At 45.2% G+C, this 144179-nt stretch overlaps 1 protein-coding gene across 1 annotated transcript; it reads right to left on the minus strand.

Moving 5' to 3' along the window:
• Nucleotides 1-9211: 9211 nt before the first annotated feature.
• On the minus strand, nucleotides 9212-89760 carry LOC126143525 (tubulin beta-3 chain-like; the record flags this gene model as incomplete). The annotated part of the gene is made up of 7 exons (XM_049915432.1): nucleotides 89704-89760; nucleotides 59647-59755; nucleotides 30699-30945; nucleotides 21695-21821; nucleotides 18871-19070; nucleotides 17073-17325; nucleotides 9212-9361 (listed from the first exon to the last, which is right to left on the minus strand). Coding segments are annotated over exons 1-7 (1143 nt in total), but the record flags the coding sequence as incomplete, so codon positions are not given.
• Between the last annotated feature and the right edge of the window lie 54419 nt (nucleotides 89761-144179).

Genomic DNA, 144179 nt, shown 5'->3' on the forward strand with positions numbered 1-144179 from the left:
TCGATAAATCCCCTTCCTGCTTCCTTTCTGCTTAATATGAATCTTTCTGTTGCTGAATGTATGTGATGTATTATATGTTTGTGGCATTGTGATCGTGTAAGTGTATTGAGTGCTTCTAGGTCTGTGTTACTCCATTTCGCTACTCCAAATGAGTAGGTCAATATTGGTATAGCATAGGTATTTATAGATTTTGTCTTGTTTCTTGCTGTCAGTTCTGTTTTCAGTATTTTTGTTAGTCTTTGTCTATATATTTCTTTTAGTTCTTTAATATTTGTATTATCTATTCCTATTTTTTGTCTGTCTCCTAGATATTTATAGGCATCTGTTTTTTCCATCGCTTCTGTGGAGTCACTGTGGTTATTCAATATGTAATCTTGTTTAGTGTGTTTTCCCTTGACTATGCTATTTTTCTTACATTGGTCTGTTCCAGAAGCCATATTTATATCATTGCTGAATACTTCTGTTATCTTTAGTAATTGGTTGAGTTGTTGATTTGTTGCTGTCAGTAGTTTTAGATCATCCATCTATAGCAAATGTGTGATTTTGTGTGGGTATGTTCCAGTAATATTATATCCGTAATTTATATTTTTTAGCATGTTGGATAGTGGGTTCAGAGCAAGACAGAACCAGAAAGGACTTAATGAGTCTCCTTGGTATATTCCACGCTTAATCTGTATTGGCTGTGATGTGATATTATTTGATTTGTTTGGATATTAAGTGTGGTTTTCCAATTTTTCATTACTATGTTTGGGAACTGTATCAATTTAGGATCTACATTGTATATTTCCAATATTTGTAGTAACCATGAGTGGTGTACACTATCAAAAGCTTTTTGGTAATCAATGTATGCATAGTGTAGCGACCTTTATTTAGTTTTAGCTTGATATGTCACCTCTGCATCTATTATCAGTTGCTCTTTACATCCTCGTGCTCCTTTGCAACAGCCTTTTTGTTCTTCATTTATAATTTTGTTCTGTGTTGTATGTGTCATTAATTTCTGTGTAATGACTGAAGCTAATATTTTGTATATTGTTGGTAGGCATGTTATGGGGCGATATTTAGCTGGGTTTGCTGTGTCTGCTTGATCTTTAGGTTTCAGATAAGTTATTCCATGTGTAAGTATCAGGTAATGTGTATGGGTCTGCAATGGAACTTAAATAATTTAGTTAGATGTGAATGTGTTGAGGTGAACTTCTTTAGCCAGAAATTTGCTATTTTATCATTTCCAGGGGCTTTCCAATTGTGCGTAGAATTAATTGCTCGGGTGACTTCATGTTGCAAAATTATCACTTCAGGCATTTGTGGTATCATCTTGTTTGAGTCTGTTTCTGCTTGTATCCACTGTGAATGCCTGTTATGTTGTACCGGGTTTGACCATATGTTGCTCCAGAAGTGTTCCATGTCTGTTATGCTTGGTGGATTGTCTATTTTAATGTGTGTGTTATCTATTGTTTGGTAAAATCTCTTTTGGTTTGTGTTGAATGTTTGGTTTTGTTTCCTTCTATTTTCACTTTTTTGTATCTTCTAAGTCGTTTGGCCAATGCTTGTAATTTCTGCTTCTTTTCATCTAATTGCTCCATCGCTTCTTGTGAGATTTTACCTAACCTTTTTCGTTTTTTTCTGACATTTCATTTCTTATAAATTGTGTTAGCTGTCCGATGTCTTTTCTCAGTTTTTCTATTCTGATCTGTAGCCTGTGTTGCCATGCTGGTTTTGTGGGTTTCTTCTGTGTGTTGGTTGGTTCTGATCTCTGCTTAGTGTGTATATTTAGTGTAGTGAGTGCTCCTATATACACCAGTAGTTTTAACTCTTCCATAGTTGTGTTTTTATTATTATTGTAATCAGCAAATTCAATATGGTGTGTCTTCCTACCACTGAAATAGATGTATATTGTTCGATTCAATATTTGCATCACATAAATATAGGTTATAATTACGTTACGTTGCTGCTAGTAGACATATTCCTCACTTTCTTAGACAGTTGCTACCTGTTACTCCACCAAAGGAATTTATGAGCGCAGCGTTGTTGCAATACAGACGTTCAAATTATCCGATTTCTGTAGTTTCAGTTCGATGCCAGATCGTTCTAATCGGATTCAGCCAGTCAGTCTTAATGTGGATTTCCGACTACGACTCTCATCACATGATTTATTCGATAAACCACATTCCTAATCGGACTATTGAATCTAGATTTCTTATCTATGACAGGGCATGCATTCTTAAACACTATGGAAAATACTAATACAATGTGCTTATTACAAATACCTTATTTAAATATATGAAGTAACGAGATAAGTTTATTTACAGGAGCAGAGCCCCATTCATCAGAGCAGAGCAATGCAAGATTGATTTCAGGGCCAAGAGCGGAAAAAGCTTTTGCCGTTCGTCCCACGGTCAACCCGATAGAGACTATGTGGACAGAGGTAACGAAGTCATTGCTATGTGGACCTACAAATGTACGCGACCTGTGGTCGAATATGGAAAACGTATGGTGGGAAGTAAACCATCACGCTACACTATCGAGGACCTTAATGGAATCAATGCCCTGACGCCTTCGAGAAATCTTACGTAATGATTGTGGTTGGGTTGGTTACTGAAAGTATATTCGTCCACAAAACCCATGTGGACAATTGATTGATAATCGGGCAAGCTTTGCTTTGTCGCATCTCTTTTGCGTACAAGTCCATTTACTTTAAGTCTCCTCCTCACAATTCTTACAATGCAAAGTAAATGGAAAATCTCACCCAGTGCCACCGCGATTTGTTTATGTTGGCTGAGCGTGGACACTGCAGCAAACGCTTCGCCGTAAACATGAAGAAATCACCTTGCTCTGGCCGCAGTGAGCGGACATCACTGCCTGCATGTTCCTATAGTAACCAGCGCGACAATCTACTCACAGATGCCATGGAGCAATTGGAACGGGTATCATGTCATTAGTCATCAGAATATTAACCAGTGAGGATATCTCCACTATTTGGATCCAAAGAAAATAGGAACCTTCTCCCAAAGTAATGTGAGGTGATACCAAAATTATCCAATACACAAAAATTAACTGCAGAGCTTTCATGCACGCAGTAGTAACACACTAGGAAAAATTATGTCTTAGAAGAGTATATTTAATTTCCTCCTCTCATATCAATGCCCTTGTTTTAGTATGAAGTGAGAAAATAAAAAACAAGTTTCTGAGAAGCATATGTCATTTCCTCTTCTCATACAATAGCTTTTGTTCTAGTATGAAGTGTTCTGAAGCATAATATGGCACCGGAGTCTTATCGTAGACCCTATCGGAAACTCAAAAAGCAGGGAGCTCTATTTTTTATCCAACAGTGTTTCATACATTATTACCTCTCGCAGATTCTTATATAAGGATTTGTGGGCATCAAGTTCAACAGAATGAGCCTTATGTTACTGTGCTAATTACGATATGGAAAAAAAATGCAACGAAGATGAGTTTCCCTAGAGCCATGAAGATATTTGCACATGTCTGTATTCAGAAATACTTTACAGAATTCATGCGGCAGACAACAACTGTGAGTGCACTTCAGACTTCATTCTTAAGTCGTCAGGAGACGGACGGAAACGTCAAACTAACGTCGCTTTCCTAGCCATATTCACTCCAAAATGAGGTGTTATTAAGGTAGTTGAGTGTTCTAGGAATCACACTTTGATAATTCCCATATGAGTACTCCGATAGCCAAAAGATACCGTTAGTGTGAAACCATCGGGAACTACATTAATATCAAACTGCAACAACTTGAGACAATACGTGGACTCTTACTTCTCTGGGTGATCTCTTACTGTTATTTAGGATTCTCTCTGCCCTACGCGGAATACAAATGGAACTTCACATTCACGAGGTGATTTACGCTATTCTTGACGAACATCAGCGACGAACATAAATGCGAGTAACAACTGCATGATAATGGTCTGGGTTGCAGTGGATGTATGGTGTTACTGCTTACAGTAACGTTAATGGTGGCGCACATAATCTAGCGCTGACTACCTACGTAAATAAAGATAGTATGGTGGCGGCGTCGCTTCTCTTTATTGGGCATCAGCTTGAGTAATCTGATTTAACGAACATAGTACTCCATTCACAGGCTGCTAATGATACAGTAAGTCTACAGAGAGAATCGTGCAGGTACTACATTAATTCTACAGTGAATTGTGTGACAAATATTACCATCAGCTATGCAACTGAAATGACTATGTTGCACTTGGTTAAGTGATCAGCTGCTTCCTGCTTCCACTGTTCGTAAATGCTTGTATTCTTATCATTCATTACTTGACTAAATATGCGCTACAATAATGGATGCCGCTGAAGTCCCGTTACATTGATGGCAAGACAAATGTTCGCAAATCACAGTATTGCCCCAAAAAACAATTTCATCTTAAATATCGAAGGACAGACCTCCACACTACACAGGACGTTGAAATACAGCAGCGGCGGCAGATGAAAACGCGTGACCGCAAGGGGTTCGAAACGGGATCTCCTGCTGACTAGGCAGAAGCGCTGACCATTGCACTATCGGGACACAACGTCCAAGATGCTTGCAGGACCTATCTATACACGCGCCTCGTCTGACGAAAATTCTCATCTTTGCCGCATACCACATACGCGGTACCCCCCCTCCCCCCCAATCCGTCAATTATGCCATTCGCCCGCAGCTACTCTGTATTCTGGCGAGGTTTCGGATGATGACGTGCGTCTAGCACTGAAAACTTTCGATGTCCCGTCGAGACCTGAATAATTATACAGTATGTTTCAGGAGAATAGTAAATATTGTAGGATGTGGTAGTACAGATAAATCGCAGAAAAATGCCATACAACATGTGTCCAATATTTATTGAGTACATACAGCTGGGGTCAATGCATTTTCGCTTTATATGTTGGTCCTTACAAGACCCCGTTGTCTACAATTGCTTGAAAATGAGATTCCAGCATTATTGGAAGAGGTTCCTTTTGCTCCAAGAATGCTTATGTTCCTTCAGCATAACGGGGCTCCTGCACATTCTAGTCGTCAGGAGACAATCCAAACCTAACATTTCCCGGAAGATGGATCAGTAGATATGGCCACTTTCCTTGGCTACTGAGGTCCCCAGACCTTGTTTCTTTTGATTTTTGCCTGTGGGGATGGTTAAAAGGTGAAATCTACAAAGTAAAAGTTAACTCAAGAGCCGATTTGATCGTTCGGATTAAGAATAGTGCAGCCCTCCTAAAAGAACGCAAAGACGACCTCGGAAGAGCTACACTTGGTGCTATCAAGAGAAGTCAAAATTGGATTGAAGTCGGGGGAGAATTTTTTGAAAATAAACTTTGAACGTCCTCAATTGCCTTTGCTTTGAGTTTTTTAGGGTTACGTACTAACAGCTGTATCTCTGTACTCAATAAAAGTGGACACATTTGTATGGAATTCTTTTATGCAATTCGTCTATACCACCACCCGCTAAAATATCTACTATTCCTCCTGAAAAACCCTGCAAATGTACACACACACACACACACACACACACACACACACACACACACACACACACACACACACACTTCTATCTTCAGTGCTATTCGGAAAATGTTTGGCGACTCACTGATAATGACGGACTGGAGCTGCATTAACCTATTCATTTCACTAGATATATTTGAAATTTTCTGAACCATTCATGTTTAATAAGTGACAGCGACAGGGTCTCTCTTCGTTTACTTTGTGGGAAACTTGCTCCTTTCTGTCCTAGCCTATACTACAGCAGTGAGTGATTGGTCACATTGTTGATACCACACTGGAAGTGTTACTGCAACTGTAGCCAAACATTCCAATCCCGCTGGGAAAGTATGTTTCAAGTCAGATGGTTTTGCTTCTCCTCTCATGTCATTGAAAACGATCACAACGAAATTAAGTATAGGAATCGTACGAAACCCTGGAGTTCATATTGTGGTGCTGTGCAGATGAAAAAAGTAGTTTTTCACAATTATCAGATGACAGATGGAGTTTGCCAGATTCCACTAATTATGACTGCATTATTAATTGTTGGTTCACAGGCGCTTTCCTGCTGCTTATTGCAACTTTTTTTAATGTTAGACCTGGAAGAAAAGAAACATCAGATTTTCGCCATATGGAATATTCGAAATCACCTTAAGTCTTCACGTTTCGAGCAACGGGAGAATATACGCCAGAAAAGCTGACAAGAAGAAGCCAGGTCGTGCCTGTCTTCTGGTAGATGTGCCACTGACAGTGATCTCAATAACAATATTGTATAGGAAAGATACGTTGTCAACTCAAACACTGGAGAAGTTCCAAAATTGTGAGTCGCGTCTGGTGATTACGCTTTCAAGGTTTCGGTCCGATTAAGACAGTAAAACAAATAATCGTCGCAGTTATTTATGACGTTTCCTTTGCATTCAGTGCTTCGATGTATTACAGGTAATTCCACTCCAGCCCCTAAACCTAGCTACAGAAATGCTAATAAGACTCATTGAAATATTGTGAGTATATTCCGGCCCTTGCGAGCCACAACTTTGAGATGAAGATATAGCCACTTCCGGTGTCACTCACAGAACGCATCAGCTGGTATCCTTCCTGAGAGTATAACTGAAACTTGGCAACAACGCAGAATATGTTTGGCAACTCTGTGACAGACGAGTTACATCCGTGATGGCACAGAACTATCCCGCTAAATTCACTTGATATTATGCTGTCGTTTCAATTGAATCATGTGATTTTCTCTTGCGAAGTGATATAAGGATATCAGTTAATGCTTTTGAGTCCACGAAAGTCGTTGGAAACGGGAAGTACAACTACTCTCGTCTCAAATGTTGCGACTTATCTGTCATAGCAGCTACTGTGCCGATAAGTAACTCACAGACGGCGCACCATTTCGCTAGCTCCGAGGTAACGTGCTTGCCTGCCGATTACAAGCTGTTTTCGTTCGCCTTTCGAGTCTCACTGAAAGCCGTACTTTTAATTCTTTTGTGGCAGAGCTACAAGCAGGCAGATAGAAACTCATTATGGAAATCGTATGACAACGCTCGAGAAAATTTGTCTTGCTACTTTCAGTGCCCCTTAGTGTCACAGCGAAAACCTTATGGTACTGAAAAATTCGTAATGCCACTCTTATTTTCTGCCGACATATTTTTTGTTGCTGTGAAAACATAATTCTACCTATGATCCGCCGCATTTTCATAATATTTGAGTATGATACAAGACGAAGTAAATAGAGACCTTTTCGAAGTCAAAAGTCGGTAATATCCTATTAATTTGTGTTAAAATAGGCACAGTCTTCTTACAGGCATGTAATGCTTTATTAAGGTAGACTACCGTCGTGATGTTTCCGTAGTAAGTTGAATTTAATTTGTATTAGTGAAGTGAATACAGTTGTGTTCAATAAAGTAATGGAAAACCCAGTTATATCAGCAACAGTATAGCCTTTCACAGTATGACAACGCTGAAGTAGTTTCCAAATGCTTCGTCTGTAGAAACCTACTGGTTCTAACAAAGTTATTAAACCAGTGTAATTTAAAGAGCATTTTCATCTAGAAATGAATTGCCTTGACGGTTGATCGATGAAGAGCGGGAAAGGTAAAATTTTACGAGTATACGATGAGAGGGACAAGTGCCTGAGAGATGACTTCCCCATCGATACAAGTTCCTGAGAAATGACTGCCCTATTAATCTCCTGGATAGTTGTGTGTCTCAAATTAACAGAGTGCGTTATCATGCATTAGCACATGTAGTTATGTTTTGTCAGTCGATTTTCTTACACTGCCGCCGAAAGTTGTCAATTGCTGGCAACAAATTCCAGCTGTGATGGACACTCCCTTGGGGAAGAATTCGTAGAGCAAACTGCACTTTTGGAGCTACCAGATGGAAAGTATTATGTTCACACTACTCTTTTCTCGAGTTTACGTCTTTTGGGGGCTCAGCCTTTCATTTCTTGTTAGGAAGTTAACGATAAGAACTTCATAACTCGTCACCAGTAACAGTATTGCATAGGAATTCTCAATGAGCGACCTGATAATGATCAAGCAAAACTGCAGTAATAGTTACTTCGTTGATTTCAGTTGTTTCGAATCGGAGCATGCAGGATTCCTACACCAAACTTCTGAAGATTGGCTGTTGAATGCAAATGTCGTATGGTGGTTATATGGCAATCCATCACTTTATCAGTAGTCGAGACTTTCTTAATGTGGAAAATCAATCCTTAATGCTTAACGGTAGTTCATGATTTTGAAGTGTGCAAAATCCAATGCTTAACTGCAAGATGAGAACTAGAACTCCAAATTCGAAAATGGCGGTTGATACATACACCGAAAGCGTGGCGCCGCGTTCAACTGGGCGGCGACCGATTTCAGGCGGCGGGTGGCGTCTGACCGGTGGCCGGTTACTGATGCATCGCCAGGAAACGCTGGAGCATAAGCTGCATTGATAGCGACGCAACCACGAGCTGTCCTGCGGAATTGTTTCTGAAAGTATTTCTTTATTAGAAGTGGGCAGAATGTGATGCGAATTATCTTCGCTGTTCATAACTTTAGACGACTAAGTTTAGAATGCACGACGATTACCACTAGCCCACGGGCTAACGCAACCGCAGAGTATCTCGTAAGTACACAACACTTTCCCCTGAAGCTTCCGCATCTTAAAGCGTTGCCATAGTGTGCAGATGGCCGGACTTAGCTTTGTCAGAGGCGGTCGGTTTTATTGGCCACCTGAAGTGAACGACTCGGACTTGGTCGATGTGGCGGCCGGCCGACCGGCCGTCAGTTTTTATGTCTATGTGCGTGTTAGAAACGTGAAATTGCTATAACCAGCAAATGACTTTATCCCGGGGGAGAGCATTATCTATCTGCTTTTTTCTGCCTACGTCCATACCCGTTGCCATACGAACTACTATTACTGCGGGATTACCGGTATTATGAGGCCCTGTATGTACCGAAACAATATCTGACGTTGCGAGCACATTGCTGACTCGTTCGCATGCATCGAGCCTATGAGACGTTACTGTCAGAGGTATTCCAGTGTTAAGTAAGCGAGTAAAGTGGTGGGGCGGTTGTATGACGTAAATGAAGCTGCCGTCCACCACGTTGCAGTGCGCTATAAGCGAATGGATTTCGCCCTTCGTTAACAATATTTGCCCTCTTTTTATTTAATTTGGACCACATTGTGATTATTAGTTTTCAGCGTGCTTTGGACACACCGTTTTAGTTTTTTATTTTTTACCTGTATGGCCGTTGTATTGCCGATGAATGTAGAGGACATGCTGAGGCCCTTGGGCGGAATGTCGCACACGGCCGTCTTCACGTTGTTAGGGATCCACTCAGCGAAGTAGTTGCTGTTCTTGTTCTGCATGCTCAGAATCTGCTCGTCCACCTGTAAACAATTTCGGGTGCTTTCACTGGGACAACAGCATATGTTCTACATAAACTTGTGTTAATAGTGCCAATTTGGCAGAATAACAAGTCCATTATAATACTGACAAGACCACCTTAGAAGATAGTCTTCTTCGATTTCCTTCTTAAGTATAAAATTTTGAGATCAGTGACCAGGCACCAGTTTGCTACAGCAGTACGACGTAATTCGCACGAGAACTCCAAGCAAATCGCCTTTGAAGACCACAAGACTTCAGAGTGTCATTAAGATCAAAATATTTCAGGCTAATTAATACAGCTGCCGATAGCTTACCAGTCTCGTTATTTTTAAGACCTTGTTTATGATCTGGCTATCAGAAAATTTTACGTACTCTCAATAAAATTCTGAATTATTAAATGGAGATGTTCGTTAATAAGTATCGAATTATAATTTTCGAATAAATTTTTTAAAAATCGCCTGAAAATGCTATGTCAGAATAAATTAAAATTTTGCGCAAAAAATGCGAAATAGCAAATAGAAAAAATATTTCTAGACTGGAAAGTAACTGCTGTAGAGACTTGATCGAACTCCAAGACATTTCGCAAATATGTATCTAATTTTGTTTCATACGTCAGTTGTTTGATGTGCACTAGAATATATGTAGGAGATATCTGAGCATTTACGTGTGCGCATCCTGTGTCGGGTTGTATGTCGCAAGTACAAATTACTGTCACTCGTGCTGTGGTTATCTGTACACGGTAAATGCCTCTTAACAGTTCACCTTGATGTAATTCGCCCATGCTGTATCAGCATTCAGTATATGCCTTAATACCTAGTGAAAATGGAAGACAATAGGCTTTGAACAGCTTATGTACTAAGAAAATGCATCGATGATATTACGTTGACGAAGGTACAACCAGTACAGCAAGCCATAGCTGCAAAGGCAATTATTTAAAGCTGAATAGAAACAGTGGTTGAAGGTATCCTGAGAATTTAGGCTATCGAGAGAAATTTGGAAGTTCGTAGCGCTATACTTGCCGACTTTCTTGAACGATAGGTTGAAGAATGGCGAATCTACGTTTATAGCATTTGTTGATTTACAATGTTGACTGGAATAAACTTTTTTAAATTATGAAGGCAGCTCAGTTGAAAGATAGGAAGCGAAATGTTATTAATAACTTGCACAGAAATCAGACTGCAGTTGCTGAGAGAGAGAGAGAGAGAGAGAGAGAGAGAGAGAGAGAGAGAGAGAGAGAGAGAGAGAGAAGAAGGTAGTCTATTCACAATATTTAATGCGCCCATTGAGCAAGTAGAGGAAATCAAGGAGAATTTTGGAGAGGCAATTAAAGTTGAAGGAGAAGAAATGAAAACATTTTCTGATGAGCCTGTAATTTTGTCAATTAAGGCTAGCGACTGAACGGCAGTTTGAACAGAACGCATAGTGCCTAGAAAGGGTAATTATAATATGATCATCAATAAAGGTGAAACAAAGGAAATGGTATAACCTCATTTAATGAAGTGACGCTGAGGGAATAGGATTAAAAAAAAATGGGGTTTGCTATTTTGGCAGCTAAGTAACTGATGATGGTTGAATTATAGATCATATAAAATACGAAATGGCTGTAGCAAGGAAAGCATTTCAGAACGAAATTTGTCTACACCTAAAACAAATTTGAAAATTAGAAATTATTTCCATTTCCAGAAGATATTTGACGTGAGTTCAACCTGTAAAGGAAGTGACGTGTAAAGAACATAGCACGTTAACATGTTGACTCAGCATGTCTCTCATCAACGTTTCTTTCTTTTAGGCAAGTTAACTCAAATTTCGTTTCCCCCAATTTGATTAATTGCATTATTAGTTACTCGATCTATCCATATAATCTTCAGCATTCTTCTGTAGCGCCACATTCAGTACATTGACTGCCAAGAGGCCATTGGTGGGCGCGCTGTCAGCGGCCCTGGCACGCCAAATGTGGCCTTGTGGCAGTCAGCGTGTTTATGTGGTGCTACAGAAGATTGCTGAAGATTATATGGGTAGATCAAGTAACCAATAATGTACATTAATCAAATCGGGGGAAACGAAATTTCTTACTTGACTAAAAGAATCGGTTGATGGGACAAATAGTAATCCATCAACAAATTTTTAGTTTGATACAGGAGGGGGAAAAAAGGAGTGTAGAAGCTGTAGTGGAAGACCACGGAATAAAAAAAACTGCAGATTCACACTGATGTGGGTTGCAGTAATTATGCAGATAAGATATACTTGCAGGGGTTAGTCTAGCATGAAGAGCTGCATCATACCTGTATGTGCTGTTTCTACAAAATATTTTCGATTTAGCACTTTACAGATTCTTCTAAGATTCACTCACCATGTCATTCACACTGTCTTTGCCTATAGTACTTGAGATAGTTATCGCGCCTATTTTTACATCAAAAATACGACCATATACATTTGTTTGGTTGTCGGCTCATATGAAAGACATTTTGTGGTAGCTCTATACATGCATAATATTAAGGGTACAGGTGTCCCATGCACTTTAAAAATTTGATATTTGAATGACACTAAGTGGAAGCCGATTTTCAGTACTCCAGGTAAAGACAGTAGAAGTTCGCTGATCGTACTTGGCTGGTGGTCTGCTGTCTTCTTTGCTAGTATTGCAAGAGTTCATACCAGACAGACCCCTGGCTCCGATGAATCCATCCTCATACAGCGGGGGACGTTAGACAGTGATTCGCCAGGAGTGGGAGGTAAGTTTTGTTGGCCATCCAGTAAATTAGCGATGTGATAGGAATATACGTGATTCAGATCTAATCACAATTATCGTTAGTAAGTAACAGCTGATAAAGGTAGAGGTAAGACAGACTGACAATACGAGCGATGATTTAAACAATAATATACTTGTCTCAATCAGACCACATACTGGGACATTCGCCGTATGACCGGATTGCTGTTCTTTGAATATTTTACAATTAATGAAATGCACTTCGCAATCGCGTTTGGGATACACACATGCTTCTGGGACAGCTAGACGTTAGAGATGGATTGGTAGATCTGCCTTTGTTACTTATTAACGAGGATAGACTTTGATATAAGCGTAGAAACACTATTTTTAGGTGTTAGTTTTAGCCTTTTGGTTCCGCATTCACCCGAGTCACCAGTTACGTAAGCAAATCATTATCAACAGAAACACAGCAAAAATGAAATATTTGCGCATCGTACAACACTCATTGGTAATTTTTCACTGGACTACGAAGGCCCCTGCCACACTTGTTTAATCTGTGTATGAGTAACGCAGTTTTATGTTCAGTGGAATCCGTATCACCCTGTGCCAATCCGTTCCTAGAGGCCAAAACAGTTTTAATGAGCCAGTAGCTGTTGTCTGCCAAGAGAGCTGAAATGCTATTCTAAGTAGCAGCATCACGTTAAGAGCAGTAGATGATAGGGGAACGACGTTTCTCTCACCATCCTGGGAGATCTGGGAGATTAGTTTTCATATTAGCCGAGTTTGGGGGGTAGGGGTAGGGGGGAAGGTTTAGAGAAATCCATTAACTCGGCAATAGATAATTTTTTCGATTTACTATCGATACCACGAAAACTCTGCAGCATGTAACATATCATTGTGGAAAATCACATTAGGAACGCTTCGTGCAAAGCTTGTCGTTTGGTCTCTACAGCTTCCATGACTTAGCAGTTGCTGTACAATGAAGCTGCAAATAGGAGCAGACGAAGTTTATTGCGCAATAGTGCGCCGACCTATCTAAATGCTGTTTACGATTATGACGATACAGCATTTTTGTTCATTTCAGTTTAGACTGGAACGATGGTTGTTGAGAATGTTGACTTCAAATTATGTTTATAGAATGTCCGGAAGCTATTTCAGCCTTTCGTCATTTGTAGTGGAATACAGAAACGCAACGACATTATACATATAGAATTTCATCAATTAATTCACATGGCCTCACGCAAATGGCAGCTACAATATGAAACGACACATTACTGACACTTCATGCCTCCGCATGTGTCACATTTTTAAGAGCATCATACACTCCTGGAAATGGAAAAAAGAACACATTGACACCGGTGTGTCAGACCCACCATACTTACTCCGGACACTGCGAGAGGGCTGTACAAGCAACGATCACACGCACGGCACAGCGGACACACCAGGAACCGCGGTGTTGGCCGTCGAATGGCGCTAGCTGCGCAGCATTTGTGCACCGCCGCCGTCAGTGTCAGCCAGTTTGCCGTGGCATACGGAGCTCCATCGCAGTCTTTAACACTGGTAGCATGCCGCGACAGCGTGGACGTGAACCGTATGTGCAGTTGACGGACTTTGAGCGAGGGCGTATAGTGGGCATGCGGGAGGCCGGGTGGACGTACCGCCGAATTGCTCAACACGTGGGGCGTGAGGTCTCCACAATACATCGATGTTGTCGCCAGTGGTCGGCAGAAGGTGCACGTGCCCGTCGACCTGGGACCGGACCGCAGCGACGCACGGATGCACGCCAAGACCGTAGGATCCTACGCAGTGCCGTAGGGGACCGCACCGCTACTTCCCAGCAAATTAGGGACACTGTTGCTCCTGGGGTATCGGCGAGGACCATTCGCAACCGTCTCCATGAAGCTGGGCTACGGTCCCGCACACCGTTAGGCCGTCTTCCGCTCACGCCCCAACATCGTGCAGCCCGCCTCCAGTGGTGTCGCGACAGGCGTGAATGGAGGGACGAATGGAGACGTGTCGTCTTCAGCGATGAGAGTCGCTTCTGCCTTGGTGCCAATGATGGTCGTATGCGTGTTTGGCGCCGTGCAGGTGAGCGCCACAATCAGGACTGCATACGACCAAGGCACACAGGGCCAACACCCGGCATCATGGTGTGGGGAGCGATCTCCTACACTGGCCGTACACCACTAGTGATCGTCGAGGGGACACTGAATAGTGCACGGTACATCCAAACCGTCATCGAACCCATCGTTCTACCATTCCTAGACCGGCAAGGGAACTTGCTGTTCCAACAGGACAATGCACGTCCGCATGTATCCCGTGCCACCCAACGTGCTCTAGAAGGTGTAAGTCAACTACCCTGGCCAGCAAGATCTCCGGATCTGTCCCCCATTGAGCATGTTTGGGACTGGATGAAGCGTCGTCTCACGCGGTCTGCACGTCCAGCACGAACGCTGGTCCAACTGAGGCGCCAGGTGGAAATGGCATGGCAAGCCGTTCCACAGGACTACATCCAGCATCTCTACGATCGTCTCCATGGGAGAATAGCAGCCTGCATTGCTGCGAAAGGTGGATATACACTGTACTAGTGCCGACATTGTGCATGCTCTGTTGCCTGTGTCTATGTGCCTGTGGTTCTGTCAGAGTGATCATGTGATGTATCTGACCCCAGGAATGTGTCAATAAAGTTTCCCCTTCCTGGGACAATGAATTCACGGTGTTCTTATTTCAATTTCCAGGAGTGTACGTACACATGTTCTATAGCCCATCTTCATTGGTGGATTTCATAGGTGTGAAAATGTGCCCACATTAAGCGAAAACGAGACTAGGTCAATTACTGGCAGGTTTGTTGGCAGTTGTGAATACATGAACTGATCTGACATGGTATTACTGGCGTCCTCAGTTTTGCTATGTTATACCACTTCAAATTACCACTTCCTTCCCTTAAATCTCATTAAGATTTAGAACACTGCACTGATAATTTGGCATCTTGCGTTAATTAATAACCTTGACGACTATATCGAATGTAATCTTGGTAGCTTGTAATATGACGATGAAAATGATACAGTGTTATTCGTAAGTACCTCTGTTTCAGAAGACGACACTGCAAAAACTACACAACATACAGAAAAATTTAAAGACGGCAAGTATTTCGGCCCTGCCTTTCTTCCGCTTTAATTGTTCATTCAAGCAGACACATACATTTAAGGTACTTTCATTAGGTTAGGAAGGCTCTATGGTCAATGAGGCTACTAAAGAGAGTTGTCTGTGATTGTAACACTGAATTAATTGTTAGCTAGATGCGTGAAGTTATTAGAGCTGATAGAACTGAGCGCTTGCTTTGTCGGAAGCCATGGCTGTGGCAGATGAGGTTTACTGATTCCACTTCGGAGAACACTATGGGTCTTAAAAATAGGTATAGACAGAGTGAAGGGCGACTGGTCAGCACAGCAGAGGCAGCGGACATGGCTTAAGGCACTGGAGAGGTGATGGGGTTTGGGAGGTCCACTGCCTACGGCAAGCGGTGAGCCCAGAGCGCGCCACAGCGTATTGTTCCATAGGCCAGAGGCAGAACTCTTGACGACTGCTTTCGCCGAGCTGCAAAAAGCCGAGGCACTGACAATTTCTCTTGGCCAAGGATATGTTCATTCCATCGTTTCTGCAGGGGTCCTCATGTTTCCACAGAACGTCCCTGCAAGACCGTTATCAGCTGGACCTGTGAAAACAGGTCGCCGAAATATCCGAAATGGGGCGGCTCTGCTGTACGCCTGACGCTGTGTCTCTCGGAGGGCTGTTGCGTTTTTCCGATGCCACTGTTTCCCGTGCACGCAAAATAGGTGTCGACGGACACCGATCGTGACGTCAGGAAACTTGACAGTGAACTCCTGTTCGATGCCTCGAGATGTGCTAGCATGGGGATATACTTTTTCCCCAGCTTGTGGAAGAAGGCTGTACAGTACAAGGGGTGATGTGCAATTGGTGCAAGAGAGCACTACCATTTTCGATTGCTGGTTCTTAACGTTTTGGCACATAATTCACACGTCGTGTTCGTGGACTTTCATAACGTTTGAGAAAGTGGGGGCTCAGTCTTCTGTCGTGGACGAGATTAGCAGAATTCCTTCGGGTGCCGTGGAGCAGAGAAGTCTAATCTTGTGTCATGTTGGAGGTAAGTGTCTGAGCTTTGACCAATGAGTCTGGGCGCGAAGTTGATCCGAACGAGGATATGGACGTCAATCGTTGAACACGATGCAGAGCCACGCTGGCCACTGAATTCGAAATTTCTCCATGTGCTTGATGAGCATTTCAGAGCACCAGCACAAGGAATCTTCAGAGTGAATTTCCCTCACTACATTACACGTTCACAGCAGCTGCAGTCGCTGTCTGATTTAAGCGTATTGTTAGTTTGCTCCATTTAACAGTTAACGATCATTGTCAATTGTTTTACTTAGAGCCAGATCGTACTACAAATTTTTGAAGGCAGAAGTATAATCAATTTGCCACGCTCTGCTCAGCTCTGAATTTTACACCAGTACAGACTATTTTATGAATAAGAGCATAAATGTTAGTTGACATGTTCTGTTGAGCTATGTTCCAGAAACCGGAACTGCCAATTTTGTAAGTAATTTAGAAAGTTAATGCTGACAGTGACATCTTTTTAAGTTTGTGAATGAACGCCACCCATGGAAAATTGACCAGTCGAAGGAATATACGATTGACTTCTATCGTAGGAAGCTAGTAATTGCGCCAAGGGAATCCGACAGAGGTATACGTAAAAATGCCTGCAAACATAAGCACTCGCGTACACATGCCTTAACAGATAAGTACCAACGCAAAACGTGACGAGATGGTCGACGAAAACAACAGCAGCAGCAGCAGCAGCGTGTTTCACCTCTTTCTCAAAACAATCAAAGGCTGAAATATCTTTTCTGTTATCAACATGTCGGTTTAAATTTATGTTATTTGTCTCAACTTTTTAGGTTTACATACACTTAGGAGAGACCGTAACTTACCTCCTTCACGGACATGCGGCCGCGGAAGATCGCGGCAACGGTGAGGTATCGCCCGTGCTTTGGATCACAGGCGGCCATCATGTTCTTGGCGTCAAACATTTGCTGTGTGAGCTCCGCCACGGTGAGCGCGCGGTATTGCTGTGAACCGCGTGACGTAAGCGGAGCGAAGCCCGGCATGAAGAAGTGCAGACGCGGGAAAGGAACCATGTTCACAGCAAGCTTACGCAGGTCCGCATTCAGCTGCCCAGGGAACCTGTACAAGTGACAACGATGTATCAATATGCCAAAGGAAAAACATCAATAGCGATAATCTTTATACATTTTTCCTATTTGTTGGCGTACCATCATTCTACTGTTTATATACTTTTACTAGACCAATGTTATATGTGATACCTATTTGTCATACGTTCTGTGAAATGGTATCACTATGAGAATCTTAAGAGGCAGCTCTGTAACCCGTTAGTTGTCTTTTGGGGAGACCGTCTTTAATTTCATCAACGTATATTCACTGTAACCTGCTTACAGTACTCAAGCCTTGCTCAGCTCTACAATTTTTACCACCACACACATTCCTCTATTTCGAAGTTTACTGTTACTTGATGCCTCTAATGTGTCCTAAATGTGTCCTATCAACATATCCATACTAGTCAAGTAATGTGAAATATTCTCTCTAAAAATCAGCGTTAATGTAGATTGTTTAGTTGACCAATTCTATAAATTGTTATTTTACTTAAAAGCTGTAGAGGTATGGTTTCTCATAATTAGATTCCTTGACAGAACTTTTGTAAATAAGTAACAACTGTCATGAAATAGCTTTAAAACTGTTTCCTGTTTCGAAGTATTTAAAATGAGAATCATTGTTTTCGTTATAGCAAAACTTCAGTACACCGAAAAATCTGACATCTTACGTATCGTTGTGATCGATATCGTGCTACATATGGTAAACTATGTATTTATTCTTTAAAAAATAGTCACTATGTGGGTAGCAGTGCCAACACTTCAGTCGAGGACGCTCTTGTTTGCACTTAAGAATTGCTAATTCGTCAATGTTTCTGCAATTTCCAGCTGAAGCATCCCTAAAAATGTTGCAGGTTCAAAACTAGTGCTTCGATGATAAAGAGGATTGTGCTAAGACACAGTTTATTTTGATGGAATAGTCCATTTTTGTACTATGAAACCCAAGTTGATGAAGAACCGGGTGATAAGACTATCTCAAATTTTTGATTGCGAAATGATTAACTGGTAATGCTTGGTTACCTACATACCTTATTGGACAGGAAAATAAATTCAATCATTGTGAAAACTATTTACAAATTTTGGAAGTATAAATACAGTATAGGAAATATAAAGTACTTTATCAATTCATTATAACACTTACGCCGGATAAACTTGATACTATGTATTCGACGCTAACCCATGTCATGTTCGATTAATTTTACATTTTCGCACTTCACACCAGGGTACCTTGTGTGTGTGTGTGTGTGTGTGTGTGTGTGTGTGTGTGTGTGTGTGTGTGTGTGTGTGTGTGTGTGTGTGTGTGTGTGTGTGAGAGAGAGAGAGAGAGAGAGAGAGAGAGAGAGAGAAACAATTAACCACCAATGCTTTATTTTATTTTCAGCCGAGTTTGTATCCATTTTCGTACTGTTTCGACAATCTAATCAGTATTCTTATCCAGGTGCTGAGAGTTATGCTGTGCGAAAAGGGAAATACAAATTCGGCTGAACACACCTTCAACCGTGACAAGAAAAGTGAGACATCGCAGCCATCAACAGTTCTTCCTGTTTATTAATAGTCGTACCTGAGACACGTTGTGACTCCTGACATTGTGAGTGAGACGAGGTGGTTGAGGTCGCTATAGCTGGGATTAGGCACCTTCAGCGTCTGGAAGCATATGTTGTACAGTGCCTCATTGTCTATGCAATAAGTCTGGTCTGTAATCTCCACCAGCCTATTGACTGATAATGTAGCGTTGTACGGTTCCACCACCGTGTCCGACACCTACGGAAAGAACAATGTGTGGCTACATTCGAGGTATACATAAAAAGGAGAAATGCCATTCTAACCCCTAGCGAGAAAAAATTCCCAGACGCCAATGCGAACACTGGCGTCACACAGGTACTGTAACAGTAGTTTCTGTGCATTCATCGGAACACGCACGTTGTGGTGTGCATCAAACGGAAATAACTATTTTCGTGTCAATATGAGCAAGTGTCAGTAGTTGCTGCGTGGCACAATGCATTAATACTACTTGAAAAACGGCAACATTAATCACTGTTTTCCCAAAGGTGAGCAACTGCAATGCGAAAGAATAGTTCGATACAAATGCGTGCACTATTTTGCGTAAAATACTATTTTCTGAAGTGGCAGCGTAGTGTAGTGATTAAGACATACATGACATGTTGAAGGTTTTGGGTTAGAATCCTGTTGTGAGCTTTTACAATTTGTATTTTCAAGCTTTTATTGGAATAACTTAGATAATTATTCAATTAATTGGGGTAAGTATTACTTTTTATTGCTAATCTTTTGCTGTTATTTTAATTACAGTTTATTTGTTATTTTTATTATTATTCTCTTTACATTTGAAATCTTTGTACACGCTATTTTAATTATGGTATTTCAACGTTTCAAAATCCGTAACTGTTACAAAACAAACGAAGTTTATATTATCTGTGCAATGTAGTCAAATTTATTTTTCGGAGGAAGACATACGTATTTTGGATGCTGATAGTTATACAAACATGTAAAACATATTCTAAGTGAAGTATGGACAAAATAACACAGATGCAGATTCAAGCAAAAGTAGGGATTACAGTACATCAGTCAAAATGACTAGAAATAATACATGGAGGAACATGAAAAATACAAAATGGTAAAACGGAAGAACTTAAATCACAGTTAAAACATAAGGGGATTAGAATCAGATGGAGAAAAACTGCAGATGAAAAAGAACAAAAGTTAATACCATGATTAAAATGATGCAACAAAGTATTAGAAGTTAGGGCGACAATTATTGAACTATATGAGAGAAAACGTAAATTAGTTACAAACTACGGCACACACTTTATTAAGTATGTAAACGTAGCTACAGATATTCGGATTTAGGTTATGATATGTTCCATTCGTCTGCCATCATTGCCACGATGTGAGGTGCAAACGAATAGCGAAATTCTGCATGACTCGCTGACGTGTCGGAATATCGAGGCTCTCAACGACCTCCCGAATGGCTGTTTTCAGATCAGTAACGGTTATAGGGTTATTACTGTACGCCTTGAATTCAGTACAGTCTCACAGAAAGGAATCGCAGTCTTCAGATCCGGAGAATATGGTGGTCAGTCGAGGCCCATCCAAGTGGCCTCTGGGTACCCCAGAGCCAGAATGCGGTCCCCAAAGTGCTCCTCCAGGACATCAAACACACTCCTGCTTCGATGGTGTCGAGCTCTGTCTTGCATGAATCACATCGTGTCGAAATCAGCGTCACTTCGGATAATAGTCTTCCAAAACCTTCACATACCATTTGGTAGCACCGTGCCATCAAGGAATATCGCACCGATTATTCCGTGAGTGGACATTGCACACCACACTGTCACCCGTTGAGGGTGAAGAGACTTCTCGATCGCGAAATGCGGATTGTCAGACACCCAAATGCGTCAATTTTGCTTATTGACGAATACATCCAAATGAAAGTCAGCTTCGTCGCTAAACCAAACTATACTAATTCACGTAATGCCCCGCGGGCACCAGAGCAGTTTGGACGTCCTAACGCAAACGGCTCAAAAGTTAGGACGTTTTATTTCATATAGTTCAGTAACTGTTACCTTGTACATTGAAACTAATGAACTGAGTAAAAGCGATTGAGATTATTTTGATAAGGATTTCAAAATCAAAATTTGAAAGGAGTTATCAAAATTTGAAAGGAGTTACCAGATTTAACCCTTGAATTTCCCTTTTCAGATTTACTCGCTTCCCTGCCACATTCTAACTTCTGATACTCCACGCTTCGACCCCTTAGAGTGTTGCTCTTTCGATAGTCATGCAATCTTTTTCTTGTTGTCACCTCTCCTTTGGAAGACCTTCCCGCAGTTCAGGATGTAGGTCTATTCGAGAATCATCTTTTGCGAATGGAGTTTTCCTGGCCCCTCTTCAATTACTTGGGCACATGTCCCGTGGATTCACAGTGTGTGTTTTTGATGCATGCTTTCCATTGGCTCCTGCATCCTCAGGGCGATGATCGTGAGTGATTCTTTCGCCTATTAGATGCAGTTTTCACCCCAAGGACAAAAGTTGTCCGGAATCTGTCCTCTGCGCGATCTTTGTTAAGGACGTTCGCAGAACGAGGGTGAATTATGCCGAAAGTATTTGACCACCATTGTTGATCTTATTCCACATGAAAGCAGTGGCTGGAATCGAACTGTAGACTCAGCACATTTTATCGACTAAAAGACGCTATGCCGATACCGCAAATATGCGAACACAGACTGATCTTAAAAGGCGATGTGTTTGTAAACCAATACATTGCATTTTCATATTTTGGGTAATAACAAGTAGTTCTTAATATCTTGAAAGTTCAGAGGGTATTGAGAAACCAGGGTCTGACCGACAGAGCAGAGGAGCTGGGTACTCACCTTTGGCGACGGCAGCACCGAGTATGTTTTTATGATGCGGTCTGGATATTCTTCCCTGATCTTCGAGATGAGAAGTGTTCCCATGCCGGACCCCGTGCCACCTCCCAAGGAGTGAGTCAGCTGGAATCTGCAACAAACGAGTCCAACACAGTCAATGCTGGTACTTACGTCATGTTTTTTGTTATAGGTAGCACATCTCTCTCACCTGGATGAATCGGGTTCAGATGCCGTTATTTTCCTTTGTGGGCTAACTACCCTCTTCAGGCCAATTGGAAGCTACTTTATTCAGCTATAGCTCCAGCATCTAGGACACAGACAACCGCTGGGAGATCGGTGTGACATTTTCATGTTGCATTGAAATGACGCCTTGGGCCGGTCGACATCTCATGATTCTCTGGGACTGGAGTTACCTTAGTTTTACGTTAAAGGGGCACGGACTGCGCCTGGATCGTACTAACCTCAGTATTCTTCAAGTCCAAAAAGTGCAATCCACTCATTACGTGTCTACGTCCATACTTCGCAGGTCAAGTGTGTTCCTAAGGATACGATTATTTCCCCCTTTCCTGTACCACTCTTTACTAGTACGTGTGAAAAATAACTAAGCCTTCCTATGGGCCATGATTTCTGTTTCACCATCACGGTCATTTTTCACGATTTCTTTGGGTGGAAACAATACCTTGCCTGTCTCTTTTTCGAATCTACAATCTCGCACTTACTGAACTTACATCTGACGACATGTACCTCTCTTCGATGGATCTTTCTTTAATCCTATTTGGTAAAGTTCCCAGACTGACTAATAGTTCTCTAAGATCTACCATAAAAGTGTTTTGTACGTAACGTATCTGGAGAATGAATTACAGTTCCTTGAAATTCTTCCAACCAATCGCAGCCAGCATCCGCATTTCCTAAAACACGTTCCATGTGGTCATTCCGCCTTAGGTCCCTTTGCTTTCGTATTTTACGGTTGTTACTGTGTCCAGTGAATTATCCTTGTAGTGTAGTCTATCGGTAACAGGTATGTGCAATATGTTGCATTATTCCATCAGTCTTCGACCCTCTTACGTTCAGCTTGCTCTTTCTGAAATTACAGATTTCCCCCAAAGGCCACACTGAGCTCCGACAGTATGTCAGAATCCATTGCCGTCCTAACTTCTTGCATCGTTATGATCTGGAAGTGGTTGTGACCAGTTTTCCGGTCGCGATTAAAGAAACGAGGCATTTCACTTTCCGGTTTCACTACTTCATTTGAGACTGAACCCGAGGTCTCTAACTGTGTATTAGCTGAACGAAGTTGTTACGTACTTTTGAGTGAATGAAGACCGGTGCTGTCATATTGGTTAACTGACACACACACACACACACACACACACACACACACACACACACACACACACACACACACACACACACACTTGCCAGATGATTTCACGTGCACTCCTATTGCGCTTTGCCAATACTGGCCAATAGAAATGAAGTCTAACAGGAACGTCAGTTCATAATTTGAATCCAAGGAGTTATATGCTTGGTTCCAGAAAATTCGAAACCTTTCATGTTTCGGTTTAAACGAGGTACAGCCACCATACGTTATCTGCAGCAAACGAATGTCATGTTTGGCGATGATCTATTCATTGTGAATACAAGTCTGCTTGTATTTAAGCATTTTAACTGCTCTAACTTACCACCTGAAACACTTTTTTTGCGTGAAGGACGCAAAGCATTAACGAAAAATCTTATTTATTAACAAAATAAATCTGCATCTGTAACCCGCAACAACTGCCAAAGCTATTGGTAATTTTTAGTCTTAAGCTTGCTGCAAATTGTTGAAAGAATGACATCCAGTAACTTTTCAGAGCACGCTGTATGGTCAGACTACATCTTTATGCGAGTACATAATCCTTTTTTACATACTCTTACTTGGAAGGACAAGTATCGTAACTGTTTGACAGTAACATGTATGTATTCGTAATTTTTACTCTACAGTCACTGAATGCTTTTTTTTTAACAAAGGCAAAACGTCTGTTTCAACCTACCGTACGCTTAAGTTAGAAAAATGACCAAGTCTGAAGTATAACAAACTTTCATCAGCAGTGTTTCATTATGGCAGAATTTATTTTCTCCCTTGTACCCCATCGTGAGTAGCTCTTTCTGACGAGGTCTGACAGACTGTCTTGTCGACATTTCATTTCACAGCCTGTTGTAATGTGTCATCGTTACTGTACAGTTAACTTAGATTGGAAGGACACTAAATAAATTTTGCGAGTTACGTTTTATTTTAACATTAAGAACATAAATTATACAATTTCGAGCAGACAAATAATTCCTGTTACTGGTGTACTCTAAGTCCAGGCGTAGGTAATATACTAGCTTTTTATGATGGCCATTCTAAATTATCAGATGAAAGGCCTGTCAATTGACCCGTTCGGTTTCTCCGCACTAGTAAATGACGGCACTATCGACAAAAACTAACATCCAATTCTGGACAGAAGAGTTTACGTTAAATAGAAAAATGAAGCGTCAAAAGCAAAAGCAACAGCTTTGTTAACGTCAGTATTTTGAAGGGAATATGAGAAAAAACGAGGAATAATTGGGAGCAGCAGACCGTTTAAGGCAGCTAGATAACTTTAACAAGCGAAGTGTCATGGGAAAAGTATGTTGTCTGTAGGTCTACATACACTGATGAGCCAAAACATTATGAAATGGTTCAAATGGCTCTGAGCACTATGGAACTTAAGATCTGAGGTCATCAGTCCCCTGGACTTAGAACTACTTAAACCTAACTAACCTAAGGACATCTCACACATACTTGCCCGAGGCAGGATTCGAACCTACGACCGTAGCAGTAGCGCGGTTCCGGACTGAAGCGCCTAGAACCGCTCGGCCACCACGGCCGGCAAAAACATTATGACAACCTACGCAAAAGCGTGTTGGTCCACCTCTGGAAAGCAATTCAACAGTCATTTTGCGTGCCATGGATTCGATAAATACTTGAGGTTTCCAGAAGTTTGTGGCACCAGATACCTATGCGTAGCAGGCCACACACTTCCCGTAATTTACAGGCGGTTTGCTCGAACAGTCGAAGGGGTATACTGCCGGTTCATAGTGTCCAACGGGCACAATATTTCGGCGATCAGACATATCGCCATCGTCAGGTGCTCTAACGTCAGCGCACCTGACGATGGCGACATGTCTGATTGCCGAAATATTGTGCCCGTCGGACACTATGAACCGGCAGTATACCCGTGGACTGTTCGAGCAACAAATACGCCGGGAGAAACAGAAGAATCACTACAGGCGGTTTGTTTGTGGGCGCAAGCTGGCGCCCGATAACGTTCCAGTTGGGTTTCATCGCGTTCAGATAAACCGAACTTTATGGCCAAGACTTCAGCGTGAGTTCGCTATCACGCTTCTCAAACCATTGAAGAACGATTCTAGTCTTGTGACACTGACAGTTATCCAGCTGAAAGATGCCATCGCTGTTGGGGCAGACATCAAGCTTTAGGGGTTACAGGTGGTTCCTAATAATGTTCACGTAATCGACAGTTATGGTGCCTTGGAATACTACTGCAGGTCCCACTGAAGTCACTTGGATATGCACCATAACGTAATGCAGCTCCCACTGGCCTGAGTACGTGGCGCGCTACATGTTTCGAGCAACCGTTCGTCTTCAACCTGGTTTAATAGCACGGTCCAATCTTGATGACGCAGTGCCCATTGTAATCGCAATTGAAGCTGCTGTTGGCTCAACATGGGAACACACAGGGGTCCTCTGCTGCGGAACACCGTGTTCAACACTGTGCGCTGAACGGTGTGCTCCAAAACACTGGTGCCTATGCCAGCACTGTACTCTGCCTTCAAATCTTTCACAGATCGACGCCGGCCTACCCTGGTTTAGAGACGGGCAAGCCGTACACAGTAAGGTTTTTTCGGAAATAGAAACTAGAAGGGGCACGACTAAAAACACTTAAGTAGGAACAATGGAATCAAGCTAGACAAGAATATCCATGAGGAACGATGAAGTGTTAGATACGCTCAGCCACTAAAGAGGGCCTGCCAAGGTCTATGGAGGTAACGCAGGTTGGGTAGCAAGAGGATGAGGAAGGCGAAGAAATCCATGAGAGAGAGTAACTCAAAATGCACAGCAGCAGAGGGGACTAAGAGGCAGCAGCCGCGACTGCATGTAGCAAGAACACCGGGCCCACTATGGTCTCCCCGTGCTATCGCTGGAACAGCACAATTGCTCCCTGTCCTGACCATGACCAAGATGTCACCTGCCCTTTCCTGCTGGAGAGAGAATTAAGCCCAAAACTTTGCTTAAGGACGATTTACGTGATTAAAGCTACAATCGGAAAATAAAGGACAGTTGAGGAACTTACAACACAACCAAAATAATAGTCGTATTCAGGCATATTCCACTCTTCAACTGCGAACATACAGAAGCTAGCCGGCCGGTGCGGCCGAGCGGTTCTAGGCGCTTCAGTCTGGAACAGCAAGACCGCTACGGTCGCAGGTTCGAATCCTGCCTCGGGCATGAGTGTGTGTGATGTCCTTAGGTTAGTTAGGTTTTTTAGTAGTTCTAAGTTCTAGGGGACTGATGACCTCAGATGTTAAGTCCCATAGTGGTCAGAACCATTTTAACCATACAGAAGCTTACTGAAAGAGGGGTATCATACTGATACACGAAGCAAACAGTGCTGAAGACATTCAGCACTGACACTGAATCTGGCCATCGTTGCTGTGCTATTTTGGGAGTAATAATGAAAGAAAAGAAATACACTAGGCAATGATGATTGAACAAAGACAGTCTAACATACTGAGCCAAGCGTGTCCACTCCACGTTCCTGTGTTACAAGCTGGGTTACTTAGACTTTGTTAATGATAGCCTATGTGCTTATTCAAACTTATAATATTCATGTAATTCATATGTACTTGTGTACATTAACATTACGTTGAACAAAATGAGCTATTCCTGTTCTGTTCCTCTAGAAAAGTTTAGTAAGCGTTTTAAGAGTTCATGGATCTAAAATTTGTACAGAAAGGGCATTACATTCGGTGGACGTTTCAAGAAACGTATTAATGTGATCCGGAATTGAAAAGCAGATTGGATATACTGCTGATGATACCCTTGGCTGAGATCATTCCCCATCCAAGAAAACATACCAGGTTCTATTAATTAAACCTTCGAGCCACTCACATACGTAAGAACATATTCCTGATTCTCGGATCTTCGTCAATCTGTAGTTTGAACACACTTTCTGGAATATGGAACCTGCGTGATGCACTTCGTCAATGGTTCACAGGATATCGTGCGAGAAATAGGAAAGCCAAGTATGGCAAGAGCAATGGTTTCTATATCCGTACTGATTTGTGGATAAGATCTTTTCTGTCACAAAAAACTTTAGTATATTTCAACTCTGAATAAACTTAACAATTCTGTAGAAAACCGTTGTTAAGGATATGGATCTAAGTTTGTGGGTCTGTTCTTTTACGGAAAATTGGGGTACAATCGGGTTTGGGGAAGAACCGGGAGTCATTTCTCTTTACGAGTCTGTAACTCTTTTGCCCGTTAGACCTTTAAGACAACCGGCAACTCCAGTGCCGCCAGGAGGCTTGATAGCGTCAAACGCGTTGCTGGGCAAAATAACTTCCTAAATTTTTTGCTGTTGTGTTTCTTATATAGTGATATTTTGTATTCGGCAAGGAACTATTAGTCATATTAAAAGCTGAAACTAGTAATAAAATGAATAATACTTTTAACAGGCCTTATGAGCATATGCCAAGTGAAACGATTGTTCACCATTCTTCTTATGCACAAAGAATTTTACAGAGAAGGTACAGTTGATGTAAAACCGGAACTGCCTGATAGAAACCCACAATTTTGTAAGATTTATAGCGTGTAACATAAGAAGTATCTGCTTTTAACAGCACACTACTTGTGCCTATACGTTTTACTAGCTACAATTTAATAAATACATATAAAATTTACAATTAGTTGCTGCAATTTTTGGGTTATTTTATCACTAATAATTTGATTAATCATCCTTTTGAAGATGAAAACACACATCTGGGATCGGACTATTAAGCGCTTTATATGATCAGGACATTAAGACATGGCTTAACAGCCATCCGGGAAGAGTGACAACCCAGTACCAAATAGCTCAGTTGTTTGGACTTTCATACACTAGAACAGCAACAATGCAAAATGACCTATCTGCATTTAGAAAGACTAATATTGTCCCGCTTAATGCAAATGCCTTTGGCGAATAGGAGCTTCCAGCATCAGATAAATCAGAAAGAATAATTCCAGAGTTCCAGAACACGAAACTGTCACTTCCTGCTTCTCCATATACTGATCCGTCGACTGAAGTGCAGACACAGTCTTAATTCACTGTATCACCGTAGAGTGTAAAGTCAGTTCCTTATTACGAGAAACCATCACCAGTCTCCATACACAAATGAACTCTATCAAACAAAAAATCTCCCCAGAAGGTAAAAAAATGAAGCACTCCGGGTGTAGATCATAGGAAGGGCAGATTCTGACGACGTGAGAGCCCAACAGCTCTTCTTAAGATGAGAGTGAAATGCCTTGCCTTCATTGTAAGGAGTTCAAATTGTCAACAAGAAAATCATTTAATTGGGTAAAGTGTTCTAAGTGTTAGAAGTGGGTTCCATGAAGAATGTACAGGGTGGACTGAAGATGACTGGCCTGAGTATCAGTGTGTTGCATGCCTCAGACGGACAACATAACATTGATCATTTGTGCCCCCACAGAGTACGTGCTTTTACTCCAAAGTACACTATGTGATCAAGTCTCTTGACACCCTCAAAAACATACTTTTTCATATTAGGTGCACTGTCCTGCCACCTACTGCCAGGTACTCCGTATCAGCGACCTCAGTAGTCAGACATCGTGAGAGAGCAGAATGGGGCACTCTGCAGAACTCATCGTCTTCGAACGTGGTCAGGTGATTAAGTGTCACTTGCGTCATACGTCTGTATGCAAGATTTCCACACTCCTAAGAATCCCTAGGTCCACTGCTTCCGATGTGATAGTGAAGTGGAAATGTGAAGGGACACATACAGCACAAAAGCGTACAGGTCAACCACGGCAGTGCCAAACGGCAGTGCCAAACGGCAGTGCCAAACGGCAGTGCCAAACGGCAGTGCCAAACGGCAGTGCCAAACGGCAGTGCCAAACGGCAGTGCCAAACGGCAGTGCCAAACGGCAGTGCCAAACGGCAGTGCCAAACGGCATCTCGCTTGGTGTAAGAACTGTAAACAATGGACGCTTGAACAGTGGAAAAACGCTGTTTAGAGTGACAAATCACGGTACACAATGTGGCGTACGATGGAGTGTGGGTATGGCAAATGCCTGGTGAATGTCATCTGCCACTGTGTGTAGTGCCAACAGTAAAAATCTGAAGAGATGGTGTTGTGTTTTTCATGGACGGGCCTTGCACAAGTTTTGTTGGCACTATCACAGTACAGGCCTACATTGATGTTTTAAGCACCTTCTTGCTTCCCACTGTTGAAGTGCAATTGGGGGATGACGATTGCATCTTTCAAAACGATCGAGTACATGTTCATATCCCAAGACCTGTGGCGAAGTGGTTACACGATCGTAACATCCCTGCGCAGAGTCCTGACCTGAATCCTATGTAACACCTTAGGGAGTTTTTGGACGCCGACTTCGTGCCAGGCCTCACCGACCGACATTGATACCTCCCCTCAGTGCAGCACTCCGTGCAGAATGTGCTGCCATTGCCCAAGGAACCTTCCAACACCTGATTGCAGGTGTGCCTGCTAGAGTGGAAGCTATCAAGGACAAGGGTGGGCCAACACCATATTGAATTCCAGCGTTACCGATGGAGGGAGCCACTAACTTTTATAAGTCATTTTCAGCCAGGTGTCCGGATAATTTTGATCACCAAGTTTATGGTATTGTATCGTATGGTATGTAACGTAAGTTTTTTATGTCTATTTTTCACTGAAATAAATTTGGCGTCCAAAAAAATGAAGATCGTTGTTATCTAGCTTTCTCCTTAGCTACCAGATTATATCCAAAATTACCCTATTATTCTTATACAGGATAGTCAATGTCTGAAAAGCTTTTAAGGGTGTTGCAGGGTGGATTGTGCTGAGAAGTAATTGTAAAGAAAAAAAATCGATACGTTGCGCTGTTTCCGATTAAACTGGCATTGACTTTAGCTAGTCAGATAGTGGCGCGCGCAGATGCTCGCAATTGCACATGCTGAAACGCACATCTGCGGGTCCGTGAATTATCACTTGTTAAAACGTGAGCGAAAGATGCTTTTGTTGGGTTTGGCGACACTGTCTCAAGCAGGCTGCTTGATTTTGCTCGCGCAGTTACCTGATTGGCTAACTTTAATGCTAAGTAAACCGTAAATGGCGCAAAGTGTCTCTTTTGTCAGTTATGTCTCAGCGCAGCCTACTGTGCAACAGCCTAACAAAGCTGTTCAGACTCTTTCTGACCACCTTATATGTGAGAGTTACCTGCTCTTTTTCCAGTTGCATGGAAGTGTGTGTAGCAATAGAAAACGACAAAATCAAAGCTTAAGTTACACCAGACTGGTCGACGAGTGAGTTGAAGTCTTTGTTCCGCTTAGCGATCTTACGCAGGAGGAGAATTTTCTAAGATCATCTCTCGGTACGACTTTGTAAATTGTTGTATGAGGTGGTCCTCTGCAGAATTTTTGCGAAGAGCGTAATATGCAGGAACCAGTGAGAAGGGACATGCATGAAGACGACGGGAGTAACTTCCACAGTGCTAGAATAAGCCACATAAGGCAAGAGCTCTAGGCGATGGACAGACTGAAATATATCTAGCTAATACAGAACGCTGAGTCCAAGTGCTACCCTGAGATGAGATTGGCACAGGAGAGGAAGTCTTGGCGTGCCGAATCAAGGAATGGATATGACTGATGAAGACCAAAGTACGAGTAGTCCCTGCAAGAAAAAGAATGTAGTAGTGATGGAGTGTACTCACCCCTGGATGCAGTCACAGCTCTCTGCCTCCTTACGCACCACGTCGAGTACCGAGTCCACGCGGTCGGCGCCGTCGGTGTAGTGGCCTTTGGCCCAGTTATTGCCGGCGCCGCCATGACCGTACACAAAGTTGTCAGGCCGGAAGAGCTGTCCGTAGGGCCCGCAGCGTACCGCTTCCATCGTACCAGGCTCCAGGTCCAGCATAATGGCTCTCGGCACGTACCTGCTGCTGCACGATTGGCTCCCAGCTGTCAGAACACAAATCAGTAACTAGTTTGAACTACATGTACTAATAAAATAGTGCCCCTTGGTGCTGTTGGAACTGTGGTGAAGGCGGAAGTGAGAATTCTCAGTCTGCAGAGCTACGAGATTTCACAGAAGCTATTGTCCGATTTGGTTTTTAATTGAGAAAGTGATAGTATTGCCATGTATCCTGATTTCCGGTAGATGTCCATTTTTAGGTGATGTCATGACCCGTCACGTGTCGGCCTTAGGCTGGACGCAGTTTGTTCCGACTTTTGGACACTGATAATTCTAAATATGCGTCTCACTTCAGAAATGCTGCAGCACACTGAAGTGCCGAGAAGAGTTCCTGAATGTTTCGATTGAGATGATAGAAGTACGTAAAATACTCACTCCATGAACCAAATGGGGCGTCTCGTCGCAGCTGGAACCGTACATCTCGGAAACTTATTTGCGTGGCTTACAAATGCCGCTGTTTCTCGAACAGTGTTTCAAATTTTCGCCTCCTGTAGCCCAATGACAACTCATCTTGACACGACGTTTAATACTTCAGTTGCGTTGCAGTGACAGCCCTTTACGTCCACTTTTTCATTTCGTACTTTTGTTTGTAGTAAAACGAGAGAGGCAAATGTGCGCACAACGCCCATCGACATTATCAGCTCACTGTGTGTAAATACGGATGTAACTAATGTATAGAATATATTTGTTTCGGAACGCTAAATATAAACAATTTGGATGGAGCTACACACTAGGATGATGTACTAACAATCTCAAACATGAACCGGTCTTTTTTTGTAATTACGCTAACATTCTTCAGAAATGCAGAGTGCAGAATTATTAAGCGCGTGTGTCTTCATCACTGTCATTTAATGCGTGGTTTCTTTGTACTAAAATTTTTTGTGGATGGTCTTATAGGTTTTAGATACCATGATAACTAATGAAAAATCCTAACATACATGAAACTAATAATTTTGTAAGAAAATAGTTGAAAATACGTCCGTTTGTCTTGACATGTCCTAGTCCCGACAGTTTTTTTTTCATTCACCTGTCCTTAAGCTCCAGTTTTCTGCTTTTATCTGGCAACAGAACCAGACAGTTATTTTCCATTCCTTTGAGTGATTCAACAGACAGCGGCTCAGGGGGAGAACATCTTCGCTGTAAACGACCAAGGAGCCGGTGCTTTGTGAACCGCTGAAGATATCCAAACTAGGTTTTTTTACCTTTAATCCTCTGCACTGTTTAACAACCGACATCCTTAAGCAGCTGATTAACGATATACACTGATGAGTCAAAATGTTATTACCATCTGCTTAATAGCTTGTTTGTCCGCCTTTGGAACGAAATACATCACCGATTCAGCGTAACAGGGATCCTAGTTTGTTGGTAGGATTGTGGAGGTATTTGTCATTATGTGTCTACGCACATGTCACGTAACTCTCGTAAATAACGGGCTGCCGATTTGCGTACCCCGTGATGGCGCCCGATAGCGACGCAGATGCGTTTCATAGCGCTTAGATCAGGCCAATTTGGTTGTCGAGACAAACTTAAGTCCACTATAATGCTCCTCAAATCACTGTAGCATGGTTCTGTGTCAGACACGGACCATTAGCCTTCTGAAACATGACCTCGCCGTCGGGCGTGTCTTCGTTTACTACCACAGATTCCATGCAAGTCTAGGAAAGTCTTCCATAACATTACTGCTCCCAACAGGTTGCGTCCGCGGCGCCCTGCACGTTTCGACACACCGTTCACCCCGATAACTGCTTTTTTTTGTTATGGTTTTAGGGCGCAAAACTGCTAAGGTCATTAGCGCCCGGTCTGTGACTTAGGAAACAGTAAAAAAAAAAACGAAAACTGAAACTAGCAGCAATGGGAACGAAAGTCATAAAACTGGAGAAACTAAAAGCAGAAGGAAGGCTAAAAAATTCACTACAGAAGGGGGTTGGTTGTCCCAAAAAAACTTCAAATGACTGACGTCATTTCACTGGCACGAATGAACTCTAGAACGCGATCGGCCGATCGCGTGTCATCTGCTAAAATTGACGATATATCAGGCGACAGCTGTAGACGGGCGCCTAACTGAGTAAAATAGGGGCACTCAATTAAAAGGTGTCTTACCGTTCGCAGCTGAGAGCAGTGGGGACAGAGTGGGGGAGGATCGCCGCTTAAAAGATGTCTATGGCTAAAAAGACAGTGCCCTATCCGGAGTCTAGTTAAAATTACCTCCTCCCGACGACGCGTTCGGGAGGAAGAGGTCCAAGCACAAGGAAGAGTTTTCACGTCCCGAAATTTCGGGGAAGTGTCGACCAGTGAGCGTGCCAAAAATGAACAACACGACGACATAAAACGCTCCGTAGATCGGCGACGGGAATCGATGGAATAGCTGGCCGAAGAAGAGAGACTGCAGCCTTGGCTGCAATATCGGCCGCCTCATTTCCGCAGATACCAACGTGTCCCGGGAGCCAGAGGAACGCCACCGAGACGCCCCCCAGGTGGAGCAAGCGCAGACAGTCCTGAATCCGGTGGACCAGAGGGTGCACAGGGTAAAGAGCTTGGAGACTGAGGAGAGAGCTGAGAGAATCGGAGCAGATAACGTATCCGCTGATGGCGGCGGATGTAGTGGACAGCCCGGAGAACAGCGTAAAGCTCCGCAGTATAGACCGAACACTGGTCGGGAAGCCGAGAGTGATTTGGGGTGTCGCCAACAACATAGGCACTCCCTACACCTAACGATGTTTTCGAGCCATCGGTGTAAATAAATGTGGCTTCCGTCATTTGTGCACATAGAGCAGCAAATGTCCGACGATAAACAAGTGCAGGGGTACCATCCTCGGGAAATCGACAAAGGTCACGGAGCAGGCAGATCCGGGGACGGAGCCAAGGCGGTGCTGTACCCCAAGTTGTCAAGAAGGTTTTAGGAAAGGGGAAGGAAAGAGAATGGAGCAGTTGACGGAAGCGGACTCCCGGTGGTGGTAGTAGGGAGGAGGGGCGGCCTGCATACCCTACATCAAAGGAGGCGTCGAAAAATATGTCATGGGCGGGATTAGCAGGCATGGAAGACAGATGGCTGGCATAACGGCTCAGAAGGACTGCTCGCCGATTAGACAGCGGAGGTTCAGCAGTCTCAGCATAAAGGCTTTTTACAGGGCTGGTGTAAAAAGCTCCAGACACTAAACGTAATCCACGGTGGTGGATAGAGTCGAGACGCCGAAGAATAGACGGCCGAGCAGAGGAGTAGACTATGCTTCCATAGTCCAATTTCGAGCGCACTAAGGCGCGATAGAGGCGGAGAAGGACCACTCGGTCCGCTCCCGAGGAGGTACCATTCAGGACACGGAGGGTGTTGAGGGATCACAGACAGCGAGCCGAAAGATACGAAATGTGGGAGGACCAGCATAGTTTTCTGTCAAACGTAAGACCCAAGAATTTAGCGACGTCTGAAAACGGAAAGTTGACAGGTCCTAGATGTAAGGAGGGCGGAAGAAACTCCTTACGTCGCCAAAAATTAACACAAACGGTCTTACTGGGAGAAAAACGGAAGTCGGTTTCGATGCTCCAAGAGTGGAGGCGATCGAGACATCCTTGAAGACGTCGTTCAAGAAGGCTGGTCCGTTGAGAGCTGTAGTAGATCGCAAAATCGTCCACAAAGAGGGAGCCCGAGACATCAGGAAGGAGACAATCCATAATTGGATTAATGGCAATGGCAAACAGTACAACACTCAGCACGGAGCCATGGGGTACCCCGTTTTCTTGGGAGAAAGTACGGGAGAGAGTAGTGTTCACCCGCACCCTAAATGTGCGCTCTGCCATAAATTCGCGAAGAAAAAGGGGCAGCCGACCTCGAAAGCCCCAAGAGAACAGTGTGCGGAGGATACCTGTCCTCCAACCGGTATCGTATGCTCTCTAGATCAAAAAATATTGCTACCGTTTGGCGTTTCCGGAGAAAATTATTCATGATATAAGTGGAGAGAGCAACTAGATGGTCAACTGCAGAACGATGCTTTCGGAATCCGCATTGGGCAGGTGTTAAAAGACTGCGGGATTCCAGCCACCAAGCTAAACGGTAATTCACCATACGCTCCAAAACCTTACAGACACTACCCGTGAGAGAAATGGGGCGATAGCTAGAGGGGAGATGTTTGTCCTTTCCAGGTTTCGGAACAGGAACGACGACAGCTTCCCGCCATCGTCGGGGAAAAGTACTGTCGGTCGAAATTCGATTATAAAGGCGAAGGAGGTAACGCAGACTATGGGTTGATAAATGCAGCAACATTTGGACGTGGATACCATCCGGTCCTGGGGCGGAGGAGCGAGAAGAAGAGAGTGCATGTTGGAGTTCCCGCATGGAGAAAACAGTATTGTAGCTTTCGCGATTTGGAGAGGAGAAAGCAAGAGGTCGCGCTTCCGCTGCACGTTTCTTCGGGAGAAACGGTGGCGGGTAATTGGAAGAGCTCGAAATCTCAGCAAAGTGCTGGCCCAATGAGTTAGAAATTGCGACGGGGTCCACTAATGTATCATGCGCAACAGTGAGCCCAGAGACCGGGGAGAAACTAGGCGCGCCTGAGAACCGTCGAAGCCGACTCCAAACTTCCGAGGAGGGAGTGAAGGTGTTAAATGAGCTAATAAAGAATTTCCAGCTTGCCTTCTTGCTATCGCCGATGACGCGACGGCATCGCGCACGGAGCTGCTTATAGCTGATACAGTTGGCCAAAGTAGGATGGTGACGGAAAATGCGAAGAGCACGTCGCCGCTCACGTAGTGCGTCATGGCATGCCTCGTTCCACCAAGGAACTGGGGGGCGCCAGGGCAATTCGGAGGTGCGTAGTATTGAACGTTCCGCAGCTGTAAGAATAACGTCGGTAATATGTGTGACCTCATCGTCGACGCTGGGAAAGCGACGGTCATCGAATGTCGCTAGAGACGAAAAAAGTGTCCAATCGGCTAGGGCAAACTTCCAGCGTCGCGGCCGCGTATATGGCAGTTGAGGCTGCAGTCTGAGGACACGTGGAAAGTGGTCACTCGAGTGTGTATCATCAAGGGCGAACCATTCGAAGCGCCGAGCTAGCGGAACAGTACCGACCGCAAGGTCCAAATGAGATAAAGTTGTCGTGGAGGCAGACAAAAATGTGGGGACCCCAGTGTTGAGGCAAACTAGATCCGCTTGGTGGAAGACGTCTAGCAATATGGATCCACGGGGACAAGGATGTGGAGATCCCCAAAGCGGGTGGTGGGCATTGAAGTCCCCAACCAGCAAATAGGGGGGTGGAAGCTGACCAAGAAGATGAAGGAGATCAGCTCTTGCCTTTGGTGTGGACGATGGAATGTATACAGTACAAAGAGAGAATGTGTATCCGGAAAGGGAAAGACGGACGGCGACAGCTTGGAAGGAAGTGTTTAAGTGGATTGGGTGATAATGGAGAGTATCATGGAGAAGAATCATGAGTCCTCCATGGGCTGGAGAGCCTGCAACAGAGGGGAGATCATAATGGACAGACTGAAAATGAGGGAGAACAAAGCAGTCATGGGGATGCAGCTTTGTTTCCTGAAGACAGAAGATGACCGGCGAGTAGGATCGTAAGAGGATCGACAATTCATCCCTATTGGCTCGAATGCCGCGGATATTCCAGTGGATAATGGACATGGGGTGAACAGAAAATGGAGGAATGTGACCAAAGTTGCTGTCAACTCAAAGACTGCTCGGAGCTAGCGACCGACAGCATGGAATGGCAGTCAGCCGAAGGCAGAAGATCCTGATCCATAGGTTGGTCAGGAGCAGCTCCTGCCACCAGCGATCGGCCGGTTGACCGGCAACCAGCAGTGCGCCTCGGCGACACAGAAGACGGCCGAGGGCGATTTCCGCCAGGTGGTGCTGTAGATGGGACATGCCTTAGCGGAGAAGGGGAGGAACTGGGTTTCTTTGTCAATTGTCAAGAAGAAAGTGCGGGTTGGAATGATGTTCGTGTCAACCCTTTTCATAACTCTATGAACAGCCGTGACGGCCTGGTCAGACAGGTAGTGCTGAATTTCTTCGTCAGACAATCCATCGAGGGAGCGTGTATAAACGACCCCACGCGAGGAATTTAAGGTACGATGCGGTTCCACCCGGACAGGGAAGGTGTGGAGCAGAGAAGTACGCAGCAATTTTTGTGCCTGGAGGGCACTGTTTGTTTCTAACAACAGGGTGCCATTCCATAATCTGGAACGAGACTTCACAGGACCTGCAATTGCGTCGACACCTTTCTGAATAATGAAAGGGTTGACCGTGGAGAAGTCGTGACCTTCGTCAGACCGAGAAACCACAAGGAACTGTGGCAACGATGGAAGAACTGTCTGTGGCTGAGACTCAGTGAACTTACATTTGTGAGCAGACATAGTGGAAGGTGAGGAAACCATTGCAGAAAAATCCCCCATGATTACCAGCGTCTCCGATGGCGCGCTCCTCCCTTGTGGGGGCCCTCACTGAGGGCACTCCCACCTTAGGTGATTGTTCACACCTCAGTTCACACCTCCCGACAAACGGACGGAGGGACCAATCGGCACTTTCAGAAGGTATCAGCTCAGGTAATCACCCCTCCCTGGGCCTGGCCATTACCAGGGGGTACGTACGTGTCCTACCTGTCTACCCGGGGCGGGGAATTACGCGTTACCCCGTCACCGGCTACGCATTGAAGTGCATGGGTCGGCCTTCAGACATGCACAGGGAGGAAAAAAGAGAAAGGGAAAGGAAAGAAGAGGGGTCTCAAACGCCGCAGCAGAGAAAAGTGCAGAGATAAGTGGGAAGGAAAAGAGAAGGACAGAAGAAGGACGAAGACTTGCAAGTATAGAAAGCAAGGAATTTTTATCAGTTAAGAGCGTCCGTCACTGGACGTAGGCACAAACCATACTCCCAGAGGAGGAGAAAGGGAAGGAAAGAGCCAGAGGTGAAGGGGGCGAAGATGGGGGAGGGGGAAGGATTAGGAAAGGGAAGGTATGCAGCCCAGAAAGGAAGGAGGGCCACATTAGCTCGGGGTCCCGTGCTCGCTACGCACGTGTCCACAAAAGAGTTGTGAACCCCCTGGGGGGGATGACTGCTTTTGTTGAGAAGACCGTCTATCTAGTGTAGTAAAAGTGCTATTCACCCGCAGAGCCGACACGTTTCCATTTTTTTTGTTTGGGGTTTAAGGGCGCTCAACTACTGAGGTCATTAGCGCCCAGTCACAATTGTTAGAGCACATAGAATCTAGTAAAACTCAAGGGGTGGGGACACCAGAAAGTTCTTACGAAGAGGCAGATAAAATAAGTGAAAGAGTTAGATGTCTTTGGACAATCCAGTCAAAGTAATGAAACGAAGAACATGAGCAGCTGCTCGAGCGTCATCCGCTAAAATATCCTGTAAAGTAGATGGCAGAGACAGGACAACACGAGATTGACTAAAACGGGGACACGACAATAAAACATGGCGCACTGTTAATGCATGACCACAAGGGCACTGCGGGGCTAGGTCACCGGAGAGCAGGTAGCGGTGGCTAAACCGGCAATGCCCAATCCGCAACCTGGTCAGAAGGACCTCTTCTCGCCGATATGGTTGGGTTGGTTGGTTTGAGGATTAAAGGGACCAAACTGCAGAGGTCATCGGTCCCTTGTTTCATAAACACACAGAGCACAGGGAAACCATCCATTAGTAATTCGAAGCAGAAGATAAAAATTCCAGGGGAAGAAAATCCCCAAGGTCAATAATAAAGAAACATGGAAAACGGAGCACAGCAACAAAAATAACATAGAGAAGAAAAGCAGAAGGAATTAAAACGCACAGCAGAGGACTGTGGCTGGCTGATCACGAAAATAATAGGATGAGTCAGCCACTCTGCAACACATTAAAACTTCCAGCCTAAAAGATTAGGGTGGAGTCGAATTACAACACAAAACAAAGTAAAAGATACAGCACAAAAGAGTGTGACGCAATAAAATTAGAGGGATCTATAAAAGCCACTTTCTCGAATAAAACTTAAAACACGATCTGCCATAGAGGCATTGTCACCTAAAAGAGATGATGAATCACCCTGGAGATTAAAAGCACGCCTGAGAGCAGTTAAAAGAGGACATTCTAACAACAGATGGGCCACCGTCATGGTTGCACCACAGCGACAATGAGGGGGGTCCTCTCGACGCAGCAGATGACCATGCGTCAGATAAGAGTGACCAATGCGGAGCCTGCAGAGAATAACGGAATCCCTGCGAGAGGCCCGCATGGAGGAACCCCACACGGTCGTGGTCTCTTTTACAGGCCGCAACTTGTTGGGTACAGACAGAGTGCGCCATTCGTCTGCCCACATCCCAAAGACCCGACGGCGTAACACCGATCGGAGATCAGTTGCCGGGAGGCCGATCTGAAACGGCAGTTTGCGGGTGGCTTCTTTAGCTAACTTGTCGGCGTGTTCGTTTCCCGCTATCCCAACGTGTCCCAGGGTCCATATGAACACCACTGAACGACCACGCTGTGCAAGAGCATGAACGGACTCCTGGATGGCAACAACAATGGGATGGCGTTGGTAGCACTGGTCAAGAGCCTGTAGACTACTGAGAGAGTCGCTGCAAACGACAAAAGACTCGCCAGTGCTGGTACGAATCCGCTCAAGGGCACGAAAAATGGCTGTTAGCTCTGCGGTGTAAACACTACAGCCGTCCGGCAAGGAGCGCTGGTCTACATAGTCTGCATGAGCGTAAGCATACCCCACATGGCCATCAACCATCGAGCCATCTGTATAGATAACCTCCGAGTCGCGGGATGCATCGAGGAGAGCAAGAAATTGGCGGCGCAAGACTGCAGGAGGAACTGAATCCTTTTGCCATTGTGAGAGGTCCAGCCGAAGCTGTGGCCGACGAATACACCAAGGTGGTGTATGTGGGTGGACCTGAAAAGCAGATGGAAGAGGCAAAGACTCGAGGTCACTAAGGAGTGACCGAACACGGATCCCAATGGTATGGCCTGATCGAAGCCGCCGGTGTGGGGTATGGACTGCCGCATTAGCGAAAAGGAGACGGTAGTTAGGGTGACGGGGAGAACAACGGACGTGGGCAGCATAGTTGGCTAACAATTGTTGACGCCGAATACGAAGCGGAGGAACCCCAGCCTCAGCAAGGAGGCTATGAACAGGGCTGGTGCGGAATGCTCCTGTCGCCTGTCGAACCCCACAGTGGTGAACGGGGTCCAGCAGTTGCAACGCCGAGGGCGACGCTGAGCCATACGCTACACTCCCATATTCAAGCTGGGACAGCACAAGGGCTTTGTAGAGCTGCAGCAGCGTATTACGATCTGCACCCCAAGTTGTGTGGCTGAGGCAGCGAAGGGCATTCAGATGCTGCCAGCACTGACGCTTGAGTTGACGAATATGTGGAAGCCAAGTAAGCCGGGCATCGAACAGCAATCCCAGAAAACGGTAAGTGTCAACAATCCTGAGCATGGCATCCTGAAGATAGAGCTCAGGGTGGGGATGGACAGTTCGACGCCGACAAAAGTGCATAACACAAGTCTTCGCAGGAGAAAATTGAAACCCATGGGCTAGGGCCCACGCCTGCGCCTTGCATATGGCTCCCTGCAACCTACGTTCTGCAACACTAATGGTGGAAGAGCTGAAAAAGATGCAGAAATCGTCAGCATATAACGTGGGTGAGACAGACGACCCTACTGCTGCTGCAAGGCCATTAATGGCCACAAGGAAAAGGGGCACGCTCAATACAGAGCCCTGTGGAAGGCCGTTCTCCTGGATATGAAGCGAACTATGGGATGTGCCAATTAAAACGCGAAATGTCCGAAGAGAGAAAAAATTCTGAATAAAAATGGGGAGAGAGCCCCGGAGACCCCACCCGTGCAACGTGGCGAGAATATGGTGCCGCCACGTCGTGTCATATGCTCTGGAGAGGTCGAAAAATACGGAGACGAGGTGTTGGCGCCTGGAAAAAGCAGTGCGGATTGCAGACTCAAGAAAGACCAAAGCATCGGCGGTGGAACGGCCCTGACGGAAGCCACTCTGGCACGGAGCCGGAAGACCCCGAGACTCGAGCAGCCAACACAGCCGTCGACTCACCATACGTTCCAATAGCTTGCACAGAGTATTTGTCAAGCTGATGGGCCGATAGCTATCCACATTAAGCGGGTCCTTACCAGGCTTCAGCACCGGAATGACGGTACTCTCCCGCCATTGCGACGGAAAGACACCATCGCTCCATATGCGGTTGAAGATGGCAAGAACACACCGCTGACAGTCCGGGGACAGTTGTTTGATCATCTGATTGTGGATTCCATCTGGCCCAGAGGCTGTATCGGGGCACTGTGCAGGGCGCTTTGTAGTTCCCACAAACTAAATGGGGGTGTTATACGCCTCAGGGTGGCGAGAAGTAAAAGAAAGCCGTTTGCATTCCTCCTGGCGTTTTAGCGCGCGGAACGCGGGCGGGTAATTCCCCGACGCAGAGGCCCGAACATAGTGCTGGGCGAAATGCTCTGCGATTGTATCGGTATCGGTGGATACCGCCCCGTTGATGGTAAGCCCTGCGACACCTGTAGAGTGCTGCAATCCAAAGATGCGCCGAATCTTCATCCACACCTGGGAGGGTGAAGTACGGGAACCAATGGTGGAAACGTACCTCTCCCAGCACTCCTGTTTCCGCCTTTTGATGAGCCGCCGTGCCTGAGAACGGAGACGTTTGAAAAAAATTAGGTTCTCCAAAGACGGGTGCCGCTTATGTCGCTGAAGAGCCCGCCGACGTTCTTTAATGGCTTCAGCGACCTCTGGAGACCACCAAGGCACTGACTTGCGCCGGGGCACCCTAATGAACGAGGAATGGTACGTTCCGCAGCGGAAGCAATCGCTGCAGTCAGTGTCTCAACCGCCACATCGATGGTACCGTGGGGGAGAGTCAACAGTGGCAGCAGAGGAGAACGTTTCCCAGTTTGCCTTGCTAAATGCCCATCGAGGCAAGCGTTCATGGGAGCGACGCTGGGGTAATGAAAGGAATATGGGAAAATGGTCACTACCACACAAGTCGTCATGGACTCTCCAGTGGACCGATGGTACAAGACCTGGGCTGCACAACGACAGATCTATGTTCGAGAACGTGCCATGCGTCACACTGAAATGTGTGGCGGCGCTATTGTTTAAGAGGCAGAGGTCGAGTTGGGACATGAGATTCTCGACATCTCTGCCTTGGCCAGTAACCTTCGTTCCACCCCACAGGGGATTGTGGGCGTTAAAATCCCCCAGGAGAAGAAAAGGCGTGGGAAGTTGGGTGACAAGTGCAGCCAATTCGGTCAGGGAGACTGTACCACCTGGAGGGAGATAGACACTGCAGACGGTTATGTCCTGGGTAGTCCTTACGCAGACAGCCACAGCTTCCAATGATGTTTGAAGGGGCACAGGAGCACTATATACAGAGGTAAGGACATACACTCAGGCTCCACCTGACACACAATTGTAAGTGCTACGGTTGCAGTAATAACCCCTGTATCCACGAAGGACAGGGGTCCGCATTGCCGGGAACCAGGTTTCCTGGAGGGCAATGCATAAAGCAGGTGTCATGCTTAGAATCTGACGTAGCTCAGGTAGCTGGCTAAAATAACCGCCACAGTTCCACTGGAGGATGGTATTTTCCATGTCTGTGAAAGGCGTGACGGGACTGGGAAGGCAGATTACGCCGCTGGGTCACCTGCTGCCTCCAATGGAGCACCCGTGCAAATGCTATCCATCGTGTCCAAGGGACCGGTGAGAGCGAGGTCCTCAGCGGACGCCAGAAGCTCCGCCTCGTCCTCAGACGCAGAGCTGGTAGGAGGCGGTGGGACGGGTGCCACCGCAATATCGTTGGTCTTGGGGACTTTCTTCTTTTTCTGCTTGTCGCGCTGTGCCTTCGGTGGGTCAGGCTTCATGGGCTTCACTGTGTCAGTCTCAGGGACAGACGATGACCGGGAGGCCCTACAACCAGGGACGGGTGGTTGTTTCAGCCACTTTCGTGTGTCCGCTTTTCCACTGGTCGGAACTTGCGAAGAGAGGTCCCCAAGGGATCCCTTCCTGGCGAGAGTAGCCGAAGAAGTCTTACGCTTCTCCGGCTGGGAAGGGGAAGCTGATGTCCCCAATGGTTGGGAGGGTGCTGCTCCTGAAGAAGATGGAGCAGGAGCAACAGAGAGTGAAGTGCCCCCCCACAACCAAGGGGACCGGTGAATTCTGACAAAGCTGAGAGCGAACTGCAGGTGACGACACTGTAGAGGTTCGAACCGGTGTTGCAGCAGCGGCATGGGTAGACGTCATAGGCACAGGATGTAGCCGCTCATATTTCCGCCTTGCCTCGGTGTAGGTCAGGCGGTCCAGGGTCTTATATTCCATTATCTTCCTTTCCTTCTGGAAGATCCGACAGTCCGGTGAGCAGGGTGAATGGTGTTCTCCGCAGTTAACACAGATGGGAGGCGGAGCACATGGAGTATTGGGATGCGAAGGACGTCCACAATCTCGACATGTGATGCTGGAAGTACAGCAAGATGACATGTGCCCGAACTTCCAGCATTTAAAACACCGCATCGGAGGTGGGATATATGGCTTCACATCACAACAGTAAACCATCACCTTGACCTTTTCGGGTAAAACATCACCTTCGAAAGCCAAGATGAAGGCACCTGTGGCTACCTGATTATCCCTCGGACCCCGATGGACGCGCCGGACGAAGTGAACACATCGTCGTTCGAGGTTGGCGCGTAATTCATCGTCGGACTGCAGAAGACGATCCCTGTGGAATATAATACCCTGGACCATGTTGAGACTCTTATGCGGCGTAATGCTAACTGAAACATCCCCCAACTTGTCACAATTGAGCAACATCCGTGACTGGGCAGAGGATGCCGTTTTGATGAGCACAGAACCAGAGCGCATTTTGGACAAGCCCTCCACCTCCCCAAACTTGTCCTCTAAATGCTCCACAAAAAACTGGGGTTTGGTCGACATAAACGATTCTCCATCAACCCGCGTACACACGAGGTACCGGGGTGAATAGTCTCCACTGCCTTCTTTAGCAAGACGTTCCTCCCATGGAGTGGCCAGGGAGGGAAATGATCTTTGATCAAATTTCTTTCCATTGAGTTTAGACCTCGATCGCTTAGAGACTGCTGGTGGAGGCCCACCAGCGAGAGATGATGTACCACGCTTCATTGCGGGTCATCCGCCCTGATGCCACATACTCCGACCAAGGGCCCTCCCCACTGGCGCCACCCAGCCGCAGCAATAGCCACCTGACAGGATGGCCATTGCCGGGAGTCCTGATGCCCCAGGGAGATGGGCATCTACTCCTTGGCATACGTGTTAACGGAGCAGGCATCAGTAGAGCGATCCCTGTGTTGTCAGGGGGCTACAACCTACAGGGTACATGACGACCCCACCACAACGGGCTGGCTACCTTGCTGGATTTTGGGTGCCATGGAAAGTCCATCATGATCGTAGGTGCAGATGGGGACGCACTATGGGCGTAACTTGTGCAACCCATCAGGCGTTTAGGCCCAATTTGAGGAATAATGTGTGTGGTTACAACGCCGTTACAATGCGGAGTGCCAAGGTCTTAGTGCACTGAGGACCAGTGATACGCCACGTAAGGCATCCTTCCCCAAAAGGCTCGTACTTCTGTAGAATTTTGAAAAAAGGTGGTCAAACCCCAAGGGGGACCATCACATGGAAGGCCGAAACGGTTGAAACTCCATTTAGTCGCCTCTTACGACAGGCAGGAATACCTCGGGCCTATTCTTATCCCCGAACCCGCAGGGGGACGTTTCCATTGGTCGACGGTCGAATCCCGTTGGTCCCGTGGCCACTGCGATCTTAACTGACGCTGTCGTTGGTTCAATATGTGAACACACGAGGAACGGTGTGCCTCTGAAGACTCGTGCGTGTACTATTATTGCGCTTTTTCGGCAGAGCTGCCACTGATCATCTATCCCACTTCACAGAGCAGAACTTCTCGAAACCCCACGTTCTGCGAAGAGTTATGGTCGCCCAACAATTTTTCGCCTAATGGTAGTTTCATTGTCCCTACATCTTTCCGTAGATGCTCGTGCCAGTAGCACATGAACATTTGGCCAGCTTCGACGTTCTTGAGATACTCGTTCACAGGTTAGTAATAATAATGTACCCTTCATCAGTGTCGCTTATCTCAATTTCCCTATTTGCAGCCCTTATCTTCGCTTGCGTGATCCGCAGTCCGTGTCTGCTCCGCTTAAATAATTTTGTTGTCGCGTCACGTGCCCTCAACGCCACCAGACGGCATCCAACGTCGCGGTGGGCAGTGATGATAATGTTTTGGCTCTTCAGTGTACGCTTGTAGTGGCACTTAAAAGCTTGTGGAAAGATGATTTAGTACTTGTTAATGTTCGCGTTTGTATCTCAGTAGTATCGAAGAAATGAGATAACTGAATGGCAAGGCAGCCATCTGCTAACGTGGTTTAAATAGAGCCAAGAGGGGGCACCTATGCGTATACTATGGCTTAACACGAGTTTGAGAATTTGTCACCGGCTACACCAGTCTTATCAGTTATTTAAATTAAAAGGAGTCAGTGAAAGTGAGAGGAGAAAGTATCATCTGGATAGAACTAGGAAAAGGAGTAGAGCAAGGATGCTGTCTGTCTACCTCTCGTTCCAGTCTATAGTTGGAGAGTACACCGACTGAAAAAATCGCAATGCTAAGGAGTTGCGCGACATGAACGAAAGTTTGTAGGTGTGCGTCTGTGTCTGAAAGATGTTTATTCAAATTTCACGGCAGTCGCGTAAGATGCGCTAATAGCGCCACTATGAGGATGCAAATGAGGTTTGCATTAATCCTTTAGACTGACTTTTTCGGGAAGGAAAACTTTTCTTTATTTGGTAATGCACTTAGGTTGTTTTTAACAATTTTAGATGCAAGATTTATACATAAAGTATGTACCCCGATTTCAATACATGGATTGAAGTCAGTAATTGCGAAATATTCTAATTTAATAAATGGTAAAATGATCAATAATTACCATGCAAAATAATAACAATGTTAAATTATATAACGGAATGTAGCGAACCAACCACATCCGAGTATTCTGGAGGACACGAGTTACTACGCACTGTCACACTGACTTGCTGGGATTTTCATAGTGATGCCGGACAGTTGGCAGCGCTTGCGTATGATGGAGAGGATGAACATTCACAAATTTGCACCTCAGGTTTCCATTGGGAAAAAGATACTTCTGTTGCAGCTAAGATACAGTAGAAGTTAATATATTTAGCTGCAGCCAGAGGGTCTGAATGGGTAAAATTCACGCTGTAACGATCGTGAGCTTGAGTTACGTTTGAGACTGAACGTAGTGAGTTTATGTTAGTCAAGAATGCTTTTAGGGCGACAAAGATCCCAGTGTAAATACGTCACTGAGTGAACGTAGTCGTGTAGTAAGTCTACGAGAAGCTAGATGTTCCTTCTGCATTATTGCAGGAGGGCTTGGCAGGAATGTAGCCACTGTACATGACTGCTGAAAGCGGTGATCATGAGAATATACCGTCAAAAGAGGACCGGCTCCGGACGGTCACACGTCACTACCGAGAGCAAGGACCATCGTGTTCGGCGTACGGTTCTGGCGCATTGTACTCTATCTGCAGCAATTTGAGCAGCAGTTGGCACCACAGTGACAAGAGCTCCGAGCCAGACGTCCTGTATCGTGCATTCCACTGATCCCAAACCACCGCCATTTGTGACTTCAGTGGTGTCAAGTGAGGGTATGTTGTATTTCCTGATGAAAGCTGATTCTGACTCGGTGCCAGTGATGGCCATGTGTTGGTTAAGAAGAGGACGGTTGAGGGTATGCATCCAACCTGTGCGTGTTACACACACTGGAACTATACCTTTAGTTATGGGGTCGATTTTGACAGCAGGAGCACTTCCATGGTTATCCCACGCACGCTGACTGCATATTTGTACGTCAGTCTGGTGATTCGACCCGTTGTGCTGCCATTCATAAACAGCATTCCAGATGGTGTTTTCCAACAAGATAACACTCGCCACATACCGCTGTTGCAACCCAACATGCTCTGCAGAATGACTACCACCAGAGCTATCTCCCGTCGAGCACATACGGGACATCATCATCGAACGACAACTCCAGCGTCATCCAGAAACAGCATTAACCGTCTGTATTGAGTGACCAAGTGCGCGAGGCTTGGAACTCCATCCCACAAACTTAGCATCTGGCATCTGTAGAAAGGAAGCATACAGACGTGCATGCATTGTGTTCAATATTCTGGCAGCTACACCGGGTATTAATTTACCAGCATTTCACATTTGCTATAGCTTATCTCGCGCTCACAGTAACCTGTGATCTTGCGATGTTAACCACATATTGTATCTTGACAAATTTACTCCCGAAATTTCGTTACTGTACAATTGATTTTGGTATTGCGTTTTTTTACCACTACCAATTAAATGAAAATGGAGTTAAAGGAAGAATATGGTGTTTGAGGTTTGCAGACGATTATGAGCCTCCTACGAATACATTAAAAAGATCAGACGGTATAATGGATACGACTGAAGCGGAAGGAAAGGTTTATGGAGTTAAAATCAGTATAAAGACAATTTTAATTGAACTACGAGGGAAAAAGAGATGAATTCCGAATGAAGGAATATTTAAGAGGAACAAAGCTTTGACTACTTCGGAAACAGGGAACAGACAGACTGAAAGAACAGCACAAAGACGATACCGATGGCGGAAGAGGGTCTTTAGAAGAACAGGAGAATTTTCTGTACCAATATAGACAAAAATTTGTGGGAAAGATCAGTAAAATATTTTGTGAAGAGGGTCGTGTGTGGTGCTGAAACATGGACACTGAGGGAGAAAGAGCCAGGCAGGGGCCTGAGATGAGGATATGGAGGGCGGAAATAGTAAGTTGGATGGATCTAGTAAAAAATGAAGTATTCAGAAGAGTGAGAGAGCAAAGACAATGAAAGTAATATACAGAAGGAACCTGAACTGCATTGGACAAACATTAAGAAAGTGAAGGTTTATAAAACAGTCCAAGAGAGATGTGGAAGGGAAAGAGGAGGCGAGGTAGGAAGAGATTTCAGATGCTGCATGTGATGGACGGCAACATATACAGCAGCATTAAGAAGAAAGGAATAGGTCTCAAGAAATGGAGATGCGAAGGACCTACTCATATAATATATAACTGATTATGGTAATACCCATCAAGCTAGAGTTTCGTAATGTACACTTTTTTCGTACATTGTTCAACAATTCAGACCACTTTTACTCGCTTCATTTCTTTTATTCATTACTCTATCATTACATACTATCTTTGGTGACAGGGTATATCTGCAAGTTTCAACTTTTAGGGCATTCAAAAATCTACCACTACCATCTAGTTCACAGTTGGAACTTCGTATTTACAGTTCACTTGAGAATCTATTTTTGGAATGGACTGGTATTTACTCCTCGAATACCGGTTCTGTAAATTTATCCAACAGGATTTCGCGAGAATCTCTTTCCAAAGATTCCCCCGTTACCCACAACACATTCGTATGGGATGTGTCGACTTATTACTAACAAAGCGGTGTGTCAGAATTACTCCCATTTTTACTGTGACTTAACGCTGAACAATACTGTGCTGTTTCCCTTACATATACAAGTTGCTTCCCCAGAATAATACTACAAATCTGATTCCTCCGATCACCTTCCTTCTGATTTTATGTGATCGTCTCACTTATCGCTTCTTAGTGTCATCCACCACCTAGATGAACTATGCGTGCTGTAGGTTTAAAGCAGTTATATTGTGTTCTCAACCATATCGGCAACTAATAGTGGAAGTCATCCATTTATTCATAATCTTCGTATTATTTTAGTGCAGACCTGGTTACTTAAAATGCAAATTAGGTTTAGATTCTTTTCGCCCTTCTGAAAATACGTACTTTCTTACATTTCCTGTTTTGCGTATTAGACAGTTTTTAACGAAATACGAAGTTATTTTTAAGTATCACTCTGCATTTAGTAGATTATTGCACTAAAACAAGACACACGAAAAAGACATCAGTAAAAAAGCCATTTCTGAAACTTGCGATTCGTAATAGCTGCTACGGTATAGTTTCAAAGTCCACCACTAGGGAGCAGGAGTAGTATAGGAAGGATAGAGAGCCCATATAGAGGTGGTCTAAGGAAGGAAGGTAAAGTGCCAGGGGCAGCTGGGTCAGCAACTTGCACGAGTAGAGCAGCGCCAGTCCGAAGACAAGGTCTTAATGTAACCTCATGCACTGCCCACGCCTCTAGGGCAATTGCGTTGCTACGTTCAATGTCATCACATAACCTGATAAGTATCACCTGTTAAGATAAGCGCTGTCCAACCTCCTTCCATTGCCCATGCCTGTAGGCCAGTTGTACGACAAATATGACATGAAAACAATCACCAATGCACATTGTGTGGATTAGGGCAAAACTGGCCTAGGTCAATAGGAGGACTTAAAAATGGCAGTGAAACGAGTCCCCTCCCTTCTCTAGGCCAATTGTGTCTTGTCATTTGAGGTCCGTATACTATAGTGAAAGGATCACTACTGTCATCAGATTGGCCACCGCCTCTTGTCAGAATAAGCAGGTGCTGTTATGTTGTTCCCTCCACACACTCCTCTAGGCGAAGTGTTTGACAGGATGTTATCCTATTTAAAATGGTAGCCAATGTTACCATACCGAATGGTCAAAAAAGGTGATCTTCAAATCCCTTAATTACAACAGATAGAAGAATGTTGGATTTTTCTGTATGATCATCTCCCACTGCTGTTTACAATTTTGGGGTAATTTGGTGCGTTTTTGACTGATTTTTCCGCTTCCTAGATCGTCAACCAAACACACGGAAATACTAGGCTTTATACGTGTAACAATTTTCACAATGTACTACTATAACATATATACTGATATCCCACATTATTTAATGAGCACAAACAAAGACGCCCTTGTTCTACGAAGTCTACGTTTCACTGTAAAGAATTTGTTTATGCATTATTAGTGGGGTAAAAATGTCACTATCAGGCTGTTTTAGAGGAGTCTGGTACTAAGATTACAGCAGACTTAAGTAAGAGCAGGGAATCAGTACGAACGTTTCTAAAGACAAAACCTCGTTAAAAATACACTAAACAATTTTGTGCAGTACTGCTGCTACCATCACCACTAGGGCAGTATCTGAGTACAACAGACGCGTACTTTATTTGAAAAACTAAAAATGTGAGGTGACATACTGCCTGGATCTTTGATGTATATAAGAAGCTGTGAGAGCTCCAGTTAATCTGTATTATGAAATTTCCACGTTACGTTTTATATCTTTAGAGTATATACGAAACCAACAACCATAGTTTGACTTCATTCGGTATTACCAACTCCCAAGAAGGGACAAACGGGTATCATTGTTAGGTGAACAAGGAGCAAGATTGTGTAAAGATCAGTAGGTAGGCATAAAGCTGTATTTAATATGGCTAAATTCAGAACTCAACCTCCACTACTGCCCATGCGTGTTTTAGTGCATGTAAGATTTGTATTTTGGCAGTTAGCATTGTGTTGGCAGAAGGTTTTTTGCGTTGACATGTGGAAGAAGAAGAATATCAAGTGATCATGCAGACACTGCAGATTATTTCTTGCCTGGTGTGAATATCCAATCACTGATAGGTGCTAAGGAAAAACGGTATGGTAAGCATTGAGAGTAGAGATATTCATGTACATTTCCACATAAAACGTGGAAAGTGCAGTTGAATGAGTAACGAAACTTTTTGCCTATAACCACATTCTATTCGCTTTCCACGTAGGACACTTCCCACCTGTGGAGAGAGAATACACATAAAGGCTATAGCTATGTGTACAAGTTATTGCTCAGCTGGTAAGGTGGTAGACAAAGTAAAACAAATACATTCGTTGCAATAGCGCAATTGACGGTAAAAAATAAAATGAATTCACACAAAAAATTTGTTACCATCCCCACAATAGATATATTGTAATAAATATTTGGTCTACATTTATCTTCATGAAATTAGCAAGTAACACTACTGCTAAGAGTTTGTTTAATTTTAGTCTCCCTCTTCCTCTCCGTGTGTGTGTGTGTGTGTGTGTGTGTGTGTGTGTGTGTGTGTGTGTGTGTGTGGAAAAGTCACTGATTTCGGTTTGCGACTGGTTTTTGAGAAGAGTGACCAAACGTTGGGGTACTTGCATAAATATCGATTCTACACTTTTTACCATACACACACTACCCGATGTTTCGGACATTAACATCGTGGGTAAGTTGGTGTTTTGAATATTCTTCATAGTTTAAGTTGCATTCTTAAATTTTACAATCCTGCTTGAGAATCCTGTTTTACATTACGCTTTTAACTGCGCCTGCCTGAACCCAATACTGTATGGTTGATGAGGCCGTCATCGCTGACTGGAGCCATTCCACATCAGTACAGCAATGCTGTCTTACAGTCTGCATGTGTGTCAGTGTTCCATGATTTAATGTTTATAAGTTGCCACAGCACATTCTTTTGACGAACACACACTCATCGCGAAGTGGAAGAGAGAGATGTTAAAATGTGTGTGCTAATTGCCTGAACTATTGCAACATTCACGTCAACGACTATCACTTTACATGATAAGTATTATAATTAACGTGTCATATTACTGAAGCTGGAGAAACTTTCTCAGTCTGGGATGTACTACTGAGAACCATAAAAAATTTACGTATTGACAAATTAGAACTGGCTCTTGTCAGTATAAAACATATAAAACATATGTAGCACTATTGTACTATTGCCATTCAGCAATTAGCCTATTAGAGTACTGTGATCAGACGGAAATTTACTGATATAGTACACCTCACAGGCAATCAAGTCTGGGGAAAGGTTAAACTATGCTCTGTCCGCCTATAGCTTTAATTATTTGAATGTAAACTCTGAACATCAATGTTACACAACTGATTCCATTGCTCGGCTGTATTACGTGCTACACTTCACAAGGAAATTGCATTTCAGAATCAGAATCGATGTTAGGTGTATGTACTGTGTGGGACTAGTCTTTCTTAATGCACATTTGTTAGTGGTGGGAGGCAGTACCACACAGCAAGGGTCTGCTAAAAAGAGTAACAGCCCTACGAAACTACGATCTACCAAAGAAGGGGCTTACAGGCGTAGTGTGGACGATCTTTGTTAACACTGACAAACACAGATGACACAGGTGTTACGAACAGGTGGTACATTAAAATGGCGGACATATGTTTTCCTCGACCAAGGACCACAAACTAATGTACCATGTATCAAAATTCTGTATCGAGACTTTTAATAACTGAAGGAACCAATGGATAGAGCAGACTTAAACCATACCCCATTTAAGAAGTTCCACCCCTAAGAACTTTCAGAAATCAATGGACCCATGAAAATTTACTATATTACAGGATATACAATGATTTCCGAACTTCTTTTCCTGTTTGGAGCAGCTTAGAAAGGACTCTTACATTCTGCCTAAATGCGATTTAACTGACACTGTGCACCTATAAACTGGACAAGCGTTTGCCGGGTTTAAAACTCCCTGATTATCTACATTTGATGGGCACTCGTTTGCAGAAGTTTTAGACCATACTCAGTACGGAAATTCGAGAATGTTGGGTGGAAGAGCTGCCAACACACAGGAAGATGTGGAATGTTAATATTTGTGTTATAAATTCGCCAAATCTCTCAGCTAGAAGAATTGCAAGAAGGAACAGAGCTAATTGTTGAAGCTATAAAGAGATAATTTACATGAAAAAGTAGATATTTATTGAAATACGAGAATATACCCGTTTCGTATTTGTCAAATTATTTGTTGGGGAAAGAATTAGACGTTTGTGATTTAGATTTAAATTTTAAGTTAAAAGAAAGCTGGATGTTCTTAAAACTATACCAAGCAAACACTGTGTGTGTGTGTGTGTGTGTGTGTGTGTGTGTGTGTGTGTGTGTGTGACTATATATGCAAAATACATAGTTTACCCTGCCATAAGAAGAGATTCTAAAAAGTCTGCTACTTACAGTGATCTACATGTGGTATTTGGATGGTGACTAACAGTAATGTAACGTCAGTTCGTGGAGTCTAGGGCAATTGTTTGCCTTTTCTCTGTGAAACATGAAGTCAGGATAAGAATAGTACTACTACTACATACGAAGCAAAATGTGCAACAGTGACAGGAAACTAAGTAATGTTTAATTAAAGGCGCAGAAATGCTTATTTGATCATTGCTCTAGAAAACTGTTAATCAGTCTTCCTTATATTATTGTCATCAAAAACTGCTGGCCTTGAGATATGAAGTGCTTTTATCTCAGACTGTCACAGCACAATTTCGCGATCGTTCGACAGTACACCTGTACATGGAGGGTACTTGATACCTCAAAACTCCACACATGAAGTCGGTAGCCATAATATTTGAGTAACTTCAAGAAAGTAATCTATTAAGAAAGAAAAAAACGTGGAGCATTATGAGATGCTATACTAGGAAATGCTAAGGTTAGAAACGAGGAAGACTTGTAGGTGGAGGCGCTGTATAAGGACAATCAAATTGGGAAGCTGACAAGGATAGATAGTTATTCCCTGTGAGTACTGGCGATTGTTCGTGTTTCTGATGTCCCTGTTAATACATAGCGAACAAATGAATATCTAACTAGACTCATTTGGGACTGCTACTAGTACAGTTTTTAGAACAGTCGACTTGAAAAAATTGTTACGGTACAGGAGAACTTTGCTAGCATTGATATTACGTTAAAGTGATTGAATGTTAATGACCCATTACTGGAAATAGCCTCGAAAATTAGACATATAATAAAAATATTAGAGCAATTTAAGATTATAGCCATTACGTTCTCCTCTGCTGAATGTTCCATGCACCTGTCAAGTCAGCCTTATCGCGGCTGGAGGTAGGACTTACACTTTAGTTCAGTATGGATGCTGGCCGATCATTGCAAGAGTCATTCTCGTGTGAGGCACAGAGATGCTGGCCTCGTATTCTGAACTGAGCAGTCGGGGCAGTGTCTCAGCACAGATCTATCTCTAGGCGAGCTGTAGTTCCTCTTGCCACATGCTGTTAGCACACGAGAGGCTGGGGTGGCGACAGTTTAGACACTGCAGACTATGTGTAGAGCAATTCGTGATAACAGACTTTATGAACATGATTTGGACTATTACATTGTATTTTAGGTGGTTTCAAATAAATTACGTCCCTATCCTATTCTGATACTGTCCCTAGTAGTGATAGTAGCAGCACAAGGACAGGAAATTTTTTCGAGTGCAATTTTTAAATATCTCTTACCTGCAGGAATATGATCTTTACAGTGAAACGAACTTAGTACGTAGCAAGAGCGTATTTGTTGACGTTTGAAAATTGTTTATAGGGGAATATCTGTGTATTTGTTACAATATTACAATATTGTAATCATTAAACAATTGTTATCTTCGGCCCAGAGACTGGTTTGATGCAGCTTTCCATGCTACTGCGACCTTCATCCTTGTGAATCTGTTTAGTGTATCTCTTTGTCTCCCTCTACGATTTTTACCCTACACGCTGCCTTCCAATACTAAATTGGTATTCCCTTGATGCTTCAGAATATGCCCTACCAACCGATCCCTTCTTCTAGTCAAGTTGTGCCACAAATTTCTCTTCTCTCCAATTCTATTCAATACCTCATTAATTACATTGTCTAACCATCTAACCTTCAGCATTCTTCTCTAGCACCACATTTCGAAAGCTATTTTCTTCTTGTCTTAACTATTTATCGTCCATGTTTCACTTCCATACATGGCTACACTCCACACAAATACTTTCAGAAAAGCTTTCCTTGCCATTGCCAGTCTACATTTTATATCCTCTCTACTTTGACCATCATCAGTTATTTTGCTCCCCAAATAGCGAAACTCATTTACTACTTTCAGCGTCTCTTTTCCTAATCTAATTCCCGCAGCATCACCCGATTTAATTCGGCTACATTCCATTATCCTCCTTTCAAGACACTGTCCATTCCGTTCAGCTGCTCTTCCAGGTCCTTTGCTGTCTCTGACAGAATTACAATGTCATACAGTAAAGCTGCATGCCCTCGGGAAAAATTAAGGCTATAGTTTCCCCTTTCTTTCAGCTGTTCGCAGTACAACACAGCAAGGCCGTTTTGGTTAGTGTTGCAAGGCCAGATCAGTCAATCATCCAGACTGTTGCCCCTGCAACTACTGAAAAGGCTGCTGCCCCTCTTCAGGAACCACACGTTTGTCTGGCCTCTCAACAGATACCCCTCGGTCTAGTATTTACGTGGATCCTGGGTTGACCATTCTCGAAAGTGGGACAAGGTCAAAAATATAGCAAATTATCACAAAACTGTAAATAGCAATGGCAAGTGATCTTACGTTTGAGTATTTACAGATAATGACGAATACTCTCCTGCCAAGTGTGCTGATCTAGAAGCTTTAAGGTGGCCACTTTGGATAATTGGTGGTATTAAGTATTTGCCATAGCTTTTAGGGTAAGTGAAGGGAAGGAATTTGTTTTCGCGCCGTTTTTATGTCATCCTACTGGCCTAGATCAATGGAAGGATGATCAACTCTGTCTTCGTATGTTCAGTGTGATGGATGACTATTTTCACACCATTAGTTAGGTCGTAGAACTGGCCTACATACATGAATGGCAGAAAGGGCATCCTTACCTTGACTCGTTATAGGTATTAGCTTGTATCGTGACGTCGAATTCACCACATACGATTGCCTTAGATGTATCGATGGGTTGCACTGTGATCTTGTCTTTGAACTGTCTGTTCCACTATTAGTGCAGATTGTAAATTCAGCTGGCCCTGGCCCTATACTCACCTTCCTATATCCTCTAGCGTCCGTAGGTATGGGAGATGCCTATAGTCTAAAATATATTTTTACTCTTTTTTTCGACCGCTTTAGCGAGAGCTCCTGCCGGTATCACAGGGTATACATTCAGCTCATGCTGTTCGTCATTTGTTTAAACTTCTTCACGCCATCAACAGGTGGCAGCAGCAGTAGCAGCATCAGGAAAGAGTGTTACAATGGCATGCAGCATGTCGAATTAAAAAAGGTAAGTATTCTTATCTTTTGCAATTTCACACATTTCGAAGGATACTTTTATTCGCAAATGGTTTCATTTAACCTGTAAATAAATATCACTACCAAGAAACTACTCTTCATGAACAAAATGTTCTCCTTAATTGCAGGTATCATCCCTGATACCTCGGGACTATTACTATAGATCTCCTGCCATTGTTTACTTGGTTATGGTGGCGCGTGTGTTTGTATCTTCATTTTTTGCTAAATGTTGTTCTCTTTGCTGTCGTTATCCTGTATTAAATTGTGTGTTTCTCTTACATGTAAATATATTGGGTATTTATTGTGTTACTTTAATGAAAATAATGAACCCAGTAATCCCAATTTTCCTTGCTGTAGACCTAACTGATGAACTTTTGGCAGTCGAAGATCCAAATATTTCTCACTTTGATTTGTCTGAAGATGAGCGTGATATAGCTGTCAGATCACTAACTCCAGCAGCTGATGAGTCATCATCCGAATCAGATAACAATGGAGTACCTTTGAGTGAGATTCAACAGAGGTGCAAAATGGAGAGACATGACAGAGTAATTAGTTGCTAGATACAAATTTTTATGTCATATTTAACGTATAGTTTGAAAAGACTACGTTATTTTACTTTAATTTCTAGGTTTAATCCTGAAGTACCAGAATTTGCATCACCTGAAATTCCAACTGTGAAGTCACCATTTGAATATTTCACGCAATATATTGACCAAAGATTATTTGATGATATGGCTTATTAAATAAATTTACGTCATGTTACACTAACAGTAGAGTCAATGAACGGTACTGGAGCAGAATTAAAGTTTTGAGTGGTTAGTATGCTGATTGCATTACTGGGGTTCCCTAGATTGAGAATGTCTTGGGAAAGGAGAACACATCCATTGATTGCAGATACAATTATCAGGGACATGTTTTACCTGGTAAGAAATAATCTCAAACTAGTTAATGATAATGCTGTATCAGAGGAAATCAAACAAATTGGCAGTTATTCGAAGATACGACAACTCCTTGACCGACTAAGAAACGCATTTCGAAATCATACCCGACCAATTCATGCACGTATAGATGGGCAGATGATACAGTTTAAAGGTCAAGTAAGAAAGAGACAGTATGTAAGGGTCAAACCTCACCCAGTTGGCTTTAAGAACGCTGTGCTATCTACATCTAACGGTATACTACTTTTTGATATACCAAGAAAGGGTAAAGATATCGAGTCTGGAAAAATTCTAGTACCTGACAACCTTGATATTGGAGGGAAAATACCCAATGACAAGCGGAACTGACAAATGGACAGTACACGTGATCCACAACTTCATAGATTTTGCTGTTGCAGCAGTTTGGCTAGAATATAGCCAAGCAACGCAAAGTAATAAATTTATGAGAACGGACATCATGCAATATTAAGCTTTCAAGCTTGCTGTTTGCACAAAGTCTTATTTTCTACAGTTTGTCAGCAAGAGCAAAGATCAGACTCAATCGATGATTATGATGAGGGTGGTGGTGATGAAGGTCTACCAGCAAAACGTGCAAGAGCACCAAAAACTTTACCATCTCTGCCATTCAGGGTATCAAATGCTAAGCACATGCCTCAGATGAACAACATACAGGAAAATAGATTAAAATGCTGATTAGAGGGTTGTAGAGGTCTAAAGTTTGTACGATGTAGCACGTGTCAAATGTTCCTGTGCTTTACGTCTGAAAGAAATTGTTTTTTCTTTTTCACAAGAATTGAATTTGAACCTATGTTACGTTTTTCAGACAAAAATAGGATTCACAGAATCCTAGAGCTAGAGCACTTGCCCGCGAAAGGCAAAGGTCCCGAGTTCGAGTCTCGGTCCGGCACCCAGCTTTAATCTGCCAGGAAGTTTCAAAAATAGGATTATTTTATATGTTAAAAATTTTGTTTTAACGCTCATATGTATTTCTTTGTATTAACTTAGGCCGCGGGTATCACATGATTCATTAATCATTTTACTCATTGTTTAGTGTCTTGACCTCATTTCCTCATTCATTCTTACGCAGTTGAAACTTCATACAGATGTCTCCATCCACAGCGATCTTCGATCTATGATACCAACTGAAAAAACCTTAAAAGTATGGAAAAATGAAAATAAAATTTCTCCTCCTTATTTTTGTCTTATTTGTGTCCTTATCGCTTGTGAATATCAGCTTCAATAAAATCAAACCTTGGAACAACAAATGGCTCTGAGCACTATGGGGCTCAACTGCTGTGGTCGTAAGTCCCCTAGAACTTAGAACTACTTAAACCTAACTAACCTAAGGACATCACACACATCCATGCCCGAGGCAGGATTCGAACCTGCGACCGTAGCGGTTGTGCGGTTCCAGACTGTAGCGCCTTTAACCGCTCGGCCACTCCGGCCGGCCCTTGGAACAACAATCAGGACTCTAGAGGATACAGCAGGCAGGCCTGTCAGCACATTTAGACAAATGCAGGATGTCATTTATTGAACTATATGAAATGCAATCGTCATAACTTCTGAACAGTTTACGTCAGGACGTTAAAACTGCACGATTGTACATGGGGCATGATGGGAATTAGGATGGTCTGGTTTAGAGACGAAGCCCACTTTCATTTGGATGGGTTCGTCAATAAGCAAAATTGGCTCATCTGGGGGACTGAATCCGCATTTCGCGATTGGGAAGTCTCTTTACCTTTAACGGGTGCCTGTGTGGTGTGCAATGTCCAGTCACGGAATAATCTGTGCGATATTTCTTGATGGCACGGCGACTACCGAACGGTACGTGAAGGTTTTACAAGATGATTTCGTCCCCATTACACAAAGTGATCCTGATTTCGACAAGATGTGGATCGTGCAAGACTGAGCTTGACCCCATCAAAGCAGTAGAGTGTTTGATGTCCTGGAGGAGCACTTTGGGCACCGCAGTCTGGCTCTGGGGTACCCAGAGGCCACTGGCATGGGCCTAGATTGGCCGCCATATGCTCCGGATCTGAACACAAGTGACTTCTTTTTGTGGGATTGTATTCAACACAAGATGTGCAGCAATAATTCCGAAACCTTTACTGAGCTGAAAACAGTCATTCATTCAGGAGGTCGGTCATCGACAGCATCGATGTTCCGACACGTCAGCGGGTCATGCAGAATTTCGCTATTCGTCTGAGCCGCATCATCGCCAATGATGGCAGGCATATCGGACATATAACACCTTAGATCCGAATATCTGTAGTGACACGTATACGTTGAATAAAGTGTGCATGCCGTAGTTTCTAATTTTTTTTCATATAGTTCAATAATTGTCACCCTGAATCAGCTCTATACTGCCACATCTAATTAGATCTCGCCTGCAGATAAGCAAAGTGATTTGCCGTCTTTTCGCCTTTCCAGCAAAAGCACCACCGACGTCAATTTCATGCACGTATTGATGGTTCCACGTCACAAACAGTGCCCTCATTGAGCCCCTGTAGGGCGTGCTAAAACCTTCGAGAGATTCTCTATCCACTGAAGTTGATATTTTCCGTATGTATTCTGAAACCCTGGAGTTACTGATATATCCCTACACATGCTGCCCCCTCGTTACATCGAAGAATTTATAATTTTCATTGTGCTATACCTGGTATCGGCTGCTAAAAAATTCAAAAACTCACCTGAGGCCTCATTGTAGTAAACAGTGATGCGCTCCAGCTGCAGGTCGGAGTTACCGACGTAGACACCATTGGAGTCTATGCCATGCTCTTCAGATATTGTTTCCCAGAACTGAAATACGGGCAAAACACGTCACACTGTAAAAATTGTCATAAGTAACAGTGTGATTTTACCGCATTTACACTTTCACATCTATGTATATAATTTGCAGGCCATGGAGTGGTACGTGGCGGAGAACAGAGACTAGAGACTGTGTTCGTCATTTGGCCCTTGTTTGCACCTGTAGAGGAACTGTCGATACAGGCCCATACAGTAATTTAACTCAGTTACGTTGCCAATGAAGAGAGGAAGCACAGTTATTTCGATAGCTGCATCACGATGTCAAACACGTGGAAAGTTGCTAGTACATTTGTCAGTCAATTCCCCCCACCAAATTAGACTGAAATAATAATTAGTTTCCATCATTGCATCAGTGTCTAAACTTTCATCGGCGCGCCTTCTGCTGAGCAGAAATTTCTCACGAGACACGTAAGAGCACCTCTACACCTACAGAGGTACTCATTAAGTCTCTAGACGTTGTGTGGTAGAGGGTATATCGAGTATCACTATTTTCTACCCTCCTCCCACTCTGTTCTGTTCTCAGATGGTGAACGTCAAGAAAGATCTGTAGCAAAATCATTACGATTGAATGAGCAAGGAACAGGCTGGAGGGTAGAAGAGCAAAATAAAAGACATGAATAAAAGATCGTTTAGGAAAGTATGTCACAGTGTCTTTTAACTTAGAGGGGAGAGAGAGAATGGGAACGGAAAGGATATTTTCAGAACGAAGAATCAGTAACCACATGGGGATTTAAAAGAACTATTTCATAGGTACCGGTAGGATTGATAGAGGATAGTAAGGAAAAAAGTGAGACTTGAGGCAGACATTACATTTTTTTATTAATCTTCGGAGTATGGAGTGACAGGCAAGTGAGACGAGAGTGTAAGAGAAAGAGGTGGGAGTGGAAATTCAAGGTGAGTAAATATTAGAAGATATCTTTTGCATTGTTTTTGGAGGATAGTCATAGATGTCTACTTCATCCCAGGCTTCAAGAATGCAGTCTCAATGGGCATTAGCTGTAGCCAATTGGTATCTTAGTTATCTGACAGTGATTAAGATACCTCAGCACACAGTTTCTCCATGCGATTCGAATCGGCAGCTAGTGTCGTTGAGAGTCCATAACGTTAATGCCCATGTTGGACAGCTGTTGCCGAACGAATGTGGTTTATGCAAAAAGACAATGATGATCTCGTAATGTGAATTCTCGTTCACTGTTTAGTATTTCCATTGAAGACAGTATCAATTACGTCAATATATTTTTCTACAGTTCCCTCAATTCTGAATCACTCTTAGCACCTTCCCAGAAACCCATCCCTAGCTTGAGACAGATAGCCACCAACTCCTTGTCGTTCCTACGTATTCTTCACGATGTCTAGTCCGTAGCGGTCTGTAAACTATTCTTCGATCGTCGTAGCTGCTGGAAAACACCTTCTGATCAATGAGAATTACGTTTCCCGAAGCCGCATTCAGATGGAGCTCCGCGAATGAAAGCCAGTATAAAGCATTTTCCTGACTGATTCCTATTTTACAGCGTATCTTCGTGCGTGCACACTGACAACCCAAGACTCGGGTTTCAGGAAATGGTCTAGAAACCAAGTACTTTGAACCGATCCCACATAAAACTAACTTATGGATCTAATCAGCAAATGCCTTTACAAACAATGCTACTATAACCCAAGTCTGAGTCATGTCACGCATAATATCCTCAGTCGAGATGATACACTTTCCCTTTGACGGTACAATGTTGTTGTCGATGGTTGTGGTTTAAGGGGCTAAACAACGGGGCCACCCGTCCCTCCTCACTACGAGAGAAACATTTCATAGGTAAGAATCGAAAACAATGGTGACTAGGCTGCTAAAACTAAATAAGCAAGTCAGAGTTTAAAGCGTCATGACAGTAGTTGTACCAAAACAGGTAAAAGAAAAGAGAAAAACCACTTAGCATCTTGCACAAGGGGGGCTAAGAGCACAAAAAGGTGAGGGGGAAGAAAGGAATCGGTCGGTTGGTTGGTTGGTTGAGGTTTAAGGGATCAAACAGCAAGGTCATCAGTCCCTTGTTTCAAATGTGGTCCATTCCGCCAATGTGACATCTCAGGAAAGTCAGAACAATAAAAGGGAAAAGGCTAAAATCGTAAAGGGGCAGTCATGTTGTCAATGGTAAAAACAAAACGAGGAAAGTCAGCAAGAGAACGAACCCAACGCTATGCTGAAGCATCATAGGCAAGACCACCTGTGACTTAAAAGGTACAACCGCTGGAATGTAGAAGTACGTATGGGAAAAGGAGACTAACCAATCCTTAAAAAAGGTAAAACCAGAGTAAAAGGGGAAGAAAAGAGGATTTCGGTCAGGGAGGTGAATCGGGAATCTCCGAACACTGCTTACAGTGGGAGACACCCAAACACTCACCGCCCTGCCCCAATACCAGAGAGATTAAAAACCTTAAAACTGAGAATAAAAACCACTTTCCCGAAGGAAACCGAGAACCAGAGAGACCATCCAGGAATCGTCAGCCAACATCAAAGGTAAAGTGTGGGGGAGTCTGGACTTAGCACGCAGAGCCAAAGAAGGGGGCATTCAACCAAAATGTGGGCTACTGACTGAAAGGGTCCACAACCACAAAGTGTGGGTGGCTCATCACGCAAAAGAAAACCATGGGTCAGCCTGGTATGGCCAATGCAGAGACGACACAGTGTGGTCGAGTCCTTTCGGGAGAGGCGAAAGGAAGAACGCCACGGGCCTGGTGTCACCTAAATCGCACGAAGTTTATTAGACAGGGGAGTAGCCTCCCAAGAATTGGCCCATGACTGTGCGAAGTGGGATTTGATGTGAAGCCGTAAATCCGCTGCATGAGAGGTTACAGAAAACGGGGGCAAGTGACTGCTCCCCCAGCCAAACGATCAGCGAGCTCATTACCTGGGATACCCACATGGCCAGGGACCCAAAGGAAGTCAATGGAACAAGCAGCACGGTGAATATCAGCGAGATGGTCATGGATGGCAGAGACCAAGGGATGGCGCGAAACACACTGGTCAATAGCAAGAAGGCCACTCATCGAGTCCGTACGTAACAAAACGCGGTTGTGTTGGGACTGTTTAATGAAGGTAAAGGCCTGGGAAATTGTCATCAATTCCGCAGTAAACAACCCACATGTAGGTGGCAGCAGATGATTTTCCGTTCCGACAGAGGACGTGAAGGCATACCTCACATGATCAGCAGATTTAGAGCCATCAGTGTAAAAAACAACAGCATCCCGAAACTCCCATAAAATTTGGCGGAAAAAGAAACGGAAAAACACCGGGGGAATGGAATCTTTTGGACCTCGGCGGAGATCCATCCAAATTCGAGGCCGAGGAACTAACCAAGGGGGGGGGGGGGGTGGAGGGGAGGGAGCGAGGAAGGCAGGACAAAGAAGGAAGCTGAAAATCACGGCAAAGAGACGCAAGGCGGAGCCCAACCGGTAAACACGCCCGAGGGCGGGAGTCGGGTGGGCGACGTCCATGGTCTGGGAACAGGATAGAATAGGAAGGATGAGTGGGAGAGGAACGGATAGCGAGTGCATAAGACACCAGAAGATGGGACCGCCGAACAGAAAGGGGGGGGGGGATCCCAGCTTCAACCAGGAGACTATCAACAGGGCTAGTAGGGAAGGCACCGGTGGCCAAACAGATACCACGATGGTGGACTGGATCCAGCACATGCAGTGTGGAAGGAGCAGCTGAACCATAAACTTGACAACCATAGTCCAAGCGAGACAGAACTAGAGCACGATAAAGACAGAAGGAGGGAACGGTCCACACCCCAAGAGGAGTGGGCAAGGAAGCGAAGGACATTGAGTTTACGAAAACATCCTACCTTCAGATGTCTGATATGGGGCAGCTAAGTAAGCTTGTTTTCAAAAAGAAGACCCAGGAAACGAAACTGTGGGACCACAGGCAATCGTTTGGCATCGGATAGAGCTCTGTATCAGAGTGGATCGTAGTACAGCGACAGAAGTGGACCACCCGCGATTTTAAAGGAGAGAATTGAAACCCATGTGAGAGGGTCCATGGAGAGGCACGCCGTATAGCTCCCTGGAGCTGCCGCTCTGCAGATGCCATCGAAGAGGAACTAACCCAGCTGCAGAAATCATCCACATACAGGGCAGGGGCGACCAAAGGACCGACAGAAGCCATAAGTCCATCGATAACAATGAGGAAAAGGACACTCAAGACAGATCCCTGTGGGATGCCCGTCTCCTGCGTCCGTGGAGAACTAAAAACAGTACAAACTCGAACACTGAATGACCGATGGATCAGGAACTGGCGGATAAAAATCGGGAGTGGTCCCCGAAGACCCCACTGATGAAGGGTAAGTAAGATGTGATGGCGCCAGGCCGTGTCATAGGCCTCGCGAAGGTCAAAAAACACTGCAACCAAATGGCAGCGCTGGGAAAAAGCCTGCCAAACTGCGGATTCCAAGCGAAGGAAATGATCGATTGGAGACTGTCCCTCTTGAAAGCCACACTGGTAAGGGGACAATAGATCCCGATATTCCAGGACCTAATTGAGCCGACGGGCTACTATCCGTTCAAGTAACTTACAAACAACACTGGTCAAACTAATTGGCCGATAGCTGTCAACAGATAGGGGGTTCTTACCAGGCTTAAGGACAGGAACCACAATGCTATCCCTCCACTCAGAAGGGAAGTCACCCTAGAGCCAGATACGGTTAAACACCCGAAGAAGATGTTGCCGTTGTGGAGCACTGAGATGTTGAAACAGTTGGTTATGAATGGAATCTGGGCCAGGGGCCGTATCATGAGAAGAAGATAGAGCAGAAAGAAACTCCCATTCAGTAAAAGGTTCGTTTTAAGATTCTGACTCACAAGGGGTAAGACATAAGGTGGAAGCTTCAGCCCGCTGTTTCTGGTGAAGGAAAGCAGCTGGATAGGAGGCTGATGCTCAGGCCACTGCAAAATGGGTCGCAAGATGTTCTGCAAGAACTAATGGGTCCGTACAAAGGCCATCTGGGAGGTGAAGGCCTGGGAGGGTGGACTACCGATGGCAACCTTGGAGAGAGAGCGAAGTGTAGCCCATACCCGTGACAGAGGGACAGTAGAACCAAGGGAAGAAACGAATCGTTCCCAACATATCCACTTGCTCTGATTAAATAACGGGCTATAGCGTGGAGGCGTTTAAAGGTAGTAAGGCTGGCTATGGATGGGTGCCTCTTGAAGTGTTGCAAAGCTCGACGGCGATCACTGATGGCAATGGCAATGGCCGTACTCCACCATGGGACTTGCCGGCGACGAGAAGGTCCAGATGAGCGCGGGACAGCAAGGTTAGCAGCGCGAACAATCGCATCAGACACGTCACGTAGGAAGTCATCAATACAACCCGACAAAGAGGGAGAAAAAACGACCTGTGCAGTATGTAGAGGCTAATCGGCGCGTTGGAAAGACCAACGAGGTAATCCGTCCATCGGGGAGCGGGAAGGGAGCGAGATAATCAACGGGAAATGGTCGCTATCACAAAGGTCTTCGTGTGGCGACCAGTGTAATGAAGGGAGGAGAGAGGGAGAAGAAGAAAGAGAAAGATAAATGACAGAAAAGGTACCATGACCGGCACTGAAATGAGTAGGGGAGCCATCATTAAGAAGGCACAAGTCGTGGTCTGCAGTAAACTGGTCTATAAAAAGACCTCGTCTAGATGAAAAGGCACTGCCCCACAAGGGATGATGAGCATGAAAATCCCCCAAGGAGGAGGAAGGGAGGAGGAAGTTGCTGAAGGGCAGTTAAGGCAGCAGGTGTAAGAGTCCTGTCAGGACGGAGGTAAAGATTTAAAACTGTGACCGCAGAGTCTAGGTGGACCCTAACAGCAACCACTTCCAATGTAGTTTGAAGAGGAATCCACGTGCTAGCAATGTCTGTACGGACCAACGTGCAAACTCCTCCAGAAGCCCACAGAGGTCCGACCCGATTTCGACAGAAAACACGGAACCCACGGAGGGTCTGTAAGTGAGAATCAGTAAAATGAGATTCCTGGAGAACCACCCAAGCTGCAGAGTAAGACGAAAGAAGGGATTTCAATTCCAGAAGGTGACGATAGTATCCATTACAATTCCATTGGAGAACTACAGAACGATGATTTAAATGGGGGCTGAACACGCTAAAGCCAGTCATACCGCCGGGTCCCCACCCGTCACCGACAAGGAGGGGGCGACATCCATGAACGACAGGTCAGAATTCGGTTGTAAAGTCGGGGAAGGGACCTCTGGTGACACCAGAGGCTCTTTGTCCCGGGACTTATGTTTATTCTTCTTTTGAGGCTGAGATCGAGGAGGGCTATGTGGCATAAAGGAGCCAGCTGCAGCAAGATCAAGAACTTTTTTTTTTGTGGTTTTAGGGCGCACAACTTCAATGGTCATTAGCGCCCTGACTACTCTAAGAATGCACCGCGAGGCACAAGTTGACGACAACAACTAAAAGGGAAAACACGATAAAAGACAGACTGACAGGCATAGGATTAAAAAAACAGCATCATCAAATGTCCTTAGAGAGGTTTGTCAAATTGATAAAACGAAGAACACGAGCAGCTGCTCGTGAGTTATCCGCTAAAATGTCATCGAAAGTACTTGGCAGTTTAAGGTCCAGGCGCAGTGTGTTAAAATCTGGACAGGACATTAAAATGTGTCGAACCATCAGCAAGTGCCCACATGGGAAGAACGGCGCCGGCGCAGCCGTCAGCAGATGGCGATGGCTGAACCGGCAGTGTCCAATTCGTAACCGGGCCAAAACTACCTCCTCCCGCCGAGAAGGGTGTGAGGAGGACGTCCAAGCCACGGGAAGAGGTTTTAAGGCCCGAAGCTTGTTGTCTGTAAGTGCAGCCCAATCGGCATGCCACAGCGATAAAATGCGCCGACAAATGACCCTGCTAAAATCGGACGAAGGGACAACAAGAAGCTGTCCGAGGCTGGAGGACCGCAGCCTTGGCCGCGGCATCTGCAGCTTCGTTCCCAGGGATACCGACATGGCCAGGAACCCACATAAAGCTAACCGGAGAACCGACGTCCACCAGCTGCTGAAGAGAGCTTTGGATCCGGTGTACGAAAGGGTGAACCAGGTACGGATCACTGAGGCTCTGGATGGCGCTCAGGGAATCTGAGCAGATGACATAAGCAGTATGTCGGTGGCGGCAGATGTAAAGAACAGCCTGGTAGAGCGCAAAGAGCTCAGCTGTGAAGACCAAACAATGGCCATGGAGCCGGTATTTGAAACTTTGTGCCCCGACAATAAAGGAACACCCGACCCCGTCATTGGTCTTAGAGCCATCTGTATAAATGAAAGTCATGTTGATGAACTTCGAACGAAGTTCCAAAAAACGGGAGTGGTAGACCGAACCGGGGGTAACCTCTTTTGGGAGCGAGTTGAGGTCAAGGTGAACGCGGACCTGAGCCTGGAGCCAAGGTGGCGTGTGGCTCTCGCCCACTCGAAAGGTTGCAGGGAGTGAAAAATTAAGGTGTTGAAGGAGGCGACGAAAGCGAACTCCAGGGGGTAGCAGGGCAGAGACATACAACCCGTATTGACGGTCGAGAGAGTCGTCAAAAAAGGAACGATAAGACGGGTGGTCGGGCATTGACAGTAGCCGACAGGCATACCGACAAAGCAGTATATCGCGCCGGTAGGTGAGTGGCAATTCGCCAGCGTCAGCATGACTCTCTACGGGACTAGTATAAAATGCTCCGATCGCAAGTCGTAAACCCCGATGTTGTATGGAGTTGAGGCGGCGTAAGATAGATGGCCGTGCAGAGGAGTATACGAAGCTCCCATAATCCAGCTTGGAGCGGACGATCGACCGATATAGACGAAGTAGGACGGTTCGATCCGCTCCCAACGACATACCACTGAGAAAACGGAGGACATTTAAAGAACGGGTACAACGGGCGGCCAAATATGACATGTGGAGACCAGCTAAGTTTCCTGTCAAATGTAAGGCCTAAAAATTTGGTTGTCTCCACGATTGGGAGAGCAATGGGACCGAGTCGTAAGGACGGTGGGAGAAACTCTTTGTAGCGCCAGAAGTTAATACAGACCGTCTTCTCGGTAGAAAAACGGAAGCCATTGGCGACACTCCAGGAGGAAAGACGGTCAAGAGAACGCTGAAGACAGCGCTCCAGGACACGTGTACACTGCGCGCTGCAATAGATGGTAAAATCGTCCACCAAAAGGGAGCCTGATACATCAGCTGGGAGGCAATCCATTATTGGATTGATCGCGATGGCGAAGAGAGCGACGCTCAAAACTGAGCCCTATGGCACCCCATTCTCCTGGCGAAAGGTGTCGGACAGGACAGAACCCACACGTACCCTGAACTGTCGATCCATTAAAAAGGAACGAATAAAAAGAGGGAGGCGACCGCGAAGGCCCCATGTATGCATGGTGCGGAGAATGCCCGCCCTCCAACAGGTGTCTTAAGCCTTCTCCAAATCAAAGAACACAGCCGCGGTCGGGCGCTTCCGCAAGAAGTTATTCTTAATGAAGGTCGACAAGGTAACCAGATGGTCAACAGCAGAGCGGCGCCTACGAAATCCACATTGTACATTGGTAAGTAGGCGTCGAGACTCGAGCAGCCAAACCAATCGAGAGTTAACCATTCGCTCCATCACTTTACAGACACAGCTGGTAAGCGAGATAGGTCGATAACTGGAAGGCAAGTGCTTGTCCTTCCCCGGCTTAGGAATCGGGACAATAGACTCGCGCCAGCATGCGGGAACATGTCCCTCAATCCAGATGCGATTGTATGTACGAAGAAGAAAACCTTTACCCGCAGGAGAAAGGTTCTTCAGCATCTGAATATGAATAGAATCAGGACCTGGAGCGGAGGACCGTGATCGGCCAAGTGCGTTTTCGAGTTCCCGCATGGTGAATGGGGCATTATAACTTTCACAATTCGAGGAGTGGAAGTTAGGTGGCCTAGCCTCCTCTGCCTGTTTGCGGGGGAGGAAGGCAGGGTGGTAATGAGCGGAGCTCGAAACCTCTGCGAAAAAGCGGCCGTCATTCGCGACCTTCAAGCCAGAAACTGGTGAGTGGACCTTAGTGCCAGATAGCCGGCGCAGGCTACCCCAGACAACAGAAGAAGGAGTAAAACTGTTGAAGGTGCTTGTGAAAGCAGCCCAGCTGGCTTTCTTGCTTTCTTTGATAATACGACGACACTGAGCACGTAATCGTTTATAATTGATACAATTCGCCACTGTAGGGTGGCGTTTAAATGTGCGTAAAGCACGTCGACGAGCACGTAAAGCGTCTCTACATGCTGCGGTCCACCAGGGGACCGGTACGCGACGTGGAGAAGAAGTAGGGTGAGGGATGGAATATTCAGCAGCAGCGAGAATGACTTCCGTGAGGTGTGCGACCTGACGATCGCAGCTTGTGAAGATTTGATCCTGAAAGGTCGCCCTGAAAGAGAAGAGCCCCCAGTCTGCCTTGGAGATGGTCCAACTAGAGGAGCACGGGGAGGGGGTATGCTGCAGGAGATGGATAACACGGGACGTGGTCGCTCGAATATGTATCAGAAAGTGCATACCACTCAAACCGGCGTGCAAGTTGGGTAGTACATATAGAGAGGTCTAAATGGGAATAGGTGTGAGATGTGTCCGAAAGAAAAGTAGGGGCGCCAGTATTGAGGCAGACAAGATTGAGCTGGTTGAAAAGGTCTGCTAACAAGGAGCCCCTCGGGCAGGATGCTGGAGAGCCCCAAAGGGGATGGTGGGCATTGAAGTCTCCAGTTAACAAAAATGGTGCAGGTAGCTGAGCAATAAGTTGCATCATGTCTGCCCTGGTAACGGCAGATGACGGAGTGTAAACGGTACAAAAAGAAAACGTAAAGGTGGGGAGAGTAATGCGGATGGCAACTGCCTGCAGGCCGATGTGCAACGTGATGGGATCGTAGTAAATATCATCCCGGACCAGCAACATAACCCCTCCATGAGCTGGGATACCTACCACAGGGGGTAGGTCAAAACGCACAGAGGTGTAGTGTGCCAAGGCAATTTGATCGCATGGGCGTAGCTTCGTTTCCTGGAGGGCTACGACGAGCGGACGGTGCAAGCGGAGCAGCAACTTCAAGTCCTCTCGGTTGGAGCGAATGCTGCGAATATTCCAGTGAATAAGTGCCATCGGAAGAAAAGGAAGATGAAAGAAGGTGTCACCTCGAAGGCCGCTGAGGGCCTGGCTTCGAGCGAGCACTGCCGCCGCTATCAGTAGGCGGACAGTCATCGTCCATTGGGTCTATAGGTTCATCGGCCATCTCGGGAGGATGGCCGGGAGGGGGAGCTTCCTCCGCCGGTGAACGGCCAGAAGTACGGCTACCAGCGGTGCGGCCAGGCGAAACGGATGACGGCCTGGGGCAGCAACCGCTGGGTGGCGCAGGAGAAGAAATGAGCCGTGGCGGAGAAGGAGAACTGTGCTTCCTATGAGTCTTTTTGGAAGGACGTTTGGTGGAAGTACCGGTCGAAGGCTGGGAGGTCGAGGTACGTAGGAAGTCTGCACGGGATGGTTCCTTCTTGAAGGCCCGTGCATCTGACTTCGGGGTCTTCATCTTAGCAGAAGCTGATGAAGGGGCTGGTGTCTGTGGGGTGATGGGAGGAAGAGGAGACGTCGACTGCGCGATCTTAGCACTGGCCGAACGGACGACCGTGGTGCTGAAGGTCAGATCGCATGTCTGGGTTGCTACCTCCCTGGTAGTCCGAGGAGAGGCGAGGACAGTACTGTATTTCCCCGCTGGGAGCAGCGCGGGCTTCCTACTAGCCAGTAGCTTGCGAGCAGCCGAGGTGGACACTTTCTCTTTGACCCGAATTTCTTGGATACAGCGTTCTTCCGTATAGACAGGACAGACGCGGGAGGATGCGGCATGGTCACCCTGACAGTTCACACAACGAGGAGACGGAAGTGGACCGTCACCCTCATGGGCATCCCTGCCACAAGTGACATTTAGCCGCATTGGAACAAGACTGTCGAGTGTGATTGAAACGCTGACACTGGTAGCAGCGCGTAGGTGTCGGGACATAGGGGCGAACAGAAATAACCTCGTAGCCCGCCTTGATGCGCGATGGCAGCTTAACACTATCGAAGGTCAAGAAAAGTGTCCAGGTCGGTACAAGGTCATTGTTGACCTTTTTCATGACCCTATGGACAGCCGTCACGCCCTGCTCAGCGAGGAAAGATTGAATCTCCTCGTCCGTCAATCCGTCGAGGGAGCTAGTATAGACTACACCACGAGACGAATTCAAAGTTCGGTGGGCCTCCACCCAGACAGGGAACGTGTACAGGAGTGTGGCCCGAAGCAGTTTTTGTGCCTGAAAGGCACTCTCAGTTTCTAGTAATAAGGTACCGTTACGCAACCTGGTACAAGATTTGACAGATCCGGCTATGGCATCTACGCCCTTCTGGATAACGAAAGGGTTGACAGAGGAAAAATCCTTTCCGTCCTCAGATCGAGAAACGACGAGGAACTGTGGGGCAGGCGGTAGTACTTTTGTCACTGGTGGCTGGTCACGTTTCCGTTTTTGGGCAGAAGTCGAAAGCGATGGAGTAGAATCCATTGCGGAGGAATCCCCCATGATTGGCAGCGTCTCCGATGGCGCGCTCCTTCCTTGTGGGGACCCTCTCAGAGGGCACTCCCGCCTTAGGTGAATGTTTACACCTCAGGTCACACCTCCCGAGAAACAGACGGAGGGACCAATCGGCATGGTCAGAAGGTATCAGCTCAGGCAATCACCCCTCCCCGGGCCTGGCCTTTACCAGGAGGTACGCGCGTGCCTTACATGTCTACCCAGGGCGGGGACTTACGCGTTACCCCGTCACCGGCTATGCGTGCGAACGCGTGGGTCGGCCTTCAGGCACGCACAGGGAGGAAGGAAGAAGAGGAAAAAGAAGAGAGGGAGAAAGAGGACAGACTGTCTCAAACGCCGAGGCGGAGACCAGAGTAGGCAAGGAGAAGAGGGCAAGGAGAAGAGGGCAAGGAGAAGAGGGCAAGGAGAAGAGGGCAAGGAGAAGAGGGCAAGGAGAAGAGGGCAAGGAGAAGAGGGCAAGGAGAAGAGGGCAAGGAGAAGAGGGCAAGGAGAAGAGGGCAAGGAGAAGAGGGCAAGGAGAAGAGGGCAAGGAGAAGAGGGCAAGGAGAAGAGGGCAAGGAGAAGAGGGCAAGGAGAAGAGGGCAAGGAGAAGAGGGCAAGGAGAAGAGGGCAAGGAGAAGAGGGCAAGGAGAAGAGGGCAAGGAGAAGAGGGCAAGGAGAAGAGGGCAAGGAGAAGAGGGCAAGGAGAAGAGGGCAAGGAGAAGAGGGCAAGGAGAAGAGGGCAAGGAGAAGAGGGCAAGGAGAAGAGGGCAAGGAGAAGAGGGCAAGGAGAAGAGGGCAAGGAGAAGAGGGCAAGGAGAAGAGGGCAAGGAGAAGAGGGCAAGGAGAAGAGGGCAAGGAGAAGAGGGCAAGGAGAAGAGGGCAAGGAGAAGAGGGCAAGGAGAAGAGGGCAAGGAGAAGAGGGCAAGGAGAAGAGGGCAAGGAGAAGAGGGCAAGGAGAAGAGGGCAAGGAGAAGAGGGCAAGGAGAAGAGGGCAAGGAGAAGAGGGCAAGGAGAAGAGGGCAAGGAGAAGAGGGCAAGGAGAAGAGGGCAAGGAGAAGAGGGCAAGGAGAAGAGGGCAAGGAGAAGAGGGCAAGGAGAAGAGGGCAAGGAGAAGAGGGCAAGGAGAAGAGGGCAAGGAGAAGAGGGCAAGGAGAAGAGGGCAAGGAGAAGAGGGCAAGGAGAAGAGGGCAAGGAGAAGAGGGCAAGGAGAAGAGGGCAAGGAGAAGAGGGCAAGGAGAAGAGGGCAAGGAGAAGAGGGCAAGGAGAAGAGGGCAAGGAGAAGAGGGCAAGGAGAAGAGGGCAAGGAGAAGAGGGCAAGGAGAAGAGGGCAAGGAGAAGAGGGCAAGGAGAAGAGGGCAAGGAGAAGAGGGCAAGGAGAAGAGGGCAAGGAGAAGAGGGCAAGGAGAAGAGGGCAAGGAGAAGAGGGCAAGGAGAAGAGGGCAAGGAGAAGAGGGCAAGGAGAAGAGGGCAAGGAGAAGAGGGCAAGGAGAAGAGGGCAAGGAGAAGAGGGCAAGGAGAAGAGGGCAAGGAGAAGAGGGCAAGGAGAAGAGGGCAAGGAGAAGAGGGCAAGGAGAAGAGGGCAAGGAGAAGAGGGCAAGGAGAAGAGGGCAAGGAGAAGAGGGCAAGGAGAAGAGGGCAAGGAGAAGAGGGCAAGGAGAAGAGGGCAAGGAGAAGAGGGCAAGGAGAAGAGGGCAAGGAGAAGAGGGCAAGGAGAAGAGGGCAAGGAGAAGAGGGCAAGGAGAAGAGGGCAAGGAGAAGAGGGCAAGGAGAAGAGGGCAAGGAGAAGAGGGCAAGGAGAAGAGGGCAAGGAGAAGAGGGCAAGGAGAAGAGGGCAAGGAGAAGAGGGCAAGGAGAAGAGGGCAAGGAGAAGAGGGCAAGGAGAAGAGGGCAAGGAGAAGAGGGCAAGGAGAAGAGGGCAAGGAGAAGAGGGCAAGGAGAAGAGGGCAAGGAGAAGAGGGCAAGGAGAAGAGGGCAAGGAGAAGAGGGCAAGGAGAAGAGGGCAAGGAGAAGAGGGCAAGGAGAAGAGGGCAAGGAGAAGAGGGCAAGGAGAAGAGGGCAAGGAGAAGAGGGCAAGGAGAAGAGGGCAAGGAGAAGAGGGCAAGGAGAAGAGGGCAAGGAGAAGAGGGCAAGGAGAAGAGGGCAAGGAGAAGAGGGCAAGGAGAAGAGGGCAAGGAGAAGAGGGCAAGGAGAAGAGGGCAAGGAGAAGAGGGCAAGGAGAAGAGGGCAAGGAGAAGAGGGCAAGGAGAAGAGGGCAAGGAGAAGAGGGCAAGGAGAAGAGGGCAAGGAGAAGAGGGCAAGGAGAAGAGGGCAAGGAGAAGAGGGCAAGGAGAAGAGGGCAAGGAGAAGAGGGCAAGGAGAAGAGGGCAAGGAGAAGAGGGCAAGGAGAAGAGGGCAAGGAGAAGAGGGCAAGGAGAAGAGGGCAAGGAGAAGAGGGCAAGGAGAAGAGGGCAAGGAGAAGAGGGCAAGGAGAAGAGGGCAAGGAGAAGAGGGCAAGGAGAAGAGGGCAAGGAGAAGAGGGCAAGGAGAAGAGGGCAAGGAGAAGAGGGCAAGGAGAAGAGGGCAAGGAGAAGAGGGCAAGGAGAAGAGGGCAAGGAGAAGAGGGCAAGGAGAAGAGGGCAAGGAGAAGAGGGCAAGGAGAAGAGGGCAAGGAGAAGAGGGCAAGGAGAAGAGGGCAAGGAGAAGAGGGCAAGGAGAAGAGGGCAAGGAGAAGAGGGCAAGGAGAAGAGGGCAAGGAGAAGAGGGCAAGGAGAAGAGGGCAAGGAGAAGAGGGCAAGGAGAAGAGGGCAAGGAGAAGAGGGCAAGGAGAAGAGGGCAAGGAGAAGAGGGCAAGGAGAAGAGGGCAAGGAGAAGAGGGCAAGGAGAAGAGGGCAAGGAGAAGAGGGCAAGGAGAAGAGGGCAAGGAGAAGAGGGCAAGGAGAAGAGGGCAAGGAGAAGAGGGCAAGGAGAAGAGGGCAAGGAGAAGAGGGCAAGGAGAAGAGGGCAAGGAGAAGAGGGCAAGGAGAAGAGGGCAAGGAGAAGAGGGCAAGGAGAAGAGGGCAAGGAGAAGAGGGCAAGGAGAAGAGGGCAAGGAGAAGAGGGCAAGGAGAAGAGGGCAAGGAGAAGAGGGCAAGGAGAAGAGGGCAAGGAGAAGAGGGCAAGGAGAAGAGGGCAAGGAGAAGAGGGCAAGGAGAAGAGGGCAAGGAGAAGAGGGCAAGGAGAAGAGGGCAAGGAGAAGAGGGCAAGGAGAAGAGGGCAAGGAGAAGAGGGCAAGGAGAAGAGGGCAAGGAGAAGAGGGCAAGGAGAAGAGGGCAAGGAGAAGAGGGCAAGGAGAAGAGGGCAAGGAGAAGAGGGCAAGGAGAAGAGGGCAAGGAGAAGAGGGCAAGGAGAAGAGGGCAAGGAGAAGAGGGCAAGGAGAAGAGGGCAAGGAGAAGAGGGCAAGGAGAAGAGGGCAAGGAGAAGAGGGCAAGGAGAAGAGAGGCGTATGGGAGAGGCGTCTTTGACCGGCAGACACCGAAGGAGTGGGACACTTCTCCGGCTGGGGAGGGGGAGCAGCGCCCATAGGAGAAGGTGTGGGAGCCGCAGGAGAGGGAGGGAGGGAGGGAGGGAGGGAGGGAGGGAGGGAGGGAGGGAGGGAGGGAGGGAGGGAGGGAGGGAGGGAGGGAGGGAGGGAGGGAGGGAGGGAGGGAGGGAGGGAGGGAGGGAGGGAGGGAGGGGAGGGTTCCGGGATGGGGGTAAGGAAGGGGGAGGAAGGGGTGAAGATGTAACTAAGGCGTAACTAGATGTCATGGACACAGACGTGTAGATCTCTTACGGGGCCTCTGTGTAGGTTAAACGATCGAGGGAATTATACTCCTGTATCTTCTTTTCCTTCTTATATACTGGGCAATCTGGTGAACGTGGAGAATGACTACAATGACAATTTACACACACAGGAGGGGGAACACAGGGACTCCCCTCATGGAGTGGACGTCCACAGTCACCACAGAGGGGCCTGTGTCCAAAATGCAAGCACTTAAAACAGCTCATGGGAGGTGGGATTTACGGCTCCATATCACATCGATAAACCATAATCTTAACTTTCTCAGGGAGGGTGTCCCCTTCAAAGCCCAGGATAAAGGCACCAGTATCAATGTGATTGTCTTTAGTACCCTTCTGAACACGCCGAACAAAGTGAACACCCCGCCGTCCGAGATTTTCCCGAAATTCCGTATCAGTTTGAAGGATGAGGTCCCTATGAAAAATCGCACCTTGTACCATATTTAGAGACTGGTGGGGGGGTAATAGACACAGGAATTGTGCCAAGATGGGTACAGGCACGAAAGGCCGCAGATTGGGCAGCTGAAGCAGTTTTGATCAGCCACGAACCCGGTCGCATCTTGCTCAGGGAGTCCACTTCGCCAAACTTGTCTTCAATGCGTTCCACAAAGAATAAAGGTTTGGTATTGGTGAAAGTATCTCAATCAGTCCTGGTGCAAACTAGATAACGTGGGAAAGGTTTCGCCCCTAGCCGACGGGCCTGACCCTCTTCCCAGGGGGTAGCCATGGAAGGGAAGGCCCAAAGGGCAAGAGAAGCAGCACTTGAAGAATCAGTTCCACGCAGAGAGACGGCCGCAGAAGAACGGCCAGAGTTCTGAACCCGTATGCTTTTCATTTGCATAGTGTCCGCCCTGATACCACCCACTCCGATCAGGGGCTCTCCTCACGGGCGCCACCCAGCCACAACAGTCTGGCACGGCGGCCATTGCCGGGAGTTCCGATGCTCCAGGATGACGAGCAACTACTCCAAGGCATGCATGAGGAGGTCACAGCTCAGGTATCAGAAGTGTAATCCCTGTGTTCAGGGGGCTCAACCAAAAGGGTACATAGCGACCCCACCACACGGGCTGGCTACCGTGCTGGCTATGCACCCTAGCACCAGACAACGACGTGAAAGAGAAGGTGGAATGTACTAGGAGGGCGCACGTCGGAGACACTAGGTAAGGTGCTCCTCCCCAAATGGCTCACACTGTTGTTGCTGTTGTCTTCAGTCCTGAGACTGGTTTGATGCAGCTCTCCATGCTACTCTATCCTGTGCAAGCTTCTTCATTTCCCAGTACCTACTGCAGCCTACATCCTTCTGAATCTGCTTGGTGTATTCATCTCTGTCTCCCTCTACGATTTTTACCCTCCGCACTGACCTCCAGTACTAAATTGGTGATCCCTCGATGTCTCAGACCATGTCCTACCAACCGATCCCTTCTCACTACGGAGGAGAAATTTAGTAATGGAGGTCAAACCCCAGAGGGGGACCAAGGAATGCCAAAAGGAGGAGATGATTACGCAACAAAGCCGAATTGTAAAACCAACAAAACCAGGAGGATAGCGGGGCCAACATAAGCAAGGACACCAAGAGAGGAGAGGAGAGGGCAACGGGAAAGGAGCAAGGAGGGGAAAGGAGGGGAAGGGGAAGGAAATGCAGCCCTGGAGAGAAAGAAGTCTGCAATAGCTCGGGGCCCCATGCTCGCCACGCACATATCCACTAAAGAGTTGTGGACCCCCTGGGGGGGGGGGGGGGGGGGGAAGGAATCTGTGGTTGCGCGATGGGTACCCTCCAAAGGGGAAGGCAGTCGCCCCGACAACCGCTCTTAAACATTGGAAGTGGAAGAGTATTATATGTTAGGGGAAAATCCGCTCTCCCTCAGAAAATGCAACACTTTGGCAGTGGTTGCACGTCATCCATAAGCACCTTAGGTAGTGAGATAGGCAAGCTGAGACCATGCCGCAGATCAGCCAGAATGGTGCACTTCAACAAGAACATGCGCTATCGTCAGTAGGCTACCGCAGCTGCAGTGAGGACCACCATCCTGACACAGAAGGAACTTGTGGGTGAGTCGTATGGTCAATGTGTAGTCTGCACGACACAATGGCATCTTTCCGAGAGCCTTACTGGAGCCTTCAATCGCTCTCAACTTGTTTTGGGTCGTAGCAGCCTGCCATTCCAATTCCCAGAACCTCAAATTATTGCCTTGGAGTTGTAATCTGACGTCTGGGCCTGATATCCCGATCTCCTGCAGCTGCGTATTTAGATAGACGATCGGCGAGTTCATTTGCTGGAATGCCTATGTGACTGCGTCCAGATGCAGCTCACCATCTGTCCAGAGCCGTAGATGTCAGGCAGTAGCTTCCAGATGTTTGTGACCAAATGATTTATGGGATAGCACATGGTTATGCCTTTTAAGTAACTCATGGAATCACTGCAGATCAGAAATATCGTCGTGACGTGGCATTGGACATACTAGAAAGCCTGAGATACGGCAATCAACTTTACAGGGTACACACTGCAGGCACTCGGCAGAGTTTTTCTCCTGTCTACCTGCATGTGCAAAAGTAACCGACTGTTGTTAACTTTCGATCCATTTGTGTAAATGCATACCGAATTAAAATAGTGGAGGATTGAAAGAAACTTGTCTGAGAAGGGTAGAATTAACATCCTTCTTGGGGCAACAAGAGGTCCATCCCCATCCCAGGAGACAGTACGGTCCATGGGGGGTGTCTAGAGGGAACTGTAGGAACACAGACTAACAGAGGCTAACAGACGCTGTAGGAGGTTCTTCAGTGGGAAACTGAGTCTGATCCCAGTTGGTCTTTCCAGTTTTGGCCTATGCACAAACAGTCTGAACAGCAGATTGTGGAACAGTTGTTTTGTTTTGCTTTAGAGCGCAAAAACAACTGCGCCCGCGGGTCATTCACTAAAACGGCTCATAAATCAGATGGTAAACCCGAGCTGTAATGTAAATTGTTAAAAAGGGCATTCAAGAGAAAGCGGCGGATAGTTAAAATTTAGGCGCTATATTCACAAAGTGGTGGGGTAGCGCCACTTAGCAAATGACGATAGCTAGAAAGGCAGTTCCCAATACACAGCCGAGTTAAAATCTCCTCCCAGAGGGAGGGCCGAGAGGTGGTCGTCCAAAGCGCTTGGAGAGGCTTAATAAGCTTATTCCCGTAAAGAGAGGACCATTGGCGATGCCAAAGGGACTCCACCTCCCGACAGCAACGCAGATAACATCGGAGAGAATATAGGTACTCGCGGGCTGAGGTACAAGGACCGCAGCCTTGGTAGCTACATCAGCAGCGTCGTTTCCTGGCAGACCGACATGACCAGGGACCCACAGAAACATGACACTGGCTCCACAACAGTGAGCAAGTGACAGGTTTCCTGTACCTGCTGCACTAAGGGATGAGCAGTGTACAGTACACATAGCCTTTGGAGGGCACTGAGTGAGTCACAATTGAAAAGGCTGTGTCGCCAGATGTACTACGTGGCCTGATACAAGGCAAAGAGCTCGGCTGTAAATACTGAGGAGTGTGCCGGAAGCTGATATCGAAAGAGACAGGTGCCAATGACGAAGGTACACCCGACCCCATGGCCAGTCCGAGAGCCATCAGTGTAGACAAGAGTACTATGGCGAAGTTTCATGTGAAGGTCATGAAATTGGAGGAGATAGATCGAGGCTGCCGTAGTGTCCTTAGGAAGCGAATGAAGGCCAAGGTTAACAGGGGGCCAATTCACGAAGCCAAGGTGGTGAAGGGTTCACACCCACCGGGAAAGGTGCAGGTAGCGTGACGTTAAACCGCCGTAGCAAGTGCCGAAAGTGGAATCCAGGAGGGAACAGATAAAAACGACGAGCCCCATAGTGATGGTCAAAGGAATCATCAAAGGAGGCATAGGACGAGTGGCCATGCATGGCAGACCAACGGTACGCATACCAGCTGAGGAGGAAGTTCCAGCAATGTGGTATGAAACTTCCTGGCAGACTAAAACTGTGTGCCGGACCAAGACTCGAACTCGTGACCTTTGCCTTTCACGGGCAAGTGCTCTACCAACTGAGCTACCCAAGCACGACTCACGACCCATCCTCACAGCTTTTCTGCCAGTTACTTGTCTCCTACATTCCAAACTTTACAGAAGCTCGCCTGCGAACCTGGCAGAAGTAAAGCTGTGAGGAAAGGGCGTGAGTCATGCTTGGGTAGCTCAGTTGGTAGAGCACTTGCCCGCGAAAGGCAAAGGTCCCGAGTTAGAGTCTCGGTCCAGCACACAGTTTTAATATGTCAGGAAGTTTCATATCAGCGCACAATCCGCTGCAGAGTAAAAATCTCATTCAGGACAGTGGTAGTTCAGCAGCTTCAGCATACGGACTCTCAACTGGGCTGGTGTAGAAGGCGCCCATGGCCAAATGTATGCCATGATGGTGGATGGTGTTGAGACGGGCTAAGAGGGATGGGCGTACAGATGCATAAACAAAGCACACATAGTCTAGTTTCGAAAGGACAAAGGACTGGCACAAACAGAGTAGGATGGTTCGATCGGTACCCCAGGAAGTAACATTGATAACACGTAGGGCATTGAGAAACCATGTAAAGCGGGCTGCCAGGTAAGACACATGGGAGAACCAAGAGCTTCCTATCGAGCACGAGACCCAGGAATTTAGTAGTTTCAAGGAATGGAAGGGCAAGACGCCCAAGATGTAGTGATGGTGGGAGAAACCATTTGCGCTGCCAGTAATTCATACAGACTATTTTGTCAGTGGAAAAGCGAAACACATTGTCGATGCTCCAGGAGTAAAGACGATCAAGACAGCGCTGAAGACGCCACTCAGAGAGAGAGGTCCATGGAGAACTGCAATAGATGGCAAAATCGTCAACAAAATGGGAGCCAGAGATGCCCAGTGGGAGAAAGGCCATTATAGGGCTAATAGTAATAGCAAAGAGGTCGACACTCAGGGCAGAACCCTGAGGCACACTTTTCCTGGATAAATGTGTCCAACAAGGCAGAACCCACTCGCACCCTGAAATCTCGCTCTTGTAAAAATGCCTGAAGAAAACATGGCAGGTGCCCACGGAAACCCCACGTGTAAAGAGTATGGAGGATACCAATACTTCAGCAGGTGTCATAGGCCATCTCCAAATGGAAAAACACGGCCAGTGTCTGATTTCCGCAGAAATCCATTCATGACACGGGTGGACAGATTAACTAGATGGTCAACTGCCGAACGTCGTGCTCGAAATCCACACTGTACATTCGTCAGTAAATTGCGAGATTCTAGCAAAATTACCAGCCAGGCATGAATCGTACGTGCCATCACCTTGCAAACGCAGCTGGTAAGAGAGATGGGGCGGTAGCTAGAAGGAAGATTTTTGTCTTAGCTGGGCTTAGGTATGGGTACGACGGTGGCTTCAGGCCAGCGTCTGGAATATGTGCCCTCTAACCAGACGCAGTTGTGTGTGTGAAGCAGAAATTGCTTCCATGCAAGAGAAAGGTGCTACACATCTGAATGCGGATGGCGTCTGGCCCTGGGGCAGAGGATCAGGATAAACTGAGAGCATGATCTGGCCCCCTCATCGTAAAGGCGGCATTGAAGTACTCACGATTCGTGGAAGAGAAGGGTACCGCCCAAGCCAGCTCCTCTTCGTTTCCAATGGAGGAAGGCAGGGTGATAATGGGAAGAGCTCGAAACTTCGGCAAAATGGTGGACCAAGGTGTTGGAGACAGGAAGAGGGTCCAAGATAACATCGTCTGCTACTGTCAGGCCGGAAATTGGGGAATGGATCTTTGTGCCAGCGAGCTGTTGGAGGTTGGCCCACACGACAGAGGAAGTGGTGGAACTGTTAAAAGAACTAGTGAATGAAATCCAGCTATCTCGCTTCCTAACCCGAAGGATGCGACGACACTTTGCACGCATCTGTTTACAATGAATGCAGTTTTCCATCATAGGATGACGGTGAAAAACGTGGAGAGCTCGTCTACATGCGCGAATTGCATCGCGGCATGCCCGAGCCCACCAAGGGACTGGAACACGACGTGGTGTAGGGGAAGTGCGAGGAATGGAAAGTTCTGCAGCAGTAAAGATAACATTGGTGAGATAATCCACCTGGTTATCACAACTGGGGAAATCTTTTTCTTCGAAGGTCGCCAGGGAGTAGTAAAGCTGCCAGTCAGCCTTAGTAAGCTACCATTGGGGGGTGCATGTGGATAGGGTAAGAGTCAGCAAACAGAGAGAACACAGGAAATGGTCGCTCGAGGAAGTGTCAGAACGGACCACTCAAGACGATAGGAAAAATGGGCAGTGAAGAATATGTCAAAATGAGAATAGGTGTGCGAGGAGTCAGAAAGTAAAGTGGGTGCTCCAGTGTTAAGGCAGAAGAGGATGAGTTAGTTAAGGTGGTCAGCAAAGAGGGCACCTCTGACAGGTCCTGAGAGAATCCCTGAGTGGATAATGCGCATTAGTCACCGAGTAGCAAAAACGGGGGATGTAGCTGCCAAATAAGCTGAAGGAAGTCTGTCCTGGTGACATCGAAGGACGAAGGTACATAAAGGGTTCAAAGGAGAAAGGCAGGCAGGGAAGGAAAAAGGCGAACTGCAGCAGCTTGAAGACAGGTAGTCAGGGAGATGGGTTGATTATGAATGTCATTCCATAAGAGCAGCATGACACCCCCATGGGACGGAATGCCGACCTCAAGGGGAAGGTCAAAACGAATCGGTAAGTAATGTGGAAGCTCAAAGCGGTTGTCAGGGCGAAATTTCGTTTCCTGATAGAGTACAAGGGAATGCTGCGATGCTAAAAGCAGCCGTTAATCCTCTGTGGGACCAAAGGCCGTGGACGTTCCATTGGAGGACATTCATGAGGAGGAAGAGATGGAGGCGTGTAAACTCGGTGGTTGCCGAGTGATAGCCGGTGTGGAGTCGCTACTACAGGGCACAGGAGCAGGAGGATCCTGCTCCACGAGGTCCACAGAAGCATCGGCTTGCTCGTGCAGTCGGTCTGTAGAGTCAAATGCTGTAAAACGGTTGGAGGTGCGCACCGACGAGACAGAGGGTGGCTGGGCTAAATACCACGTGGCGACACCATCGAACAGAATCTTCAAGTTGGTGAAGGGGAAGACTGTTTCCCTTTGGCGGACTTCTTCGAGCCTTTCTGGTTAGAGGAAGTCTCGAGCGTTTGGCTGGAGGGACGGAGGAAGTCGTCATGGGAGTACTACTACTGTCTTTTCCTGACTACTGATTGTGTAGTTGGCCGCTTCGCCCCTTGAGGCGAGAGTTTGACCGTTTGTTGCACAGCAGGACGGGGGGATGGCGATGCTACCTTGACACTGGGCGACTTCACAACCTCAGAGCCGAATTTCAGGTCGCATGTTTGCGTGGCCATGTCCTTCATGAATCGAGGGTAAGAAGAACAGAACTAGGTGCCAGACGGGAGAACACAGGGTTTGCGACTAGCCAGTAACTTGCGATCTACTAGGTAAGGCACTTTTTCCATTACCTGAACCTCTTTGACAACCCACTCATCTAGGTACATGGGACAATCCAGAGAGGAGGCGCATGGCCGCCATTCAGTTGATACAGTGGGGAAGAGGAGGTGGACAATCGTCCGCGTGTGTATCTCTGCCGCAGGTTACACATTTGGCTGGTGTCAACAAGATATTCTAGTGTGGTTAAAACGATGACACTGACAGCAGCACATCGGGTTCTGAATGTATGGCCGGACTGTGATAATTTCATAGCCTGCTTTCATCTTTGACGGCAGCACCACTCTATCAAAGGTGAGGAAAAGAGTATGCGTGGGCTCTAAGGAATGATCTACCTTTTTCATTACACAATGGATGGCGATGACACCCTGACCAGAGAGGTAAGACTGTGTTTCGGCCTCGGTTAGACCGTCGAACAGCCTGGTGTTAATTACACTTCAGGAAGAATTCAAAGCTCTGTTGGCCTTGACATCAACAGGGTAGCTGTGGAGAATCGAGGCAGCAAGCAGAAGTTGTGTTTGAGAATCAGAAGCAGTCTCCAAGAGCAAAGTGCCAGTTTGTAAACGAGATCAGGATTTCACAGGGCCAGCAATTGCATCAACACCTTCCTCAATAATAAACGGATTGACCGTGGTGAAGGACTGACCGGAACTGTAGTGCAGCAGGAAGGGTCTTCGAATCAATAGCTTCATTACGTTTACGTTTTGTAGACGTTGATTGGGAAGATGAGTGACTCATTGCAAGAATATCCCCATGGTTGGCAGCGTCTCCGATGGTGCGCTCCTTCCAACTGGGGGCTCCCTCCACAAGGGGAAGCACTCACCTTAGATGATTGTTTACACCTCAGGTCACACCTCCCGAACATCTGACACAGCGACTAATCTGCAATTTGGGAAGGTTGCAGCTCAGGCAATTACCCCTCCGTGTGCCTGGCCTGTACCAGGCGGTACATGTGAACCCTACCTGTCGACCTGGGGCTTTGAATTACACGTTACCTAGTCATCCGTTACGTGTCAGACCCGTGGGCCAGCCTTCAGAAGCGCACAGGGAGGAAAGAGAAAAAAAGAGCATTCTCTAACGCTGAAGTGGAGGAACGAGAGAAGGGAAACAAAGATAGGAAAAGGGAGCCAAAAATAAAGGTGAGACTGTTCGTACACCAGCGACAGAATGCAGATCATTGTAGAGAATTCCCCAGACATATTTCCCAAGGGAGGGGAAAAAGAATAGCAGGACGACAGACACGCTGTACGGAAGGGGAAAATGTTGCAAAGGCTGAGGCCCCGCGGTAGCCAAGTACGAACCCGCTGAAGAGTGACGAGTCTCCTGTGGGGATTGTGGAACAGTGTTGAGTGACATGGGTGGGTAGGCATCTCTCAGACCGTGACTGTGTAACTTGCCAGAAGCTACTGTCTCCTAACCCATTGTGATGTGATACCGGCTTCCACAGGGCTCGTATGGAACTCCGACCGCTAGCCAGCGTGGTTAACAGCCTCCAGCAAGCTCAGTACCGACAATGCTGCCGACCCACAGGCAACGCATCCATAGTCCAAGCAGGATAAATAAGTGCTTTGTAAAATCTCAGAAGAACTGTACAGTCCGCGCCCTATGCGGATTGACTAAGAAAACGGAGAGCATTCAGCTTCTTAATGCAAGTTAAGCTGGCTGACATGCGAGGGCCAAGTTAGCGTGTAGTCGAAATGCCTACGAATAGGCGAAAGTTAACCATTTCTAGTAACTGGTCACCAAAATAAATTTCTGGGTGTGGGTGCACAATTTGGAGTCAACAAAAATGCATAACTAGTGATTGTGCAGGGGAATATTGGTGGCTGTGTTTCAGGACCCAGTCATGGACTCTCCAGACAGCCCCCTGAAGCTGGCGCTCAGTGGTGCACAGTGACGCAGAGGCATAGCGCAGGCAGAGATCCATGTACAGTGAAAGAGGAACTGCGGGGCCCACTGCATTTACAATACCACTGATGGCGATAGCAAACATCGTTACGTTCAGAACCGATCCCTGAGGGACTCCAGTTTCCTGCACATAGTGGTTGCTAACAGACTATTTGGAAAAAAAACAAATAGGAAATTCTGCATAAAAATGGGTAAACTGGCCCATAAACTCCACTAATGCAGTGTGATGTCGCCCAGGTGGTGTAGTATGCCTTCTGTAGGTCAAAGAACACAGCTATCAGATGTTGGCGATACGCGAAAGCATTGCCGATTCCAAACGAACCAGGTGATTTATGGTGGACCAGAAACGCTTTGGAATCGGTATATGCCCTCAGACTTCAAGGCACCAAAAATGATGGCCCCTGACAATTTGTTTGAATAGCTTACACAGCCCATTCGCTAACGAGAATGGTCGGTAATTAGTTAAAATATGTGGGTACTTATCCAGTTTCGGGACAGGAATAACAATACTTTACCGTAAATGGGAGGGAAATATTTCTTTCTGCCAATTGCAATTAAAAAGACATAGGATATGTTTCATGCTGTCGGCATGAAGATGTTTGAGCATTTAGCTGTCAATTTTGTTGCGTCCAGGTCCCATATTGCCACACTGCCAAAGCACTGCGAAGCTCCCGTTCACTAAAACGGACATTGTATAATAGAGAGCCATGTGCATGGAAAGATAGCGGGCGGCACACAGTAAGGTGTTTCAGGGCCAGGAAATGAGGACGGTAATTACTGAAAGCGGAAACTTCACCAAAGTGTGCTACAAAACATTCGGCAAGTACCACGGGATCAGTGCAGATGTTACCATTGACAAGGATGCCAGGAACTGCCATGGGTGATGGATAGCACCAAGTGCGGCGGAGCTTAGTTCATACTTGGGACGATGGGGTGCAGGATCACATAATCGAGGCATATTGCTCCCGACACGACAGCTCCCTTTTCCTTATTAAAAACCGCATTTCGCACGCAGTCTCTTGAATGTTGTTAAACCATTCATAGAGGGATTGCGCATGTGTTGTTAAAGCGGTGTCCCCTGATAGCTGTGGCTGTATCTTTAGACCACCATTGCACCGGTGGCCGTCGGGGATGAGCTGGAGAAGTATATCGCTGCTGCTGTAGCATGATTAGTAGTATCAGTAGTATCCTGTACCAATTTGTCGATATTCATCACACGACAAGCTACAAAAGTGGCTGCAGAGGAGAAAGCCTGCCAATCAGCTTTCCTAAGCGACCAACGTGGAACATGTTCTAGATGTCCGAGCGGAGAATGAGAGAACAATAAAATGGTCGCTGTCACAAAGATCGCCATGGGCGTGCCACTGAATCAGGGGTAAGATATTCGGGCTGCAAACTGCGAGATCAATAGCTGAAAACGTTCTGTGGGCCATACTGAAATGGGTTGCAGCTGCAGTGTTGAGTAGGCGGACGTCCAATTCTTAAAGGTGGTGTTCTAGTACTCTGTGAGAGAGAGCGTCGCTAGCCCACTGGGGATCATGGGCATTAAAGTCCCCCAACAAGAGGAAGGGGACAGGGAGCTGTGCCACTAACAGTTCATGATAATGGAAACGTATATCTGGGGATAGATAAACATTACATATTGTCATCCGAACTGACAGACACTAACGACTGCGTCTTTTAGTGCAGTGGTAAGGGGGCACTGCTTACTGAAAATATCAGAGCATATGAAGGTACTGACCCCACTGGCCGCTCTTTCGACATTAACCTGGAAGAGCTGACAGGATAAAAAGTCACGGATAAAAATATTTCTCGTTTTGGCGACATCTAGCCAGTGAACACCGTCCACTCCGCACACATGGCCGACGGCCCACATGCCTTTCTACTTCACCCTGTTTAATACGTCAAATATCAACAGAATATTTTCACTTTTACTTCTAGCACGACATGCAGTATATTCCCAGCAGTGAAAATATTACTTCGCGGAAAATTAATCTATATCTCCACGTCTGAGAACTAAAAAATGCGTGGTGTTTTCAGTCCTGAGACCTGTTTGATGCAACTCTCCATGCTACTCTATCCTGTGCTAGCTGCTTCATCTCCCAGTACTTACTGCAACCTACATCCTTCTGAATCTGCTTAGTGTATTCATCTCTTGGTCTCCCTCTACGATTTTTACCCTCCACGCTGCCCTCCAATGCTAAATTTGTGATCCCCTGATGCCTCGGAACATATCCTACCAACCGATCCCTTCTTGTCAAGTTGTGCCACAAATTCCTCTTCTCCCCAATTCTGTTCAATACCTCCTCATTAGTTATGTGATCTACCCATCTAATCTTCAGCATTCTTCTGTAGCACCACATTTCGAAAGCTATTCTCTTATTGTCCAAACTATTTATCGTCCATGCACTTCCATACATGGCTACACTCCAAATACTTTCAGAATCGACTTCCTGACGCTTAAATCTATACTCTATGTTAAATTTCTCTTCTTTAGAAACGCTTTCCTTGCCATTGCCAGTCTACATTTTATATCCTCTCTACTTCGACCATCATCAGTTATTTTGCTCCCCAAATAGCAAAACTCCTTTATTACTTTAAGTGTCTCATTTCCTAATCTAATTCCCTCAGCATCACCCGACTTAAGACTAGTTTCCATTAGCCTCGTTTTGCTTTTGTTGATGTTCATCTTATATCCTCCTTTCAAGACACTGTCCAATATGTTAAACTGCTCTTCCAAGCCCTTTGCTGTCCCCGACAGAATTACAATGTCATCGGCAAACCTCAAAGCTTTTATTTCTTCTCCATGGGTTTTAATACCTACTCCGAATTTTTGTTTTGTTTCCTTTACTGCTTGCTCAATATACAGATTGAATAACATCGGGGATAGGCTACAACCCTGTCTTACTCCCTTCCCAACCACTGCTTCCCTTTCATGCCTCTCGACTCTTAAAACTGCCATCTGGTTTCTGTACAAATTGTAAATAGTCTTTCGCTCCCTGTATTTTACCCCTGCCACCTTTAGAATTTGAAAGAGTATTCCAGTCAACATTGTCAAAAGCTTTCTCTAAATCTAGAAATGCTAGAAACATAGGTTTCCCGTTCCTTAATCTTTCTTCTAAGTTAAGTCGTAAGGTCAGTATTGCCTCGCGTGTTCCAATATTTCTACGGAATCCAAACTGATCTTCCCCGAGGTCGGCTTCTACCAGTTTTTCCATTCGTCTGAAAAGAGTTCGCGTTCTATTTTGCAGCTGTGACTTATTAAACTGATAGTTCGGTAATTTTCACATCTGTCAACACCTGCTTTCCTTGGGAAAGAAAAATTCTGAGGTTCGTTTCTAAATTAGGCCGACAAGGTGGAGAAACTCCACTGAGTGGAAAACAGTAAAGCTTTTCGATGAACGTCCTAATTATTAATCGGGAACCAGTATTCTAAACTGTCCGGTTACCTAGGACCGTTACTTTTACATCGGCTCATACCCATGTCAGGATGGGTAGTTTACTCACAGATCTATTGAGGCATGATTAAGCTAGGTAATGGAGACAAATTTCAGCAACGTACTTCCTGTTACTGTCTTGTGTTCACACTACAAACTTTTGATGTCATTTAGCGAAACCTATCTCCAAAAATTTTCAATGAAGCTTAATTAATCCATTAGATCATTTAATAGTTTCGATTAAACATTTCGTTTTACTCAGTTTCGGGTCTGAGCCGGTGAATGAAACAGCTGTGATCGCAGGCGAAAGGGTATTTTCTGCTGCGGAACGAGGCTTGCCAGAAAATTTTCGCAATCCACTAGCCCTTCCTGCTGGTAATCCTACAGAGTACAAACACACAAAAAAGTTTAATTACTGCTGAAGGCTAATTACGAAAACTTTGAAGGAAATTTTAACTATTTATAGTTATGTAAATGGAGTGTCAAAAAGTTAATCTCTTCAGGTCCTAGCCCTTTCAGGTATTAAGAGCTGCATTGGTGTGATATTTACGTATGAAAAACTGCTTCCTTCACCTCACGTACTATATTCGAGACAGTTCGATGACAAGACAGTAGGAAAGCAAATGCGCTGCCGAAAGGACCATGCTTGCTCAACAAACTAAGAATTTTTGAAAAACTACCGGTATCAAATGTTTTGCCAAATAATTTAAATGTAAGAAATAAAACAGGTTAGATACACATTTGACGACCCTCTCTAATGTCGCTCAGCATTATGTATAGCAATTGAGGAGCCGGTTTAAAGGTACGCATCTGACCTTAGAATTTGAATACTTTATATTTGGTGTACTGTGTGGACCGCGAAACCTTTTGTTATGTGGCCTGAACAGTTCTATCATCTGTGCCCGAAGGTGTAAGAGTTGCAACGATTCTTCGGTTTAAAATATGAGAGAGTCATTCAGATATCAGGAGAGGGATGGCGCATTCTCAATCAGCACCTCATTTGTTGTGCATAACTTCGAGCATTATTGATTTTTATTTCTTACTTTTAAACAAATCATACACGAAGCGTTTGACCTTTTTTCTTTAACAAGTGTGGTTTTTCGCTAATATGATACAGTGACTCAAATTTATCACTGCAACATGAAATTTACTATATTATTTGTCACTCTTGGAAACTTTGCACTGGTTACAAACATCTTTACACATCGAATTATCAGAGCTTCGACATTAGCTGCTTCCACGAGAATCTAAAAAGTAGGTGGAAATTATTTGACTCCATTACACAGGTCGGTAGCAAAAAAGACGTTTCAAACCCTTAGTACTGAGATATTGGTATACATTATTTGTACGTAGTATATCTGAAAGCGGGATGCCAACGAACAACGTTTACTAAACACAGTAGCACTGAAATTTACATCGTCCGATGTACAGAATGAGCAAATGCAGTAATGTTCGTTTCGTCGACAGGTTTTAGCTAAAATTTAACCGACTGTCTTCCATACTGCTACAGCAAATAGTATGAACACGAACTTGCAGCTCAGTAACTTTGAGACCCCCCCCCCCCCCCCCGAGAGAGAACACTGGAAACCCTGACCTGGCATACAGTTTAAGGTAGATGCCAACTATGACGCGAAATTCTCCACAAAAGGTTTCCAAAATCCAGTATGTACTGAGGAACCGAGGAATGTACTACAACCTCACCACGTATTTCTCCCATAGTGACCGCGAAGAAAAATTCAGACGTAATTCTGAGCCGGCTTACCTTGCTGCCAATTTGATTTCCACACTGACCACACTGTATGTGCAGAATTTCCCGCATACTTATTTGGCAGCGTAAACAAACACTTCCAGGTTTAGTTCCTATTGAGGCGATGCCGGAAACCAACTGCTGGCTGAAGACACGCCGGCTAAACTGCTGAGGGATGGCAAAGCTCTGATACGGCTCATGCACATCCACCGACGGACAAATTGGATGTGTATAGGTGTTCTGACCGACCGACAAACATTCCTGTTGTCGGGATGTCGGGCAGGAAGGACCACCAGACAGCCGACCGCCCCCGCGACCTTTCCGAGCACTCCACTCCACCCAACAAACTGTACAGTGTGTACCGCTGTAGTGCCAACTGCCCGACAAAATCTTACTTTTGACAATGCTTGTGGGATTAAATGTTGTTCTGAAATACGTGACAGAGTGCGAGACGGACGACACAATAAGGACAGAGTTTCTGAAGAAATTTAATAGCAGCAGATGTCTGTGGGACGTGTCATGCGAGGAGTATAGGAAATACAGATATGCAAGAAGTGAAGCACTTTTTTTCATTTTTTTAACGAATCCATAATGGTTTCCTGTGGCGTATATAGAGAATAAAAGTCCATCGATTTTTTGCATCTCTCTTTTTACGCTTTATTTCCGGTACTTGTCGGAAAGAAAAGCTAAAAACCGAAATATCGACGATCAATGAACTTTAATTTATATATTATATTTGCTTCATTGTTGCAAGTGTTAAAAAAGTCCAGTCTATATCCAAGGCCTCTTCTATGAAAATCAAAGTGTGTGACTTTCTAACAGTTATAACAGTCGCTAAATGCTTCGTTTCTTATGTATCTGTTGTGTATATTAGGTGGTGTGCGCGACAACATGTGTGGTCCTTGTTATTCGGATTTGAAGTGAGTTTCTCTTACTTGCCGGTCATCTTTTATGTTACATACATAAATAAATTAGGTGAAAGTCTTTTATTGTAAGTTTCAGGAATAATTTTAGTTAATACTCGTGGGGATATAAGAGCATTGAATTTGAGGTTCTCTTAACTTCTGCCAACGGCTAGAAATCGTAATGTAGCTAAGAGGCTCACCTCGCAGCTTATAGCCTCTCTCATGACTATTCTTTTTCGGTAAGAATTGTTTGATGATGTTCCAGAGCTCTGAAACGAATGATTCATGCATTCTTAGATTATTACGAAAATCATCAGCTCCTTAAGTAACAGGACGAGGCGAATGTTTTTCCTTGCATTAGCCGCTTCTTCACCCAGAGCTTTCTCTCGGATTTTTTTTATCTTGTTACCTCTAAATCTAACAAGGCAAACCACTGTTTCTGTGCCTCTCTAAAACCGTGCGGGATCTTGTAGAATATACACTCAATGAACTTAAGATAAACAAATCAAAACAACAGGGTTTCGCTGTAATCGCTGAGTGTAATCAGTCGGCACGTCTGTAGGTTGCCACGAAATTGGTCGGTCGGTCGGCCGATGAATTTGGAGCGTATGTAGGCGCCTATAGGGAAAGTATGGCCAACCTGCCGGCGGCGGCAGTACTTGGCCTGTCGCGCTGCTGGGTATAAACTGACCGCTATAGGGTATTTAAGGGCCCTACACACGCACCAACCGACAACTTTCCGCATTTTCCCCGCCATTTTACACTTAAAGTCACCGTTTTATCGCCTGTTTTTCTTCTTCCGTCTTTAAAAAAGTCTGTAGGCTGTAGAGCAGCGTACTAAGCTGCTGCCAGCCCGCCCTCTTCGGGGGGAATTGAAAATCACTAAAGAAAAAAAAGAAAAAAGAAAAAATGCACCAACCGACCGACTTTTCTTGACGAGTTGTTGCTTGGGTATGATCACTCGACAGCAGACACCCCTGCCCCTCCCCCCCAACTTCATTGCGTAGCGTTGTCGTGCCAACCTGCCGACAAAAGTTCGTCTTTTGTCAATGTGCGCGGAATTAAATGCTTTTCTAACATACTTGACGGAGTGCGATGGGGACAAAAGTTTAATGGCAGTTTCTGATGAAATTTAAAGACTGCAGATGTTTGTAGGACACGTCGTGTGAGGATTATACCAACAGCAATGCAAGAAATTAAGCACTCGTTTCACTTTTAACGAATGGAGAATGGTTTCATATAACACATGGAGGAAGTAACGGAACTATAGTATACATTTTACGAATGAAAGCCCCTCGACCGCCTGTATTTCGATTTTTAGGTTTTATTTACGATGCTTAAGGGAGAGGAAATCTAAAAAATGTAAATATATATAAATTAGATCTTGTATTCATGAGATATATTTTCTTTGTTGTTAGAAGTGTTAAAAAGTTCAACCTATATCCAAGCCTTCTGCTATGAAGAGCGATGTCTGTGACTTCTTTTACAGTAATAACTGTTCCTAAATGCTTCATTCTTTTGTTTCTGTTGTATTTGTTTGATTTTAGACATTGCGAAATCTGTAGTCTTCCTTTCTTCTAATCTGAAACGAATTCATTAATCTTGCAGGAACGTCTTTTATTCTACATATCTGTATAAATTAATAACTTTCACCTGAATATTTTATTTTTCTTTGCTTTAGCGCGATGTATTTCTTCATACAACTATAAATCACATTGCAGGTTTCAGGTATCATTTTAAATAATAATTGTGGTGATACAACTGCATTGAATTTGAGGTCCTCGTAGCTCCTGATTGTGGTTAGAAACCGAAATGTAGTTAACAGTCTCTCTTCGCAGCCTACCACCTCTGTCATGACTGTATTCTTTCCCTTTAACAATAGTTTGATGATGTTCAGCAGCTCCTAAAAGCATGTTCCATCTTTTCTTATGTAATTATGCAAATCATTGGCTCTCATCTCCTAACGTAACAGAGTGTCAGTGAATCACATTCTATGCATTAGCCACTTCTTTTCCCATAGCTTTCTTTCGACTTTTTTGGCATTCTTACCTCTGAAGCAGCCAACGCAAATCCCAGGTTTTGTTTCTGTGTATAATCAGGCGGCATCTCGTTTAACATAACCTTATGAACTTACCATAACCTATTCGCTATCAGCGATAGAAACAGGGCAGCGCTGTAATCCCTCAGTGAAATCGATCGGGACGTGTGTAGGTTGCCACGAAATTGGTCGGTCAGCCGATAACTTGGTGCGTTTTCTGGGGGTCTTTAGCCTTTTTTTTTTGTTTTTTGTTAGAGAAGCGCGCACACGGACGTAACACACTACTAAGGAAAAGTATAAGCGGCAAAGCGAACGTCTGAATCTTCAGGTGAAAAAAATTGTAGCATTATGTGTCGGAAAAACACATTTTCTGATTAGGTAAAACTTGTTTTAGTTATGTTAAGACCCATCAACAGCGACAGCGATAGATTTTATAGTTCCTGATAGAGCAACAAGCTAAAATACTTAGTGTTGCTTTCAACTGATCATCTCAGTTCCTGAGGAGCAGAAAAAGGTAACCAATGTATGTCACAAAACATGGTTTTACAAGGAAAATTCAAATCTGCAGGACAAACACCAGGATTCTAAAGCAGTTTGCGTGACACTTGAAAAGTAATCACTCAAAACAAACCATGTGCTAGTATAAAGGCAATGTTCCTCCTTCAGTAAAGTTTAAATAAGAGACGAGATTGTAAGTCTCGTCTTGCAAGGTTGACTTTATTACACAACTTTCACGCTCACTAATTTATTATCAAGGAAGGATCACAGTATATCATATATTGTTGTGTGTAGTAATACTACTATATTGTTGGAAAAAATTTTATTGAAGCAAAATAAATGCAATGTCCGTAATGAGGAAAATACCGGACAATAACCTCCTTACAGACGTATCACCTAGGCATGAAGAGTTTGTGGTATCTACGCTTTAACTAGCAAACTAGAAATACATATCTTGACTATTGTGTAATTGATATGAATGTCGTACACCGACCATTGTAGCCATGCTTAGCTTCTGAATTTTCTGACGATATGATGCTACTCATACACGAAATATGAAGGTATATCTGCACCTTTCTACATTTATATACGTACTCCACTCACAAATAAGGTGAGGGAAAAACTTGTGTCCATGTGTCTTTGTTCGATCCTAATTTATCTTATCTTGAATTCGAGGCATGTAGAATATACGTTGGTGACCGTAGAATCGTTCTGGTATCAGATTCAAATGTCGGTTCTCTAAATTGTCTCAACAGTGTATTGCGAGAAGAACGTCGTATTCACTGAAGAGATTTCCATTTGAGTTTGCGAAGCATCTCCGTAAGACTTGTGTTGACTGAACCTACTGGTAACAAACCTAGCAGTACGCCTCTGAAGCGATTCGATGTCTTCCCTTAACGTGACATGATGGAGATCGCAAACAACTCGAGCAGTACTAAAGAATGGGTCGCACGAATGTTCTACACGTGATAACCTTCGTGTTCATTCGCCTTCCCTAATACCGTCATTAAGTGCACGTTCCATTTCATATCGCTTTGAAACGCAGCGCCTAGATATTTAACCGACGTGACTGTATGAAGCAGCTATTAATGCTGTACTCGAAAATCACAGGATTCTTTTTCCTGCTCATCTGCATTAACTTACATTTTCCTACATTTGCAGCAAGTTCCCATTCAACACACCAAATAGGAATCCAAAGTCACCCTGTACCCTTCTACAGACACCCAATGACGATACTTTCCAGTATACCACAGTGTCAGCAGCAAACAGTCCCGGATTGCTGCTCACTAGAGCACTCCTGCCGCGTGGCCAATCCGCGTGACTAGCGCTCGCTATACACACCCACACGGAAGCACGCTGCTGCCAATTCACTCACTAGCATCACGTGGCGCTCACTCACCGAGTGACGGGCAACAGCCGTACGTCCTTTCCATGAGACTAAGGAAACACAGACTCTACGTTTACAGCTTCGACACAACGCAGTGGCACTAACGAGCCTGGCAAGCGTTCAAATGAATTTAGAATTAGAATTTCTTTTTAGCTGTCTATTTTCCATGTTTTCTATGGAGAAGGTGGGCGCTGTATACATGGGATTCACCAAATTTTACCACAATCTAACAAAAATTAAAGTTATAACCGAACACTGAATGTTACTGAAGGTCATTGTTTCAGTTGTGGAACTGTATGTTCCCGTGAAATAATAGCCGATGAACTAATGATCGCTTTCAGTCAGTTGCTAAAATCGCACTGACATTTAGACATATTTTGAACAGAACAAATTAGAAAGATTTACGTTGAGTGTGACAACAGACTATAATCGCCAACTTTGCTTATGATTAACTATAAAACTTCAATCTAGCTACACCGTAGGCTTACATGAGTAAATAGAACAAGTGAACTATTAGAACTTGTTACACAAATGAAGCGTAACGTGTACTGGTGGAAAGAGATGAGTATTAATCGAATAGATTTCTATCTGAATAATTATTCGAATACGTAAATCATTCAAACAAATTTATTCGCCAATGAATTATCCGTAAATTAAATAACGAATAACACATAATACCACTGTATTTTCCTTGTTTACTTCTTGTATAAAATTAGTTGTTTCCTTGGCTCAGTGCAGTTTCTATTTTATACATAACTTATTACTGGTTTGTCCAGAAATGTGCCTCTGTGGCTCAGTGACTTGAATTCCACACTACAAAAATTCGGCTTAGGTTTCGACCCTGAGTTGGTTATGTGATTTTTCTCTATTCTTATCGCTTGTTTCACCTATAACAAAATGGTTCAAATGGCTCTGAGCACTATGGGACTTAACTTCTGAGGTCATCAGTCCCCTATAACGTAGAATTACTTAAACCTAACTAACCTAAGGACCTCACACACATCCATGCCCGAGGCAGGATTCGGACCTGCGACCGTAGCGATAGCGCAGTTCCAGACCACAACAATGACAATAATGCCAAGTCAAGTGCACCGTATTTTGGAGTACGTGTTGAAATGTAGATCCTCCTCTAACTGTCTCTATCTGTCCAGAGCTGGGAGGAAGTCAAGGGCACACCACCATGCCATACCGTAGCGATAGCGCAGTTCCAGACCACAACAATGACAATAATGCCAAGTCAAGTGCACCGTATTTTGGAGTACGTGTAGAAATGTAGATCCTCCTCTAACTGTCTCTATCTGTCCAGAGCTGGGAGGAAGTCAAGGGCACACCACCATGCCTAGTAAAACGCTGCAGCGCTGAAATCGCCTTCAAGTTAAGCACAGCTTTACTTGATTTACAACGTGACAAATGAAACATAACCGCTTGCAGGTGGATAGCCTCAACAGTTTAGGTTATAAAGCACCAGGCAGCTGCAATGTTAAGCAGTCAATTTACTCAGTTAGCTGACTGTCAGTCATGATTGATCACCTGAGCGAGATGGACATGGTATATTTCATGCCTTCTCTGTCATAACAAACATATTTAATTACAGTTATAAAATTATTTTCCCTTCGTTTACTGGCTTTATGAGCTGCGGATTGTAACTTCACTTACACGAATGTTGGAATATAGGGAAATTATAATGACTCATCTATTTTTATCAGTTTTGTATGAATATCTCGTTAGAAAAAATTTACAAATATTGGAGAAAAGCTCCATACTAAACAAGGGCCCAGTACGCGGGCTACATTGCACGTCGTTTTTTTATTGGTTGCCGCAGACGGCCTGCCTAGCGCGTTAGAACCCTATCACACTACCGACTCGGCCCCTTTCATTTGTCTCCAGTACCTGCCAATACGTCCCCCCCCCCCCCCCCCCACCACACTGCTAACATGGCACAAGCTACGTAAGCAACCAAGCATCCAACGATGAGACTGCAGCCGACAAAAACCCGCAATCTTCCAAACCTTTCTTAGGCTGTTAACAGTATCGGATATGCTTGTCTCTTTAGAATAATTACGCAGTTCGTTCTTGTAGTGCTGCAAAATGAGTGAACCAAGCAAGAACTCAGTGGTTCCTAACGATTAACGTCACCAGAATTTTAATCTGTGTCCTAAAACGTTTATAGAATGCTGCTGGACGTCCAGAGTCATCCAAAGTGTTTTAGGATTAACTATGAGTGAGCTTGCCGTCAGGATGTGGAATAGTTTTTCGATCCGACATCCGTCAATGCAATTATGTAGAGCTCTGAGATTCAAAAATTTCGGAACAGACACTGGTTTCGAATGTAAGTGGAAGTTCGTAATATTGTAGCACACTTGGAACTTGTTCATCGTCAAAGTGCTGAGAGACGGTTGTAAGACGTTTTTCGCCTTTCTATACCAACTGCTATTATTGCAGCAAAGTCTTATACATGATTTAAAAACACGTAGATCACCTCGACTACTGTCTATGACCAAGGAAGACTTACAACAAACTTCGGACATATAACAGACAAAAAAATGTCAAATAAATCTGGTCACGAGTTTCGAATGACACTATGGCGTAAAAAGAACATTTCATTAGGAGAGTGATTTATAGAAGTGAAGTTAAAGTGGAATCACAACGAATTATTTGGTAAGACCTGCAGTGGAACTGATGATATCTCAGTTTAAGCTGAAGAAAATTATGAGTTGAAACTCAATTATCTGAGTCATGATTAAAGATCATTGTATTAGTGCACTGCTTGTGTAGAACGTATTTTCTTTTGTGCCACATTGGTAAATCTCTGTAAATCAAATAAAGTTTCTGATGAGACGTTTCGAAAAAAGAGATGTCCTGAAAACTAATTTAAAAGAAACGAAAATTACATTTCTTTAATAAATGGCAAATAATTGGAGCTGTAGATGCAATTAGATTTCCAATTTATCTGGTATCCTTAACACTTTTTATTCTCAGATGATGAACAAGTGTTTTTATTCGTGTAAGTGAATAATGTTTCACATAATATTTGTTACTTACGAAAACGAATAGTAATTTATATATGTATTCTTCATTTGTCATCACTTAAATTTCGCCCAAGTCTGACGCTAAGCAAAGCGCATAGTGCATGTGCACTCTGCAGATTCGCAGTGTGTGTGTGTGTGTGTTTGTGTGTGACTGCAGGTACGAGAAATCCACGTGGCTCACGTGGCTGTGTCAGCCATGTGTACACTAGAGCACTGCAGCTACATGGCGAATACACGTGAATAGCGCTCGTCTACATCACTCGCTATGCACACGCAAACGGCTGGCAGTTTGCTCACTCGGTATCACGCGGCGATCACTCACAGAGGGACGGGCACCAGCCGCGTGACCTTGCCATGCGGGTAAGAAAATGTAGACGCTACCTATACAACGTCGACACAACGTAGGGCACTGGCGGGCCTACCAAACGTTTAAATACATTTAGATTTAGAATTTCGTTTAATCTGTCGATTTTCCATGTTTTCTATGTAGAAGGTGTGCGCTGTATACCCGAGATGCAATGGTGTTACGAAAATTAATGTGGTAACCGAATATTGAATGTTGTTGAAATATTTCTGTGAAACAATAGCTTATGAATTAATGCTCGCTTTCAGTCAGGAGCTAAAATCGCACTAACTTTTGGACATATTTTAACAGAACAAATTAAAGAGATTGACATTGAGAAGTGTGCCACCAGACCATAACTTTCAACTTTGTTCATAATTAACAGAAAAATTCAGTCCAGCTAAACCATAGTCTTTCGTTAGTAAATCGAGCAAATGAACTGGTATGACATTACATTTGATAATATGAACATAAAGAGAAAGGAAGCACAAGATGTAGTGGTGAGAAGAGATGGGTATTATTCGAATGAATTTCTGTCTGCGTAAGTATTTTAATAAGTAGGTCATTCAAAGAAATTTATTCACCAATAAATTATCTGTTAATTAAATAAGGAATAACATATAATGTCACCATACTTTCTTTGTTTACTTCTTCTACAGTATTATTATTTGTTCCCCTAGCTCAGCACAGTTTCTGTTTGATAAATATTTTATTAATGGTTTGTCCAAAAATGTACCTCTGTGGCTCAGTTAAGTTTCACACTATAAAACTTAGGCTGAGGGTTCGATCCCCATTTGGTCCCATGATTTTCTTTTATTTAACGCTTCTTTCACCTGTAACAATGAAAATAATGCCCAATCATTTGGCACCATACTTTGGAGTACGTGTTGAAATATAGATCCCGTTTAACTGGCTATATACGTCTGATCAGAATTGGGAGGAAGTCAAGGGCGGACCACCATGCCTACTAAAGCACTGCAGTGCTGAAACCACTCTTCGAGTTGAGCACAGCTTTACTTGATTTACAGAATAACAAATGAAACATGAAAATGCTTTGAGGCGGTCGGCCTCAGCAGGCTGGGCTATAACGCACTAGTCAGACGCAACACTAAGCAGCCAATTAAGTAAGCCAGCTGACGGTCAGTCGTGACTGATCAGCTGAGCGAGATGGACGTGGAATATGTTATGCCATTTTTCTCAACACAAACGTACTTTACGATAATTATAAAAATTATTTTTCCGTCGTTTTATTTGATTTATGCGCTATGGATTAGAAGTACATTTACAAAGATGTTAGAGCATACGGAAAATTCAGTGACTCAGTTGATATTACGCAATCAATTCTGCATGAAAACCTCGTTTGTAAAAATTTACAAACATCAAGAAAAAAAAACACATATCAAACAAGAGAGTAACGATGCCATCTGTCATTGTCGTAGATGAGGCATTTAGTATATCTGAAAATTTAAGGCATCCTTATGGAGGAAGGAGTTTAACAAACAATAGAAGAACTTTTAAAAACCGACTGTCTCGGACTAAGTGGTTTATAGAATACACTCTGGCAAAGAGGCGGAGAACGGAGAATTTTCATCGTCCAATGGATCTTCGAAATGAATTTGCAATTGCCGTAATAAAAGCGTGCTGTGTTTTACAAAATAATGTGTCAGAAAGAGATGGCTGTAAGTTTGAAGAGAAATTGTACGTCCGTCCAGAGTCCTTCAAGCTGTCGAAAGCCACCATCAAATTTAATTCTGGATGCAAGGGAGGTCTGACTGCTTCGTCAAGTGCAGGATACTGTTAAGTTCTACATGAGACAGCCTGCTCACAACTGTCAACGTGGACCCAGCTGGCTGTCGCAACGGCCCAGAACGCTGGCTACACTGTATGTAATTTTTTTGTTAGTTGCCGCACACGGCCTATCCAGTGCATTACAGTCCTACTACACTACCGACTCGGCAACATTAATCTGTTTCTGGACCTACCTATATGTCTCCCTCTCCCACTGGTAACATGGTGCAAGAACTCTACGTAAGCAGCCAGCGATGAGAATGCAATCGACAGAAACTGTAAATCTCCAATCCCTTCTTAAATTGCGAACATTACCCGATATGCGTGTCCCCTTGGTATAATTAGGTAATTCGTCGTCGTTGTTGTTGTTGTTGTTGTGGTCTTCAGTCCCGAGACTGGTTTGATGCAGCTCTCCATGCTACTCTATCCTGTGCAAGCTTCTTCATCTCCCAGTACCTACTGCAACCTACAATCCTTCTAAATCTGCTTAGTATATTCATCTCTTGGTCTCCCCCTACGATTTTTACCCTCCACGCTGCCCTCCAATACTAAATTGGTGATCCCTTGATGCCTCAGAACATGTCCTACCAACCGATCCCTTCTTCTGGTCAAGTTGTGCCACAAACTTCTCTTCTCCCCAATCCTATTCAATACTTTCTCATTAGTTATGTGATCTACCGATCTAATCTTCAGCATTCTTCTGTAGCACCACATTTCGAAAGCTTCCATTCTCTTCTTGTCCAAACTATTTACCGTCCATGTTTCCCTTCCATACATGGCTACACTCCATACAAATACTTCCAGAAATGACACTTAAATTTATACTCGATGTTAACAAATTTCTCTTCTTCAGAAACGCTTTCCTTGCCATTGCCAGTCTACATTTTATATCCTCTCTACTTCGACCATCATCAGTTATTTTGCTCCCCAAATAGCAAAACTCCTTTACTACTTTAAGTGTCTCATTTCCTAATCTAATACCCTCAACATCACCCGACTTCATTCGACTACATTCCATTATCCTCGTTTTGCTTTTGTTGATGTTCATCTTATATCCTCCCTTCAAGACACCATCCATTCCGTTCAACTGCTCTTCCAAGTCCTTTGCTGTCTCTGACAGAATTACAATGTCATCGGCGAACCTCAAAGTTTTTATTTCTTATCCATGGATTTTAATACCTACACCGAATTTTTCTTTTGTTTCCTTTACTGCTTGCTCAATATACAGATTGAATAACATCGGGGAGAGGCTACAACCCTGTCTTACTCCCTTCCCAACCACTGCTTCCCTTTCATGTCCGTCGACTGTTATAACTGCCATCTGGTTTCTGTACAAATTGTAAACAGCCTTTCGCTCCCTGTATTTTACCCCTGCCACCTTTAGAATTTGAAAGAGAGTATTCCAGTCAACATTGTCAAAAGCTTTCTCTAAGTCTACAAATGCTAGAAACGTAGGTGTGCCTTTCCTTAATCTTTCTTCTAAGATAAGTCGTAAAGTCAGTATTGCCTCACGTGTTCCAGTATTTCTACGGAATCCAAACTGATCTTCCCCGAGGTCGGCTTCTACTAATTTTTCCATTCGTCTGTAAAGAATTCGTGTTAGTATTTTGCAGCTATGGCTTATTAAAGTGATTGTTCGGTAATTTTCACATCTGTCAACCTCTGATTTCTTTGGGATTGGAATTATTATATTGTTCTTGAAGTCTGAGGGTATTTCGCCTGTTTCATACATCTTGCTCACCAGATGGTAGAGTTTTGTCAGGACTGGCTCTCCCAAGGCCGTCAGTAGTTCCAATGGAATGTTGTCTACTCCGGGGGCCTTGTTTCGACTCAGGTCTTTCAGTGCTTTGTCAATCTCTTCACGCAGTATCGTATCTCCCATTTCATCTTCATCTACATCCTCTTCCATTTCCATAATATTGTCCTCAGGTACATCGCCCTTGTATAGACCCTCTATATACTCCTTCCACCTTTCTGCTTTCCCTTCTTTGCTTAGAACTGGGTTTCCATCTGAGCTCTTGATGTTCATACAAGTGGTTCTCTTATCTCCAAAGGTCTCTTTAATTTTCCTGTAGGCAGAATCTATCTTACCTCTAGTGAGATAAGCCTCTACATCCTTACATTTGTCCTCTAGCCATCCCTGCTTAGCCATTTTGCTCTTCCTGTCGATCTCATTTTTGAGACGTTTGTATTCCTTTTTGCCTACTTCATTTACTGCATTTTTATATTTTCTCCTTTCATCAATTAAATTCAATATTTCTTCTGTTACCCAAGGATTTCTACTAGCCCTCGTCTTTTTACCTACTTGATCCTCTGCTGCCTTCACTACTTCATCCCTCAAAGCTACTCATTCTTCTTCTACTGTATTTCTTTCCCCCATTCCTGTCAATTGTTCCCTTATGCTCTCCCTGAAACTCTGTACAACCTCTGGTTCTTTCAGTTTATCCAGGTCCCATCTCCTTAAATTCCCACCGTTTTGCAGTTTCTTCAGTTTTAATCTACAGGTCATAACCAATAGATTGTGGTCAGAGTCCACATATGCCCCTGGAAATGTCTTACAATTTAAAACCTGGTTCCTAAATCTCTGTCTTACCATTATATAATCTATCTGACACCTTTTAGTATCTCCAGGGTTCTTCCATGTATACAACCTTCTATCATGATTCTTAAACCAAGTGTTAGCTATGATTAAGTTGTGCTCTGTGCAAAATTCTACCAGGCGGCTTCCTCTTTCACTTCTTAGCCCCAATCCATATTCACCTACTACGTTTCCTTCTCTCCCTTTTCCCACACTCGAATTCCAGTCACCCATGACTATTAAATTTTCGTCTCCCTTCACTATCTGAATAATTTCTTTTATCTCACCATACATTTCTTCAATTTCTTCGTCATCTGCAGAGCTAGTCGGCATATAAACTTGTACTACTGTAGTAGGTGTGGGCTTCGTATCTATCTTGGCCACAATAATGCGTTCACTATGCTGTTTGTAGTAGCTTACCCGCATTCCTATTTTCCTATTCATTATTAAACCTACTCCTCCATTACCCCTATTTGACTTTGTGTTTATAACCCTGTAGTCACCTGACCAGAAGTCTTGTTCCTCCTGCCACCGAACTTCACTAATTCCCACTATATCTAACTTTAACCTATCCATTTCCCTTTTTAAATTTTCTAACCTACATGCCCGACTAAGGGATCTGACATTCCGCGCTCCGATCCGTAGAACGCCAGTTTTCTTTCTCCTGATAGCGACATCCTCTTGAGTAGTCCCCGCCCGGAGATCCGAATGGGGGACTATTTTACCTCCGGAATATTTTACCCAAGAGAATGCCATCATCATTTAATCATACAGTAAAGCTGCATGCCCTCGGGAAAAATTATGGCCGTAGTTCCCCTTGCTTTCAGCCGTTCGCAGTACCAGCACAGCAAGGCCGTTTTGGTTATTGTTACAAGGCCAGATCAGTCGATCATCCAGACTGTTGCCCTTGCAACTACTGAAAAGGCTGCTGCCCCTCTTCAGGAACCACACGTTTGTCTGGCCTTTCAACAGATACCCCTCCGTTGTGGTTGTACCTACGGTATGGCTATCTGTATCGCTGAGGCACGCAAGCCTCCCCACCAACGGCAAGGTCCATGGTTCATGGGGGGGGGGGCAATTCGTCGTTAGTAATGCAAAATGAATGAAGCAAGCAAGAATTCGGTGTATCCTAACGATTAACAATACCAGACTTTTAATTTGAACTCTCTGAACTCTCCTAAATCCTTTAGGGAATGCTGCAGTACATCCAGTGTCATCCAAAGTGTTTTAGGATTAAATCTGAGTGAGTTAGCCGTTTAAAATATGGAACAGTTTTTCTGTCCGACATCCGTCAATGCAATTATGTAGAGCTCTGAGATTAAAAAAATTCGGAACAGAGACTTGGCCCTACTATATAAAAGAGTTCCACACATGGAACTTGGGAATCGTGAAAGTGTCAAGAGACTACTGCAAGACGTTTTTCGCCTTTCTGTACCAACTGCAGTTATCTTAGCAAAGCCTTGTCCTCAATTTAAAAATAAATATTATACATCTATTGCTGTCCATGAGCAAGGAAGACTTACAACAAACTTCAGACATGTAACAGCCAAAGAAATCGGGTCACGAGTTTCGAATGACACTATGGCGTAAAAAGATTTTATTAGGAGAGTGATTTGAGAAGTGAAGTTAAAGTGGAATCACAACGAATTATTAGGCAAAAACTACAGCAGAACTGATGATTTCTCAGTTTTTGCTGTAGACAATTTTGAGCTGAAAATTGATCATGTATGTCATGATTAAAGACGAATGCAGCTCGTGGTCTTGCGGTAGCGTTCCCGCTTTCCGCACACGGGTTCGATTCCCGGTGGGGTCAGGGATTTTTCCCTGCCTCGACATGACTGGGTGTTGTTGTGATGTCTTCATCATCATCATTCATCCCCATTACGGTCGGAGAAAGGCAATGGCAAACCACCTCCGCTACGACCTTGCCTAGTCGGCGGTGCGGGCCTCCCGCATCGTTTCCTACGCTCCTCGGAGTATGGGACCTCATCATCATTATCACATGAGTGCATTGCACGTATGGATCGTATTTTCTTTAGTGTCACAATGTTAAATCTCTGTAAATCGAATAATGTTTCTGATGAGACGCTTCAAAAAAAGATTTGTTCTAAAAACTAATTTCAAAGAAACGAAAAGTGCATTTCTCTTATAAACGGCAAATAATTGGCTCTATAAATGCAGCTGGCTTTCCAATTTCTCTATTATCCTTAACGCTTTTTATTCACAGATGGCGAATAAGTGTTCTCTGGTAATTTCTGCCAATGTTCGCGAAACGTATTAGCGCTCTCACTCGCACACTACAGGTCCGTGCGAGCCACGCGAATAGACAACATGGTTGTATGTTCTACTGCTCACCCTGTCCATAAGACCATTTGCGTATACAAAGAACAAGAGAGGTGCTATTAAATTTCTGTGGGGGCACTCCTGGTGATACCCTTGCTTCTGGTGAACAATCGCCGTCGAAGACAACGTACTGGCTTCTATTACATGAGCCGGCCGTGGTGGCCGAGCGGTTCTAGGCACTTCAGTCCGGAACCGCGCTGCTGCTACGGTCGCAGGTTCGAATTCTGCCTCGGGCATGGATGTGTGTGAGGTCCTTAGGTTAGTTAGGTTTAAGTAGTTCTAAGTCTAGGGGACTGATGACCTCAGTCCCATAGTGCTTAGAGCCATTTGAACTATTTCTATTACTTGAGAAGTATTCAGGCCACTAACATGTCTGGGAACCATTTCCGTGTGCTCGTACCTTTGTTAATAACCTGCAGTGAGGCACCGAATCAAACTCTTTTCGGAAATTTAAGTGTGTGGGATCTACCTGTTGCCCTACATCCGTGGTTGGCTGCATACCATGTGAGAAAATCGCAAGCAGAGTTTCACACAAGCGATGATTTCTGGATCCGTGCTGATTTGCGGGCAGGACTTTTCCGTCTCAGTAAAATTTATTGTATTCCAACTTAGAACATTTTCTGGAATTCTACAGCCTTCCGACTTTAATTCAATGAATTTGTAATCCTGCGGGTCCGTTATCTTTCCCTTTTTACATACAGGAGTGACCTGGTTTTTTCCCCAGTCGTTTGGCATTTTGCGCTGAGCGAGATATTGGCGATAAATGTAAGCTAAGTAAGGGACTAGTGTCGTAGAGGACTCTCTCTAAAACGGAACTGGAATTCTGTTAGGATCTGGTGACTAATTCGTTTTCAACTCTTTCAGTTCCTTCTCAACGCCAGCGATATCTGTTTCTATGTCGTCCACACAGGAGTCTGTGCAACATTCAAACGATGGTATGTCTGTACGGTCCTCCTGGGTGAATGACTTTTTAAACGCGAAACTTGAAACTTCACCTTTCCATTTGCTGTCATCTGCTGCCGTATCAGACTGGTCGACAAGTGACTGGATAGAAGGAGCCGACGTGCTTAATGATTTTAGCTAGGATCAGGATTTTGTCGGGTTCTCGGCAAGATACTTCGCTAAAGTATGACGGTGGAAGTTGTTGTACGCTTCGCGCATTGATCTTTTCATAAACCTTTGTACTAACTTTTACCTGCCGTGATTTCCACATCCTTTTTTGACCAGAGAGTACAACAATCTTTGTTGTCTCATCATTATCTTAATGTTGTTATTAAAACCACCGTGGATCTTTTCCGTCCTTAATCCACTTAATTAGCACATATTTCATCAGAGCGCGATTTACAATCAGTTTTAACTTTGCCAGTAATTTCTCTACGTCTATCATACTGGAACCAAATGATGTTCATTCATTGTCTAAGTAGGATGCTAACAACTGCTTATCTCCTCTTTGAACAATAAATACACTCCTAGCCTTCCTGATGGATTTGTTAACATTAGCAACCATCATCGCTATGATGACATCATGACCAGTAATTCCCTTTCTATACTTACACTGTCGATAGAGTCAGGCCTGTTTATAGTTACACATTCTAGAATATTTCCATTGTCTATGAGCTAGCAAAATAGCTACTCAAGACAGTTTTCAGAAACTGTGTTCAGAACAACTGCAGTGGGCCCATAGACGTCCCTGCCAATACAAAGTACTTGGTAGGTTAAAGTTGGCTACAACTAATAATGCACAATCAGGATGCATCAGCGCTATTGAGCTTAGAATTCCTTTCACCGAGTCTATAACCATCGTGACGGAATCGGGTGACCGGTAAAAACATTCGATAATTATCTTGAGCTCACCTAATTCTGTTACTTTTTTCCAGATACAGGATGACAAATATTGAACTACACTCCTGGAAATGGAAAAAAGAACACATTGACACCGGTGTGTCAGACCCACCATACTTGCTCCGGACACTGGGAGAGGGCTGTACAAGCAATGATCACACGCACGGCACAGCGGACACACCTGGAACCGCGGTGTTGGCCGTCGAATGGCGCTAGCTGCGCAGCATTTGTGCACCGCCGCCGTCAGTGTCAGCCAGTTTGCCGTAGCATACGGAGCTCCATCGCAGTCTTTAACACTGGTAACATGCCGCGACAGCGTGGACGTGAACCGTATGTGCAGTTGACGGACTTTGAGCGAGGGCGTATAGTGGGCATTCGGGAGGCCGGGTGGACGTACCGCCGAATTGCTCAACACGTGGGGCGTGAGGTCTCCACAGTACATCGATGTTGTCGCCAGTGGTCGGCGGAAGGTGCACGTGCCCGTCGACCTGGGACCGGACCGCAGCGACGCACGGATGCACGCCAAGACCGTAGGATCCTACGCAGTGCCGTAGGGGACCGCACCGCCACTTCCCAGCAAATTAGGGACACTGTTGCTCCTGGGGTATCGGCGAGGACCATTCGCAACCGTCTCCATGAAGCTGGGCTACGGTCCCGCACACCGTTAGGCCGTCTTCCGCTCACGCCCCAACATCGTGCAGCCCGCCTCCAGTGGTGTCGCGACAGGCGTGAATGGAGGGACGAATGGAGACGTGTCGTCTTCAGCGATGAGAGTCGCTTCTGCCTTGGTGCCAATGATGGTCGTGTGCGTGTTTGGCGCCGTGCAGGTGAGCGCCACAATCAGGACTGCATACGACCGAGGCACACAGGGCCAACACCCGGCATCATGGTGTGGGGAGCGATCTCCTACACTGGCCGTACACCACTGGTGATCGTCGAGGGGACACTGAATAGTGCACGGTACATCCAAACCGTCATCGAACCCATCGTTCTACCATTCCTAGACCGGCAAGGGAACTTGCTGTTCCAACAGGACAATGCACGTCCGCATGTATCCCGTGCCACCCAACGTGCTCTAGAAGGTGTAAGTCAACTACCCTGGCCAGCAAGATCTCCGGATCTGTCCCCCATTGAGCATGTTTGGGACTGGATGAAGCGTCGTCTCACGCGGTCTGCACGTCCAGCACGAACGCTGGTCCAACTGAGGCGCCAGGTGGAAATGACATGGCAAGCCGTTCCACAGGACTACATCCAGCATCTCTACGATCGTCTCCATGGGAGAATAGCAGCCTGCATTGCTGCGAAAGGTGGATATACACTGTACTAGTGCCGACATTGTGCATGCTCTGTTGCCTGTGTCTATGTGCCTGTGGTTCTGTCAGTGTGATCATGTGATGTATCTGACCCCAGGAATGTGTCAATAAAGTTTCCCCTTCCTGGGACAATGAATTCCCGGTGTTCTTGTTTCAATTTCCAGGAGTGTATATGAAAAAAAACGTAAATTAGTTACAAAATACGGCGCGTGCACACTTTATTCAACATGTAAACGTCACTACAGGTATTCGGATTTACGTTATGACATGTTCGATAGACCTGCTATCATTGGCGACGATGTGGCGCAGACGCATACTGAAATTATGCGTGATCCTCTGTAGTGTCGGAATATCGATGCTGTCGATGACCTCCTGAATGTATGTTTTCAGCTCAGCAATGGTTTTGAGGTTATTGCCGTACACACTGTCTTTAACATAGCAACAGAAAAAGGAGTCGCATGTGTTCAGATCCGGAGAATATGGTGGCCAATCGAGGTCCATGTCAGTGGTCTCTGGTTACCCCAGAGCCAGAATGCGGTCCCCAAAGTGCTCCTTCAGGATATCAAACACTTTCTTGCTTCGATGGGGTCGAGCTTCATCTTGCATGATCCACATCTTGTCGAAATCAGGATCACTTTGGATAATGGGGATGAAATCATCTTGTAAAATCTCCACGTGCCGTTCAGTAGTCACCGTGCCATTAAGGAATATCGCACCGCTTATTCTCTGACTGGACATTGCACACCACACAGGCACCCGTTGAGGGTGAAGACACTTATCTATCACGAAATGAGGATCCTTAGTCCCACAAATGCGCGAATTTCGCTCATTGACGAACCCTTCCAAATGAAAGTGGGCTTCGTCGCTAAACCAAACTACGCATGCGCATACTAATTCCCATCATGTCCCTCGGACAACCGTGCAGTTTGAAAGTCTTAACGCAAACCGTTCAGAAGTTATGACAATTTTATTTCATATAGTTGAATAATTGTCACCCAGTAATTTCACATTTAGACTCGATTTCAACCTCAACAGATTCAACGTATTTGTCGCCTACAATGAGTGCACCCACTACTACGTTGTTTAACCTATCTTTCCGATATACTCGTTCGATCCATGCCTCGTCAAATAATTTGGAGCTTTCTACTTCAAGTTCCGTCCAGCTCTCGGTTCCGAGAATAATTTTAGTGTGACAGGTTTCCAAGAGGGCACAAAATCCAGGAACTTCGTTTCGAATGCTGATGCAATTTACTGTTAAAAATTTTGACAGTTGGGGTGTCTTTACTTTATACGCTGTCTAATTTCGTTTTGTACGTATCGACTCGTGAGCACTCATTAACGGATCTCAGACTATCACCTAGAAAAAAAAAGACCTTGTGCACTCCACAAGTACCGTGCTACCCTCGTAGCTGCTTTGTGGGTGTAATGCACCACTGACCTACCAAAGGAAAACCTGCAGTTCCCCAAACCATAATGCATGTCCAAAAGGCTACAGCCAAGAACGTGACACAATCGATGGAGTTTCTTATTGAGGTCATCATTTCTACTCCGAACCGAACAAAACCCCCCACCCCCTTGGAACAGCAACGCATCTCCCGAGCTCTGCTTGTGAGCGAGGCTGCCAGCCATCACCACTTTCGCCAGCCGCCTTTACTAACCAACGATGGCCTGAGAACGCAAGCGGCAGGGGTCATTCGTGCCGACCTGAGCTACAACCTGCAGATAACTGCACCCTGAACCCACGCTGGGCTTGCTCGAACTCTGCTGAAGGAGCGCCACCTGTCCACCTGCAGGGTGAACTGGCTCCCCAGTTACCATATTGACTGTTTGAGCGACGCGAACATGTTACAGTCCGCCAGTCATCCTGCTGTGAAAGCGGATCATCTGCGTTGTGTCACTGTAAGGTGCAGTAGTCGGTCGGCGAAATGAGCGAAACCTGAGGTGTCCCATGCAACACCCCTGCAGACGGCTGATCGCGGCCAACACCGGCTTCAGCTGTTCGAAAGTTACAGCAAGCTCATCCTGTTTCTGTACGCAGCATGCACACAGGGAGGGCCAAGTAGGTATAAAAGTAGTAACAAAAGCGTAAATGTTGCATCTGTAAAAAATATAGCATTTCTGATACTTGCCTTCATGATGTATCTCATAAATATGCTCTTTTACACAAATTACTAGCCTGTGAACAAAAATAGAACTAGCAATTACACTCCTGGAAATGGAAAAAAGAACACATTGACACCGGTGTGTCAGACCCACCATACTTGCTCCGGACACTGCGAGAGGGCTGTACAAGCAATGATCACACGCACGGCACAGCGGACACACCAGGAACCGCGGTGTTGGCCGTCGAATGGCGCTAGCTGCGCAGCATTTGTGCACCGCCGCCGTCAGTGTCAGCCAGTTTGCCGTGACATACGGAGCTCCATCGCAGTCTTTAACACTGGTAGCATGCCGCGACAGCGTGGACGTGAACCGTATGTGCAGTTGACGGACTTTGAGCGAGGGCGTATAGTGGGCATGCGGGAGGCCGGGTGGACGTACCGCCGAATTGCTCAACACGTGGGGCGTGAGGTCTCCACAGTACATCGATGTTGTCGCCAGTGGTCGGCGGAAGGTGCACGTGCCCGTCGACCTGGGACCGGACCGCAGCGACGCACGGATGCACGCCAAGACCGTAGGATCCTACGCAGTGCCGTAGGGGACCGCACCGCCACTTCCCAGCAAATTAGGGACACTGTTGCTCCTGGGGTATCGGCGAGGACCATTCGCAACCGTCTCCATGAAGCTGGGCTACGGTCCCGCACACCGTTAGGCCGTCTTCCGCTCACGCCCCAACATCGTGCAGCCCGCCTCCAGTGGTGTCGCGACAGGCGTGAATGGAGGGACGAATGGAGACGTGTCGTCTTCAGCGATGAGAGTCGCTTCTGCCTTGGTGCCAATGATGGTCGTATGCGTGTTTGGCGCCGTGCAGGTGAGCGCCACAATCAGGACTGCATACGACCGAGGCACACAGGGCCAACACCCGGCATCATGGTGTGGGGAGCGATCTCCTACACTGGCCGTACACCACTGGTGATCGTCGAGGGGACACTGAATAGTGCACGGTACATCCAAACCGTCATCGAACCCATCGTTCTACCATTCCTAGACCGGCAAGGGAACTTGCTGTTCCAACAGGACAATGCACGTCCGCATGTATCCCGTGCCACCCAACGTGCTCTAGAAGGTGTAAGTCAACTACCCTGGCCAGCAAGATCTCCGGATCTGTCCCCCATTGAGCATGTTTGGGACTGGATGAAGCGTCGTCTCACGCGGTCTGCACGTCCAGCACGAACGCTGGTCCAACTGAGGCGCCAGGTGGAAATGACATGGCAAGCCGTTCCACAGGACTACATCCAGCATCTCTACGATCGTCTCCATGGGAGAATAGCAGCCTGCATTGCTGCGAAAGGTGGATATACACTGTACTAGTGCCGACATTGTGCATGCTCTGTTGCCTGTGTCTATGTGCCTGTGGTTCTGTCAGTATGATCATGTGATGTATCTGACCCCAGGAATGTGTCAATAAAGTTTCCCCTTCCTGGGACAATGAATTCCCGGTGTTCTTGTTTCAATTTCCAGGAGTGTATATGAAAAAAACGTAAATTAGTTACAAAATACGGCGCGTGCACACTTTATTCAACATGTAAACGTCACTACAGGTATTCGGATTTACGTTATGACATGTTCGATAGACCTGCTATCATTGGCGACGATGTGGCGCAGACGCATAGCGAAATTATGCGTGATCCTCTGTAGTGTCGGAATATCGATGCTGTCGATGACCTCCTGAATGTATGTTTTCAGCTCAGCAATGGTTTTGAGGTTATTGCCGTACACACTGTCTTTAACATAGCAACAGAAAAAGGAGTCGCATGTGTTCAGATCCGGAGAATATGGTGGCCAATCGAGGTCCATGTCAGTGGTCTCTGGTTACCCCAGAGCCAGAATGCGGTCCCCAAAGTGCTCCTTCAGGATATCAAACACTTTCTTGCTTCGATGGGGTCGAGCTTCATCTTGCATGATCCACATCTTGTCGAAATCAGGATCACTTTGGATAATGGGGATGAAATCATCTTGTAAAATCTCCACGTGCCGTTCAGTAGTCACCGTGCCATTAAGGAATATCGCACCGCTTATTCTCTGACTGGACATTGCACACCACACAGGCACCCGTTGAGGGTGAAGACACTTATCTATCACGAAATGAGGATCCTTAGTCCCACAAATGCGCGAATTTCGCTCATTGACGAACCCTTCCAAATGAAAGTGGGCTTCGTCGCTAAACCAAACTACGCATGCGCATACTAATTCCCATCATGTCCCTCGGACAACCGTGCAGTTTGAAAGTCTTAACGCAAACCGTTCAGAAGTTATGACAATTTTATTTCATATAGTTGAATAATTGTCACCCAGTAATTTCACATTTAGACTCGATTTCAACCTCAACAGATTCAACGTATTTGTCGCCTACAATGAGTGCACCCACTACTACGTTGTTTAACCTATCTTTCCGATATACTCGTTCGATCCATGCCTCGTCAAATAATTTGGAGCTTTCTACTTCAAGTTCCGTCCAGCTCTCGGTTCCGAGAATAATTTTAGTGTGACAGGTTTCCAAGAGGGCACAAAATCCAGGAACTTCGTTTCGAATGCTGATGCAATTTACTGTTAAAAATTTTGACAGTTGGGGTGTCTTTACTTTATACGCTGTCTAATTTCGTTTTTTACGTATCGACTCGTGAGCACTCATTAACGGATCTCAGACTATCACCTAGAAAAAAAAAGACCTTGTGCACTCCACAAGTACCGTGCTACCCTCGTAGCTGCTTTGTGGGTGTAATGCACCACTGACCTACCAAAGGAAAACCTGCAGTTCCCCAAACCATAATGCATGTCCAAAAGGCTACAGCCAAGAACGTGACACAATCGATGGAGTTTCTTATTGAGGTCATCATTTCTACTCCGAACCGAACAAAACCCCCCACCCCCTTGGAACAGCAACGCATCTCCCGAGCTCTGCTTGTGAGCGAGGCTGCCAGCCATCACCACTTTCGCCAGCCGCCTTTACTAACCAACGATGGCCTGAGAACGCAAGCGGCAGGGGTCATTCGTGCCGACCTGAGCTACAACCTGCAGATAACTGCACCCTGAACCCACGCTGGGCTTGCTCGAACTCTGCTGAAGGAGCGCCACCTGTCCACCTGCAGGGTGAACTGGCTCCCCAGTTACCATATTGACTGTTTGAGCGACGCGAACATGTTACAGTCCGCCAGTCATCCTGCTGTGAAAGCGGATCATCTGCGTTGTGTCACTGTAAGGTGCAGTAGTCGGTCGGCGAAATGAGCGAAACCTGAGGTGTCCCATGCAACACCCCTGCAGACGGCTGATCGCGGCCAACACCGGCTTCAGCTGTTCGAAAGTTACAGCAAGCTCATCCTGTTTCTGTACGCAGCATGCACACAGGGAGGGCCAAGTAGGTATAAAAGTAGTAACAAAAGCGTAAATGTTGCATCTGTAAAAAATATAGCATTTCTGATACTTGCCTTCATGATGTATCTCATAAATATGCTCTTTTACACAAATTACTAGCCTGTGAACAAAAATAGAACTAGCAATTACACTCCTGGAAATGGAAAAAAGAACACATTGACACCGGTGTGTCAGACCCACCATACTTGCTCCGGACACTGCGAGAGGGCTGTACAAGCAATGATCACACGCACGGCACAGCGGACACACCAGGAACCGCGGTGTTGGCCGTCGAATGGCGCTAGCTGCGCAGCATTTGTGCACCGCCGCCGTCAGTGTCAGCCAGTTTGCCGTGACATACGGAGCTCCATCGCAGTCTTTAACACTGGTAGCATGCCGCGACAGCGTGGACGTGAACCGTATGTGCAGTTGACGGACTTTGAGCGAGGGCGTATAGTGGGCATGCGGGAGGCCGGGTGGACGTACCGCCGAATTGCTCAACACGTGGGGCGTGAGGTCTCCACAGTACATCGATGTTGTCGCCAGTGGTCGGCGGAAGGTGCACGTGCCCGTCGACCTGGGACCGGACCGCAGCGACGCACGGATGCACGCCAAGACCGTAGGATCCTACGCAGTGCCGTAGGGGACCGCACCGCCACTTCCCAGCAAATTAGGGACACTGTTGCTCCTGGGGTATCGGCGAGGACCATTCGCAACCGTCTCCATGAAGCTGGGCTACGGTCCCGCACACCGTTAGGCCGTCTTCCGCTCACGCCCCAACATCGTGCAGCCCGCCTCCAGTGGTGTCGCGACAGGCGTGAATGGAGGGACGAATGGAGACGTGTCGTCTTCAGCGATGAGAGTCGCTTCTGCCTTGGTGCCAATGATGGTCGTGTGCGTGTTTGGCGCCGTGCAGGTGAGCGCCACAATCAGGACTGCATACGACCGAGGCACACAGGGCCAACACCCGGCATCATGGTGTGGGGAGCGATCTCCTACACTGGCCGTACACCACTGGTGATCGTCGAGGGGACACTGAATAGTGCACGGTACATCCAAACCGTCATCGAACCCATCGTTCTACCATTCCTAGACCGGCAAGGGAACTTGCTGTTCCAACAGGACAATGCACGTCCGCATGTATCCCGTGCCACCCAACGTGCTCTAGAAGGTGTAAGTCAACTACCCTGGCCAGCAAGATCTCCGGATCTGTCCCCCATTGAGCATGTTTGGGACTGGATGTAGCGTCGTCTCACGCGGTCTGCACGTCCAGCACGAACGCTGGTCCAACTGAGGCGCCAGGTGGAAATGGCATGGCAAGCCGTTCCACAGGACTACATCCAGCATCTCTACGATCGTCTCTATGGGAGAATAGCAGCCTGCATTGCTGTGAAAGGTGGATATACACTGTACTAGAGCCGACATTGTGCATGCTCTGTTGCCTGTGTCTATGTGCCTGTGGTTCTGTCAGTGTGATCATGTGATGTATCTGACCCCAGGAATGTGTCAATAAAGTTTCCCCTTCCTGGGACAATGAATTCACGGTGTTCTTATTTCAATTTCCAGGAGTGTATTTAGGCATGGAACAGTGTTGTTTTCCAGTAATTATCTTCGCAATTTACAATGATGGCAAACCTAAATTATTGAAAACGCTGCACTTAGTCGAACACAAAAACTCTTCCGATCTTGTCTGTGACGTCTTTTGCCCCCGGCATTTGTTCAGAAATCACAGTCATGCTTCTCAGATGAAACTGGTATATCATGACCTGACAGAAACAGCAGTTACACTGCTGAAGATCAGACCTATTTACCAGAAATTACCTGTACAATTAAAAAACTGTGCACCCACTTGAACACCAGCTATAAGCTATTTCTTCCTTACCATTAGTGCACAAGGGGTATATATATATATATATATATATATATATATATATATATATAAACGGATGCGTTGTGAACTGACATGGATACTGCAGTTACATCAGAAAAGAGCAATGCTCTTTACCAGAAATTATTTGTACTGTTTAAAGACTGTGCACCTGCCTGGACACTGTAATTCTGCAGATTTTGAGTGAGACTTGTTTCTTTGTGATCTATGATACATTCATATTAGCAAGGCTGAAGTCTGTACTGGAAGAATTTAGCCGGCCGGAGTGGCCGAGCGGTTCTAGGCGCTTCAGTCTGGAACAGGGCGACCGCTACGGTCGCAGGTTAGAATTCTGCCTCGGGCATGGATGTGTGTGATGTCCTTAGGTTAGTTAGGTTTAAGTAGTTCTAAGTTCTAGGGGACTTATGACCTCAGTCGTTAAGTCCCATAGTGCTCAGAGCCATTTGAACCATTTTTGAAGAATTTATTTATTTTGTGTGTGTCTAGAGTATGGCATAACGGACTGTCAGTAAAAAGTGTCTTGTAATCCAGAGAGCAAATGCACAGAAGGGAAACAAAACATATGGAAGGGACAGGGATGGTGGTAAAGTACAATGAGCAAACTTGTACATTCGCTGTAAGAATACACTATTTATTGATACAGTCATCAGAATGTTTGTGGAGTGATGTAAACAGAAAGTGAGATAAAAATATTTGCGAAGTCACGCATGTCATAGCAAACCTTACTGAAATAAATATGATACAAAATATTACAGCAAAGTTTTGAACAATACTAAAGTCAGGATATTTGAAGTCTTGCATTAGGAGGCATAATACAGTACATGAACACAGCACATATGCACGTCTTAGTGATGGAAGTGATATGTCAGAATAAATTTCACAATTCAAAAGAATTTATGCATTGTTTCAGATCCTAAACAAAAATTGTTTTGACAGTCATGACTTCCGTTCCCTTTTCCTCGTAGCCGTGCTTCTATTCCCCTGTGCCTCTAAACCACGATATTTTACTCTCTTGGAAGTAGATAAATCTTCAGTGTCAAAAAGCTTTGAATTATCGTCTCCTGCACAATGTGGAAGGCTGGGAAGATTGATTTTCCTTCACTGACTTAATGCAAGTGCTAAACCTGCTAGCAACATTTCACTGACCAGTAATTTTTATTCGTTGCCTCTCACATACAGCTCTCCTGTCTGCCAGAGATTAAAAACAGTATTCGACGTATGAAAAAGTGAGATCTCTGTAAATGACATCATATGTAAAAGCATTTTAATAGGTACATGAGGATTTTCCTCTGATGCTAGAAGGCTGTTTTGGCATGATTTTCAAAGTAAATAACATTTCATAACTTGCCCAAAAGACTGATGCACATCATCACATACAAGGCCACAATCTGGCTCATCAATTTCCTCACCATATTTCTCCTCATTTTCACTTATAGTCTCCACCATCAGTCTTGCCGAGAAACTACTGTTATCAGCTTTTCACTATAATTACAACTAGCTGTAAAAAACTTAATGAGAGTACTGATTCTACTTGCTGACTGAAATTCACGTGGCGTTGAAACAGGATTTTTCAAGTAGACCACTGAAAAAAGGTTTTCTAAGCTCTGTTAGTACAGCTTTAAGCCCATTGTCGTTCAGTAATGAGGCTTGAAATTCTGCAGATGGCAAAAAGCACACCCGAATGGAGCAGTTTCCAATTGCCCTTCCATCCCATCTCGAGATTTTCGAATACTGAAATTATGTCCTTCAGATTGGAAAGTGACTCACTGTAGATTTGATTATTAGTACCACTCAGAGCCATAGCTACAGCTCTAGATACCATGAGGCTCAACCAGTCATGCTGTGGTGAAAGCATTTCTTGGAAGTTTCACTGTCTCGACAGCACACTGAGCAGCAGCAGCTATAGCAGTTTGGTTGTTAATTAGCACAGTAGTCAAACCATATTTCATTTTGTCTCGGTTCATTGGCATCAAAACCCATCGCACAGTTCTGGTGTCACCTTCAAGCCTTAAACGTAGTCTGTCTTAAATAAACGTTTCAAATGACTAAGTTGTACTACGTTACATGGAGGGACATACACTCCTGGAAATTGAAATAAGAACACCGTGAATTCATTGTCCCAGGAAGGGGAAACTTGATTGACACATTCCTGGAGTCAGATACATCACATGATCACACTGACAGAACCACAGGCACATAGACACAGGCAACAGAGCATGCACAATGTCGGCACTAGTACAGTGTATATCCACCTTTCGCAGCAATGCAGGCTGCTATTCTCCCATGGAGACGATCGTAGAGATGCTGGATGTAGTCCTGTGGAACAGCTTGCCATGCAATTTCCACCTGGCGCCTCAGTTGGACCAGCGTTCGTGCTGGACGTGCAGACAGCGTGAGACGACGCTTCATCCAGTCCCAAACATGCTCAATGGGGGACAGATCCGGAGATCTTGCTGGCCAGGGTAGTTGACTTACACCTTCTAGAGCACGTTGGGTGGCACGGGATACATGCGGACGTGCATTGTCCTGTTGGAACAGCAAGTTCCCTTGCCGGTCTAGGAATGGTAGAACGATGGGTTCGATGACGGTTTGGATGTACCGTGCACTATTCAGTGTCCCCTCGACGATCACCAGTGGTGTACGGCCAGTGTAGGAGATCGCTCCCCACACCATGATGCCGGGTGTTGGCCCTGTGTGCCTCGGTCGTATGCAGTCCTGATTGTGGCGCTCACCTGCACGGCGCCAAACACGCATACGACCATCATTGGCACCAAGGCAGAAGCGACTCTCATCGCTGAAGACGACACGTCTCCATTCGTCCCTCCATTCACGCCTGTCGCGACACCACTGGAGGCGGGCTGCACGATGTTGGGGCGTGAGCGGAAGACGGCCTAACGGTGTGCGGGACCGTAGCCCAGCTTCATGGAGACGGTTGCGAATGGTCCTCGCCGATACCCCAGGAGCAACAGTGTCCCTAATTTGCTGGGAAGTGGCGGTGCGGTCCCCTACGGCACTGCGTAGGATCCTACGGTCTTGGCGTGCATCCGTGCGTCGCTGCGGTCCGGTCCCAGGTCGACGGGCACGTGCACCTTCCGCCGACCACTGGCGACAACATCGATGTACTGTGGAGACCTCACGCCCCACGTGTTGAGCAATTCGGCGGTACGTCCACCCGGCCTCCCGCATGCCCACTATACGCCCTCGCTCAAAGTCCGTCAACTGCACATACGGTTCACGTCCACGCTGTCGCGGCATGCTACCAGTGTTAAAGACTGCGATGGAGCTCCGTATGTCACGGCAAACTGGCTGACACTGACGGCGGCGGTGCACAAATGCTGCGCAGCTAGCGCCATTCGACGGCCAACACCGCGGTTCCAGGTGTGTCCGCTGTGCCGTGCGTGTGATCATTGCTTGTACAGCCCTCTCGCAGTGTCCGGAGCAAGTATGGTGGGTCTGACACACCGGTGTCAATGTGTTCTTTTTTCCATTTCCAGGAGTGTATTTTTTGATTGGGAAGCAAGACTGAAAGCCCATTCTTCAAGTGATATCACACATTTTTATAAATATTTAGTGTATCAGGTAGGAAAATTAGCTTCCTCTTATCATCAAAAGGATGCTGACAAGAGTTAGCTAATTTAAAACCTACCTACCGTAACTCCGAGTTCTCCCCGTACAACTTGATTTTGGCCTCTCATATCAGATACTACACAATGAACATTCACACCAAGAGTCTCAAATTCGAAGGAAATTATAATTGTGTTCTTGAGATGTAGTCATGAAAAATAAGACACCGTTAATAAACTACGGTTGCTTCCATCTTGATGTAATACCACCTAGTGCAGAAACTACACATGAGAAGTTTCAGTTTCTGCATAAGATTTTATAGGGCAGTTACCACACACGTATGTCTCACCTTCTCAGTCACAACTGCGTGCCACTGACACAGCAAAAGTATGGAAGCAGGACTTAGAATATTCCGTGTAAATAAAAATGCAGTCAGTACGACGTCTAGCCATGAATGAGAAGAAAAGAGATGTATACACCCAACTGGAGGTACGTAATAGCTGTGAAATACAGAAAAGCTGCAGCATGTCCACAGTGTTGCCTAAAACCGAAACACAAATATTCGAAATATTTCGGAATATTGTACTCATGACAGAGGAGTCAGATATTTGCTCACCTTAAAGTATTAGAATTTGAGCTTCAAAGGGCCAGTGAAAACTTTTACCAAATGACCGAATGGATTTTACTGTACCACTATTTGTGAACTTTGCCAGAATAATTAAAGGTAAATGTGAATATTGAGAAGTTTAAGAGCTCCGTAAGGCTAAAAACGTTGTGCATGCATGAGCTGTCAGCAGGCAAATTGTTAGCAATTGCATACCTCACGCATTTCGCGTTACTGAAGAGCTATGGCAACATTTGACTGAGATACCTGCACGCAAAGGATGACTGCTTTTGAGCAGTGACAGCCGGCCGGTGTGGCCGTGCGGTTAAAGGCGCTTCAGTCTGGAACCGCGTGACCGCTACGGTCGCAGATTCGAATCCTGCCTCGGGCATGGATGTGTGTGATGTCCTTAGGTTAGTTAGGTTTAATTAGTTCTGAGTTCTAGGCGACTGATGACCTCAGAAGTTAAGTCGCATAGTGCTCAGAGCCATTTTTGAGCAGTGACAAAATGGTTCACAAAACATGAGGAACAAAATTCAATCATTTGAATGAGAACTGGTATTTTCACGTACAAAATGTCTCGGTATGGTCTAAAAGTACCTGGTATTTCCACCTACAAAATGTCTCATTATGGTATAAACGTATTTTCCATAAGTTTCTTATCTAGACTAGATAGAGAGCGTATCAAGTTATTAAATACGGTTTAATTACTTTATCACTTTTTAAAAGTGTCCGCCTTGAACAAAACACTTCATTTCTTCTATTATCTAGCCGGCCGCTGTGGTCGGGCGGTTCCAGGCGCTTCAGTCCGGAACCGCTCGTCTGCTACGGTCGCAGGTTCGAATCCTGTCTTGGGCATGGATGTGTGTGATGTCCTTAGATTAGTTAGGTTTAAGTAGTTCTAAGTCTTTAACTTCCTTTCTATTAAACAATAGGAAAAATGCTCTTTACTACTTGAACACAAATAAATTCGAGTTGTTAAGAAAACATTTTCAAATTTGAAAGACAAATAATATTTTGTACATATACTTTGGTACCAGATGCCGTGGTTTCCCTGGGTTTTTGTTTGTTACAGCTGTGTTCCTTTCTCAGTCTGCCATCTGCAAACGTACAGAAACCCATGTAGACAGTTATTTACCTCGAAATTTTACGACTGGGAATTTTGTGGTAAGGTAAAATTAACTGTATATGAAATATTGTGTGTGTGTGTGGGTGGGTAGGTGTGCTATCGGATAGTTGTTTGAGGGCAGAGAATAGAGTTCCGTTGCTCAGAGCAGTGTATTCGTTTATTATTTTTCTTTTGACTTTGGCTTTTTGTATTAGGTATTTTTTTCCGTTATTAGTTTTCATGGGGGCTGTTGCTGTACTTGAGAAGTTTCAAGTTGGTGTTGATGTCTGTTAGGTTATGCTTCATGTGCATAGGATGTCCAGCAAATTGTAAAATTACAGTTATTACTTTTCAGTGCTTTTCTGTACAGATAACCGTTAAATGACAGTTGATTCTTTTAATACTTTTCTGTCTTATGTGTATATGCTATTAAAGTTTCTGCTTCTTTGTCCAATACAATTTGATTTGCAGTCCTGCTTCGTCAAATGGTAAATACCAGATGTGTTGTGTTTGTATTTGTACTAGCTGCCTTTAGTTTTCTGTTTATTGAGTTACCTGTTCTCCAGGCTATTATTATTTCTTGTTTCTTTGAGTACATTGCCTATGCTTTGGCTGCTTGGTTGTTTAAAGTGAGAGTGTACCATTTACTTATTATTGTGTGCGTTTATCGTTGACGTGTGCCTTTGTGTGTGTTAAGTGTATTTATGTTGTGTGTTTGTGTCTTGGTGATGAACACTGTTTTTGTGTGATAGGTGCCCTCTATATATATGTTATAACTTTGTGCGTCTATGTCATATCGTTTTCTATAGTATATTTGGTTATTTGTAATTCTTTTTTGAAATTGTCTTCACTGAGTGGAGTTTCGTTCAGTCTGCACAGCATGTATTGGAAACCAGCTAGTTTGTGTATACTTGTGTTAGTGCTGGTGAGTTTCGTGCTTATGGAGAATTGGTGTTATTTTCGTGTATTTAACATTCTGTCATTTTCTGTTTCTTTGATGAAATTTTGTATGGAGTTGTTGGATATGACTGAGTGTTTTATCTAGAAGGTATATGATGTAATTTACTGAGCCATTATCAATATAATACCCTGTACTGATGTATCTGACTATGGCTTTAAGTATTTTTTTTTCCACATCACTGAGAAAGATGTTGGCTAGGAGTTCAGTGACTGGTTACTCCATGGAAAGCAAATCTTGTTATGCGTATAACTTGTTGTCAAACGAGAAATAGTTGTGCATCTTGATTAATTTGAGAATGTTTGCTATCTCTTTTATGTGGGATTCGCGAATGTCTTTCTGTTGTTGTAATTGCTGATGTCAAATGATGTGAGTGTGGTTGTTGTGGGTATGTTGGTGTGTGTGATTTTTTCTATCAGCTCTTCAGTGTTGTACATACTATTGTTGTTTGTGTATACATAAAGTTTATGTAAGTATGAGTATATTTCTCTGGCTATGTGATATGTGGGTTCACTTCTGAAATTTACACCTGGGCATATTAACATAGCCTACTTGTGGAGTTTTAGTAGACCGTTCAGTGTGGGTGACTTGGAGTTCTCTTCTTTTAGTCATTTCACTTTTTGTTTTGTGAATACATCTGAGATGTTTTTGAGAAGAGCCTGTGTATTTTCTGGCATCTTTGTGTTGGGACACCTGTTAGCTTTATTATGTTGTTGTTTTCTAAAACTTTTAGGATTTTATTTTTATATTCCTCCTGTTTTATTACTATCATGGTGTTACCTTGTCTGATTTTATGGCAAGAGCGCCATTGTTTATAAATGTATTCATTGCTTTTGTAGATGTTTTCTCCTCTTCACTTTTTGTTCCTATCAGTATTCTAACATTCTGCGTGGTGTCTGTTTGTTCTAAGTCGTGTCTCCCTACCACTTTCGCGCGACGACGCTCTGAGCGTGTTTTTTAGGGAATTACTAGTTTGAACCTGGGACCTTTTGCTGGTAAGGAGACGCTAGACCACACATGACATGTAGAGTTCAGAAGAGTTCAGTGAGACTAGCGATGATATAATTAAATACTTAATGATTTCAGCGTCAGCTCCACTGCACTCCCTGCAAAAGATTCTTAATACTAACTAAATTTAGTGGAAGGGGTTCAAGGCTTTCCTATTTTTAGTTAGCTGGTAAAATAACGTCGAAAAAGCAGTTAAGCTTACAATTGGAATTTTTATTCTACTCACAAAACATTGTTTATAAATTGCACTATTGATAAAAAGAAATATTTTAATACAGGATGATAAAAACCAACTGCGTTCAACAAAAATGTGAACGAATATTCCCTGAATGGTTTTCCAAGTTCTATAATGGATCGAAGGATGACCTATGCCATATCACATCTATAATCTAGGTTTAAGTTAAGTTTCATAAAAGAGAAAACTATCGAAATGGTCTACAGCGACCCTCAATTATCTTTAATTACTTATTTAACTTGTCGTAAATTACAGTGGCTGCTGTGGCTTCTCGATAATTATATAACAGAAAAATCATCGCGTTTCAGATTTTAACTTCTAATAGCAAATGTGAATACCACGAAGTTTAATTGACGATCGACACTAGTATTACGAAAAAGGGGGTGTAACAGATGAGACTTCTGCAGTTCTGAGTGAAGCCTTATGCGCTATTATGCGGCATCGCGTGCGTTCATTACCTTGTCGTTGGTTAGGCAGCACTCGCAGTCGAGCAGCCGACCCCAGCGGAACGCTGCCCTCTGTACCTGGCGTAGCTGCCCGTCTGATAGCTCCTCGGAGTGGTCACAAATAATCTGCAACTGGCGTAGCTGCCGGTGACGCTCTTCTGAGCAGCACGAACCAGCGCAAGCCGCTTAACGCTTCCAGGCGCTAAGTGGCAAGAGTTTCGGCTCAACTTCCCGCAACTTCCGTTGCAAATCTCCCCAGCGGGACTCTCCCGTTATTTGGTAGGGTAATCTCAGTGTCAGGGACCCGTTCACGTCGGATAACCCCGTGCACTGTAGGCCACTCTCTTCTACCCGCGCTCTCTTGCACCGCCCATTGCACATTGCGCAGATAGGTCGTAGGGACCCCCCTCATCCGTAGGGACACGATACTCTGCACTTTCGCTGAAAAAACAAATATCGTCGTTTCGTAAAAAGAGCAAAATTGTAGTACATCCTTCCCTATCCAAATAAAATTCCTATAAGCAGCAAAGATGTCTGATCTTTCCTGTGCTTCCCCACCACTTACCCGCAGCAAATCTGCAGCCCAAGAGGCGGCGGGAATGCCGGCTACTCCCGCCAGCATTTCCGTCCCACTGTCCACCTTCCAAGAGCAGGTTGCCTTGAAGGACAAGCAGATTGCGGAACAGCAAGAGCTGATCGCAGAGCTGATGGGCAGTGAACACACGCAGACAGAAACACCCACACCACACACACAGGCGCCTGCTAAAATCTCGAAGGACATGCCCACTCTTTCACCTCCGGCGGCCCAGGCACCGACGGAACCGGAGCCAGAACCGACGGAGGACACAGCTAACACTGAAGAAGACGGACCGTGGCAGCAGGTCGGTCCAAGACGCAAACAGCCACCAAACACACAAACAAGTGAGCCCACAAACTCACGAGGCAACGGCCGAGTGCTGTTGCCAACTCCAAACACACCGCAGATTAACAACAAAGGCAACACAGGGACCAACACGAACAACCCTGCGACTGCAGCACCCACAAACACACAAGCAGCTACGCAGAACCCAAACAATACCGCGACTGGCTTCACACCAGTCATCATACACAACCACGGAGACCTCAGTCTCCTAAACAAAGAATTTAATAAGAAATACAACCCCACAACATACTACTCAAAGCTCACTCGGGAACACGCCGCACTGTACGTGGCAAACAAGTCAGATTACTCGAATCTGCTGGACTTTCTTAAAGAAAGGAAGGTAGAGCACTTTACGTACAGAACAATCCTTGAAGAGACACAGCAGCACGTGATCAGGGGGATAGATTCACGAACCCCGACCGAAACAGTACACGAAGAACTCTCTGCTCTCGGGTGGGAGTGCATTCGGGTAAACCGAATGTCAGAGTTCGGCACAGCAAGACCGTCGCACAACTACATGGCGGAATTGGCCGACGCGGCCAAGTCCCACGACCTGTTGAAGTTAAAGTAGTTTCTTCACATGGTCGTCAATGTAGAGATCTACAACACGCCGCGCACCCCCCAACAATGCCACAACTGCCAGCGCTTTGCGCACGCGGGTATCCGAAGCGGTCTCGCTCCCCGCTGCCGCATTTGCGCTGGCGGTCACACGACCCAACACTGCAAAATCCCCCATACAGCACCTCGCAAGTGCGCCAACTGTGGTGCTGCCCATCCGGCAAACTACAGGGGGTGCATTGCATACAAAGCAGCTCTGAGGCGCAAAATAGCCAAACACGCTAAAGCTACCTCCATCACAGTTCCGAAACCGCCCCCGCGCCCAGTAAGAAGTGGAGTATCCTTCGCTGGAGTGGTCGCTGGCAGCCCCAGCAGCGCGGGACGGTGAGAGGAGCCCCAGAGCTCAGGACACGCACAACAAACACCCCCAGCAATAGACACACAACAGACAAACACTACACCTAACACCACACCAGCACCGGGCAAACCACATGACACCAGCAACAACAACACCCTACCCCTGAGATCGCGGACTGCAGCCCACCACAGGCTACAGAAGACGCACCAATACAGGGACGACCACAGCGCCAGAGGAGGAGAAGGAGAAACAACCACAACAGGAGGAACACGACCACACCACAACAAGTACACCGGCAACAGAACACCAATACTCACGAACACAATCCGGACACCAACTCGACAACCCACACAACACACCCAGTCACCACAGAGAATACACAGGCGCCCACAACTGTCATACGAACAGCCGACACACAGGCCAGTTCTCACCAGACGCCAACACAGGAACAAGCGGCCGTTAACACGACCAACAACACACAGGCCGACATGCCCAACATTATGTCAACATTCCAGAGAATAATGGAAACATTATTCCCCGGACGCACGACCACCGAAATAGTCACGAAGATTATGGGGTGTGTCTCACAACTCTTCATGCAGTTCATGTCGAGCACGCTCAACTGGACTAGTTTCCAAGCCACTATCACACCACTTTTTACACTACTACATGGATAATACGCCACATCAGCCCCGAAACGCAAACGCTAACACAAACTCACAGATCCTGTTTTGGAATGCCCACGGGATCGCAAACAAAAAAGCCGAAATGGCCGCGTTCATGGAGCGAAAGGGTATCCGAATCGCTCTTGTGAACGAAACACTGCTTACGCCTCGCAAACAACTAAACATCCCAGGGTATTGCGTCAATCGTACCGACCGAGCGGATGGCAGGAGGGGAGGCGGCACGGCAATCATCATACACAGAGACATAGAACACACGAACATCGAGCTCCCTGCGCTTGAAAGACTAGAGGCCACGGCCGTCAGAATCAAGTTCAACGGAGCCAACACCACACTGGTATCGATATGCAATCCTCCTAAAAACATAATAACACGCGAAATCAGCACAGTACTCAACATAGCACCGCGGGTAATCGCCGCTGGAGACCTAAACGCAAAACACCCCGATTGGAACTCACGAATACGAACTTCCAACGGCAAGAAACTGTACGAACACGCACTAGGCCGAAACTACATTATACTTGGGCCGTACGTTCCCACGTTCGTGCCTACACGGCCCCGACATAGGCCAGACGTGTTAGACATAGCCCTCACAAAGGGTATCACATGCACACTCAACCTTACGGTTGAAAACGATCTGGACTCAGACCACATGCCTTTAATACTGCACACGGAAGAAACACCGCAGGACATCGAACCACGCAGGATGCTTAACTACAAGCGCGCGAACTGGACACTGTTCAAGGAAACGCTTGATAGTCGTATTCCTGACACCCACGAAATTAACAACACACAGCAAATCGATGAGGCTGTCGAGGCTCTCACAACTGCCGTCCAAGACGCAATGACTGACGCCATTCCATATACAACACCAAGACAACACTCGACGGCCCTGTCCCAGGAGATCCTGGGCCTTATCTCAATGAGGAACCGCCTCAGGAGATACTGGCAGCGTACCAGACGCCCGTTCTATAAACTGCACGTCAACAGACTCCAGGGGATAATACGGGGTAAAATACAAACATTCAAAAACGAACAATGGGGATAGAAACTCGCTGGGCTAGATACCGCACGTCCTGGCGTGTGGCAGCTGGCCAGACACTTCACCAGGGAGAAACATTACGTTCCCACGTTACAAGGACCAGACGGCCCAGCGTACTCCGCGACGGAGAAGGCAGAGCTTATGGCCACAACACACGCAGCGTCTTTCATACCGAATCTGGTTCCCTCAGGCCCAGTATTCACACTTGAAACGGACCAGGAGGTTACACGACTTGTAGCCCAGCCCTCGCGCAACGAAATTAGACGTACTAGCACAAATGAAATCACATGAGCTATCAAGCACACCAACGCTAGAAAAGCCCCTGGGCCTGATGGCATTCCTAACCGTGTCCTCCAGGAGTTCACGGATAAAGCTGTAGAATACCTCACACACTTAACGAATGCCATCCTGAAACACCAACACTTCCCTGACTTTTGGAAGGCTGCCAAGGTCCTGATGTTCAGGAAGCAAGGGAAAGACCACTCCCTCCCACAAAATTACCGACCCATCAGTCTACTGTGTTCGCTCAGCAAGATTGTTGAGAAGGTAATATTAAAACGTATCACTAGGCATTGCATCGCCAATGACACCCTAAGACCGGAGCAATTCGGCTTTAGGAATCACCACTCGACAACACAACAACTCCTCCGTGTAGTTGAACATATAACACACGGCTACAACATGAAGAAAGCCACAGGGGCCGTGTTCCTGGACATCGAAAAGGCTTTCGACCGTCTCTGGCACGACGGACTCATATGCAAACTAAGCGAAGCTGCTTTCCCGGACGGACTCGTACGTCTCATACACTCATATCTCACGAACAGGTGTTTCAACACTAACGTGCAGGATAAACAATCAACACAACACGGTATCCAAGCTGGAGTACCCCAAGGAAGCATCCTAGGGCCCATCTTGTTTAACCTGTACATTAATGACTTCACAGCAACACAAAACACGACTTTAGCCGTCTACGCCGATGACACCGCCATCCTTGCGTAAGATTGTAAACCGTCGAACATCAATTCACGAATACAGACAGCACTCAGAACAGCTGAGCCTTGGATGGAGCGATGGCGTATTAAAGTAAACGTCGACAAGTGCAAAGCAGTTCTGTTCACACGCAGACCGAAACTACTGCGCAAACATCAACACTGTAGACCGATAACACTACATACACGCCCAATACGTTTCCGAGAGAAAGTCAGATACCTTGGTGTCTGGCTGGACCAGAAACTTACATGGGGGGACCACATCGAGTACGTTGCCAACCAAGCGCACGCGAGGCTCTAACAGCTCTACCCAATGCTTAACAGGGAAAGCACACTGAGTAGGAGGGTGTCGAGGTCCATATACATGGCACTGATTAGACCTCTGATGACGTACGCAGCTCCCGTCTGGGGATATGCAGCTCCTCCACGACTGTGCCGCCTGCAGATCATACAGAACAAGGTGCTACGAATCATTAGCAACGCTCCACGCTACACACGCACCGTGGATCTTCACCATGAAGTATTCAAAAAACACGCCACACGACTATACAGGAACTCGAGACACTCGAACAATCCTTCCATCCTCACTCTGGGAAACTACGATCACAACCACAGGTGGAAGCACAAGCGGCCAAAGACACTGCTAGCTAGGGCATAGCCACCTATGGTAAACTAACACATACAAACAAGAGACTAACGTCGGCAAGCCCCTGCATATCAGCAACACTGACTGGTAACTACCAGCTGCTATTAGAGCCGACCAACAGGCCACAGTACGGACACCGACGAGCTCGCCCACAGACGCACAAACAATCCGCCAGCATTACCTCACACTGTGCTTCCGGTATATGACCTATCGGACACAAGAACGATAATAATCCTAACTGTTGCAAGTTGCTGACGCTGAACGAGGACTCTGCACCAGCACCCAGCGCCAGCCTCCAAGCAGCAAAACCGCACAAAGTCAAGATATCGACATGCATGATACCCACTACTAACAACGCCTATTCTTGCACGACCTATTGCAGGCAGCAAGACAACCGCTACTGCTCGTACCACCCGACCTAACTATCGCAGAGGTTTTTTTCCCTTGGCTCTTGCCTTGGCACTTTCTTTCCTCTGCCCTTCAGACCACTACCCTTCGTTCGATTTTGACCCAATCTATCACCAGATGAGCACGTATTAATGGTTAACCTTAACCAGACGTACGCAAACATCGCAGTACCCGCATCCTGCGACACCTCACTTTAGTGGATACTAACCCTTATGCAGAGATGGCAGTAGACCTATTGTGTTGGCGATCATGCCGGTGTGGGCGTGGAGGGGCTCCACCTCTTAAAAAAAAAATAAAAAAAAGGTTAGTCAGCATCAGGGGGCGGCCGGCGGCACAGCTCCACACACCTCGCTGTCTGGGAAGCAACTCTCCCTAACTTCTCTTTACTACCATTTCGCCTAAGTTGGTTTAAGAAAAGATATCTAGCTGTGTTTTCAACTGACCAATCAGGGGCCCAGTGTTAACCTTAAGCTCCGCCTACAAAAATTCTGTCTATCCAATGAGAAACGTTATACTTTTCATGGTGGGGCAATGTTTTTAATGTTTGCTACGTAACAGAGACGCGTATAGTCTCACGCTAAAACTTGCAGCTGGCCCTCCAGAAGAACAGTATAGATCTTACTGTTGTGGATTGGCAACTGAGCCAACCCGGTATGAGAGGAAGCCGAGAGGCACGCGTTTTAGCTCACGCAGGCTGGCGTGAGGTCTGGAACAGGTCAAGGAAATTAGACTAGCAAAAAAGGACGTAGCTGTGAATACTTGACTTTAATCCATAAATGGTGAACATCGCTCTTGACGGTACATGTTTTACAGCTTCTGCAGCTTTTAGTGTTATCGTAAGTGTGGTGTCACGGCCAGACACCACACTTGCTAGGTGGTAGCCTTTAAATCGGCCGCGGTCCGTTAGTATACGTCGGACCCGCGTGTCGCTACTATCAGTGATTGCAGACCGAGCGCCGCGACACGGCAGGTCTAGAGAGACTTCCTAGCACTCGCCCCAGTTGTACAGCCGACTTTGCTAGCGATGGTTCACTGACAAAATACGCTCTCATTTGCCGAGACGAAAGTTAGCATAGCCTTCAGTACGTCATTTGCTACGACCTAGCAAGGCGCCATTACCAGTTACTATTGATGCTGTAAAACATGTACCGTCAAGAGCGATGTTCACCATTTATGGATTAAAGTCAAGTGTTCCACAGCTACGTCCTTTTTTGCTAGTCTAATTTCCTTGACCTGTTCCAGACCTCACGCCAGCCTGCGTGAGCTAAAACGCGTGCCTCTCGGCTTCCTCTCATACCGGGTTGGCTCAGTTGCCAATCCACAACAGTAAGATCTATACTGTTCTTCTGGAGGGCTCTATCTTTTATCATGGGCTGGGGGTGGTCTTGGCGGTCGGCTGGCGACGTGGGTGTCCGTCCCTTATCGTAGGGCCTCCTAGCCTACATGACTCTGCTCTTGGCTTCTGTTCTCGTTTCTCCCCTCGGAACTGCGTCTGTTTCATGGTGGGAAGGTATGACATGCATTTAGGCGTTCTTGTGTTAGTCTGTGGTATTCCATTTGCTCACTCGTTGATCGTATTACTTTGGTTAATTTAACGTCAGGATTTATTCGGAACTATGTGACATACTGCCGGATTTGCTATAATGTCAGGGTACTCATGGAAGGTGTTGGATTTGCCTGACACCTTACAGTATGTTTTCTTCGTTTCCCTGTATTATCCATGTAATTCCTCCTGCAACTCTCTCTTGTCAGATCTGTATTGAATTTTGAGCTATTGTTCTTACAAAGACTAGGCCAAGCAATTCAACTGTCAAATTATGTGGAACTATGAGCAGTAGCAGTTCAATCATTAGATTTAACTGCCTCAGTTTCATTTTACTTGAACAATTCTACCAGTTTTGTAGTTTGTTGCTGGAACATTAAATTCGAATGTCTTTCATTAATATCTCACTTTAAATATTCCAAGTGTTATCAAACCTTACAATGTTACAGCATGATCAACCATTAATCACAAATACATCCTCTGGGTTCCATCATCACTAGCGTCTACGATACCTTTGAAAATATATGTTTAACCTATGATATCTTTTAAATTTTCGCAATGCACTTACTGTACGGAATTATATAATCTAAATACCTGATTTTTTAACATGCAGGGCGGCGAGTAATAATCAAATGGTCGACAATTCATTTTGTCGTTATGAAAAGACATTTGAATTGGGCGTTCGTGCTTAACACACACGTTCGCCGTTTACAAGAGCCTGAAAACAGTTTTTACGGTCAGCCAGAAAGTGACGGAGAACATACTGACCATAATTTCCAGTCTGCAAGTCCTCATTACTCTTTGTGCTCACTGAAAGAAAATATTCCTACTTCCTATTTACTCAGCAGGATCCGGAACTATGACTGTAAATAAAAGTTTTAAGTTTTAACTGACTGATCTATTCTGTAAAAGTTCACATGCCCAAAATATAATAATATTCCAAATAATAATAATACTAATAACTGGAACAGAACCATTATAACAGATAAAACAACACCACATAACAAACCTGACATCATACTCACCAATAAAAAGAAGAAATTAACACAACTAATCGAAATATCCATACCCAATACAACAAATATACAGAAGAAAACAGGAGAAAAAAATTGAAAAATACATCCAACTGGCTGAGGAAGTAAAGGACATGTGGCATCAGGATAAAGTTGACATTATACCAATTATACTATCAACTACAGGAGTCATACCACACAATATCCACCAGTACATCAACGCAATACAGCTACATCCAAACTTATATATCCAACTACAGAAATCTATAATTATTGAAACATGTTCAATTACCCGAAAGTTCCTAAATGCAATGTAACATATACCGTACAGTTAAAAGGAAGTGACGCTTGATCAAGGTCCGCGTCACTTTCCATTTTTAAGCAGACATAACGTCTGAGAAAGGAAAATAAATAATAATAATAATAAGATCCCAATCAGAAACAGCACTATTACCAGTTCAGAGATGACCTCTACAGAACGTTCCAAGTAAAATGGTCTACGTCCCTGACTTCTAATACCCAAAAGTCAGTTGCTCACCTTTAAGTAGAAAATAATCTCTCCACTTGCCACGCGGTTTTGTTGACATTACGGGCGGCACAAAAAAGTTACTTCCGTGAAATCTGAGCGATCCAAGATGGTGTACAGTCCTCATGAGTTCACTTGCTACTTTTCCCGAAAACACATACAAGTCTGCCAAGCTCTGACGTCATCCGAGGCACAACACACGCTTGCATTTGAATGATGAGGGTAGTTTGATATCTCGGCGTGAAGTGTCTTCTCTTGCTTCCCCTCCATCTGTATTTATACAGGGTGTTACAAAAAGGTACGGCCAAACTTTCAGGAAACATTCCTCACACACAAAGAAAGAAAATATGTTATGTGGACATGTGTCCGGAAACGCTTACTTTCCATTTTAGAGCTCATTTTATTACTTCTCTTCAAACAACATTAATCATGGAATGGAAACACACAGCAACAGAACGTACCAGCGTGACTTCAAACACTTTGTTACAGGAAATGTTCAAAATGTCCTCCGTTAGCGAGGATACATGCATCCACCCTCCGTCGCATGGAATCCCTGATGCGCTGATGCAGCCCTGAAGAATGGCGTATTGTATCACAGCCGTCCACAATACGAGCACGAAGAGTCTCTACATTTGGTACCGGGGTTGCGTAGACAAGAGCTTTCAAATGCCCCCATAAATGAAAGTCAAGAGGGTTGAGGTCAGGAGAGCGTGGAGGCCATGGAATTGGTCCGCCTCTACCAATCCATCGGTCATCGAATCTGTTGTTGAGAAGCGTACGAACACTTCGACTGAAATGTGCAGGAGCTCCATCGTGCATGAACCACATGTTGTGTCGCACTTGTAAAAGCACATGTTCTAGCAGCAGAGTATCCCGAATGAAATCACGATAACGTGCTCCATTGAGCGTAGGTGGAAGAACATACTGACGAAACTAAAATGAGCTCTAACATGGAAATTAAGCTTTTCCGGACACATGTCCACATAACATCTTTTCTTTATTTGTGCGTGAGGAATGTTTCCTGAAAGTTAGGCCGTACCTTTTTGTAACACCCTGTATAGGGGCGTATCAGACCGCCAAACGTAACATCTGCTATAAAATGCCCTAGGCACAGATGGCAGTATCTAAATGGCCCATTTTTGGACACGTATTAATTAATAGCTTTGTTGTTTAACGACTTACAATCATCTTAATATTTATATAAATAGAGTTAAGTTTGCTTTCGTTACTGAAAAAGTCTTAGCTCAACTACATTTAAACTTTGCTAGCTGGAATTTTTAGAACGGAACCAACAGTAGAACATGACCTCTGAATTGCCTCTTTAAGAGTCCTTGTAACCATTGTTATTTAAAATACAGTCTTGAAACTTGGTACAGCCTTATGACTGCATGAATGTAATCGAGTGCTATAATTAGAACTTTCTATTACAAACACAGGTGATAATTAATCCACGCACGTGGACATTTGACTGATGCAGATAGCTTCATATCTCGATGCGAAGTGTCTCCTCTTACTGCCTCTCTGGGGGTATTTATATAGGGGTACTGCCGACCGCCAAACGGAACATCTGCTGTCAGCTGCCGTAAGCACATGTAACAGTATCTAAATGGCCCCTTTCTCGGACACGTATTAATTCATACGTTTTCGTTCCCGATTTAGTTTTTAATAAATAGCTTGAACACTAGTAGTCGTAGCTTATTGGTGTCACATTTTTAATGCTTTCACATGAATGTGAGGCTACATACGAAATTTCAGCTGTTGAGTCAAATATTCAGGGGCTTCAATTTTTTGTAAAAATATCGATTTGAACCAAAATATTGCTCTGATCCAGTTGAGACTTTTAACTTTTAATTGTGACGTATTCTGACCAATTTTTAGATTTATGATTTTATTATACAGCGCCATTTATGTTTTTATTACGATAGTGTATTTTGCCTAACATAATCATTTAATCATTTTTGAGACTTGAGAAAGTTCACATTAATATACTTAAGCATACACTGATGAAGTCTGGAAAAGCTATTTTAATCTTTAATTTCACTCTTAAACTATACTGCAATCCTTTGTATGTTAAGTAGAGACGCTTTATGATGATGCGCCGCTCGTAGTAGTGAACTAGGGTAAGCTGCGGCACACTCGCTCGCCTCTGTATCTCTTACAATCATACAGTTCCCTCAAACTCATGGAAAAATATCAGTAGTTCACGTAATAAGCCACCAGATTATGAAATTCTAATATACAGACTGGCAATATGGCCACAGGTGTGTCGCTATAGATGGAGAAGTTACATTCTATGTAGCGAAGAGAACTTTGATGTTATGACTCCATTCACCGTTAGCGATAACTAAATAAACCACGTTCCATTATCTCCACCATAATTGATACGAGGAAGCTTTTATTTTTAATCCATGATATTTTTAAATTCGTCACTGTTGAGTTACTAGACTAGATAACGTCATTTAAATGGGTGATTTGTAAACTGATGGTAAAAAATGCAATATTACAGCCAAAAAGCAGCTGTGTTATTAAATTTCAGTAAATGTACAAAAAGAAAGACATTTTGTTATGTGTTTCTCACATTACAATTACTCGACAGGCATCTACAGAACTGGCACGTAGCGGGTCAGTGCTTGTTCTGGCAGGAATTTCACTGACGCCATTATCTGAGCTCTCTTAGCTGATGTGACACAGCAGTGTCATATTACATTGACACAATTACGCATGACGTAGACAACGTCGCTTTCAACATTGTCAGTGTTAGGGGGGGGGGGGGAAGGGTGTGGCCAGTGTCCACAGTGATGAGGCAATTGTGCTTGTTATATTTTACTAATATCAGCAACTTCTGGAGTTCTGTCGACATGTGCCACGACCATGGAACGGGAGGGAGAGAGCATCCCCCCGCCCCTTCCCACACACCCTCTCGCCTCCCAATCCCCCACACCTGTGCTGTAACGTATAGCCATTGGCATACCGGGTAAATGCCTAGTTTGCACTTTCGTGCGTATCTAGTGTAGCGCTGACATAGTTGTTGCGTTTGCGCTTCTTGTGGGTGCGACAGCCGACTGTAGTTCGCTTGTGTAGCACTTATCAGCATGTACAGCTACATTCGCGATTTAACAGGAGCGAGAGAGGGCTGTAGTTTATATGTAAATGCGACTCGAGTGAATGAGTGTGCTTACTCACACTTACTGCCGAGTACTTGGAATCTGACGTGCCATTGCCTCCCCCACTCCAAGCATCCCTACTCAGCAACCAACTGCATGCAATGCAGTCTGCAGTTTTCCTGCCGCTGTATTGTAGAGAAGCTATGAACTGGTGATGCCACGAGAATAATTCACTATGTAAAAAGCATGATGCCAACTTAAGGGCAATCATTTATTTGCTGTCAGTATGTACATCTTGGTCTCATGTGTTCAATAGATGAGAAGATTGCATTGAGCAAAGAAGAATTTAACAAGTGTAAATGTTGCAAACATCTATCAGGGTAATGTACTCACACCTTTCTGTATCAAGAACGCTAAGCATGATAACGGAGGAGTGTATGACTGCAGATGGAAGCAATGTAGTTCAACAAATAATGACAATGCAATTGAATGGTAGGACGTTGCATTATTTTATTGTATCCACCAGCACATCGTGGTGCATATGTTGGAATTGTATACCCTTCTTAAAATCTCTATCCCGTCCCCCACTACTCAAGCAGTGCCTGCAACTGCAATGAGTATTCATCCATCTATTTTTGTAATTGGTATAAAACAGTGAATTGGTTGCAACAAAAATTTACTTTTACCAGGTTTCGACACCGACTATGATTGTCTTCGTCAGAAAATTCACATTTAATTAAAAAATTATAAGTAAACATTAACACGGAGAAAACTAAAGAATAACAAATTTTTATTCCGATTAGATTTATTATAAGACTGTACTCACCTGTAGTAACTGATGAACGAATTTAAGAGCAATAATGCTCTCGCCACATAAGATACTTCTTCAAGACCTTAATATTAAAATCACATAAAGTTAAAGACATTGAAACTGACATAAAGCTGGTAACTGCCAGTGAATCTATAGCTACATGGAGTAAGTAGCACTGTACACGCCGCTAAGGGATGCGAAAGACTACAGTCAGTAGAGGTGGCACCAAACTAAAAGGGACATATGCCGAAATAGTCACAACGTGGTCACGAAACAAATTGCGACATCTTGCAACAATCGAAGACAACAGCTGCCCAACTTCTGAAAAGTATTTTAAACAGCATATGAGTGTTCACCTCAAATGTTTATAGCCAGTACCATACAAAATGAAAAATTACATGGGATAGTACAACACCAACTAATATGTACCCCTTTGTGTAAAACGATTACAATATAATAGATGAAAAAGAGAGAGGAAAACGAGACTTGAAAGTCTACTCTGAAGAGAAAAGAGACTCAGCTTTAAGCATTTCTAAGCAGCGGCTTAATACCACTAAATTTTTTTGTTATGTAATTGCAGATATTGATTTAGAACGAAACCGTCATTATAAGAAAGGTGTTTTGAAACTTTTTATTCTTCAAGAGTATTCAGCGTGCAGGGTGCTGACGTCATGACATTCCATAGGCTTATGGCCTGCAGTTAGTAAATGATCGGCAAAGGATGAAATATATATGTCGTTACCTTTATTCCTAAGAGATATTATTTGGGTCGAACAGAAATTGCTCATCTTGTTTGTCTTATGTAACAGTCTGGACATACTGCATGTCGCAGCTAATTTTGTAACACCTGAGTTTTGTAAAGAGAATGCGCTGGATTAAAATTATGAATAATATTATGTTTTAAGCTGATGAAAGATATGTGCTATTTTACCCTCTTTTCATATTTTTATAATTATTTTATTATGTGATCCTTAACAGTGTTTGATCTGGCAGTGTCGTGTGCCCTGTGCATCTTTAACTTTCTATATCTAAAACCACACTGATACGTGAAAGAGGTTGGGTTCAAGATATTTCCCTTTTATTTCCTTAAAAAACTGCACTCTCTCCCTCAAACAGCCATAAGCATTCGGGAGGACGACGGTTCAATCCCGTCTCCAACCATCCTGATTTAGGTTTTCCGTGATTTCCCTAAATCGTTTCAGGCAAATGCCGGGATGGTTCCTTTGAAAGGGCACGGCCGATTCCCTTCCCAATCCTTCCCTAACCCGAGCTTGGGCTCCGTCTCTAATGACCTCGTTGTCGACGGGACGTTAAACACTAACCACCTACCTACCTACCATCAAACAGCCATAATTTAGTTCTTTTCCCGCTACAGATGTTTAGCCTGAAATCATGGCAGTACCAGTCTTTGAAAGCTGGCCTCTCTTGCAGGTTTGGTGACGCAAAGAAATCACCCTACTTAAATTTTAGCAAATCACGAGCCATCCTATTGCACATCTTGCCAGAGCAGGATGTAGTTCACGAGGCAATTTTACGCAGTCTCATTGGCGAGAATGGAGAGCGCCAGTTTCCGCCTCCACAAAGTCGCGGCTCCACTTTGAACAAGAGAGAGAGGTAGACTTCGATAGTGGAGTGGTGTTCCTGCTGTCGATGGGTAAGCATATGTTCCTAGTGAACACCGACTTAGACTAAGTCGTGATGCGTATATTAAGTAAACTTGAAAGCATTAGCGCTTTATTTTTCGCATATCTAGCCGTATTTTTGTACACCAGTTAGGCCTCATGTACGTAGAGACTCTTTATAAACCACATAACCTCATCGCTTTTCATGCATATGTTTCACCGTGTTATGCTCGATTCACTAGTTCGCTAGATAAGTGAATATTTTTGGAACCGTTGATTTTCGCGAGACATGATCCTGTTGCTTTGTTATTGACCTTACGACAACGTAGATGCACTTGATAACCATGTTCAGCAAATTCATATGCTTTTCATGCATTTGCTTCGCCTTCAGAGAGACTTATACTGCCGGCCGGTGTGGCCGTGCGGTTCTAGGCGCTACAGTCTGGAACCGCGCGACCGCTACGGTCGCAGGTTCGAATCCTGACTGGGGCATGGATGTGTGTGATGTCCTTAGGTTAGTTAGGTTTAAGTAGTTCTACGTTCTAGGGGACTGATGACCTCAGAAGTTAAGTCCCATAGTGCTCAGAGCCATTTGAACCATTTTTAGACTTAAACTCGATTGAATATTTTGATAGTGACGTGACTATTTTTGCAACTGTCAATTTTTGTGGGACGTGATCTTACTGCTTTGTTCCTCTCCCTAGGAAGCCGTGGAGAGTGGTCAACTTAGTATTGCCTAATAGAACAGTAGTTATATGGGCTGAGGAATCCATCATGTGCACTGTAGTAAGTTACAGATCGTATGATGAATTCTCCAGTGATTTACCTAACTTGCGGAAGGGATCCTTCTCTGCTAAATTTCCATCCCGGTAGCGAGCTATTTCGCGGATTATCTGTCTGCAATGGAGGCTGCATGTTAACCCTCCTCCATTTCTTTGTAACAACGAGCGTAATTTTTTCGTAGTAACTGTCAGGCTCCATCATTCTCTTCTTTTTTCCACTCGACTTCTTATTGAGAGATTTCGCTGTTGAAATAAGTGTTCATGCAGATAGAATGTAGATAGAATGTTAAATTGTAGTAGCCTAAACATATCACTTTGTAATCAATACTGAGATTTGCTGTAATAAACTAAAGTTGGAAATTCCTTCTTTCAATAACGTCCATCCCCAACAAAAACGTAGAGGAAACGCATGAAATTGCAAAGAAACTTGTCATGGCCTCCATAAGGGGAACAAATAAATCCATAAAGACATCATTTATTTTTGGTGTGGTCGTCACGGATCTCGCTTTGTCGTCGTGCTGATGTTGCTAAATTAAACCTAGAGGACAGGGCGTTTCGTTACAAGATCCATTCCGACTATTGCACGTTCGAAAGACTAGCCGCAAATCGTTCCTTCTAGTAAAGGAAGCATCATGCTTTATTGCTAGACACGAAATAAAATTCCAGTTATTGTAGTGAAAGCGGATGCTTGCTTTTGGAAGGCTATATTTATGCGTTTATTATTCGGGATCATTCTGTGAAGGCAGTCTTCCTAGGCAGTCTTCCTTATCAGGCCCCTGAATATCGACTTATATGACTAACAGTTATTATCAAAGAACCATAACCTTTCCCTTTAGCTTTGTTGAATTACGAATCCTAGCAAAATCCAACTTTACACACCTAGGCGCCTCCTTTCTGTGGCAACTCTTTTATCCAGGATCCTATATTTAGGGATCCTCTGAACCCCCGCCGTTAGGACTAAATTTAATTCGTACAATATTTTGTTATCAGGAGAAAGAAAACTGGCGTTCTAAGGATCGGAGCGCGGAATGTCAGATCCCTTAATCGGGCAGGAAGGTTAGAAAATTTAAAAAGGGAAATGGATAGGTTAAAGTTAGATATAGTAGGAATTATTGAAGATCGCTGGAAGGAGGAACAAGACTTCTGGTCAGGTGAATACAGGGTTATAAATACAAAATCAAATAGGGGTAATGCAGGAGTAGGCTTAATAATGAATAAAAAAATAGGTATGCGGGTAAGCTACTACAAACAGCGTAGTGAACGCATTATTGTGGCCAAGATAGATACGAAGCCCACGCCTACCACAGTAGTACAAGTTTATATGCCGACTAGCTCCGCACGAAGAAATTGATGAAATGTATGATGAGATAAAAGAAATTATTCAGATAGTGGAGAGAGACGAAAATGTAATAGTCATGGGTGACTGGAATTCGATAGTAGGAAAAGGAAGAGAGGGAAACGTAGTAGGTGAATATGGAATGGGAGTAAGGAATAAAAGAGGAAGCCTCCTGGTAGAATTTTGCACAGAGCATAACCTAATCATAGCTAACACTTGGTTCAAGAATCATAAAAGAAGGTTGTATACATGGAAGAAGCCTGGAGACACAGACAGGTTTCAGATAGATTATATAACGGTAAGATGGAGATTTAGGAACCAGGTTGTTAAATTGTAATACATTTCCAGGGGCAGATGTGGACTCTGACCACAATCTATTGGTTATGAACTGTAGAGTAAAACTAAAGAAACTGCAAAAAGGTGGGAATTTAAGGAGATGGGACCTGGATAAACTGACTAAACCAGAGATTGTAGAGAGTTTCAGGGAGGGCATTAGGGAACGATTCACAAGAATAGGGGAAAGAAATACAGTAGAAAAAGAATGGGTAGCTTTGAGAGAGGAAATAGTGAAGGCAGCAGAGGATCAAGTACGTAAAAAGACGAGGGCTAATAGAAATCCTTGGGTAACAGAAGAGATACTGAATTTAATTGATGAAAGGAGAAAATACAAAAATGCAGTAAATGAAGCAGGCAAAAAGTGATACAAATGTCTCAAAAATGGGATTGACAGGAAGTGCAAAATGGCTAAGCAGGGATAGCTAGAGGACAAATATAAGGATGTAGAGGCGTGTATCACTAGGGGTAAGATAGATACTGCCTACAGGAAAATTAAAAAGACCTTTGGAGAAAAGAGAACCACTTGCATGAATATCAAGAGCTCAGATGGAAACCCAGTTCTAAGGAAAGAAGGGAAAGCAGAAAGGTGGAAGGAGTTTATAGAGGGTATATAAAAGGGCGACGTTCTTGAGGACAATATTATGGAAATGGAAGAGGATGTAGATGAAGATGAAATGGGAGATATGATGCTGCGTGAAGAGTTTGAGAGAACACTGAAGGACCTAAGTCGAAAAAAGGCCCCGGGAGTAGACAACATTCCATCAGAACTACTGATAGCCTTGGAAGAGCCAGTCTTGAAAAAACTCTACCATCTGGTGAGCAAGATGCATGAGACAGGCGAAATTCCCTCAGACTTAAAGAAGAATATAATAATTCCAATCCCAAAGAAATCAGGGGTTGACAGATGTGAAAATTACCGAACTATCAGTTTAATAAGTCACAGCTGCAAAATACTAACGCGAATTCTTTACAGACGAATGGATAGACTGGTAGAAGCCGACCTCGGGGAAGATCAGTTTGGATTCCGTAGAAATGTTGGAACACGCGAGGCAATACTGAGCCTACGACTTATCTTCGAAAATAGATTAAGGAAAGGCGAACCTACGTTTCTAGCATTTGTAGACTTAGAGAAAGCTTTTGACAATGTTGACTGGAATACTCTCTTTCAAATTCTGAAGGTGGCAGGGGTCAAATACAGGGAGCGAAACGCCATTAACAATTTGTACAGAAACCAGATGGCAGTCATAAGAGTCGAGGGGCATGAAGGGGAAGCAGTGGTTGGGAAGGTTGTGAGACAGGGTTGTAGCCTATCCACGATGTTATTCAATCTGTATATTGAGCAAGCAGTAAAGGAAACAAAAGAAAAATTCGGAGTAGGAATTAAAATCCATGGAGAAGAAATTAAAACTTTGAGGTTCGCCGATGACATTGTAATTCTGTCGGAGACAGCAAAGGACTTGGAAGTGCAGTTGAACGGAATGAATAGTGTCTTGAAAGGAGGATATAAGCTGAACATCAACAAAAGCAAAACGAGGATAATGGAATGAAGTCGAATTAAGTCGGGTGATGTTGAGGGTATTAGATTAGGAAATTAGACACTTAAAGTAGTAAAGGAGTTTTGCTATTTGGGGAGCAAAATAACTGATGATGGTCGAAGTAGAGAGGATATAAAATGTAGACTGTCAATGGCAAGGAAAGCGTTTCTGAAGAGGAGGAATTTGTTAACATTGGGTATAGATTTAAGTGTCAGGAAGTCGTTTCTGAAAGTATTTGAATGGAGTGTAGCCATGTATGGAAGTGAAACGTGGACGATAAATAGTTTGGACAAAAAGAGAATAGAAGCTTTCGAAATGTGGTGGTACAGAATGGTGCTGAAGATAATATGTATAGATCACATAACTAGTGAGGAAGTACTGAATAAAACTGGGGAGAAGAGAAGTTTGTGGCACAACTTGACCAGAAGAAGGGATCGGTTGGTAGGAGATGTTCTGAGGCATCAAGGGATCACCAATTTAGTATTGGAGGGCAGTGCGGAGGGTAAAAATCGTAGAGGGAGACCAAGAGATGAATACACTAAACAGATTCAGAAGGATGTAGGTTGCAGTAGGTAGTGGGAGATGAAGAAGCTTGCACAGGATAGAGTAGAATGGAGAACTGCATCTAACCAGTCTCTGGACTGAAGACCACGACAACAACAATATTTTTTTCTAATTTTAAATTTCCTTTCCAACAGCTCGTTGCAGTTTGTTTGCATTCTTGAAATGAATCTACATTAGTATTATAGCGTCGTTTTCCTTTGTAATTATTTCTCTGCGTTTTGGTGGAAAAATATTTAAATTATATCAGATTGAGATTCACATTAGGGTTGTCCACAGAGAGCGGAATAGTTCGTTGCAGCAACTATAAATACACTCCTGGAAATTGAAATAAGAACACCGTGAATTCATTGTCCCAGGAAGGGGAAACTTTATTGACACATTCCTGGGGTCAGATACATCACATGATCACACTGACAGAACCACAGGCACATAGACACAGGCAACAGAGCATGCACAATGTCGGCACTAGTACAGTGTATATCCACCTTTCGCAGCAATGCAGGCTGCTATTCTCCCATGGAGACGATCGTAGAGATGCTGGATGTAGTCCTGTGGAACGGCTTGCCATGCCATTTCCACCTGGCGCCTCAGTTGGACCAGCGTTCGTGCTGGACGTGCAGACCGCGTGAGACGACGCTTCATCCAGTCCCAAACATGCTCAATGGGGGACAGATCCGGAGATCTTGCTGGCCAGGGTAGTTGACTTACACCTTCTAGAGCACGTTGGGTGGCACGGGATACATGCGGACGTGCATTGTCCTGTTGGAACAGCAAGTTCCCTTGCCGGTCTAGGAATGGTAGAACGATGGGTTCGATGACGGTTTGGATGTACCGTGCACTATTCAGTGTCCCCTCGACGATCACTAGTGGTGTACGGCCAGTGTAGGAGATCGCTCCCCACACCATGATGCCGGGTGTTGGCCCTGTGTGCCTTGGTCGTATGCAGTCCTGATTGTGGCGCTCACCTGCACGGCGCCAAACACGCATACGACCATCATTGGCACCAAGGCAGAAGCGACTCTCATCGCTGAAGACGACACGTCTCCATTCGTCCCTCCATTCACGCCTGTCGCGACACCACTGGAGGCGGGCTGCACGATGTTGGGGCGTGAGCGGAAGACGGCCTAACGGTGTGCGGGACCGTAGCCCAGCTTCATGGAGACGGTTGCGAATGGTCTTCGCCGATACCCCAGGAGCAACAGTGTCCCTAATTTGCTGGGAAGTGGCGGTGCGGTCCCCTACGGCACTGCGTAGGATATTACGGTCTTGGCGTGCATCGGTGCGTCGCTGCGGTCCGGTCCCAGGTCGACGGGCACGTGCACCTTCCGCCGACCACTGGCGACAACATCGATGTACTGTGGAGACCTCACGCCCCACGTGTTGAGCAATTCGGCGGTACGTCCACCCGGCCTCCCGCATGCCCACTATACGCCCTCGCCCAAAGTCCGTCAACTGCACATACGGTTCACGTCCACGCTGTCGCGGCATGCTACCAGTGTTAAAGACTGCGATGGAGCTCCGTATGCCACGGCAAACTGGCTGACACTGACGGCGGCGGTGCACAAATGCTGCGCAGCTAGCGCCATTCGACGGCCAACACCGCGGTTCCTGGTGTGTCCGCTGTGCCGTGCGTGTGATCATTGCTTGTACAGCCCTCTCGCAGTGTCCGGAGCAAGTATGGTGGGTCTGACACACCGGTGTCAATGTGTTCTTTTTTCCATTTCCAGGAGTGTATTACAACCCGTGAGAAGGGCTGCAGAGAATAACAGCACTCCAGACATGGAGGGAAGCGACGCACTCGTGCCGGGTTTAGAGGACCCGTCGGTCCTGCCGTCTCACACAATAAAGTTGGAAAAATCCAGGACAGTAGAATGCGAAACAGACTAGGTGGCCGACCGCTCTCACCTATGTCGGAGCCGGACAAAGCAAGTCCCGCCGTAGTAGTAGGCCTTCAGCCCACCCAAGCTCAAGCGAAGGATGGTGACACTAACACAGCTACGGGACGCCGCCTGCAGAGCAAACAATGGCAACCGTCTTCGACCTTCCGCTTTTCAAGCACTTATAATATAGCAAATGGAAAAATAAAGTGTCACAGAAGAAGAACAAGAGGTCCCGTATTCAAATTAGAAAAGAAATTAGACGGCACGAGCTTGATCCTGGTACAGAAAACAGACGACCAGAACACGTGGATACATGTGTTCATAGTGGCGACCAAGGGCGTAGCGGAAAAATTTAGGCTGGAGGTGAACGAAGCAACAACGTGGTTAGAAGCAGTAGTGTTTTGGAGGGAGACTTGGCTCGTACAGATGGGAGAAGTAATAGATGGC

The sequence above is a fragment of the Schistocerca cancellata genome, unplaced genomic scaffold, assembly GCF_023864275.1.
Source record: "Schistocerca cancellata isolate TAMUIC-IGC-003103 unplaced genomic scaffold, iqSchCanc2.1 HiC_scaffold_818, whole genome shotgun sequence".
NCBI classification, from domain to species: Eukaryota; Metazoa; Arthropoda; class Insecta; order Orthoptera; family Acrididae; genus Schistocerca; species Schistocerca cancellata.